This window comes from Cnephaeus nilssonii, assembly GCF_951640355.1.
Source record: "Cnephaeus nilssonii genome assembly, chromosome: 18".
Lineage (NCBI taxonomy): Eukaryota > Metazoa > Chordata > Mammalia > Chiroptera > Vespertilionidae > Cnephaeus > Cnephaeus nilssonii.
The window spans coordinates 14,691,441-14,835,619 of NC_137089.1; the positions used below are offsets into that span (position 1 = coordinate 14,691,441).

The 144,179-nt window shown below is 44.8% G+C and overlaps 2 protein-coding genes across 4 annotated transcripts; both read left to right on the top strand.

Annotated features, from left to right (window-relative positions):
- Window positions 1-11,327: 11,327 nt before the first annotated feature.
- BAALC (BAALC binder of MAP3K1 and KLF4) lies at window positions 11,328-72,157 on the top strand. 3 transcript variants are annotated; one of them, XM_079796596.1, is made up of 3 exons: window positions 11,328-11,631; window positions 55,773-55,939; window positions 69,957-72,157. In XM_079796596.1, the coding sequence occupies exons 1-3, from the start codon at window positions 11,472-11,474 to the stop codon at window positions 70,065-70,067; spliced, it is 438 nt and encodes a 145-aa protein (XP_079652722.1). In that variant the 5' UTR covers window positions 11,328-11,471; the 3' UTR covers window positions 70,068-72,157. The 3 variants fall into 3 exon arrangements, with proteins under 3 accessions (XP_079652722.1, XP_079652723.1, XP_079652724.1); XM_079796597.1 differs by having other exon boundaries at window positions 55,773-55,943; window positions 69,957-70,090; XM_079796598.1 differs by lacking the exon at window positions 69,957-72,157 and adding an exon at window positions 42,714-42,792 and having other exon boundaries at window positions 55,773-55,909.
- A 33,023-nt stretch (window positions 72,158-105,180) lies between these two features.
- Window positions 105,181-135,949, top strand: FZD6 (frizzled class receptor 6). The gene is made up of 7 exons (XM_079796336.1): window positions 105,181-105,384; window positions 106,372-106,681; window positions 122,062-122,258; window positions 125,911-126,928; window positions 129,511-129,659; window positions 130,855-131,280; window positions 132,616-135,949. The coding sequence occupies exons 2-7, from the start codon at window positions 106,505-106,507 to the stop codon at window positions 132,782-132,784; spliced, it is 2,136 nt and encodes a 711-aa protein (XP_079652462.1). The 5' UTR covers window positions 105,181-105,384; window positions 106,372-106,504; the 3' UTR covers window positions 132,785-135,949.
- The last annotated feature ends 8,230 nt before the right edge of the window (window positions 135,950-144,179 follow it).

Below are 144,179 nucleotides of genomic sequence, written 5' to 3' on the forward strand. Positions count from 1 at the left end.
CTCCCGGAACAACACATCTGCTGGGTTTGCTTCCTGCTTCTCTGATTTTCTCACTTTTCTCCTCAAGTTCACTTTCCTCTGTCCATTCGCTAAAGAGACGTTCCCTTGGGGCTTGATCTCTTCTCTCCCTCCACACTTAACCACGTTCTCCTTAGGGAATCTCACACTTTTGTGCGAGGCACCAACACAGACCTTCCTTAGATTTCTCGGCTTTTCTATCCGATTGCCTACGTATCTCCCAGGCATGTTTAACTTCAAGGTGTCCAAAACAGAACTCCTTTGTTGGGAGATTTTTTATTTACGGGTTCAATCTCCTTACTAGTGATTGGTCTATTCAGATTTTCCATTTCTTCCCGATTTAGTCTTGGTAGGTTTTGAGTTTCTAAGAATTTTTCCGTTTCTTCTAGGTTGTCCAGGAATTTGTTGGCGGCTACTTGTTTCTAGCAGCCTCTTATGAACTTTTCTATATCTGTGATATCCGTTGCAATGTCTCCTTTTTTAAAAAAATTCATAATTTTGTTGAGTTGCAAAACAGAACTCCTGATTTTCCCCCTCGAAGTTGATTCCTTATCAAGCCTTCCTCACCTACGCAGATAGGCAAGCAGAAATCAGAGTCATTCTCGTTTTCTCCCTCTTCCTTGCTCCTGACATCCCAAACACCAGCCTGCCTTCCTGACTCTGTACTATTTCCACTCTATCCATTTCCTCCCTCTTGACTGCCATCACCTCAGTCTATCAACCACTGTCATCTCTTGCCTTGACTATTGCAACAGTCTCCAAACTGGTCTCCTACTTTTCCCCTTGGCTCCCTTAAACCTGCCCCCCAACACAAAGGGTCTTTAAAAAAAAAACACCAAAAGTCAGATTATTCCCTTTTCTGATAAAAGTATTTTCATTGTTCTTAAAATCTGAATTTGTGGCCATGATCCACATCAGATACCATGGCTTTTCTACTGGGCATCCCTGTTAGTTCCCTGGTTGCTGCTTCTGGGTACCACAGTCTCCTCCTGGGACATGGGGCCCTAGAGGTGCCTGAGCACAGATCTCTCCTGGTTGTGTGTGTGTGTGTGTGTGTGTGTGTGTGTGTGTGTGTGTGTTTCATCTGGTTAGAGTGCCAAGGGAGTGAAATTTATGCCTCATAGAAAACAGCTTTGAGGAAAACTGTTTTCTGGTTTTGCTTCTAGCCTCCTCCTTTCTACAGGATTTGGACACAAGTTCACAGAGGCTGGGAGTCTGGGAGGCTGGGGGTACGAGTGGGGCAGGAGGTGGATCTGAGGAACAGCACTGGGAGCACTAAGAACCATCCCTCTTCCTGACAGCTAAGACTTTGCCTTTTGAAGGTTGCTTTCCCTAAATCTTTCCCCCAAGAGACTTCGCAGTCTCTCAAGCACATAGCAAACCAGAATCTTTGTTTATAGGTGGATACCACCACCTACTTTTCTTTAATTCTGCAATTAGAACTCCCCTCCCATTTTCCCTCTAGAATATCTACATATATACTGAGTGTCCAAAAGAGACACATTGTTTTTTGCTGCATGGGGCTTATTTAGTAAGATGCTTCTTCTTCTCCTCCTTCTCCTTCTCCTTCTCTCCCTCCCCCCCCCTCCCAAGGATATTTTTCCCCATTGATTTTTAATAGAGTGGTAGGGAGATAGAAAGAGAGAGAAAAAGATCAACATGAGACCCATCAATTGGTTGCTTCTTGCATGAACCCCAACCAGGGCTGGGGAATGAACCCACAACCGAGGCATGTGCCCTTGACCGGGAATTGAACCCTCGACCCTTGGGGTCTGTGGGCCAATGCTCTAACCACTGAGAAACCGGCCAGAGCTTTTCTTCTTCTTTTTTTAATGGCACTAAAGTTCTATTCTTATTTGAGTTGCTTTGGTAAGTGCGAAGCCATCTATTTTCGGACCTTTGAGATGGCAGCAATTCTGAGATTCATAAGTGAGTTGCTTGCTGGTTAGCTGAGAACTTGAAATGCACATGGGCTAATTTACCTTAGGAAAGGGTCTGTCAGAAGATAAAATCAACAATGCCAATAATTTAAGTGTTCTACCAGCCCATACAATTTTTACTAGGCCAATTTTCCCCCAGCGCTGCCAGAATAACACCCTATGCAACATAGATAATAAACACAATCAAGTCATTGTCCTTATATTCATTGCTTGTTCCTGGGTTTGGTCATATGTTTATGAGGGAGTTCCAAACTGTGGAGGAACTATTTTTCACGCTATTTCCAGTAACTGCTCTATTTTTCTCAATTCAGAATAGGTTTACTCACAGCATAGATACTGCTTGAAATTGTAAATTTTCTCCCAAGGCCCTTAGTAATCTTCATTTTCCCTCCCTTGAGTAGGAGAGCACATGGAACTTTCCTATAATGGGGTTGGCCTTGGCGAAGACTGCCTGGGCTCTCCCCTTGGGCCAGTGGCATACACAGCGACTTAGATGTTTGCAGCCCCATGGGAACCGTTCTCAAGTGGGGGATTGGCATTGTGATCAATGCATGGACTTTGGTGTCATGTAGACCTGGGTGTAAATCTTGGCTTTGGTGTTATGGTTGACATGGGACAGATCACAAGTCATTTAACCTTCCTCAGGCTCAGTGTTCTCATTATGAGTTCCTCCTAGCGTTGCTGTGAAGATTAAATGAGCTGACCTATGTTCAAAGTACTTATTATACAGAGACTGGAACATATACACTGAGTGGCCAGATTATTATGATCTCCGAATGCATAAGAATCTGGCCACTCACAATGTGTGTGTGTGTGTGTGTGTGTGTGTGTGTGTGTGTGTGTGTGTATTAGAGGCCCGGTGCATGAATTCGTGCATGGGTGGGGTCCGGCCAGCCTGGCCAGGGGGAGGGGACATGGGTGGTTGGCCGGCCTGCCTGCTGGTCGAACTCCTGGTTGAGGGGACAATTTGCATATTAGCCTTTTATTATATAGGATATACACTGAGTGGCCAGATTATTATGCGTTCAGAGATCATAGTAATCTGGCCACTCAGTGTAAGTGCTCCATAAATGTTAGCTATTGGCCATCAGGGCCAGGTGGAGGACGTGGCCTCCCTCTGAGGGTTCCTGTTGCAGCCTGGGAAGCCTGCTCCAGGGCACCTAGGGTCCCGCTGATTCACTGTTTACCAGAAGGAGTGTCCTTGGAGGGATGTCACCCGCCAGTGTCTCCAGTTGGTTCCCCTGGTTGACTCTGGGTGCAAAAGGCAGTTGCATCTGTGCAGCAACCTGGTCCTGACTGTGACCTCTGCTTCTCTGCCTGGAGGTGGGGACACCAAGGAAGGGAGAGCTGCCTCCACACTCCTGGAGACCCTCGGGGGGTGAACTCTGTCTTGCTCTGAGGATGCCAGGACTTCCAGGACACTGTGAGGGGGCAGGCAAAGGCAGTCCTGCAAGGTCAAAAGCAGGACAGAAGTTAGACCCTGCTGGCCCAGTCCATCAAGAAATGACAACGACAAGAATACAACATGTTTAAAGGTTAAAACACCAGCGAGTTCAGAACTTACCATGCACTGCCCCGTCGTCCCGGCAACACCGTGAAGCAGGTTCCATACTCATTTCCATTTCATGAGTGAGACTGGAAGACAGAAAGGTGCCTAGGATGTTACAGTTGGTAAGCATCGGAGCCTACCAGAATTTGAACACAGGTTTGTTTGAGGGGAGAAAGAATGCAAAGAACACTCTAACTTCTTGCTTTAATTACCCCCAAGCACAGGCAGAGTCAGGTCTACCGCTCTAATGGGCAGTGTGCAGGGAGCTTCGTGCAGACGGACAACTTCCGCCTTCAAAAATGCCCTGTGGGCACCTCGTCTTCTTTTCCATCAGCTTCTGAGCCGCCAGCTCCGAGCCCCTCCCCGCCCCGCCCTCCAGGCAGCGTTTTCACCGGGTAATCACAGATGAAAGACCTGGTTGTCTGCTCTGTTCATTTTTTTCCTTCCCCCTATTTACTAAAATCAGGAAGTCATGTTTTTCACTGAGGATAAGGCAATTACTTTTCTGTCGACTGAAGACTGGCAGAAAGCAGACTGAGCCTCATTTCCACAATAATTTAGGGAGACGGGATTGAGAGATAGCCTGACGTCCCAGCGTCTCTACCCCTCTCGTCATAGCTCTGCCTCAATCATTACTCATGGCAGCAACAGCCCAAATGGCATTGACAGTTTTGAATGGCGGTGGTCCCTTCCCCCTTACCTGGGAAATGATGAATGAAAGTCACCATCCGTGCCCCCGAGCTTCGCTGCGGTGTGGTCTAACTTTATACATAAGTACAGTGAACCACCCGCCCCACCTTAGGAGCAGTATAATCAACCTGAAAATAAAGGTGTGTTTTTCCCACTTGCCTGGGACTCGTTTTGATTTGCAAAGCAACTCTTTGCAAAAGGAAATGAATACGACGCACCACGTCTCGTTAATGATGGGAGGTCCAGGTTATAATTAAGGAAACAGCAAATCCACATTGTCTGAAAGCGCCCTCTTTTCTCTTTGAGAAAGGATCTCAATGATCTGGCCTACTTTGTGCCACGCAAACATTTCTGAGAACCTTCAAAAGCTCCAGGAAATTCGTTTGTCTCCACGCTTCTGGCCACGGTCAGAGGTGAGAACATTCTATTCCTCATCTTGAGCTTTGCCTTAGAAACCCAAGCCCTGTGCTCTTGGGCTCCTGGCATGGCAAACTAGCCATCTTGTGCCAAAAAGTACCAGCCAAAAATCCATTCCATCTATTTCCGTTCTTCTCTTTTCATCAGATTATATCCTTACAGATGCCTGCTGAGTCTCAAACGACTCTTCAGCTTCACGTGCTATCAAAATCTTCATGGGTTCAAGGTGAAGAGACAATCAGAGAAAGCGGGTGCATGGGAATGGGACCCTTCGTCTTAATGAACATTGTAGAAGGCATTATTCAAATCCATGGAAAACCATTCCCTTTTTTTCTAAAGAGCAGTAAGACTCCATGCATGTGAACTAGGAGACCTAGGCCCTGACATTTAGAGCAGCGATCGCCAACTGGTGGTCCATGAGGTCCGAAAGGTTGGCGACCGCTGGTTTAAGGAAACCTAACCTTGGGCAAATTACTCATCCTTTCCTTGTTCCAGGTGAAGAGGAAGTGCAGAGGCCAATCTTACTAATCCCCCCACTCCAGTGTTAGAAGATACAGATAATGATGGCTCTAAAGGTCCTGAAGAATATGGAATGCTGTGTGGATGTTTTATCAGAATTTCTCTGGGTTTTCAGAATTCTCTTTGGCATTAGTCCTGTGGGAATATGGCTTTCTATTCTCACCTATAATCCGGCCCCCTTTTCTTCTATTATAACGCACAACTTGAAGCTGTTCTGTCATTTAAAAAAAAAAAATTGCCCATCCACCTCATCTTCACCAGGTTTCTCCCTCCAGGCCATTTCCAGCAGAAGGCGGCTCACAGTCCCTGGTGAGAGAACACATCAGTTATTCATTACATCTTCTCAGTGGAAGGAGGTATAATGAAATCGGAAACTTGAAACATCAGCAGCGGCTTTTTCCTGGGTTTGCATCTGGGGAACGATAAAGTGCCACAGGACGTCAACTCAGGCGGAGACAGATTCTGAAGACATTGAAAGAACTTGCTGAAGCCCTAGCCAGTTTGGCTCAGTGGATAGAGTGTCAACCTGTGCACTGAAGGGCCCTGGGTTCGATTCCAGTCAAAGGCATGTGCCTCAGTTGCAGGCCCCCTGGTCCTGGCACCAGGCCCTCTGATCGGGGCACATGCAGGAGGCAACCAATCAATGTGTCTCTCTCACATTGATGTTTCTCTCTCTGTCTGTCTCTTCCCCTCCCTTCCACTCTCTCTAAAAATCAGTGGGAAAATATCCTGGGGTGAGGATTAACAAAGGAAGGAAGGAAGGAAGGAAGGAAGGAAGGAAGGAAGGAAGGAAGGAAGGAAGGAAGGAAAGAAGGAAGAAGGGAGGGAGGGAGGGAGGGAGGGAGGGAAGGAGGGAGGAAGGAAAGAAGGAAGGAAGGAAAGAAGGAAGGAAGGAAAGAAGGAAGGAAGGACAAACTTGCTGAATCTCTTTAGAATGAACCCAAAGGAGCAGACCTCTCTTCTCATGAGAATTATTTGGTTTAAAGACTAGTGGAGCCTGGCTGGCATGGTTCAGTGGTTGAGCATCGACCTATGAACCAGGAGGTCACGGTTCAATTTCCGGTCAGGGCACATACCGGGGTTGCAGGCTCAATCCCCAGTGTGGAGTGTGCAGGAAGCAGCCGATCAATGAGTCTCAATGATGTTTCTATCTCTCTCTCCTTGTCCCTTCCTCTCTGAAATCAAAAAAATATATATAAAAAAAGACTAGTGGAGGGAGAATTTACTCTATAGTGTTTAGTTTCACATTTAAATTTCATTTCCCATATAAATGTTTCGCGGTAACATATCCAATTACTTCCTTTTTTGTGTGTGCACAATTTCCTCTTTCACCTTTTCTATCTTCTTAAACCAAGTCAAAAACTCATTTATCCTCTTGCCATTTTAATATTTCAGTTTCCCTTGCTTACCCTCTTTGTCTGTAACGCCAGGTGTACCATACGTTTCCCCCAGGGGATGGAGTCATTCTTCAAAGGCGAGAGAAGCATGAACGGGCCTGTGTCAAATGACACTGTGCTGACTTTCTTACCCAGGTGTGGGGAGTGGGATCAGATTTTGTGCTTTGAGGTGCTAACTTTGAGCTTTCTTCCTTTACCAGAAAATTACACTTTGTAAATCAATGAGCATGCGTCAGCTAGCCAGGACTGAGACTGGGGACTGGGGCAGGGTGTGAGTGTGTGTGTGTGTCGAGGGGCGGTGCTCAGTGGAAACTGCTTTAAAATCCTCCAGAGAGAGGGCATGGAGCACCATGGGTACTTGCAGAGGTATAGCATTCAGGACCTGGGGTCTGCACCCCGTTGCCCAGAATGATTGCTGCTACTGCTCCTTATCTGTATTAGTTTTTCATGTGGGAAAAAATGAAACTTAGAAGGCAGTGAATCGCTCTTCACTCTTTTTTAGATGGCTGATCCTGGCAGCAGGCTTAGGGTCTGTGGAGCTTGTGTTCTGTCCTGGACACTCACTGCCTCACTGAAGGTCTCCTTCCCCAGCTCAGCATAGTTGGGCAGAGCCCAGTGATGCTGGGCCACAGAAATAAGCCCTGGAAGGCCCTAGACCACTGCTCCGGTTTCCATGGAAATGAGCCAGGGCGGTACTCACCACAAAGGGTCTTAAAGCCACAGATACATTATTTTGAGAATCCCATCAGGTAATAAATACCACACAGCAATAGCTTTTAAAGGCATAATGTATTGTGTTGCTCTGGATGGCTTTGGCTAAAGCGTTTCAATTCCCTGTTACAAGCTTCCCTCCTTTAGAATCATTTTTTTGTTGTTGCTTTGAAAAATTGATGGAAAAAGATGACCAATTCTTTTGCTTTTCATAAGAGAGGAAGCAAGACTGGAAACAGGAGAGATTGAGCCTGAAGAGATGGTTTAAGATCATTTATTACACTTTACATATTTGTATCTAGTTTATTGCATTTATTCCTGAAGTTTTGGGAGAAAATTCAATACCAGCTAAAGAGTTGTAATTAAAAAAACGCTGAGCCATTAATCAGAGGCTCCGAGCTCCTGCTAAAACTTCAGTTCTGTGAGAGATAACAACTTACTCCACGACTTTGGGTGATTCTCAATTTGCGGTTTTATGTAATAGCAAGAACAGATTCAGTGAAAAAAAAAATAAAAAAAAAACCCCAGATGGCTGTTCCATCGATGATTGTATAGCAATGGTGGTGAGAAATCTTATTTGCAGAAAGGCTGTTAGTAGGAACATCATAAAGGAAGGCGGGGGGAAAAGAGGGAAGAGAAAAAAGATTAACATTTACCAAACTTCAGCTGTGTGCTAAGCAAATTCACAGACATGATCTCATGTGAAAAACACTAATGTCAGGTATTTCTTCTGTTGCTCCTTGCCCCAAAAATGCAGCAACAGCTAACACTGATTGAGGCTCTCTATGTACCAGGCACTCTTCCAAGCACTTTACACATCCTCACACAATTCATTAGCCCCATTCACAGATGAGAAAACTGAGGCACGGAGACCTGGAGGACCTGTCAAAGCTGAGTGCTGAGTATCTTCATCCATCAAGTCTTTGATGTACCTGGAGACAGTGAGAAGCAGTGGCTGGAATATCAAACTTGGAGTCAGATGCTGGGACAGAGATAAATAAGACTGGGGACGGGAGAGATGGAGCAGGAAGTGGGGTACTAGGAGCTGGGAAGTGTGAGCACTAGAAAAGCAAAACAGGAAAGGCCCAGCTATTTGGGAAAGGAGACATTTCGTCATATATCTTTCATATGCTGCTGCCTCCTAAATCCACTTTGCTAGCTGAAACCTCTCTCTTGCGTTCCAGATCGGAAGCCATGTGATCATGAAAACTAGCATTTATAAAGCTACTTTTGCTATATTCCAGGCTCTGCGTTCATTGCTTTCCATATGTGAACTCAGATTTCACAGGCATTTCAAATTCAATCAGGACACTATTCCTCACTGACCTGCCATTTCCCGACCTCTCCACCCTGATACAACTGGCTGCTTTGCCTCCAGCATTCCTCTCCTCCGTGGCTGGCAATCCTACCCACCCAGCTCCTCCAGTCCTCCACCACCATTGCCTTTCCCTGGGAGTCTCACAATGCTCTCCCAGAGCCCACTCTGGCCTCTCTGCCCCCCGAGTCTCCACCTGCCCTCAGTGTGAGTTCGCTAAAGCAGACCTGATGCTGGTGGTACGGCGTACAGCCCTCCCAGGTTTCCCACTGCTCTTACTCTGAAGTCCAAATCCCTGTAAAGTCCGCCTCCCCAGCTCAGGCACTCTTTCTGTTTGGACCACCTCTGCAGGTAGTGGCATCACAAAGTAGCTGCTTATGAAAGGGGCACTTCACCCTAAAACGGAGGGAAGCAGGGGCTCTTTCTGAGATCTTGAGAATGCTCTGTCCCAGAGAGCTGGTTCTTCTTCTTTAAAAAAAAGATATATATATATATTTTTATTGATTTCAAAGAGAGAAAGGGAGAGGGGAGGAGGGAGAGAGAGAGATGAGATCAATGGTGAGAGAGAATCATTAATCGGCTGCCTCCTGCACACCCCACACCAGGGATCAAGCCTGCAACCCTGACCAGAATCAAACCGTGACCTCCTGGGTCATAGGTCTACATTCAACCACTGAGCCACGCCAGCCGGGCAAGCTGGTTCTTCTTAAACCAAAATATTCAGGGGGAAAGAAAAAGGGTGCAGGCATCTGAATCCCAATGGGCTGGGGCAACTGGGACATCCTGGATGACTGCACCACCACCACCTCACACAGCTGAACCCGGTTCCCTGCTGCGGCCATCTTCAAAGGAGGAGCAATGCCTACAGGGGAAGGCCAGCCTGGGCTCTGGGGTGGGAGCAGGCTCAGCAGCTGGTCTTGGCTCAGAGTCTTAGCTCACTTCTGCCTTCCGGATTCTGATCAGTGTCTGCCCGAGGAATGTCTGATGCTCTGCCCTGCACTGGCTTTTCTTCAGCCTAAACTGTCATCATTGAAGTGAATTGAACTATACAGAAAGATTATTTATTCAGTGGACATGTGTTGAGGGCCTACTGTGTGCCAGGCAATGCCCTGGACTTGGCCTATTTACTGGATGCTACATAATAAACGTTATAGACAATGTGCTCTAGTCTGCATCCTATAATCTTATAGGATATAACGAATACTATACATATCTTCTGTATATTTTATAAGATGTATTCAACAGTACACACTACAGCCTGTACTGCAGTGGTTCTCAACCTTTCTAACGCCGCGACCCTTTAATACAGCTCCTCATGTTGTGGTGACCCCCAACCATAAAATCATTTTCGTTGCTACTCCATAACTGTCATTTTGCTACTGTTATGAATCGTCATGTAAATATCTGTGTTTTCCCATGGTCTTAGGTGACCCTGCTAGCGGTTCTCAACCTGTTTCTCAACCTGTGGGTCGCGACCGCTGCCGTAGAGCCTAAGACCATTGGAAAACACAGATATTTACATTACAATTCATAACAGTAGCAAAATTACAGTTATGGAGTAGCAACGAAAATGATTTTATGGTTGGGGGTCACCACAACATGAGGAACTGTATTAAAGGGTCGCGGCGTTAGAAAGGTCGAGAACCACTGGCTATAGACAATGGGTAACATACACAATATAGCGTGTGGGTATGCCATCGCATACTGTATTGTGTACGTTATGGCAGCGTGTTGCCATAATGGGTATTTGGTACACACAGGTTGAATGAATGAAACATTGAGGGTTTAATCTCCTAGTCCTCCTTTTCTAGCCCTTTCTTTAGGGGTGGCTTCCTCCTCCCGCCAGGTGCTCCCTCCTCCCGCCAGGTGCTCCCTCCTCCCGCCAGGTGCTCCCTCCTCTCACCAGGTGCTCCCTCCTCCCGCCAGGTGCTCCGCTCCTTTGGGGCAGGTGCATCTGTTTTCCCACCCAGGCCCGAGCTGAGGGTGCACAGGGAACACCAGGCTGAGAGCGGGGCAGTGGCCCCCGGAACGCCAAGGCTGCCTTGGGGGGTTGGAGGGAAGCCAGCGTGCTCCCAGCCCCGCTCAGAGAGGGTGTCCGGATGTCCCAGGGCTCCTGTCCTCTCTGGCTTTCCTGGGGACCAAGTTGGGATCCGCAAGGGGCAGGCCTGGAAAGGGCGGCGGGGACCGAGCCTCGGCCGGCTCTTGGGGAAAGCCCAGGTCCCATTCCCTTCGCCCAAACCAGCCAGGACAGGGGCTGCCCGGCGTGGCTGCTCCTTCGTTCTCGGCGGCAATGCTTGGCCCCCAGGGTGCGGCTCCAGGGCCTCCTTTCCTTTTGCAGAACTTCCTGGCCCGGCCCGGCTCGGGCACTCGTTCTGCTTGAACTAGGACGTGAGGAGAGCAATAGCCACGGCCACTGACACCGCGGCCAGCAGGCTTGGGGGCCCTCCTAAGCGCTTCAGCTTCCCAGGATGGAGGAAGGAGGAAGGGAGCGAGGGAGAGGGTGGGTGTTTGAAGGGGTGAGTGCACAGGGGCCCGAGAGCCCTAACTCCAGCCGGTGCCGGCGGAACCCCTGGTGGGGATCCCCGGGGGGGGGGGGGGGGTCCCCCCTCTGGCTCTCCGAGGGAGGGTGTGGGAGAGAGGGGATTAGGGGGGCGGGGGGAGCGGAGAGGTTGAAGGGAGGAGGCGGGGAAGGAGAGGTGGGGAAGGGGCGGGCCTTGGCGCCGGAGGGGAGGGGCGCGCGGGGAGGGGGCGCAGCGGAGGGCGCGGCGGGAGCGGGAGCCTCGCTGGGTGCGGGCGGCTCGGGGACGCGATGCTGCCGCCGCCGCCCCGGTCTCGCCGGCCCGGGCCCCGCCGCCGGGGCTGAGCCGCCGCCCCAGCCGAGCCGAGCGGCCGCGGGGAGCCCGCCGCGCAGGAGGATGGGCTGCGGCGGGAGCAGGGCCGATGCCATCGAGCCCCGCTACTACGAGAGCTGGACGCGGGAGACCGAGTCCACCTGGCTCACCTACACCGACTCCGACACGCCGCCCAGCGCCGCCGCCCCCGACAGCGGCCCCGAGGCGGGCGGCCTGCACGCGGGTGAGTGAGCGGGTCCCGCAGACCCCGGCGCAGGAGGCCGGGCCCGGGGACGCGGGAGGATGGGGTGGCGGCGCCAGGGGCTGCGCTGTCCCCCCCAGAATTCGGGGTGGGGTGGGGCGAGGGAAGGAGGGAGAGGGGCGGGCAGGCAGGCAGGCAGTGCCCGCACCGGCCGGCAGACCTAGGCCCGGGAGCGGGTCCAGGCGGACCCCTGTGGCTGGGCAGCCCAGCACTTCCTTCCTCCTCCAGGGAGGGGAGGGGGCGGGAGGCCGGCTCCGCGCTCGGCTGGGGTGCGAGGACAGCCCCCCGGGCACGCACACCTGCCCACCGGGCACGCACACCTGCCCGGCCTTCCACCCGCGCTCCCGGCCCCCGGGGCTCGCTGCGCCCCCACCTTGGTCCATGCCCCCCGCTGCCCCCTGTGTACTCAGCCGGGTCTCTCCTCCAGACTTCGGCCCTCTCTCTCCCCTGGGACCTAGGGACGCAGCGCCCAGCCCAGATGGTCTGGGTGGAGTCCTCCTTCGCGGCTCCCCTCTCCTCCCCACTGGGGAGGTGTCCCCTCCATAGCTTCCCAAACCTGAATCCCAGCTCAGGGCAGGGGAAGCGCCCGCTGGCTCCCGCAGGAGCTCTGCCCCGAAGCTCACTCTCAGGCACCGGCTTCACCTCCCTCCCCCCGGGGCCTCAGTGCTCCCTGTGGGGCCAGGCTGTGAGTGGAAACACTCTTACCCAGGTCACCCCCCCAGCAGGATTCCGATGGAAGGGTGTGCAAAGGACTTTTCTGGTCCAGTCACAAAATCAAGTTGTTTATAATAATAATAATTATTATTATTTTAGCAGACACTAATAATTGTAGGGTAGAGAGGAAAATAGACTTAACTGTTGCCACAGATTGAACTTGAATCGTAAACCTGTTGGTGATGCGAAAAGGCAAAAATCTCACTACTTATTACACGGATGGTGTAAAAAAAAAAAAACAAAAACCAGATTAATGTTTGGATTAACATGCTTTAACCATTTATTGACTCCTTGATGTGACTGGCATTTTAAAATAATGACATCTAAACTAGAAAATGAGATTGATTTGAAGTATAATGTACACTCCACAGAGGAGGAAAGACATGTGAACTGCTCTTAAAAGACCTGGAATCCTAAGCCTACGCCTCCTCAAGAAAAGCTGTCATTTTAATCTTGAGAATCGGTCTGTCCATCTTGTAGGACCGAAGCTGGCTCCCTTTTCACGTGAACTTTGTGATCCCCCACTTTTTTTTTAAAAAAAGTGAGACCTGTCAGTTATTCAATAGAACGGTTATTTTGTGTGGCTGATGCTCTCAGCAACTCTGCAGGCGACCCGCTGGCTGAATTCAGTGTCAGAAGGAGGATAAGAGGTAGCCAGCCTTTGCAGCGGGCCTGCGAACTGGTATACGTAACAGCCTTTCCCAAGGAGGTATGGTACCGCTCCGCAGAGTCAAAGGCCAGAGCTGCCCTCCAGGGAAACATGGTGAAAAAGATCTAGTCGGAAAAACAACAAAGTGCAGCATCAGGGAATGGTTGCCTTGGTGACGGGGAGTATATGGTGTGTGTGTGTGTGTGTGTTGTGTGTGTGTTCCTATTTATGCGTATGAGAGAGTTATTGCGTGCTGGCTAAATGTGTACATAGCTCTTCCTCTCCAAGGCTTATTCATGTATTGCTCTGCCATCCTGAGTCAGATCCCATCATGCATCATGAGATCTGGTCCCTGCAACAGGTGGGGCCTGGGACAGGCATGCTCATTTGTGGTACCCTGCCAAACCTCGGGCAGCCCATGAACTCAGTCCCAGGCTTGGTGTGTGTGTATGTGTGTGTGGGGGGGCACCTGTTGGCCCACCGTGAATGTGTTGTATACGAAGCTGGAATGCATTTTTTTCTTGTTTCGATTGACCTTTTTCTGATGGGGGACGAAAGGAAAGGCTGGATTCAGCAGAGTCCAAAAATGTCTCGGTCACTCGAATTTTCAAGCTTGAGAGGGTCTCTGGAGGTCACTAATTCAAGGCAGATGGGACTCCTTTACATTGCCCCGGTCAAGACATTCTCTCAACTACTTCATAGCTCTTACCCCCTGTTCCCCCTGTCTTCCAAGATCCTTTCTTTCTGAGCCCCTGGCCACTCTCCTTTAGTGTCAAAGCTGCTTCCTGCTGGTCACCCCAACCTCAGGAGCTCTGAGCACAGGGAGTGAGCCCTCATCTCTGTGTCCTCTGTGCCAGCACCGAGGGGAGCATGCCTCCCCGCCCCCCCACACACAGGTGTTTCCTCAGTCCCACAAAGGAAAGAGCTCCTTGCCTCCTCCTTACTCAAAGAGCGATCGTGAGCCTCTGGTTCCCATTTCTGGAGATCACTTCCACTAGCCAGCAGAATTCAATTACGTTCTGAGATTTAGCTGTTCTGTAGGCTGGAATGAAAGACTTAGCTGAAGCCACAGTATCGGATATCCATTGCCTCGCTGTGTCACCGAGGCGTGTCTCTGTCACAGGAGGAAATTAAATTGGTCTGACGTGAGTCACTCCCCATGAAATAGGCCTGCTGGATTGATGCTCACTTCTGTTGTCTTGATGGGGGTCTCCCGAGGAGAAGGGAGACGGAGGTTGCCTGGCTCAGCCATTCTACAGGCTAATCGCTCCCTCGCTTCACGTTGATTTAATCACAAGTCCCTCTCATTACATCCTTAAACATCCACTTTAATACTATTGTTTTTTTTCTCTAATTTCTCCAGGGAATATAAAACATTTCTCCACAGTGCTTCCACTTTACAGGTTTCAATTGCTATAATAATTGATTTAGTAAATGTGACATGAAAGATTGCAGAATTAGAGACTCGCAGCAAAATGATTTACCTGAATAAATTGAAAAATCAAATAAAATGAACAGCATTTAATATCACCGTTAGCTAATAGGTACTGATGACTTACTAAGGGCCAGGCCCTGTATCAGTGGCACTGAATGTAAATCACCTGGGTTCATCCTCAAGCTGAGATGGGTGGGAACTATTACTATCCCCCGTTCACAAGAGAGGGGACACAGTGTAGACTTGTCCCAGTCCAGGACCAGAATCCAAAGCCCACACTCCTGAATACTGCCTTCCCAATTAATGGGGGGTGAACTATAAAATTCTTGATTTTACTGTTGATGGAGACTAGTATGATCTCTCTCTCTCTCTCTCTCTTTTAAATATAATTAATTAATTAATTAATTAATTAATAGGAAAGGAGAGAGAGAGATAGAAACTTCAATGAGAGAGAAACATCATCGATCAGGGTTGCCTCCTGCACACACCCCACTGGAGATTGAGCCCACAACCTGGGCATATGCCCTGACCGGGAATCAAACCAGTGACCTCTTGGTTCCTGGGTGGACACTCAACTGCAGAGTCACACCAGCTGAGCTGATGATCACTTGATAGTCTAGTCTAGTGGTCGGCAAACTCATTAGTCAATAGAGCCAAATATAAACAGTACAATGATTGAAATTTCTTTTGAGAGCCAAATTTTTTAAACTTAAACTTCTTCTAACACCACTTCTTCAAAATAGACTCGCCCAGGCCGTGGTATTTTGTGGAAGAGCCACACTCAAGGGGCCAAAGAGCCGCATGTGGCTCACGAGCCGCAGTTTGCCGACCATGGGTCTAGTCTGATCTCAGACAACATAGTTTTCTTCTGCAGCATCACTAAGGATGGGATACCTCTCCGTAGGGAATAAGGCCACCCCATACCTCCGTGGAGCAGTTACCTTTGTGAGAAACTATTCCTGCTGCCTTGTAATTCCATCTGGCCCTTGAAATCAAGTCTGCACAGACAGCTCTCGCAATACGTGAAGACTGCTATTGCATCTCCTCTCACCGTTGGTCCTTCAGTCATTTCTCATTTCTCATTGGTCCTCTGTGAGCTTAACCATATTCCTCCAAACACTGTTTGGTTTGTCAAAGTCTCTCTCAATTCATTGGGACCTATGGCTAGATCCAAGCTACATACTGATGCCTCACATGAACCTCGTGGTTAGTTCAAACCCTTAGACCTTTCTTTCTAGTCAAAGTTCTATGACATCAGGGACATGGTATTTTCAGGGCTATGCACCCAGCACCTGAAACAGTGACTGAAATATAGGTGGCATTCCATAAATGTTTGTTGAGTGAATTCCACCCCCACCCCCCCCTTGAATCTTGCAGTTATACTCTTGAGTTCAGTAACCCAGATTTGGGATTATTGTATTTATTCTTGTTTAAATTAATTTTGTTGCTTTCAGATTAATGTTGAAACTTGCTGACCTTGATTCATTTTGATAGTGCCACGAAGACAATATTCTAGGTCTTTATTTCCCTCTGTTGACAGACTAAGGATAAAAGACATTTGTTTGCTCTTTTGTTCATTCCATACACATTTGGTACATAGATGAGTAAGTGAATAATACAGGGGAGACAGACATAAAGGAACAGCATGAGGGAGAGATGTGGGAGGAGTAGGGGACCGAGCAGTGTATGTCTGAGTAGTGTGTGTACGGACCCCTGCAGGCCCTCGCAGCCTGAAGAAATGAAGGAAGTCCATCTGGATTCCTTTCCTGAGGTGGGAGCACCTGTGGAGAGCCCACCTGGGGCTTCCTGATGGCTAAGCCTCCTTCTCCCCAGCTCTCTCTATACACCTGCCACACCTGTGGTTGTATCTTCAACAACAGTGCTTAGGCCAGTGGTCGGCAAACTCATTAGTCAACAGAGCCAAATATCAACAGGACAACGATTGAAATTTCTTTGGAGAGCCAAATTTTTTAAACTTAAACTTCTTCTAACGCCACTTCTTCAAAATAGACTCGCCCAGGCCGTGGTATTTTGTGGAAGAGCCACACTCAAGGGGCCAAAGAGCCACATGTGGCTCGCGAGCCGCAGTTTGACGACCGCGGGTTAGGCGGTCGGTCATTCGGTCATGCGCCCTTTTTGTTGTTGTTAATCCTCACCTGAGGATATTTTTTCAATTGATTTTTAAAATTTTTTTAGAGAGGATTTCTGTTGTCATTACCTCACACTGTTTCTGAGATTGGATCTATTTTCTTATCATTTAAATTCAAATAGCATGTGGGAATTTTTATTTTGAATATTAGTTTATGTAACTCTCTAAGAACCTAAACACCCATTATTATCACCCTTTACTAAGTGAGGATACAGGTTCAGTGAGATTAAGAGATTGAGCCAGGCCACCCAGCTAAGAAGGGAAGAGCTTGGCTCAGAATTCAGGTCTCTCGTTTCTAAATCCAGGCTGGTGTCCATGTTACTGTAACTGCTAAGCATGGATTGACTTCCCTCCTCCACCCCATCTGCCTTTGGCTTCCTTGACAATATGAGCCACTTGGCGTGGGGGCCTCCTGCCGGCGTTTCCAAGGCTGAGGACTCGGGTCCTGAGGGACCGCCTGCAGCCCCTCCCTGTGCTGAGTGCCTGAGCCGGGCTGGAGGGGATGCTCAGAACATCACCTGCATCCCGGCACCTGATGGGCTTTTTACAGGCGAACAGTCTTTGCACAAAATAACACTTTTTCTGGTTTCAAATGTAACACATGCTCCTTACAGAAAATTTAGAAAAGTATAGAGAAGCCCACAGAAGGAAACCGCGCTTCTGTCAGCCTTCAAGTCCTTTCTGGCCCTGCGTCTAGGGTGCCTGGTGCTTCTTGGCTGGGGGTCATGTGTAGAGTTGGAGGGTCCTGGGAGGATCCTTTTAATTGCTTAGAAGCTCAGAGCTGGTGGGAAAAAAAACTTTAGTTTCTCTTAGTGTTTAGGAAGATATTTGAAGTTTGTGAGGGTTAAAGTCTAGCTTGAATGTGGGAGAGCGGGGGAAAGGCCATGCTCAGTTCTGTGTCAGTACTGCACATCTGTGAGTCGGACTCGGGTAAATGACAGACCAGGTAAATGCAAGTTGTGACTCCACTGTGTATCCTTTCCCCGCGTCCCCCTCTTCCTACCCTCCACCCTCCGTAATTGGCTCGGCGGTTTATATTCTGCCCTGCTGTCTTCCGGAATTTACCATCGCTTTATGGATGTAGAAACCCGGCCTGGGTGTGTGTGCGTGTGCGGTGTGTGATGTGTGAATGTGTGTAGGGACCAGCTCTCTGTGTGAGTCTCAGATGCCCCTGAGGCCATGCCGGCTGGCTGCCCAGTGTTCCGGCTGGTACAGCGCTGGGTCTCCGTGTCAGGTGGGATGAGGACAGACTATCTGCCTCCATCTTGCTATGTGGCTTCTGTGTGACGAAGCAAAGCCAGAAACGTGGGTAGATCTTTCTTAACCCAGGTCCGTCTGCTTGACAGGTGGTGCCAGTTTCTCCCAGAATCTGGGATGAGGTTGTCTGTTAGTCTTTGCTTTGGGTGATGCTGTGGGTCTTGGTCTTCTGCTGACTTCGTGGGCATTTTAGTGGGAGGTTGGGCAAGGCCGAGTCAGTGGCTCCTGGCCAGATGCCCTTCAGCCTGAATGTCCAACCTGGAGATCTTTTTTTTTTTTTTTAATATATTTTATTGATTTTTTTTACAGAGAGGAAGGGAGAGTGATAGAGAGCTAGAAACATCGATGAGAAACATTGATCAGCTGCCTCCTGCAATGTGCCCACAACCAGGGATGTGCCCGCAACTAAGGTACATGCCCTTGACCGGAATCGAACCTGGGACCCTTCAGTCCGCAGGCCAACACTCTAGCCACTGAGCCAAACCGGTTAGGGCCCAACCTGGAGCCTCTTGACCTTGTCCTCTGAGCCCCGGCACCACACATGGGACAACCCAGCCAGATCTGGGCTCTCAGTTCACAGCTTCATGCACTGCCCTCCAGCGAGCCAGCTTTGTGACCATAGCTCAGCTCACACTGGTCCTGCCTTGATTCTAACAGCATCCAGAACTGTTTATGAGGGACGCTTGTGAACACTACTCATGAGTAATCCTTGTGAAACCTTAACTGCTCCCCGCCACGGAGCCCAGGGACCAGGACATGACCGGTACCTGAGTGCCTGGATACTTTCAGAAGCCAAGGGTCCATTGTCCTGAATGATCTGGTGCTGAAACCCCTTAAATCTCACCTCAAACCCTGGATGGGGAGCAGATTTGAGCCTTGACTCCTGTCTCCTTGCTGGTTGAACTCGCAGTAAAAGCCCCCCACCCCCACCCCCGCCCCAAGCCAGTGCCATAGTGTTGGCTTCTGTGTGCGTTGGGCAGAGAGACCTTCCTTAGTAACAGGTTCTCACGCGCATCGTGACCCCCAGTCCCTGGACCTTTTCCGCTCTTTTCATCACCATCTTCCTTGTTATTTTGCTTGGAGACAGTATGTTCAGTGGTGAAGGAATTAGATGTTAACAGCAGACGTCTACCAGCCGTGTGAAAGTGAGCACGTTTCTCCGCTTTCCTGGGTTTCCGTTTCTACAAGGTGGGGTGGGACTCGCTGGAGAATGAATGTGTTCACGTGTAGGGAGGGGCAGTGTTCCAGCGCTGCCCACCCAGGCACCGAGGACCCCCTCCCCTCCTCAGTCTTGCACTGGGCTCGTCTTCCAGTCACACACCTGGTCCACCCTTCCCTCCGCTCCTTCCATCCCTGTTTCCCAGCTGCCTGCATTGCTGGAGAGAGCCAGGGCGATGGGGATCTAGGACTTCAGAGTGCTGACCACCTCTTGGAAGTTGTTAATTCCTGGTTTATATGCTGTGACAGCCCCCCGTGGAATAGCTCGGACACTATCCGATTCTTCCCCTCTGAATACTAAAACATCAAGACACGTGCTGCGAAGTCGCCCATCTCTTCCTCCAATTACCTTATAATTGTATTTCCTCTGTCGCCTCGGGATTTTAAGACTATCTTTCTCCGTCGCCTCTTCACACCTGCCTGTTTGGATTCTAAGTGCGCTGGCCAGGTGGGGCCTTGTAACCACAGGTGAGGACATCACGGGCAGTTCCATCGCGGCGTCGGCTGCTCTGCATCTCCACCGGCCCTGCCTCAGCCCGAGCCCCGTTTTCTTGTACTTGGACCCCTGCAATGGCCGGGTCCCTTCGTGCCCTTGACAAGGCATTCATCATGTCATAGGGAGAACAAGCTTTTAAGAACATATATGAGGCCTTGTCATTCTCTTGTTTAATTCCCCTGGTAGCTTTCCATTCCGTTATACATAGAATAAAATTCCAACCCTTGGCCTGCCTAACCCAGTCTGTCTCTCTCTCTCTCTCTCTCTCTCTCTCTCTCTCTCTTTCTCTCCTTCCCACCCTCCTTCCCTCCTCCTCTCCCTCCCTCCTTCTCTTCCTTCCTCTCTGTGTTCCAGCCACACTGGCTTCCTCTCTGTTCTTTGAACCTCCCACTCAACCCCACCACCTTCCTGTCTCCAGGATTTTGCATTTGCCTGAATGTGCTCTCCCTCCCCCCGACTCATTACATGGGTGCGCCCACCTCACCCTTCAGCTCTCCGTTCAGATGTCAGCTCCTTAGAGAGGCCAGCCTTCCCCAGTCACTGTCTGGTTATTTCTTTCCTAATACCACAGCCTGCCATTGTCTTGTTCATTTATTGTCCATCTCTTGACTCAGCACAGAGTCCGCACTCAGCGAGCATTTGTTGAAGGAGGGAGCCCTCCTCACCTTTTGCATCAGGTAGGAATTGTGTTTGGTGGCATGAACAGAAACCGGGCCCATGTGGCTTAGCAAGTTAGAGGGCTTATCTTTGCGCTTAACAGAAAGTCGGGAGGTGGCAGCTGCACTGCTCAGGGATGCTGGCAAGGAGCTGGCTCTGAGTTTATTGCTTTCCATCCTTGGTGTGTGGATTTCATCCTCCAGCTGCAAGATGCTGCAGCATCTTATCTTAGATAGGAAATTCAGAGAAGAGCAATTTAAAAGAAAATCTGTAAAACAATAGCTTTCCCCAAACCCAGTCAGCTTGCTTGAGTCTCCTGGGCCAGGACCATGTTACGCGGCTATCTGGCTGCAAGAGGGAAGGAAATCACAACAATAGCTAGACACATACCACCCTTAAAGTATTGGGTCCTTTTGGCAAGGAAAGAAAAAGAGGAGAACAGATTTTGGGTAGGCTGCGAGCAGGGTATGTCAGAGGGGAGAGAAGCTTAGCAGGAGCAAGGGAGAAGGAGGAAAGGAAGTAGGTGAGTGAGGAGGGGAGATGTCTGCTGAAAACCATGGGGACGTAATTACTGGTATTAACATTGTGCAATAATAATCTATACTAATAAAGGTAATATGCTAATTAGGGCAGATGTCTTCTGTAGTCCATCCAGACAAAGCCACAGCTGCTGTGAGGCCCGGGGCTCATAGCAGGCATGAGCCCTGGTGGCTGCAAAGCCCAGGGCTCAGGGCTCAGGCCTCGCAGCCACCGCGGCCGGCAGTGGCAGCAGCAGCAGGGTGATGGGGGCAGCGCCTTCCCCTGATCAGCCCAGTCACCTCCTGCAGAGGGAGGCCAGACTACGGAGAGTGGGCCTAAGCCATCAGTAGGACAGCCCCTGAATGCTCCCAGACTGTGAGAGGGGGCAGGCCAGGCTGAGGGACCGGGCCTCTAGTAATAATAATAACTGTGTTTATAACATTCCCATGTGTCAAGTGAGTTCATAAAGGTGGCTATTTGCTGAAAGAAACATGTGTTAATATTGAACTAGTTTTAGAAATAATGCAACAATACCCTAAACTTAAATCTTTTACTAGAATGATCTGATGGCATCAGACTGATGTGTACAAGAGCTACGTGGTGGACGTTCCTCTGCTTTCTGCTTCTTCCTACAGAGTTAATGCCGCAGGAAGCTGATGTCCCGTGGCACCAATTTCCAAAGAGTAGGCCCATTTATGGAGGGTTGCGCTGGCGCTCGGGCCCGGGCTTCTGTCGGAGAAGCAGCAGACAGCCAATTGGCTAATTTAAGGAGTTGACAATATTTCCTGTGGGCGTTCAAAACTATCTCCCTGCTCTTGTCTCTAAGGTTATGGACTTTCAGGCATGAGAAAGCCGAAAGGATCTGTAGAAAATAACGGGGCGTTTGGGAAACCAGTCGTCATAACAACAGGGCAGGCAGCGGTTACAATGGAAGTGGGATCGCCTGTGCACTGTAAGAGGGACGATTCCGGTTTAAGCACCTCCATAAACGATGAAATTGAGGCCTCATTAAATTATTACGTCCAATAATCACCACTTTACAAGGCCAGCCTTCCTAGCACACGCTCCTGTTTGCTTGGAGGGGTGACAAGCGATGTGTGCGCAAACACAGATGAACACAGCCATGCCTCGTGAGCATGGCTCAGTTCATTGCATGCCCAGCATGTGCCAGGCAGTCCATAGTTAGTACCTGATTCTGTTATCCCCATTTTACAGACGGGAAAGTCAGAAAGGTGAGGTGCTTGCCCAAGTGCATGTAGGTTGTTAAGTGGGGGAGAGGGGTTGGGAAGGCAGGCCTAGATTATCCTGAGCCCCGTGGTCTTTCCTCTGCCAGCCCCTTAACTGACCACTAGCTCGTGCCCTCTTTGCTCCTCACCTGGTCCTTTGCAATGGCTCTCTGACCGGTCCCCCCAGCTCCAGTCATTGCCTCTGCCATCCCCGTCACACCATCGCCAGGTGAAGATTCCTGAAGCAGAGCTGGGATCATGATTGTGTGCTTCTCCTGCTCAGAGCCTTCCATGATGTCCCTTTGCCCACTGAATGCAATTGTCCTAGCCTGGCAGTTAAGGCTTCCTCTCCAGCCTCACCTTCCACTCGCTGCCTGCAGTCCGCTCCACTCAGCCGGACTCAGGGGCTGCCTTATCCCGCCGCCCCCACACCCCTGAGAGCCCCACAGCTCCTGCACACCCGCCTCGGTCACGGTTCCCTTCTAGCACTCGCCGCCCAGGACTCTTACTCTGTTTTGAATGTTCTTGTTTATGGCCACGCCTGCTCTCTGCCGTCACACCGTGTCCGCTCTCAAAGACAGTGTCAGGAAGGACTCCGAGATGGACTTTTACTGGGGAGAGTTCTAGGGCCGTGGTCGGCAAACTGCGGCTCGCGAGCCACATGCGGCTCTTTGGCCCCTTGAGTGTGGCTCTTCCACAAAATACCACGGCCTGGGCGAGTCTATTTTGAAGAAGTGGCGTTAGAAGAAGTTTAAGTTTAAAACATTTGGCTCTCCAAAGAAATCTCAATCGTTGTACTGTTGATATTTGGCTCTGTTGACTAAGGAGTTTGCCGACCACTGCTCTAGGGGACACTGTGCGGGGGAGGGAGGCGGGACAGGGCAGGGGGAGAGTGGAGTCTCGGCTGATCCGCTGGGGAGCTCTGGAGCTGGGATGGCCCTTCAGCTGTGGCAGTGAGAGGCTGTTTCCCCCCCCACACACATCACCCAGGTGTGAGATCCAGGCTGCCTCTAGCTAGAGGAAGTGAGTTGGGTGGGGCCATTTCTCCCCCAGAGGGCAGTTCCCAGAGATGCGTCCACTCACTCATGCATGAGCCTTCAGTGCTCACCTCCGCTGGCAGCTGGAGGATCTGGTGTCAGGTCTGCAGGGAGGTCACCCCAGGCGCCTCGTCACCTTACTCATCTGTCAGAGGCACTTGGGGAACATACAGTAAAGGCCCCATGCTGGCGGCTTCTGATGGTAGCGTGGGGTGGGGCCCAAAAACCTGCATGTGGGTGCAGATTGGAATTCCATAGGTCCAGGCGGGGACCCAAGACCCTGCCTTTCTAACAGCTCCTAAGTGATGCTGCTGCCGTTGGCCCATGGGCCTCTCCCAGGTCAGAAGCTGGCCACCCTGTTCTGTAAAAGGCCAGATGGTGAACGTTTGAGGCTCTGCAGGCCACATGCCCAATGGTGCTACTACTCAACGTTGCTGTTTTTAGCACCAAAGCAGCCACAGACCATATATCGGTGAATGAGCGTGGCGGTGTGCCAGTGCTTGCTCCTGTCCCAGGGGATTCTGAGGGACAGCCAGGTTTAGGAGCTGCTGTCTTTAACCGGGAAGGAAGTGTGGGAGAGAGGAGAGAAGGGGACGTGCAGGGACTCGTCCCAGCCCTCAAAAGCACCTGTAAGTAGCTCAGCACATAGAGCCCTCAAACAGTGTTTGTGGAATGAACAAATAAATGGGATTAAGTACATGTCTCATTTCGAAGGCAGTTTTTAAGGGTATTAAAGTATGACTGGTAACATTGGGTTATGAAGGCATTAGATATTTTATTATGCAAACTAGAGGCCTGGTGCACGAATTCGTGCATGGGTGGAGTCTGTCCAGGGGGAGGGAATGAGGGAGGTTGGCCAGCTGTTCCCGCACTCTGGTCGAACTCCTGGTTGAACTCACAGTTAAACTCCCTGCCGAGGGGACAATTTGTATATTAGTCTTTTATTATATAGGATCATGCTCTTGGCTTGAGTGGGATTTGGGGAGAAGACAGTATCATGGCATCACCAGGAGCTCTCCCGGCTTCGGCCTCGGGCTCCCAGGAATGTTGGGATCCTCCTGTCTCTTCATCGCAGGTCCCTGTTGATTCAGAGGTTCCAGGGCAGCTGCTGTGTGGCCTGAGGCGCCTTCCCAGCTGGCCCTCCACACTTGCAAGGATGGGGAGCTGCTGCCCGGAGGCGTGAGGCATCGTTGTGTGCCTGTACCTCGCTGAGCTTCCGAGCTTCACTCTCCTTTCCTTAACCCTCGCTCACCGCCAGGGGCTGTAAGGCCCACGCTGGAGGACTCCACCTTTGGTTGGTTTGGGTCTGGCAGCTGATGAATAGGTTGCTGTTAACGATGTTTACTCTTCTGAATCAGGTATTCCTTTGTAGAGACAGAGCCTTCTCGCCATTACGCAGGCTTCAGAAAACATCCAGTGAACTTAGAGAAAAGGCATCCTTTAAAGAGCGCTGCCAAAATGTTGACAAAGGGACCCAGGGAGAGTGCCGTGCCCGTGCCCGTAAGCCTTGTTTTTTTTCTTCCTTGTGCACATGAATGCAAAGTGCAAACACTGACTACAGCATTCTTAGAATCCCCAAATCCCATGGCCATACGCAAAAAAACAAAACAAAAACCCAGTGGCGAATAGAACAAAAACTCCTAGGAGAAGCTGATTTAAACACCCCTCTACCACACCCACCCACACATATGGACATACACCAGAAACTATATCTTGACGAGGATTGTCTCTTCCCAGCAGACACCATGGAGTTGCAATTGCTCAGAACAATTCTGGAACCCCTTAATTGTAGCCGTAGGTATGTTTTAAACATAACATTTCAAACATCTATATATTTGAAAGTTTTAAAATTACACAGACACATTTTCAAACACACACACACACACACATATAAATTGGGAGACTAGTATAATGAACCATCATCCAGCACCAAAAATTATTAACACATGCAAATCTTGTTTCATCTCTATCTCTGTTATGCCCAGAGTTCAGGGTCCCCAATAATCAACCACCAGGGAGCCTTTTCTCCGATGCAAAAGCAAAGAGTCTTTATTCAAACCCGGGTTTGGCTCCCAGCCTCCTCCTGACGCAGCAGTGGGGCAAGAGAGAGAACCCCGGGGGAGCGGTAGTTTATAAAGGGTTGGTCATTTGGGTGGGCTTAGGGAAGTGACGTGGGTTACAGAGATTGCCTAATTTGGACTGAGTCTACTTCTCTACATTCCTATTGGCAGGTTTATGCAACTGTTACATTCTCGTGGTTTTCTAAGAAAAAGGAGTCATATACATAGTTACACGGGATGGAGGGTACAGTACATTTTGTGCTGTCCTGCTCTGCCCTTTCACTCTCAGTCATCAGTAACCATTATCTACATGAATTATTTCATTAGGAATTGCAAATGGCGATGTCCTAACATTTCTCCAACATTTATCAGCTGGAATTCTTTTATAACTTCTCCTTATAGCCCACTCGGTTTCGCTGAAAAGGTGGCGTAAATGCCTACTTTCCCCATCAACGATCGCTTCTCGGTTTGCTCATCTAATTGTACAAGTTCAACTCCTTTCAGAGTTCCCAGGTCTGACTGTCTCCGCCCATTACTGCTCTCTTTTCGATGATGAATGTTAAGCTCCTGCCTTCTTTTCATCTGGCTCCCTTCCATGCCGTCCTGCTCTCTGCAAGACAAACAACGGCAGGGCAGCCCCGCAGCGTTTCAGGAGCAGAGACTGGCAGAAACAAGGGTTGCCGTGGTTACAGAAGTAAGTGAAGTCTTAGAATCAAGCACGACATGGAGTGGTCAGAGTTGAAATTCTGGGTCCCTAAAGGACCTTGCGCCGAGATGACCTCCTCTCGCCAAGACGGAGCTGCGTCCTGTACCCACAACGTGTGGTCATTTCAGGGAAAAGGAGACAATGGAGATTCTACTCGGATGACAGTTAGACCTCACCTGGGTTAGTGCCCATCACTGGGCTTTTTCAGTTGCCCTGGGAACACTGATGCTAAAGGACATGTTAGTAAAAGCTGGGCGACCATCGGGACCTGTGGAAAGCGGGGAGCAAAGCGAGGAAAGGGGAGCCCTGAGGCACGATCCACTAGAAGACTTTCCACCTCCCCCACCTCTGTTTGCCTCTCACATCAGAATGAAAACCTGGCTGAACTCGGGCAGCCCAGGCAAGATGGGCTTCCCGCTGAACATCCAGATTTCACACGAGAGGAGAGTTGACTGTGTATCAGTCCAAAGGCAGATTGTCCATACGTTAATGTGCTGGTTAGTGAGTCCACTGCACACCTCCAGCTTAGGGTCTGCCTGGACTTGGCTGCCCCTGCTTGAGCTCAGCATGCTAGTCCAGGATTCTCTTAAGTCGGAGTGACTGGGCTTCCCTGTAAATGATGTTTGTTGTCCTCACTCTGTCTTTGGACATCTGCTCTGCTCCTGTTCCTGCTCCAACCCTGCCCCTTATTAGAGAGAGAGTAGAAGGGAGAGGGAAAGACAGAGAGAGACACATCGATGTGAGAGAAATATATCAATTAGTTGCCTCCTACAAGCCGGCAAGGTACGTGCCTTGACTGGACTCAAACCCAGGACCTTTCATTCCTCAGGCCGACACTCCAACTGCTGAGCCAAACCAGGTAGGGCTTTTCTCTCTTTCTCTCTCTCTTTCTTTCTCTCTCTCTCTCTCTTTCTCTCTCTCTCTCTCTCTCTCTCTCTCTTTCTTTCTTTCTTTTTTCCCAGTGAAGACTATTTGCATAACTAGCTTTTGGCAAATTGGTCTTTCAGTGAATTGGTTTTAGGTGAATTATTTTTTTTGACAAAGCGATCCAGAGGCCAAACATCCTGTGAAAGGTGAGAGGAAGCATCTTTCACTTCAGGAAGTCAGTAGACAGTTGGGAGGATTAGCTAGCTTGAACTCTATTCTGGCTTGCTTCCCTCTCCCCGCCCCCGCCCCCAGGCAAATTTCTACATCTCCCCCCCCCCCCCAATCTCTAATTTTCATATAAAATGGGGCTATTAATGCCAACTTCCCAGGAGTAAAGATGAATTGATCCCATAGATATCTTAAACAGGTTTTGTTTTTAAATTATAATCTGCCTTAGATAAAGCTATTCCTTACAGCTCATAAACAGTCATAAGACAAAAAACAATTTACAAAGGAGAGACCCATAAACTAGAAAGCCAGTAACATTCTGAGCCATCCCATTAATTTGACAGATAATTTCGTAAAAACGGAATTGCAGCTGTTGGCTTTGTGATAAGAAGACGTGTTTGCTGGTTTGCCATTCACTTTGTCCCCTCGGTGCTTTTCATTTCGGAGCGCCGTGGGCCATCACGGGAGTGGCCGTCGTCATCATCATCACAGTTATTTTTCATCTTCACAGCGATGCCTCTTTCACCCTCCGCTACACTTCCTGCAGGTCCGTGCCTCTAAGGATGGGGGCTGGGACCAACCTGCGCACAACGGATACGCCGCTGTCCACAGCCCAGCACTCCTGTGCTGGGTGATCATTCAGTCTCCCACCCTTTTCTCTACTTAAATGACCTCCATGATGTCCTTTCCCCTTCACAGACTTCAGAGGTCTTGTTTATGATTCCTTTCTTCAGATTTAAGACTTAAAAGAGTTGGTGCCAGGGCAGCCTTCAAAACAATACAAATGTGGGCATCAAATCGTGGAATTCTATTAAATTGATGAGCACAAATATATGTATAACCCCCCCTCCCCCCGTTATCCAAATGGAAGCATGAGAGTATATCCTCAGTCCCCCCAGGAGTTGGCTGGCCCTGCATTTTTAGACACATTGATCCAAATGTAGGCAAGCATCTGGCATGCAGGAGGCCCTTGGTAAAGCAAAGTTGTTATGAAATGTATGTCCAAACTATCTACTAAGGCCAGACATTTCTAACCTGTATACTTAGATCCACTGAGTATCAATGATCTCATGTTTCAACATATTAAAAAGGGATTAGGAGAAATATTGCTCAACTGAAACCTTGACCAAGTTGAATTTGAATCTAAGTTCCAGGAACAGGGGTGGCAGAAGTGAGGAAAGGGCCCTGCAGGATGCAACACTAGTTATGGTCCCAGCCCCACAGTCCTGCAACCTCCCTAGCAACCAAAGGCCCTTGAGGAATTATTTTAAAAAACATATCCCATGCCCCAGCCAGTTTGGCTCAGTGGATGGAGCATTGGCCTGAGGACTGAAGGGTCCCGGGTTTGATTCCAGTCAAGGGCATGTACCTTGGTTGCAGGTTGGATCCCCAGCCCAGGTTGGGGTGCCTGTAGGAGGCAACCAGTCGATGTGACTCTCTCATATCAATGTTTCTCTCACTGTGTCTCTACCCCTCCCTTCCACTCTCTCTCAAAACCAATGGGGAAATATCCTTGGGTGAGGATTAACAACAGCAAAAACACAACAACAACAAAAACTAGAAAGGGAGGCAGGGAGGCAGGGAGGGAGGGAGGGAGGGAGGGAAGGAAGGAAGGAAGGAAGGAAGGAAGGAAGGAAGGAAGGAAGGAAGGAAGGAAGGAAGGAAGGAAGGAAGGGGCTATGAAAAAAGATGCCATTCTCACAATGGGCAAGGGCTGTCCTTGCAGAGAACACTGGTGCCTTGAGCCATAAACAATCCTGAAAATGAAAGTTACACAACCAGGACCCAGCACCTCTTTAGGAGGATTCAAGCCCTGAAACCCATGACTCATTGGACACTGAAAGGGGACTGGGTCCTGCATCCTCTCCTCCAACCTCCTCCATCAGATGGACTTCTCACAGGAAAGGACAAATACACCAATTCCAATTTGGTTGCCAGGGAAACTCCTACAGCATATCAAAAAAAGAAAAAAAAAAAAAGAAAGAAAAAAAAAGTGCCAGTGTGTTCTGGGAATAAAGGAGAAAGTCATCTTTGTGTTTGGTGAGAACAAACTGCGTCAGGGCTGCAGCTTCCCATGGCAGGCTTTGCCGGGCCTGACAGCAAAGCAAACTCGGGGCCAAGACCTGGGAAGGGCTTCCTCCCGACCCTCACAGCACAGGTGCTGCTCTTCCAAGACCTTGGGCCTCTGCCAACCCCTAGGAACTGCCAAGGTGCAGAAGAGGGCCAGAGGACACCCTGGATGGGTGTGTTTGGAAATAGATGTTCGGGCCTGGAAAAGACCCGAGATAAAGCAAAAACCGCTTCTTCCCAGCAGGAAGGCACCTGTAAGTAGCTCAGCACTGGTGGTTAGATGAGCTCGGGAAATGCTTCATGCTGTGAGCTCCTCTTAGAGAGTCACAATGTGCTTTAGCGTATTGAAGGCTACACCTCGAGGTTTACCTGAACAGTGGCGCCAAAGCCAGGTCAACAGTCCTAATCCCCAGAACTGGTGGATATGGAAAAAGGGTGCCGACTATCTCGTGTGACAAAAGACGTGATGAAAGTTAAGGATCCTGAGAGCAGTGGTTTATCCTGGATTATCAGGATCGGCTGTGAACGCAATCACACGTAACCTTAAAAGAGAGGCAGAGTGAGTTCCGACACTTCCTCGCTCACAGAGGAAAGCTGACTGTGGAGGAGTGATGCGGCCACAAGCCAAGGAATGCAGAGGAATGCCAGCTCCCACCAGATGCCAGGTGAGGCAAGGAAGACCAGAGGGATGTGGCCCTGCCCTGCTGACACCTTGAATTTATGCTTCCGGCTTCCAGAACTGTGAGAGAATAAAGTTCTGTAAGTTTTAAGCCACCAAGGTTGTGGTCATGTGTTACAGTAGCCTCAGGAAATGAATATACCTTAACACAGAATTGTCCAAACTTACACACTTACCATAACTTTTTTCCCACAGGACATCAATTATCATTCTGTAAACTTCAGGTTCTGAGGAATCCACTCTGGGAGACAGCAGTTGAGATGCTTTTATGAATGACTGATCCATAATGGCGCCACTGAGGACGCTTACAGGTCTGGGTCCAACCCTAGGCCACCGGAGTCCACAGAAGGGCCATGCCATGTGCCTTCCTTTGGTCCTTCCATCAGAAAGGGCATCCCGACATTTCCGGCTGCCTCTTACCCATTATGTATTTGAACTATTTTATATCTACTAGAGGCCCGGTGCATGAAATTCATGCACAAGGAGGGGGGTCCCCTCAGCCCAGCCTGCACCCTCTCCAATCCGGGACCCCTTGGGGGATGTCTGACTTCCGGTTCAGTCCTTTGGTTGTCCCTCACTAGCCCTTCTGCCGGCCTGGTTGTAGGCAGCCATCTTGTGAGGGCGTGAGGGTTAATTTGCATATCACCTCTTTATTATATAGGATGAGATGTAATATTCAGAGCTTGCTGACATTTCCATCTACCACACAAGCCACACATGTTTTCACAGAGGTGCCTTCTTAGCTTCTCAGGTGCTCTTGTGATCTCTCCCAGGGTCACTGTGTAGGAGGAACCCTCTTGCTAATGCTGGACTGCACCAAGAATGTCAGGAGGCCTAGGGACAGAGCTAGTCAGAAGGTGTAGCTGGTCTCTTAGTCCCTCGTAGGTTCAGTGCTCACACCGTTCTCAGATATCACCCGCATTGCTTCCAGCACTGCCTGGAGGTGGCCACTTCCAGGGACTGTGTGGTCCTACGCTCCAACGTGGTGCTGCTTTCTCAGGGGAGGAGGATCAGCACCCACAGTTGGACCTTTGCAGAGGATTTCTGGGTCGCCTGCTCAGCAACTCACCCCTTTCAATACTAGTCTGTGGGCTACAAGGGCAGGGGTTTCGACTATTTAGCCTTCCCTCAAATCCATTCTAACCTCCATGGATCTCACCAAAGGCAATGTCCCAGGGACATCCTTAAGGGACAAAGCTCTCTAAATAGGCTAGGAAGCATACCCTCAGCAGGGAAGAACTGTCAGGGTCTCTAAGGCAAGAATTTTAAAGTAGGAAACATCCCCCTTCCATCTTCATTGCATGGGATTGTACAGGTTGATCCCTCCCCAAGATAACTCCGGGGCAGAGCCTGTTGTCAGAATGTGGCAGACTGCCTGACCCTCCCCACTTGCTCATCTCTCTGCCCTCCCCAAACAGTTGCAAGTCCAGAGACTCCTCTCTCTCTGCTCTGACTCAGCTCTCTTTTTCTCAAGGCTAAGCAGCAGGCCTCACCTCTGTCTTCACCCTTCCTGTCTCCACAACTTCATTTCCCTTTATTAACATGACTCTTGAACAGTGTGAACTCTAGCAAAAAGCAAGGTTGTGCTGGAAGAAAAGCAAAACATTCAATATTGGAAATGTGTGCAAATCGAATTGCTCTGAAAGGCTGTTTTTCTCGCTTACAATTTCAGCATTGTTTTGTCATCATTTCTAAAGGCTATCCTCTAGGCAATGGCTCCTGACCGGATTCCTGTCTTTCCTAGTTATGCCAGGGGGAGGAGTTCATTTATCAGTCCCTTCACTTATAAGGGTCTTAGAAGTCAGCACCCCCAGGCAGACAGAGTGCAGCAGTTTGGAAGTGGTGCCTCGAATCCTTTTGGTTTAATCACTCAGATTTATAGTAAAGGAGTTGAACAGTGAATTGAGATTAGCTCCTGTGAGTGCCAGGAAACTGCCTTGGGTGTCCCTGGTCTGGCTTGGCCCAGCTGTTGGCAAACCCCAAGAGGGCCTTGGACAAGGCCTTGGGGAGGCCTGGTGCTACCGCTGAGCCACAGTGGTGAGCGTCACTTATTCATCGAACTAAACTTACTCCGCACCAGGTCCCTGCTGTATAGAAATCACCGTCTCAGTGACTATTCTTGTGTTGTAGGTGAGGATACTGAGGCTTGCAGGTGTAAAGGAACTTTCCCAAGATCACACAGCTGGTAGAGCCAGACTCAAGCCAAGCCTGCCTTACTCCAAGCCCTTTCCTGAGGACCTAGAGTCCCAGACTTTTAGAATTCATGGGCCAGCAAAATTAAAAAAAAAAAAACTGTAAAATTAAAAAGAAAAAGATGTGTGAGTGTGTGCACATGCTAATATAGAGTTGCTAATTTTTTATTTTGCCATCAGCACATGACAAAGGCTTGTCATTTATTATTACCATTTCATTGGAAAGGATATTTCACACACACATGAAAAAAAATTTCTAAATTAAGTAAAGTATTTATGGAGCACCTGTGATGTGCCAGGCATTCATTGTTCTAGGCACTGCAGAATATAATAGTGACAAAATAAACAAAAATCCATGCCCTCCGAAATAAGGCATGATGGGTTAATTAAAAAGAAGGAAAGGACACAGTATGTTAGAAATGAGTGCTATTCGGGGAAAAACAGGGCAGGGAAGAGGGGGATACGAGTAGGGGAGGAAGCCCTTGCTGAGAAAGTGAGAAAGCATACCAGTCTTGCCAAGAAAGGACGGGGACAATCTTAGCCCCCATCCATATGAACATTCCCACAATAGTAACTCCTTTTTCTCACTGTACCAGCACGTGGGCACTCATCCCTGTGGCCCAGCTCCCAGCGCCAGGGAAGGGGAGATGGGAGGGACTGGTGAGGATGGTTCAAGCTCTGCCTCTGGTTCCTTTCCCCCCGGCCTTTTCCAACGGTGAGCTTTCATTTCCTAGGCCCGTGGTCGGCAAACCGCGGCTCGCAAGCCACGTGCGGCTCTTTGGCCCCTTGAGTGTGGCTCTTCCACAAAATACCACGGCCTGGGCGAGTCTATTTTGAAGAAGTGGCCTTAGAAGAAGTTTAAGTTTAAAAAATTGGGCTCTCGAAAGAAATTTCAATCGTTGAACTGTTGATATTTGGCTCTGCTGACTAATGAGTTTGCCGACCACTGGCCTAGGCTGTTGACTGGCTGAAGTCTTACCTTGCCCAAGACATGATCCAGGAAGGTTCTTATTGTGCCTCGATGGAAATCACCATTTCTAAGGAAGAACTGTGAATCAAAAACGTTGGCTTTTTGAGGGAGGAGGCTCTGGGGCCTCGTCTACTGTGCTGCCTTCCCTTTGCTAAATGAGTTTTGGAGCTGGTGAGTACCGGCTTCTTTTCCCCATGTGTTTCCAGCTCTGTGTGGGAAGCAAATGTAGACAAAATGTTCTTTCACTCATTTTACAAAGGCTTTCCTTTGGGTTTTTGTTGTTGAAGTTGTTGTCCCGAGGGATAGATCTCAAACTCTAGAAATAAGATGGTGGGGCTATTTGGATCTCAGAATTTGTTTTCCTGATAGCCACCTATTTCGTGCAAAACCCCCCACCTTCTTAGCAGCCCGGGCTCCTCTGGAACCTGAGTTTCTGGTTTTTATTGAGTACAGCTCCCCAATATTCTCATGAAGTGAGTCAGGCAAAGCGATACTTGAAATCACAGCGTCCAGAGTTACAATTCTAGATTGAAACTTTGGGAAAGATACTTGAACTTCCTTAAACGTTCTGGTTTTCTTAGCTGCTTATTGAAATAATAAGAGTACTGACCTCATAGTGGTGTTGTGGGTATGAAATGAGAGAGCATACATACCATACTATTCTAAGTGCTTTCTGTGTATTCACTACAGACGATTCTCGACTTAAGATGGTCTGACTAAATGATTTTTTTACTTTATAATGGTACCAAAGTGACAAACATAAGAAATGTCATTAGAGATTTAACACTTTATTATAAAACAGGCTTTATATTAGATAATTTTGCCCAAATATAGGCTAATGTCAGTGTTCTGAGCACATTTAAAGTAGGCTAGGCTAAGTTATGATGTTTAAGTAGGTTAGGTGTATTAAACACATTTCCAACATAGTATATTTTCAACTTCCAGTGGGTGTACAAGGACATAACCCCATCGTAACTTGAGGAGCAACTGTAATTGAATTCTTCACGAACTCCTTGAAATAGGATCTGTTATTGTTTTAATTTTACAGAAGAAAAAACTTAATCACAAAGAAGAAAAGCAGCTTTCTAAATCACCCAGGCTCCTGGCATAGAGTGTGATGATTTTCATTAATATAGTCTCCAGTGGAGAATTAGGAACCATCTGGTCTACCCTTGTCATCAGGGCTCAGCCCGGAGCTGCTACTTAATAGGATAATTTCATTAATGCCAAAGGAATATATCAAAGTGTATTCCTCAAAATGTTAAAATCTTAATGTTCATACAAAGGGTAAGCAGGTGCAGCTACCTGTTTAACTCATTAATGAGTGACCCAGCACGATGATAAAGCCAGGTCACAAGAGAGTATGAGGGTGTGGTTATTAAACAGGCAACACGATAGCCCTGGCTGGTTTGGCTCAGTGGATGGAGTGTCGGCCTTTGGACTGAAGGATCCTGGGTTCAATTCCAGCCAGGGGTGCATACCCAGGGTTGTGGGCTTGCAGGAGGCAGCTGACCAATGATTCTCATCATTGATGTTTCTCTTCCTCTCTGAAATCAATAAAAATATATTAAAAAAAACAAACAAAAAACAGGCAACACGAGGGGTCCTTGAGCTGGCAGAACTATTCTGTGTCGTGACTAGTGGTAGACACATGAACCTACACATGTGATACAATTGCATAGGACCAAATACAAATACACAAATGAGCACAAGTGAGACTGGGGAAATCGGAGTAAGATGGGTTGAGTGTACCCCTGTCAACTCTGAATGTGATCTTATACTACAATTCTGGGGAACCTGGTAAAGGGCATACAGATCTCTTTTATTATTATTACTTAATAATATTATTTTATTATTACAGGTGTGTGTGTGACTCTACACATGATCTTAAAATAAAAAGTTTAATTTAAAAACAAAATAAATAACTCAGATAAAAAGAAAATAAGAGGAACTGTTGTTTCGTTGTGGTGGTTTTAAGTAGGCAGTGGAAAGAAGGGAAGCTGAGGTAAGATTACTAACTTAAATACAAAACTTGTTATATCCTATGAGGGGGAAAGACCCATAGTCTTTGGGGTTCTCTATCAGATGGAAAAGGAAGTCCTCACTCTCAGGAGTCACAGACAGCAGGACAGGAGCCTCAGAGAGTCACTCGTCCTGGTCCAACCTCCTCATTTTAGAGCTGAGCAATGTGCAGGGAGATGGCTTCCCCAAGGACGAGCAGCTAGTTCATGGCAGAGTGTGTGCAGTTAAACCTCATCTTATTCCCAAACGGATCTGAGGCCGTCATGACGGAGTCATTGAAACTGTTGAGCACCAACTACTTGCCAGGCACTGTACTAGGCTCCAGGCTCGGCCGATAACTCCCATTGGGTTCCTGCCCTGGAGGAACTGATGGTCTTACTGGATGATGAGGCTGTGGGCCGGTCATTACTGGAGACGAATATTCAGCAGTGAGTGGAAATGGCATGAAGGTAGGTGGAGGAAGGTAGAGGGTCCTGATGGCCTTAGGGTCCCAGGGTTTAGGGGAGTCTAATGACGGGAGTCTCATGGCCCAGGGCAGGCCTGGGCTAGGTTCTGAGATTACTGGAAGGCTCAGAAGAGGATGGTAAGAGAGGGGGTTGCAGAAATGGGGAGCTGGGGAAAATGAGGGAGCATATTGATAGCCATGAGATAAGGCCAAAACTAGGACAGGGTGGGCTAGTGCGAGGGATGTAATTGCAAGATGGAGAACAGAAGGCAGCTGGAGCCCCAGGGCCGAGGAAACAAGTGGGTTAAACTCTCAGTGTTTAGAGCATATGGTGGTGCCAGTGGCTCGTTGGTACTAGTCATGCCGGGTTCTCGGGGAGCTGACTGCACAGGAGTCTGAACCTGGGACTTCGGGGCTGGCCGCACCAGGGCTTGTGGGCTGGGCTCCGGGGAGGCTATGGCCTCTGGAACTGAGACTTGGATGAGAACCTCAAACAAACACTTGGCAGAGCATGAGTCCAGGCCAGGCTGGCACAGGCGCTGCTTCCAAGGTATTTTATATGCGGCGTGCCGGCCTCACTCACACACTGCAGCAGTGTAAGGAGGCGGTCTTCCAGCCTCGGCAGCCTCAAGCCCTGGCCTCCTTCCTGGGATTCCTGGCAGGGTCCAGGGAGAGTAACGTGGGAAACAGGGACCAGTGGGACTTCAGAGGCGGATCAGACAAAATAAGGGAGAGAGTGAGGTGCAAGGTGGGGTGCTGCTCAAAAGTTCTTTGGTGTTTAGCAAGCTTTCCTGGGAAAACTCTTTCGTGTAATCGGCAATGATTATCCTATATAATAATCCTATTAATAAAAGGCTAATATGTAAATCGACTGAACGGCTGAATGACCATGCACTGACCACCAGGGGGCAGACGCTCAATGCAGGAGCTGCCCCCTGGTGGTCAGTGCGCTCCCACAGGGGGAGTGCCGCTCAGCCAGAAGCCAGGCTCATGGCTGGCAAGCACAGCTGCGGTGGTGAGAGCCACTCCCACTCCTGCTAAGGATGTCCAACCGTAGGCTTAGGCCCGCTCCCCATTGGACATCCCCTGAGGGCTCCCGGACTGCAAGAGGGACTCCTCTCCCCCCTCACCCCCCAGTGCACGAATTTTGAGCACTGGGCCTCTAGTACGAAGATAAAGGTATTGAAAATGAACCAAGACAAGGATTTCCAGATCCTCGGATTTTATCAGCCCAACTTCTTTAAGGCGGGTGACTGCATAATCCAAGATGTCTGTAATGGCCCTTCTATTCCTTTCCTTTCTGGATAATTAATCAGGACTCTAACCTCAATGACAGCATCCCTGAAAACAAAGCTTCGTAGGGACAGGGGAGGAGAGGTGGTTTTCCCCTCCCTGCGATAAAAGAGGGAGAGTTTAGGTTTGCCCCTGGGGTTTCAGGCCTTTTGGAATATTTAAAAGGAAGAGAGACATTCTCAGGACAAAGATAGAAGTGCAGCAGCCACTGGCTTCCCCCTAAGGCCATGGTCGGCAAACTGCAGCTCGCGAGCCACATGCAGCTCTTTGGCCCCTTGAGTGTGGCTCTTCCACAAAATACCACGGCCTGGGCGAGTCTATTTTGAAGAAGTGGTGTTAGAAGAAGTTTAAGTTTAAAAAATTTGGCTCTCAAAAGAAATTTCAATCGTTGTACTGTTGATATTTGGCTCTGTTGACTAACGAGTTTGCTGACCACTGGCCTAAGGGTCCCTCCCTACCCCTCCCCTTGTCATAGGGATGTGGGTGGTTGTGCAGTGGGGGTGACAGGGGAGGGGCTGAGTTGGGGGGAAGTTGTCATTTTAGAACATTCATTTTTGCAAAAGTTCCCTGGTGGGTCAGGCTGTGACTAGGGAGTAGCAGGAGTGGTTTGAGGTAACTCTGCCACCAACTAATACAATTCCCCACATGCTGGAGTTAAATCATATCTGTCTTAGTGTATATTGATTTCCCCAGGATCTAGGGGCCACCGCTACGGAGGATTTGGACCTAATAGCCAAAACAGAATGAAAGAGAACCTGGTTAACAGTCGCGGTTACATACGAACACTTCTTAGCACTCTCTAGGGGCCAGACATGCCGCGTGGACTGTTTCGTTTGGTCCTCACAGCCATCCTATGAAGTAGGTGCTGTGATCGCATTTTAGAGACCAGGAAACGAAGAGTTCGTGAGAATACGCAGCTTGCCCAAGGGCCTCACCCGCCCCCCCCCCCCCCCCCACCGTAGCTGCAGGAGGTGACTTCCCTGCTGCGTGAGGTCACACTTAGCTCTGGCTGAGTCCCCTGCTGTGTGGCCCGGCCCAGGTTGCACCTTGTTCGGACGTTACTCTGTGCTGCAGGAGGCAGGGCCCACTTTGTATCAGGTTAAAGCTGTGTCCCAGGACCCAGCTGGGCTTTTAAGAGAACAAGTCTGCCATCTAAAAACGAAGACTCTCCAGTGAGACGTAACTGTGGGTTGGAAATGGAGTGGCAGGACTCACGCACTGTTTTCATGACTTCCGGGATCCGGAGGTGGGGGCAGGTGGGAAGTGGTTTCCATCCTCATAGCATCGGCCTGCGGGGTCCTGAGAGAGGGACACCGGCTCGCTGATGGTGTTGTCTGCTTGGTTCATATGTCTTCATCGGGAGGAGCTAACGGACCAGGAACCCCTGAGGTCTGCGCTAGTCCCCCACTGCTTGTCCCTGAGAGAGCTTGCCCCTGCAAGTAACAGAATTCCCCCCAAGGCTGCAGGACAGTAGGAACTGTCATGTCCCTGGCAAGCAGCTGGGAGGCAGGGTCGCTGCAGAGGAGCCAGACTCCACAGCGGGGAGGTCAGGCTTCCATCCCCTCCCCCGTGACGTGACGACGGGCCTTCACTCCGCACACAGCACCGCTCCTAGGCAGGAAATGCAGTTTCTGCCTCTGTCTCTTTCCCAGAAGCCCCTGGAAGATGACAATTACAGCTCATGGGACATGCTCACCCCAGAACAGATCACCAGGAAAGGAGAAGGCATTACCATGACTATCTCCTGTCCCCTCGGGCTGGAGAGGGGTCAGAGCAGGCATTTCAGCCTCTGTCACGGGAGGTGGGGGTCTGTCATGGGAGGTGGGGGTCTGTCACAGGAGGTGGGGGTCTGTCACGGGAGGTGGGGGTCTGTCATGGGAGGTGGGGGTCTGTCAGTCAGAAGGAAGAGACGGCTGCTGGGTGGGCAGCCAGCAAGAGAGCCAAAGGGGATGGGAAGTGGGGGTAACAGGGAACGTCTTATTTCTCTTTCAGGTCCAAACGGGCTCCCTCACCAAATCCCATTGTCCTTATTCCCCTGGGTTTGGCCATCAGCCCAGTGACCTCTTGCCTTTGTAGTCACACAGACACACTAATCCAAAGGCTTTGCTGGTTCCCGAGGTGCCGCATGGATAGCAGGCCGCCCCCCACGTGTGGGTGGAAGAGGAGAGATGGGAGGGCTAGATCTGGGGGGGGGGGGCGCAGGGCAGGGGGTCCAGACCTGGGGCCAGCCGCCCAGGTGTCATGAGGCAGGTTGCCTGGAGCAGGTGGGTATTAGGCCTCAGGACAGCTGCCCCGGAGTTGCCAGCAGGGTTGGTTCTTTTTAAAAAGAGGTTGGCATGAACAACGGTCCAGCCCCACCACCCCTGCTCTAGTCTGTCCCATTAACCAGAGGACATACTGCCCATAATTACTCACACTGGCCCCAGGCGTGGAAGTCATGGTGGTGTCACTGGAATACCCACATTTGCAGAGTTCTGCGAGTTACTAACTGAATTCCCCTGCGTGATCCCTGAAAGCAGGGTAGGAAAACTCCCATCATGCCAGGCGTGTTAGTTTCCTGCTGCTGTTCAAACAAATGACCACAAACTTAGTGGCTTAAGTGACACAATTCATGATCTTCCGGTTCTTAGGTTGGAAGCCCGATGCAGTCTCATGGGACCAAGGTGTCCGCGGGGCTGCGCTCCCTCCGGACGCTGTAGGACAGAGTCATTTCCTTGCCCTGTTCAGCTTCGGGAGGCTGCCCCTGGTTCCTGGTTTGTGGCCCCTTTCTCCGTCTTCAAAGCCAGCGACATTGCATCTCTCTGGGCCTCTCTTTAGCAGTCACATTGCCCTTATTTTTTTAAAAAATTTCTTTATTGATTAAGGTATTACATATGTGTCCTCATCCCTCCATTAACCCCCCAACCTCCCCTCCCCCCGCACTCATGTCCTCACCCCCCTGGTGTTCATGTCCATTGGTTAGGCTTATATTCATGCATACAAGTCCTTTGGTTGATCTCCTTTCGCCCACCCTCCCCTAGCTTCCCTCTGAGGTCTGGCAGTCTGATCGATGCTTCTCTGCCTCTGGATCTGTCCCTGTTCATCAGTTTATGTTGTTCATTATATTCCACAAATGGGTGAGATCATGTGGTACTTGTATTTCTCTGACTGGCTTATTTCACTTGGTATAATGCTCTCCAGTTCCATCCATGCTGTTGCAAATGGTAAGAACTCCTTCTTTTTTACTGCAGCGTGGTATTCCATTCACATTGCCCTTTGATTCCCCTCTGACTCCCTCTTCCACTTTAAGGGCTCCTGTGATTACATTGGACCCATCTGGATAATCTAGGATGATCTACTTTAAAGTCAGTTTAAAATTACAACCTTAATTGGAATTAGCCACCTTAATCCATCTACAACCTTAATTCCCCTTTGCCATGTAACCTAATATAGTCATAGGTCCTAGATTGGCTTTTGGGGGAGAAGGCATCATTCTGCCTGCCACATTATGCCACCTATAAGAGCTGTGGTCCAAATGTAGGAAGCTGCAGGGGAAGAGATCTGCCATTTATTGAGCACCTACTGTGTGTCAGACAGAAAACCAGGTGCTTTATGGATGAACTCATGTACTCTCCCCAACATTCAGTCCCTAATTTTACAAGTGAGAAAATGCCGCTCAGAGAGAGTTAGTGACTTACCCAAAGTCACATGGCTGATGACTGTGGAATTCCATCTGTCTGTCCTTCAGTTCATGTTCCTCCAATAGGCCCAGGGGCTGCAACATGTATGTGAGCACCTGTAAGGGTATGTGGGGGTGAGGGACAACAACATAGTAAGAAGTTACCTCCTGAACTTGAAGCTAAGGAGAATCTTCAACTTGAAACAGTTGAGAGCAGCAAGCAGAAGTGGTGGCTCCTCCGAGAACAGATGACTGGCAGAAGGCCATCAGGGTGCGGACTCGGGAGACCCATCCGGCCCACACCACAGACAGCTGTCACTTACTCAGTCGATGTCTAACTTGCCTGATGTAGGGGTACCTTTGGAGTCGGGTCAAAGCAGGAGCTGGGTAATAAGAAGGCCGCGGTTTTGTACCCGTCCCTGTGTAAACGGAGGGCACAGTGTCATGACAGATAGCGGAGCAATCGGACTGCCCCGGCGCATCACCACTGCCAAGCCTGGGTGGAGCAGCCACAAAGCCTTCTAATTCCTTCTGGTCTGATTCTATGCTCACCGGGGACCGCGTGCCTGCTTTGGTCTTTTAGAGCTGATTGGCTCTTCCTCAAAACCATGATTGTAAACCTCGGGCAGGCCCTGATTACTCCAAGGTGATCATTTGACGCAGTCTGGACTGGCCTCTTCTCATTGCCTTCCTGTAACCATTCAGCACCTTCCCTGCCCTCAGGCCTGCACTCCTGGCCCTATCCCGCCTCCTGCTCAGAAACAGACACATAAATTCTTCAGATTGTATTCTCCCAACTTTCTGTGTGGGTTTTTTATTTTTTTTCTGTTTTAATATTCTTTGGGATTTTTTCTCTCGTTTCTGATGTTTCCCTCCCTAAATTAGCTTGGAATTTTTGCATATTCTAGTGGTTATCCTAAAGTTTTAACACACATAGTTAATTTATCAGCCTAAAGTCTATCAATACCTTTCCTTGTTCCTATGTTACCGTTATTCCTTCCTATCATAGAGACACTGGTGGCTGAGAATAACACGTGGGGCTCTGCCCAGGTCTTCAAGTTAAGTGACGCCCAAGATCCCATGGAGAGGTTGGAGGGGCTGGGATTGCAAACTGGAGTCTGTAGGATATCGTGCTTCTCTCCTCCCCCAAACACGGTCATTTGCATTTGAGAAGGATTCAGCCACCTGATTTCTGCAGGCCCTTTCTCTTGATTACTAAGTGTATTCCTTTCCTAGAGTTGCTGTAACAAGTGCTACCGACTGGGTGGCTTAAAGCAACAGGAATGTATTCTCTACCAGTTCTGGGGGCTAGAAGTCCAAGATCGTGGTGTGAGCAGGGTTGGTTTCCTTTGGAGGTCGTGGGGAGAATCTGTTCCATGCTCTCTCCCAGCGCCTAGGGTTCCTTGGCTTGTAGAACACTGCATCAATCTCTGCTTTCATGTGGGCTGTCCCAATGTATGTGCATCTGAGTCCACCTTTCTCTGTTTTATAAAGAAGCCAGTCTTCTTGGATTAGGGCCCACGCTAATGCCCTCATCTTAACTAATCACATCGGAAACAACCCTATCTCCAAAGAAGGGCACATTTTGAGGTCCTGGGGATTGGGATGTCAACATATGAATTTGGGGGAGGGGCGACACAATTCAACCCATTCTAATGCATTTTTGGGGAAAAAAAATCACAGTGTATCTAAAGGGTACTTTTGAACCTAAGTATTTAACCCCAATGATACTAGTAAAGCATTATAATTTATCTTTTCTCCAGTTTTATTGAGATATAGTTAACATATAACTTTGGGTAAGTTTAAGGTGTACAACATGATGATTTGATATACAAAAGTATTGCAAAATGATTAACACAATAAGGTTAGTTAACCCATGCATCACCTCATATAGTGTCCCATGTGTGTGCATGCGTGTGTGTGTGTGTGTGTGTGTGTGTGTGTGTGGTGAGAACTTTTAAGATCTACTCTCTTAGCAACTTTTCAATTATACAATACAGTGCGATTTACTACAGTCACCAAGTTGTACATTAGACCTCCAGAACTTATTCATCTTTTAACCGAAAGTTTGACCAATTTCACCCACAACCCCAATCCCTGGCAACCACCATTCTACTCTGTTTCTTTTTCCTCTTCTTTTTTTTTATTTTTTATTCTACTCTGTTTCTATGAGTCCAGTTTTTAAATTTTTACTTACTCATTTTCAGAAGGCTAGATGACAATTTTCATTGTTTTTACAAAAGCAAATCATTTGAACAATTGCAAGAGCAGACTAAGGGCTTAATCCTCGAGTTCAGTTTTTGTTTTTGTTTTTAAGATACCGCATATAAGTGAGATGATACAATATTTATATTTCTCTGTCTGACTTATTGCATTTAGCATAATTCCCCCCAAATTAATCTATATTGTTGCAAATGATAGGGTTTCTTTTTTATGGCTGAATAATATTCCATTGTGCGTGTGTGTGTGACATTTTCTTTATTGATTTACGTTGTTTCCATGTTTTGGCTATTACAGATGGTGCTGCAGTGAACATGGGGATGCAGATGTCTCTTTGAGATAGTGATTTCAATTTTCTTCAGATATATACCCAGAGGTAGGATTGCTGGATCATATGGTAGTTCTAATTTTAATTTTTTGAGGAACCTCCATACTGTTTTCCATAGTGGCTGCACCAATTTACATTCCTACCAACCGTGCACAAGGGTTCCCTTTTCTCCACATCCTGGCCAACACTTGTTATCTCTTGACTTTTTGATGGTAGTCATCTTGATAAGGCGAAGAGACAGAAGTAACTTGCCCAATATCACATAACCAGTAGAGGAGATTGAGGGGATTGAGCCCCAGTCTGTCTGACAGCAAAACCAATTCTCATTGCACACTAGCACCTCAGCATCAGCGCCCCCTCCCCCTCCCAAATTGTAGTGAATAAATTAATCTGGTTCCTTTTAAAACTCCCAAAGGGTCTTGCCTGTTGTCACCAAACTCCACTTCCATTGCCCACAGGAATGATTTTCTGTCTGTCTCAGTGCCTCCTCTCACCCAAGCTAATCTCCCTGCTGCCCTAGAGACTGTTGGTTAAACCTGCCCGGGTAACATCGCCCTGTTCTCTGTCCCCAGAAATGGAGTCTGGAGTTCATTACCCTGTGGCCCTCGGTAAATTGACTTGTGACTAAGAGAACAGCAGTGGGTAATTGTGAACCAAGCTACTGAATACGGTTCAAGGTTATGGGATTTTGCAAAGTTAATCCAAATGGTCTCAGGTCTCCCTCTCTCTGGCTGCAGACGGGCTCACGTGAAGAGAAAAGCGTGTGTTTCAACACTGTGCCTTGCCATCCCCTGTTCTCCCGGGACCCGAGCCCTCTGCAATCTCCCAAAGCGTTTCAGGGTGTCCTCGGGTGCGGCTCCCGAGTCAGACCTGCCAGCTGCTGTTCTCTACCCCCCGGGGTCCTGTTTTTGCGTTTTGTTTTTTATCTTTCTGCTTAAGAAAGTGTCCCCTCCCTTGGAGCCCCCTCCCCCGCACATCCCGGGCACTGGCCTATGGTCCAGGCACATTTATTTTTGCAGGATTTATTTTGCCCACTTCCAGTGGGCACTGAAGTGATTGCACTCTTAGTTATTGCCACAACCACCGATACTCTAGAGCAGTGGTTCTTAACCAGGTGGGTTTTGCCCCCTAGGGGACATTTGGTGAATCTAGAGACATTTGGGGTTGTTACAAGTTGGGGGCACCTGCTATTGGCATCGGTGAGTAGAGAGACCAGGGGTGCAATGCTCAGGACAGTGCTCCCCAACAAAGAACGACCCGTCCCCAGCGTCAGCGCTGTGAGGTGGAAAGCCCTGCTGGAGAGCGGCGTACCCAGAATGGGCGGGCGACATTCTAAAGTCGGGAGACCCCGCCCTGTTCGTGTTGTGCTGTAATTGTAGAGGGGGTCCCCCGTAGCGTTGCTTATACCCTATCGTGGATACTTTCGTGACAAATAGCTTCCCGAGATTTTGCTTTCAGCCCCCTCCTCTCCATGGGGTCAGGTGGTGGACAGAGGACAGATCTGAGGGACAAACGCCGGTTCTCTTTGGAGTTGTCCTCCCCTCTGACCTTGAGGCTTGGCTCTCCCACTGCTGGGTGAGGCTGCTGGGCCCGGCGCCCTTCCCTGAAGGCGAGCTGTTTTCGGGGAGGCTCCTCAGTCCCCGATGCCAACACGCTGCCAACCCCACCACTCTGTCCCGACACGTCTGAACTCCAGGGCAGGTCCCAGCTTAAGCTCAAAGGAGAGGGGGAGTCTTTTGTGAATCGATGTCCGGGGGCTATGAACGTGGAGGAGCGCCATGGCAGGCACAGCTGTGGTTCACCCCTGTGTCAGCTGGACTCTCTTGTTAGCAAGTAACGAACAAGTCAACATCCACCGGAACAGAACTGTGAGCAGCAAAAGGGACTGACTGTTGGCTCGCGGGAGCAGAAAGGCCAAGGGCAGGCAGGCTTGGGGTGAGGCAGAGTTCAAGGTTCAGATGCTCTCCAGCACCCCCGTCCCCCTCTTCACATTTCAAGCCCCCTCTTCTGTGGGGCTCCACTGTCAGAGATGCTTACGAGACACGATACCTGCAGGGTGGAGACTGCGACTTATGCCTCTGTGCGCCCCAGAGCCTGGGGAAATGCCTGGGGGGTGTGATGGCCTTCAGCAAACACTGGCTGAGATGACCATCAGAAGCAGAGAGCTGGGTGTCCGATGTGAGCTAAAAATGAGGGAAGGTGGCCATGCTCTCTGAGAGAGGACAGTGTTAGAACACAGAGTGGGGAACCAGATTTGTAGAGTGGCTATCTTCTCCTCAGGGATGTTTGAGCCCCCCGTTTACTGATTTTTCTGGATAGGAACTACAAGGCCGTGGGTCCGTGGTGTGGGGCCTGCGTGAGCCAGTCCCTGTACTGTGTCACCTAAGGCCCTGCATGACCTTGGCTTCATGAAGTTTTCCACAGGGCTCCCTGCCTTCTTATCAGCCCCTGAGGTCTGCCCGGCCGGGGTAGCTCAGTGGTTGAGCATTGACCCATGTACCAGGAGGTCATGGTTCAATTCCCAGCTCAGGTTCGGAGCTCAATCCCCAGTAGGGGGTGTGCAGGAGGCAAACAATCAGTGATTCTCTCATCATTGATGTTTCTATCTCTCTCTCTCTCCCTCTCTCTTTCTCTCTCTGAAATCTATCTATCTATCTATCTATCTATCTATCTATCTATCTATCTGTCTGTCTGTCTGTCTATCTATTTTTTTAAATCCTTGAGGTCAGATCTAGATGTTTAGGATGGGAAAGTTGAAGAAAAAGCTGAGTTAGAGGAAAACCCCTGAAAGGAGATTGATTTTTCTCAGGCGTCACGTCCCTGTGTCTATTACACCACGCCCAGTGGAATCTGTGCATTTGGGGTGGGGTCAGGCCACACAAGCAGGTTATTGACTTTACGGATGATGCTGTCCAAACTCTTCCATCGGAAAAGCCACCTCCTTTCGTAAATATCAAGGATGGTAATATGATTTAAATCAAAGCCAACGGTACCTGCTTCCAGGACATTGCAGGAACTTGTCAAAAGTGGGAGCTTGAACTTGACTTCTCAGAAAAAATAAAATAAAATAAAGGGAGCTTAAACCTGCTTTTAAAGCTAGCCAGGGAAAGCTGCAAAGACAGGAACTGGGGATTTGAGAGCCAATTACTGCATTCCAGAAACACAAAATCCAATCTGCCCAACTGAAGTTTGATTTATGCTTCCGGCAGAAAACCCACAGCACCTCTGTCCGGTGCGGCTGCTGCGGGAGAGATGCCGGACGCCACCAGCTACTGAGGCACGAACAGCGAGTCGCAGAGTGAGAAGGCTGTCAAGCTGAATCCTGCTCATTCTGGCCGTGTCCTTTTGAAACGGTCACTGGAAACCTTTCCATCCAGATTGTGGTTATAGATGATTATCCTAATTTATTTACTATTGTTTTACTCCCCCGCCCCCACCCCCTTCTTTCCAAGTACTCAATTGCACTTACTAGGTGTGCATTTTGGCCAAAGCCATCTTTCTGAAGCGGCCGCGTTTCCAGCTGCAGCCTTCGGAGAGTGGTTTCCCATTTGGAGAGTCCAGCGGGGAAGACAGTCATTGCAAAAATGCACTCAGACCGGGAAGGGAACCTCTAGAGGAGGCGGATCCCCGAGGGCAAGGCTCTCTCCTTGCTGGACGCCCTGCCTCCAGGCCTGAGCCCTTCAAAGGGACCCTCCGCTGGCCCAGGTGCGCTGGCCCACAGGACACTGTCCAGACTCCTTAACGAGGGCCATATGACCGCTCGTGATTCGGCCTCTGCCTGCCTTTGGCTGTTTTGTTCTTTTTCACCAGCAATACCTCTTGGACATCTCTCTTCCCTGCATCCCAGATATCCTGCCAAATAGCAAGGACGGAGTCTCTGTCCTTCCCTTCTGCCTCCCGGGCCTGGAACGGGGCCTGGCCCCGCAGAGAGATGCAATAAATACTCAGGACGGCACCAGCTGTTCCCCACAGCCTGCTTTTCCCTGGCGCCGTCCACTCCTCTTCAGCACAACAGGGGCCCAGTGGCTGGTTAAGCTCCAAATTACCTGTCCTCCTGAAGGAGGTGAGACACACGAAGAGCCTGTTAATACGATGCTTTATTTTTCATCCTTGTCACATGTCAGGCCTCGAATAACATGCAGTGAACAGACCCTATGTAACAGCAGTCTGTCTGTATCTGGGCTCCCGCCTCAGCTCAACCTTTTTGGCCTCCTGGGTTCCCTTCGTCTCTGGCCTTAGACCCTTTAGGGGTTGCTACACCCTGACTGGATCTGGGACAGGGTTGTGGACTTGGCGAAGGTGATCTTTGCTGATACTCGCTTGTTCGTATGTCTTTTCTCTATTTTCTTTCACCCACCTACTGCCCTTGTTGTGCCTGGCGTGGGAAGCTGTGACATGAGCTGTGACATGAGCCCCACTGTGTGCCAGGCTCAGAGCGTGGGAAGCTGTGACATGAGCCCCACTGTGTGCCAGGCTCAGAGCCAGGCTTACCTTCTCTTTTTCTTGGATCACCAATCTTTGATGCAGAGATCATAATTCTCATGTTATACCCCAGGAAATTGAGGCTTAGTGCTGCTAAGTAGTGGGGCAGTGACAGAAACAGTAGTTGGGGATGGATATCTTTGGAGTCACACAGGTCTGGGTGCTGAAGTCCTGGCTCCACCACTGGCTGGCTGGTTGTTTTGAGCAAGTTCTTGGCCTTTCTGAGGCACCGTGTTCTCGTGTGTAAAATGGTAGTAATCGTAGCAGAGTTTGACACATTATAGACCAAAATAAAGGAGGGGAGGGAAGTGTTATTACTTAGTCACTTCTGAAGGGTCACACAGCTGACAGAGTTGGAGCTGGGACTTGATCCTAGGCCTGCCTGACTCCAAGGGTAGTGCCTGCCCCACCATAGTGCCCTCCTGCTGGGCACATAGCGAGCTGGCTGCCAGTGATGCTTGTTGAGTGAACATGAATTTAAATCATTTAACTCACAGACACTGAGAGCCCCAAGAGGTTCAGTCTCAAAATGGAGTCAGATTCAGAGATACCGAATAAAGAATAAAAAGCTATTAACATCCTGCACTCTCCAGGAAGTGTTTCATTTCTTCCTTGATTTCGTTGGTAACCATTCATTGCTTAATAACATGCTCTTTATCCTCCATGTGTTTGAAAGTTTTTGAGTGTTTTTATTGTAGTTGACTTCTTGTTTCATGCCATTGTGATCCAAGAAGATGCTTGATATGATTTCAGTCTTCTTGAACTTGTAGAGACTTAGCTTGTGTCCTAACATGTGGTCTATCTTTGAGAATGCCGCAGGTGCACTTGAGAAGAATGTATATTCTGAAGCTTTGGGGTGAAATGTTCTATAAATGTCAAGTCCATCTGATCTAGTATATCACTTAGGGTCACTGTTTCCCTGTATATATTTTGTCTGAAAGATCTATCCAGTGAAGTCAGTGGGTGTTGAAGTTCTCTACTATGACTGTATTGCTGTCAGTCTCTTGTTATGACCTTGGCTTTAAACTCAAAATTGATAAAAGATTTAAATGTAAATCATGAAATCATAAAAATCCTGGAAGAAACCATAGGCAGCAAAATCTCAGACATCTCTCGTAGCAATGTTTGCCGATACATTTCCTAGGGCTAGGGCAAGAAAAACAAAGGACAAAGTAAACAAATGGGACTACATCAAAATAAAGAGCTTCTTCACAGCAAAAGAAAGCATCAACAAAATGAAAAGGGAGCCCACTGTATGGGAGAACATATTTGCCAATGATACATCTGATAAGGAGTTAATTTTCAAAAAATATAAGGAACTCATACAGCCTAAAAAAAGGAAGACAAACAATCCAATTAAAATATGGGCAAAGGATCTAAATAGACACTTCTCCAAAAAGGACATACAGATGGCCAAGAGACTTAAGAAAAAATGCTCAAAGTCACTGATGATCAGAGAGATGCAAGTTAAAATGATAATGAGGTATCACCTCATACCTGCCAGAATGGCTACTATCAACAAATCAGCAAAGGACAAGTGCTGGTGAGGATGTGGAGAAAAGGGAACCCTAGTGCACTGCTGGTGGGAATGCAGACTGGTGCAGCCACTGTGGAAAAGCGTATGGAGTTTCTTAAAAACATAAAAAATGGAACTGCTATTTGACCCAGTGATCCCACTTCTAGGAATATATTCCAAGAAACCAGAGACACCAATCAGAAAGAATATATGCACCCCTATGTTCACAGTAGTGCTATTTATAATAGCTAAGATCTGGAATCATCCCAAGTAGATGAGTGGATAAAAAAGCTGTGGTAATTTTACACAATGGAATACTAGGCCGCTGTAAAAAAAAGAAGGATCTCTTACCCTTTGAGACAGCATGGAGGGACCTGCAGAGTATGATGCTAAGTGAAATAAGCCAGTCAGAGAAAGACAAGTATCGCATGATCTCACTCGTATGTGGAATCTAAGGAACAAAATAAACTGACAAACAAAATAGACCCGGAGAGATGGAAGCATGACGAATCTCAGAGGGAAAGGGAGAGGGACAGGAAGGGATTAACCAAAGAACTTACATGCAAATATGCATAACCCATGGACAAGGACAATAGTGTGGTGAAGGCCTGGCGAGGGAGTGGGAGCAGGTTGGAGGGGGCTCCAGAAAGGTGCTGAGGGCCTGAGCCCTGCCTGGAGTAGAGGGCACCTGGCTGCAGCCCTGAAACAGGAGCTATGGGGAACCGACTCTGGCTGTGGCTCCCGGGAGTTAGAGGAGAAACGGTGAATCTACAGTGGACAATCCGAGGCCTGAGCACCAGGCAGGAGGACCATTGCAGGGGACTGAGGGGTAGAAAACACTCCAAGGAAGTTGAATTAAATGCACTCATCTCGCTGTCTGTACCTCCATGTGACCTACTTGCCTCTGCTGGCAAGTTACCGGGAAAGATCTGCTCCACCCTGGAGGAGGAAGACCTTGGAGCTGTGGATTAGCTTTAAAACCACACACAAAAAGCCTTTCATGTATTCTGATGACACCAGATGTCTCCTCTTTGCCTGGCCCTGGAAGGAAGCGTATGCTTCACTGAAGAGCTTTCTTCAATGATGTGGGTAAACAAAATGCGCGTGGAAACAAAGGCTTTAGACTCTGGCAGGCCTGCGTGGCAGCCTGACTCTGGCATCAGCTGTAGGGTCTCAAGCCGGTTACTTAACGTCTCTGAACCTCAGTTTCCTCTTCTGAAAAAAAGGGGGGCAGGAGGAGGACAGTAGCACTTACCAACAAGGTTGATGGGACAATGAAGTGGAGCTGGGAATCAGATTTCACGCCACGCTCTTCGTTACCATTTGTTTCAGGAACCTTTCTTTGCATCCTTGGCTCTGAGCTTGTGGCTGGCCCTCAGCAGGAGCCCACGAGTGTGAATTTCATTTCATTTCTTCTATCAGCCTTCATGCCGCACCCCCAGGCTTTCCTTTCAAGCACTGTTCAACAATCCCCTCCTTCCTGAGGACTAACCGTGACTGGTTTCAGTCCCACCGGCAACCCCCAGGTTCTTATGAACAACTATATTGTATCCCATCCACCCATCCACGTTAGCTATTAGGGTATCTCAGTGAACATTTCCGACGGCCATACAGACGGTCAGACATCTCATCTCTTCATTTTATTGATTGATTGATTTAATAAAGTTGTATTTTTCAAAATGTACAGCTGGTGGGGCCTGTTGTCCATGCATCTTCTCCAGCAGCTGGGCATGCCGCCTTTGGTGTTTCTGGTGTCAATCACTTGAGCTCTGTGCTTTGAAACTAGTTGAGTAAGTCCTTTCCTAAGGAGCTCCTGAGGGCTGCCCTGGCCAATAGGACTGTAGCTGAGGAACCTCGGGTCTTCAGTCTCTCAGAGACAACAGCTGGGCCATGAGCTTATCGTTGGGAACAGTTTGTCACATGTTGCTTTGTCAAACAAGACGAGGTTATTGAGCTTGTCCCGAACTTTGCCTTGGGACCTCTTTTTCGTTTTGGCCTTGTCCCTGGACTTGTTCCCTGGGTCTTTGTCTTTCCTGGCTGACTTTCCAGCATCTTTCTCCTCCGAGTTGTCCTTGGGCGGCACAGCCAGACTCGGGGAGCAGGGCCTCCACGGCTGCCTCGCCAAGATGCCGGACCGAGAGCTCATCTCTCTTCATTTTCAGGGATGGAACTTCCTTTGTAAATTAGGCGAATAGCAAGGTATGGATTCTTACATGTTGTTCTTGTATCTTTATATTTTATTACTATTTTTGATAGCATAATTGATAAATGTAATCTAATAACTAAAAATTACATAGGCAAGTACTCTGGGTGGGTACAAAGCCTTTACTAATAAGAAAAAGCAGAATATGACATGGCTCTATTTTTAAAAAAATCACTTTTATTTCACAAATCATATATTTAAAAAGTAGAAATGTTACAGACAAGGCCCCATGAACCCCTCTCCCCTCTGACTTTGGTCCCCTGTCTTTTCCTCAGAGACAAATATTGTTCTCTCTCTCTCTCTCTCTCTCTCTCTCTCTCTCTCTCTCTCTCTTTCTCTCTCTCTCACACACACACACACACACACACACATACATGTGTGTGTATGTATCTCTGCGTAAAATATATAACTATGATAACATGGTATGTAATAGTTTTTTCCCATATGAAAGTTCTTTTTACCATCTACTTGCCTTTTTTTTTTTTTTTACTGATTATTATTCATTAGATGTCTATCTTATAAATCTACTTTATACTTTTAGGTTGTTGTGTAGTGTTGGGCAGGGGGAAGTCTCCCCTCTACCCTTCTTGAGTTCTTCTAGCTGGACTAATAATAAAATTCACACAAGACCAGATTAACAGGAAAAAAAAAATACAATTTAATGCATGCCCACAGGAGATCATAAATTAGGCTCAGAGAAATGAACAAGTTGCCTTGTTATTCTTTTTAAACAAAGAAACCATAAATTTGTGAAGCGTTGATAGGACAAAGACACTTAGGTTTGGGTGCTCATTAGTGAGGAGTCTCAACACGGTTTGGGCCTGGGTAGTAAGTTAGAAAAGGAGTAACAAGGTTTGTTTATGTCAGCTTTTTGGTCCTGGATTCCTTCACGCTAGCAATAAGGGTGTCTTTTTTTTAATTTAATTTTTATTAAATCTTCATTGTTGAAAGTATTGCATACGTCCCTTTTCCCCCATTGACCCCTTCTAGCCCGCCCCCACCACGCACCCCAGGCCTTCATCAAAGGGTGTCTCTGGAGCAGGGAGGGCACCTTCCCCAGGGGAGATGTATTTCCTGCATCAAGGAGACAAGGGAGGGCCGGCCTGCCCTCTGGCCCTGGCTGCTTGTCAAGAAACTTTAAATCAAAGTCACCCATATCCCACTGTGAGATCATTTGGGGTAGCCTGCTCCGGGCTCCGACAGTAGAATTCCATAATCTAGGGGAACCACAGCTTATTTAATTATCCAACTGACGCGTGGCTACATCGATTCCACTCTTCCCTAGTACAGTGGCCTAGAGAGCGTCCCCCACAGGCTCTGCAATGGAGGGAGGTTTTCTCGGGGAGGCACGGAGGACTGGAATGCCAGGGCATCAAGGTGTGCAGCTCAAAACAGATTCTGCCAGTTGTCCTCCAAGATAGATAGTTCTCTTTGTATTCCCACCAGAAATATATGAGAAGACCCATTAACCCACACCCTTTCAACGTGTAATATTAGCAGACTTCTTAACTTTTGCCATTCTGGTGGGTAAGAAATGATATCTTGTTATTGAAAGTTTGCATGGCTCTATTTTTTCCGTCATCCTTACGTAACCTGTCAAGTTCCCAATTAAACTACAGAAGCAGAGGGGGTTGGGGTAAGTGTTTTGTATCTTCTCATGGCACACAGTGCTAGGCCCAGGGTAGGCTCCAATAGATAGAGGCTAGAGGATGGATTGATTGGTTTGGACAATTTTTAAATTTCAACAAATAAAACAGCAGAAGTGGAAACTTCAAGAAAGGAAGGTGCCGCCGCTTTGATCAAAGGGCGACAGGGAAGGTGAGCCCTCGGAGAACACGGGGAGATTCTGAGGGTGTCTGCAGGGGACAGAAAGGTGAGATGTTGCCTTTCCCTGTGGCTGCCTCCCAGTTTATCAGCTTGTTTCTTGCCTCCTGGGTGCCTCTTTGGGGAGAAAAGACTTCAGGCCTGATTTCCCCAAGGACAGACAGGACTCCGCGTGCTCCTTCCTGCTGTTCTTTCTGTTCCAGCTGTTGCTCTCGGCAGGCGTCTTTCTTGCACGCTGCTGGGTAGAAGGGGATGCCATTTCCACCACAAACCCCCATGGCCAAGTGCGGGTAGGACAGGCTGGTGATTCATCTCAGGGGACTGTAGCCCTCCTGGTCAGGACCCATGGCCTTTGGGGACTGACAGGCTAGTGCTGCAGTTGTCCTTCTAGACTGTATAAGTCCATTAGTCATTCTTTCTCCCCAACTATTGCCCAGGCCACACTGAGAAGCTCTGTTCTAGACTCTCATGTGGGTTCCGGGCCCTGGAATCACCAGCCCAAGTCACAGCATGCCTGTTTCCAGGTTCTTCATGGGCCTCTTCTTCTGATTTATTCTCTAGGTTTGCACACCCCTGGGCCAAAGGCCAGCTGTTAGAGGGAGCAGCAAAGATAAAGATTGAATATGTGTGCTGGGCTGTCCATATGCAGGCATCTGAGGCCCTGTTGGTGCCAGATGGCGGGGAGACGGGAGGAAAAGCGGTTCAGACTGCTGGCTGGTGGAGGAAGGGGGTGCAACGATTTGGGGTAAGCCCAGCTGAAGGAACCCATTTCTCTGTACATCTGGAACCCATTTACAGTGTTCCCATGTACTAGGGCCTGCCAGTCAGGAACTCTGGGCCAGGCATTTTCTGCTGTGACTTGCAATGTTTTGAATTCTGATTTTTCTCCATGGCCACAATCGAGAGCCTCTTAGCAGTTTGCAGAGTAGGTGGGTAACACATGGACTCACTGGTGACATGTGACATTTGGCTCACTGCTTCCTCAGTGTTGGAACTGGAGCCTCATCAACTCGGCGTAGTTAGCCACCCCTCCCTCCCTCAGTATAGACACTGTGCTTCTGAGGCCCGCCTCACCACTCTGGGAAAGGGTTTTGTTTGTTTTCCTTAAGTGTGATGAAAAGCAAACAAACCCAGGCAAACGCCCCAAAGGAAAGATAGGCAAATGATTTGACAATTTAAAACAAACACCTAATTAGCTAATAGGCATACAAATAATGTAATATCTCTACTAAGTCAAGAAGTGTAAATCCAGGCAATGAGATGCTTTATTTTGCCTCTTAACCTGGCAAAGATGGGGAAGCAAAAAAGGAAATATTCAGTGTCTGTGAGGGATTGGGCAATATTGCATTTCATGTACTCTTAGCAAAAGGGCAATGGGGTAACTGGAGATTTATAGGGATAAACGTAGCAATACATTGCAAAAGACCTTAGCATGTGCGTATCCTTTGAAATCTTGAACACAGTGTTTCAGTCTTCTTACATCCATTGGTTGCTGATGCAAACGGTGATGTCAGCCTCATTCTTGATTTTTGTCCTCTTCTGAAGCGTTTCTTGTTCTCAGTGACGTTCTGAAATTTCACTTAAGATCTATCTAGGTTAGTTTTCTTTTTATTTATCCTGCCAAGTACTTGGTAGGCTATTTCAGTTTCACATTGTTCTTCTGTTCTGAGAAATACTTACTTAAGCCAGATAATTTGCTGGAATGACTCACAGAACCCAGGGACACTTGACTTACACTTACGGTAGAGGACAATGTACAGGGTACAGATGGAAAGCCAGATGAAGAGGTAACATAGGGCGAGGTCCAGAAGAGTCCCAAATGCAGGAACATCTGTCCCCCTGGGGTTGAGGTGCGCCACCCTCCTGGCACATGGGGGTGCTTTTACCAACCTTAAAGCTTCCCTACACATCATCATTTAGGAGGTTTCATGGAGGTTTGAGCATTAGGTGTGATCAATTATTAACTCAATCTCTAGCTCCTCTTCCCCTCCCGAGAGGTGGGAGGTGAGACTGAAAGTTCCAAGCTCCTGATCAAGGTTAAGTCTTTCTGGCAACCAGCCCTCATCCTGAAGCTGTGGGAATCGGGGCATGTGTTGCCTCATTAGAACAAATTTGCCTATTGCTCCCAAAGTTCCAAGGATATTAGGAGCCAGGAGCAAAGACAACGGTCATAACCAAAGGTGCTCTATCATTCCATCACTCAGGAAATTACAAGGGTTTTAGGTGTTCTGTGCCAAGAACTAGGGATGAAGACCAAATACATATCATTATATCACAGAGACTGCGCCATGCTTGCTGACTGGCCTCAGCTGGTGGGGGAGTAGAGTGGCCAACACACCAGGCTGCCGCTGGCCTTCCTATCGCACAGCCCCCGCCCACTTCCGGTCTCCCTCTCGTACTCTCCCTCGTGCTGTATGCTGCTCTTTATCCGTGAATCCCTCACTGTAGTCCTCCTCTTGTGTTTCAGTGAGGCTGTGTATTTACACGTATTCTATCATTTCTTGGCATTTGTTATGGGAGGGACATACTCCAACACCTTGAGATGGAATTATGTAAAAAACTGTATAACCTTCGAACCAGTAATCCACTTCTAGGAATTCATCCTAAGGAAGTCATTAAAAGTAAAGCTTTAACTACGAAGAGTTTCGTCACAGTAACATTTATTTTGAAAACATATATTCAACTAGGAGGGATTAGTAAAGTAAATGGTGACGTATTCCCATAACAGCAGACCGTGTAAAAAGCAAGATGACAACATTTAGTGGCATGGGGAAATGCCATTGATGTATTAAGTAAAATTATCAGGTTATGAAATTTTTTTTTTAAAACATCTCATCTTTGTAAAAACAAAACAACAACACACATGTTCTTATCGAAAAGGGTCACTTGGCGTGGTGGGGTGTCTGGTGACTCTCCTTTCTTCTTTTTGGCTGAAAGTTTTCCACGCTCTTGGGGATTGTTTGTGGCAAGACTCTAGAGCCATGCTCTGTCTCCCTCCCCCAGGTGTGCTGGAAGATGGACCGTCCTCCAATGGCGTGCCCCGATCTACAGCCCCAGGTGGAGTATCCAACCCAGAGAAGAAGACGAGCTGTGGGACCCAGTGCTCGAATCCTCAGAGCCTCAGCTCAGGCACTTTGACCCAGAAACACAACGGCCTTCGGACCACAGAGGTAGGTAGGTCACAGCCACACACCAACTTGGGCCTGGAGAAAGGGAGAGACTGTGCCCTTGGGAAAAACAGTGAAGGTTCGCCTTGCTAATGGAAATTCTCTGCCTCACCCATGTGAACATTGCTGCAAACAAAATAGCAAGACCCAATACCTACCCCAGCCCCTGCCTTGAGGGTTGCTAGGTTTGGCTGAATCAGCTGAAATGGGTCCTTGATGTTGGCGCTCTCACGGAAGTGTGTTTGCTTAAAGACAGCTTTGTTCAAGGACCTCCTTTCCCGTGTCAGGTCTCACCATCTTGATCATGAGGACTGTGCTGGCTGGAGCAACCAGTCTTAGGCCAGGCAGTCGGCCCGTCGTAGGGGTTGGCAGCATGGGGAGTAGATAGGGAAGGAGAGAGAGGACCAGGCGGGCTGTGCGAAGCCCCTAGGGGGACTCTTGGCACAGAATGTTGCTGTTGGAAAGGAAGTAGGGCTGCGGGGTCCCTGGCCTCGCTGGCATCCTTTCTGATCCTTGCTTCCCTCTCTGAGCTCTTGTTGGGAAGTGCTCCTCCCATGGGAACGAATGCCCTTGGAAGGCCAGCCCAGACTCTGCAGCCTCTTCCTCTTTCTACTCTGTCTCCCTCCCACTTCCTCATCTTTCCCATCTCCCACCTCCATTCAAAGTCCACTGCTCACTGCATGCTCCAAACTCATTTTTCCCCTCTCCCCTGTTATAACTTACTGGTCCTGTCCCCTCAGGCCAATGCCACCTGCTTTCTGAGGGCACAACTGGTCATCTAATGATGGAATTCCTGCTCACATCAGTGCATTACCTCTCTAAGCTTTGGTCAAAACACCTGTTGCAACTTCAGCTCTAACTCTCATTAAGGAAGTAGCCTTGCAGGAATCACTTAATCTCTCAGAGTCTCAGGTTCCTTCTCCACACAATGGAAATAATGCCAAAATGAGAGAGCAGATGGGCCTGCTCTTTGTAAACTGAGAAGCATTATCAGAAAGACAGGATGGATTAACAGGGATGTTTAGGCACACAGTGCCATTTCCCAATTATTATTATTTTTAAATATATTTTTATTGATTTCAGAGAGGAAGGGAGAGGGAGAGAGAGAGAGAAATATCAATGATGAGAGAGAATCATCGATCAGCTGCCTCCTGCAGACCCCACACTGGAGATGGAGCCTGCAACCCAGGCATGTGCCCCAACCAGGAATCAATCCATGATCTCCTGGTCCATAGGTCAATGCTCAACCACTGAGCAATGCTGGCCGGGCCCATAACCCAATTATGCAAAACTGATGGTGGCCATTCAGATACAGTAGACGGTAATGGGTAGGGAGAAGATTTGAGGATCACAGTGGCCCTTCCTGGGATTCCTGGTGCCTACTTTGCCTGTGCATCAGCTGGCCTTCTAGAAGCCTAATCACCATTGCTGTCTCCCAAGGCAGACTGGGCCCCACAGAACTACACTCAGAAGCTCCAGTATGGGCCCTGCCATCTGCCCCCTAGCCTCCTCCCACACTTGTGCCCTTTCCCTTTGAGCCAGGATGTGCGTGGTAGGGAGGAAGCCGCTTTGCCTGGTGCGTGACGTGGCGCACACGTTTGATTTCCCACCTCCCTGCCTGCCCCATCATCCATCACTTGAACATTGTGTTCTGCGAGTTACAGAGCGCTTTTGGATCTACTGGTTCGGTAAATCTTCCCAAGAGCATTTTGCGAAGTAAGCGTCATCCTCATTTGATAGACAAGGAAACTGGGCTGCATTTAGTAATTGTCTGACAGGAATTGGCTGTTTAAGTGCTGGAGGTGGGTGCCAGTAACTTTAAATTGAAACAGGCGACTATTAGAACGGGGGAGCATAGAGATCAGAAAGTACTTTTTTTGCTGAAGAATAATGTGTATTAGTCAGCTATTGTCGTAATAATGCTGCATGACAAAGCACTTCAGCATCCACTGGCTTAAAATAGCAATCCTTTTCCTCCTCATAGTCCGTGGCAACTTGACCGATCCTGGCCTGACTTCAGGCTCCAGGCTCCGGGTCTCGAGGAACCTTCTTTTCCACGTGCATTGTTCTGGGAATCGGGCCAAAAGTGCAGCAGCATTCTGAGGTATATGCTCCTCAAGACTCTGACTGTGTTGGGGCTCAGGGCAGGCTGCCCCAAAATATGCCACTTGGGCATATTGATTATTTTTATTTATTTATTTTTTTTTAAATTTATTGATTTCAGAGAGGAAGAGAGAGGGAGAGACAGATAGAAACATCAATGATGAGAGAGAATCACTGATAGACTGCCTCCTGCATTCCCCCTACTGGGGATCAAGCCCGCAACCTGGGCATGTGCCCTTGGCTGGAATCAAACCTGGGACCCTTTAGTCTGAAGGCTGATGCTCTATCCACTGAGCCAAACCGACTAGGGCTATATTGATTATTTTTTAATTAAAGTTACTTAAGAAACAGATGGTGCTAAAAGAGCACGCTGACTGTCCTTGGTCTCTGAAAGCAGGAAATAAATCTCCTGTGTGAAAGGTGCCCTCCCCATCGGGAGGCAGGGAGACTCCTCATCGCCGAGACAGGAAAATCGGGGCTGCGAGGGCTGTGTGAACAGCATTGCTTAGATTCTTCACTAATTGAGCACCTAAGCTTAAGTTTCTTAGTCTTGTCAGTTCTTCATGAATTTATGGTTTCTTTGTCTAAAAAAAAAAGTATAAAAGCTGCCTGCTTTGGTCATTTCTTCAGGTTGCATATCTGTGAGACCCCAATAGGTCCGAACTTGATTTTCTCCTGTCAATCTGTCTCATGTCCACTTAATTCTTAAACCAGCCAGAAGAACCCGGAAGGGCGGAAGGAAAATATTTTCCTCCCTGACAGCAGAAACCCAAGAGGGCGAAATCAAACTGTTCAAACACGTTTACGTCTCTGCTCACATCCTACCAACCAACCTCCTGTTGGCCAAAGCACAACACATGGACAAGCTCTACAGCAATAGGGCAAGGAAGTATACTCTGTCCCTGGTGGAAAGATAGGAGCAATAATGCAACCTACCACATATAACATACCTACAGAAAAACGCACAAGTCATAGTGCAATGAATTTTATGAGGTGACACACCCATGTAACCAGCTTCCATATGAAGATATTATCACTACCCCAGAAATCCTCCTATGCCCTTCCCCAGTCACCACCACCCCCTCCCCCCAACATAACCACTTTCCAGCACTTGTTTATTTTCAAGATTTTTATAAAGGGAATTATACAACATGTGCTCTTTGGTGTCTGGCTTCTTTTGCTCGATATTATGCCAGTGGGAATTATCCGTGTTGTTGTGAGTGGCAACATTTCCTCATTTTCGTATGTATATTTCATTCTACTGGAAGGACATTTGGGTTATTTTCAGTTGGGGCTATTATGAACAATGCAGCTATTAATGTTTTGTTGTTGTTTATATGTGTATTTTTTAAATTTTAAGCCTTTTAAAAATTGAGATTTATTAGGGTAACATTGGTTAATACCATTATGTAAGTTTCAGGTGTACAACTTTATAATACATCTCTATACTCCATTGTGCTCACCGGCCCAAGCCTAGTGTCCTTTCATCACCATACATTTGACCCCCCCTTTACCCTCTTTGTCCTCCCCATACCCTTTTCCCCTCTGTAATCACCGTTCTGTTGTCTGTATCTATGAGTTTGTTTGTTTGTTCTTTGCTGCTTTCTGTCTTACATACCACATCTAAGTGAAATCATACTGTTCTTGTCTTCTTCCATCTGACTTATTTCACTTAGTATGATACTCTCGGGATCCACCCATGTTATCGAAAATGGCAGCATTTCATTGTTTTTATGGCTGAGGAGTCTTCCCTTGTATATACCACATCAGATGTTGAAGGACACCTAGGTTGTTTCCATGTAACATTCTTGTGCATGCCCTTCTGTGGACATACACTTCTTTGGGGTATATACGTGGAGTGACGTTGCTGGCTCATAGCATGGGGATATATGCAACTTTAATAGACACTAACAAATAGTTTTTCCAAAGTGGTTACACCAGCTTACACGCTCACCAGCAGCATATGAATTCTGGTTATGGAACATAAGAGTTTAAAGCCAGTTAGTTGTGCTTAGTCCTCCCAGACATAGCTTAGGCCGCTAGGACATTGCGATATTATCTCACTTACTCCTCACAGTGACTCTGAAATGTTGATATTGTTGTCTCCAGTCCACAAATGGAAATGGAGACTCCGAGGTAGCTAGGGAGAGCACTTCCTCAGTCCACACTCACACGCACTCTGGGATCTCGTGTTGTTATTAAAGTCTGGCCAAGCGGAGCCAGACCCTGGGACCACAGCAGCAGCGGGAACTATTGCCGGGGGGTGAGGACCACGCACACAAAGCACCAGAGGGCAGATGGCTCATATTGATAAGCCATCCAGGCTGCTTTTGTGTTCACAATTCAATGAACAATGGCTACATTGAACTATTTCCAAACTAAGATCAGGGAGCAGATAACTTTAGTTGTAAGCGCTGCTAAATGCATCAGCGGTCTTCCTATGCTGCGAGCTCACCAGCCACCAGATGTCCTGGGTCCCTGACTGGGGTGGCAAAGGTTTTCCATCTAAGGTGTCAGTTCACAAGACAGGTTTACCTCGGATTTCCGTTTCTTTTCAGCAGAGCCATCTCATACCAAAACAGCTCTCGGCTACCTAGAACCTATCCAAGGAACTTGGTTTTCCTCCTAATCCATCCAGGGCCTTGGACATACTGTTTCTTCCTGGCTTGTCTCTTAGCCTCTGGACCAAAGCTTCCTGCATTTTCAGCATCTGGCTCAGGCAGTATCCATTCGCCTCTTCCTGTCTTCCTCTGCTCCCCCAAGATGACCTGTTAGCATTTCACAGCTTTCCCCTGGACATCACCTGGCCCCACCTGGCTGACGGTCCTTTGTCACTTTTTTAAAGCTTCCCTTCTCCAGAGGAACCCTTCATGGAGCATGCGTCCTCATGGGCGTAGGTGCCTACTGCAGCACCCTGTTCAGATTTCCAGCACACTTGTGCGTTACAGGTGACCCTTGCTAGGCCTGGGAATTTCCCCACCAGTTTCTGGAAGCACTCTTTGGGCTCATTCATCGAATGTTCATTGCTGAGCACCGTCTAGGTACCAGGCACCATCCAGGTTCCAGTGCCAACCACCTAGGAGTAGAAAAGGCACGCAGGTCCTTTGCTCTGAAGTAGCTGCCGTGTTAATGAGGGGTGAGGGTGGGGACCCAGATAATATAAACTAAGTGGTGCTGGGACGGAGATAAAAGGCCACTGGTAGGTAATAGCAACCACTCTGCTTAACATAGATACAATCACCCACAGGTCCAGTCGCTCTCTGAAGGGTAATGAGGGGCTGCTAATGCCTGTGAGCAAGGGCATCTCCTGTTCAGAGCCCTTCTCCTCTTCGAGTTCCACCAAACAAGCCTCGCCTTCCCTCTGTCCGTTTTCTCTGGCCCCTGCCTTATGCCTGCTGTTCATCGGTGCTAACTGGCTAAAAGAATGTGACAGAAATGACCTTCCACAAATTGGAACGGGCTGTCTCAGTGGGAGCTCTTGCTCTTTCCCCGTGGCACCTTGATTTCCTCTGGCCACTGGGACTGTCCCACTCCCCGGCATCGATACATCATTGCCTGGGTCTCCTTCCCCCAGCTCCTCGCCTCAGCTCAGCAAACAACACGAGAGGAAGCGGGGTCGCTGCTTGCTCTCTCTTGCTAATGAATTGTTCGGGAACGCTGGCTGCCTCCAAAGATTATCCACTCCACATCTTGAACGTCCCCTTTCCTCAGGCTTAGGACTTGTTTTTCTCTCCCAGAACGACCTCCTCAAGTATTCAGCTGAGGCAGAAATCGATGTGGCTGTAGCTTCAAGTAGACGAAGCCCCGCGCATGTGCTGGCCTCCCAGTGAGCTTCATGTCATCAGGAACCACATCTATCCAAGTTGCCTGATTATTCTTGGCAGCGTGACCAGCCCACACTTAATGGAATTAGCCAGTGCCAGGACTGTTCTCACCTAAGTGTCCTCCTCTGCCTCCCTCTCTCCCTCCCTCCCTCCCTCCCTCCCTGCCTGCAGTGTCTGACCGCAGGCAAGGCTTGGTCCCTCCAGGAAAGATGGCTGTGGCCAGAGAGGGAGGCCTGACCCAGAAAGGAGGCGAGGGCCAGCCCCGTTTCTCCTGGATGGCAGTAATAGGAGATATCTGAGAAGAGTTTGGAAAGTAAATATGAGTGTCTCCTAGGAAAACAAAAACAAGACATTAAATGGAGGGGGAGATGAGAATAAACTATTGGGGAAAACCAAAGAGAGGGAGACCTTTAGAAGGTACTTGGGGGTACTCACTACTTCCATCCTGGCAGTCTAGGGATGTGGGGTGTATGTGTAGGGATTTCCACAGAGTATCTTTACATTGGCTGCTTCCTTATGTAGATGAAGAATTGCAAGACCCAATTCTATTAGGAACCTCTATGAGGAACCAATTCTATTAGAAACCTCCTCCTTCTTCGTATTCTTCCCTTGCCCCCTGTGCCTACTTCCGAGTTACGCTCCTGCCTCATACGTGCTCACTAACTGCATGTTGATTGACTGAGACCAGCCTAATACTTCTCTAAAACTAGAAAGGTTTCCCACGGCTCCCCTCCCACCCATCCCCGCTCCAGCACCACCATCACATGATGGATGGCGATTCTGTGGGAGCCCAGTTGCTTTCCCAAAGCAGGTTCTCCTGCTGTTTGATCTGAGGTTCAAGTTGCACAGCAACACCTGCTTTGAACATCTGATACCACCTGATAGAGAAAAACCTCAGGCTGTTAGCCTAGGCGAGCGCCTTGCATGGGGCTGCACACTGCACAGGATTGCTCCGGCCTGGGGCGTTCTGGAGAGGTTTGCCTGCGGCGTGCTCTGAGCCCTGCCTCTGGAGGCTAGCAGCCTGGCCCTCGGCGGATGTGCTGAGATTAAATGTTTCCTGACCAACCTCGCGTGAATGCCCTACAGTTTATGAAGCAGCAGCAGCAAGTAAGTCACCGGATTCAGGAACAGCTAGAGGTCTGTTATCGTGTGTCTCTCTTGAACGGGATTTGACTGAAAAGAAGAAAACTCGCTTGAGTTACAGCTGACAAGGCTCAGTTGTTAACCTTCTGGGAAGGAGGAGAGGAGGAAACTGACCTTTTCAGAGGGTCTACTCTGAGCCAAACACACACTCTGTTTGGTGTTACCTTTAACCCCCAGAACTCTAAGAGGTGAGCAGGTCCCTCCCCACCTGGGAAAACGGGCACAGAAGGTGGTATTCGGCCAGCACGGCGCAGGGAGTCGGGACGTGGCTGTGTTGGGGTATACACACCCAGGTCTGTCCGCCGCCAGACCCCATGCTCCTCCTTCCCACTACCTGGAACCAGAGGGCGGAGGATTTAGGGTGAGCTCTGGCAGTTGTGAGAGGCTGGATATGGGACCTGGGGCCACCATTTTTAGTTCAACTCACCACCTATATTGACATTGACCTTGGGCGAACGGTACGGCCTGGGTGACTTCAGCTGCCTTGTCAGGAAAGGGGGCACCGTGCCATTCCCAGTCATCCCGGGGGGCAGTGCCAGGGACAATCAGGAGCATAACTGAAACCCTGTGGGGAAGCTGAGGTTTAGTCAGGGCAATGTAAACAGGTTTATTTCTAGGGATTCTCTCTCTCTCTCTCTGAAGATTTATCTTCACACCTGAGTTCTTCATCAGATTACTTGTTGGTGTCTGTTCTGCGACAGGCACTAAGTTAGACTCTGGGATACTGTGGTGAACACAACAGACTGGGTCTCTACCTTCTTGAAGTTTGTAATCTCATAAGGACATAGAAAATAAGTAAGCAAGTGAATAATAAATATACACTGAGTGGCCAGATTATTATGATCTCTGAATGCATAATAATCTGGCCACTCAGTGTATATACTATATAATAAAAGGCTAATATGCAAATTGTCGCCTCGACCAGGTGTTCAACCAGCAGGCAGGCTGGCCAACCGCCCATGTCCCCTCCCCCTGGCCAGGCTGGCCAGACCCCACCCATGCACGAATTCATGCACCAGGCCTCATATATATATATATATATATATATATATATATATATATATATATATATATATATACTGAGTGGCCAGATTATTATGTGTTCAGAGATCATAATAATCTTGCCACTCAGTGTATAATCAAGCCACGGTTAAAAACCAGGAAGTACAGAGTGTGAGAGAGAGTGAGATGGTCCTCTGCTCCTATGTCCTAGGAAACCCAGCCACATCCCATAAAATCACGCACCGAACACCTCTGGGGAGGCCAAGGGTGGCCAGAGCGTGGGAGCAAGTGTTACTTAAAAAGAAGAAAGTTTTTACTGATTTTAGAGAGAGAGGGAGGGAGAGGGAAAGAGAAACATTGATTGGTTGCCTCCTGTACGAAACCCAAGTGGGGATCGAACCTGCAACCTAGACATGTGTCCTGACCAGGAATCGAACTGGCGACCTTTCGGTGCACGGGATGACAGTCAACCAACTGAGCCACACCGGCCAGGGCGAGCAAGTGTTGCTTTTCACTGTGCCCTTCTCCACTCTGAATTTCCTTTAGCATAACTATGTATTGCTTTTATCATTAGAACACTAGTTACACAGAAAAATTGTTGTCTGATAAATTGTTATCTCGGCCTTTTTTTCTTAGTTGTCTGCAAGGGACTGAAAGGGGTCATACCATGTTAGGTATAGATATATTTGCGGAGTCAGCGTTAAGCTGAGCACGTCTGCTTCCATTTTGGGGGAAAGTGAGAGAAGAGGCTGAGCAGGTTTAGGCCAGTCTTGAGTCCAGGCCTCCCCGGAGCAGCCAGTCCATCCCCACTTCCACCTGAATGAGCTGGGGCCTTGACTTTAAACCCCAAGAAAAAAAAGTCCAATCTGGGTTTGAGGCTACGGGGAAGATATCACAGTCAATCTGGTTCCCCTTGAGAAACCTCAGCCTATGAATTACTCCTCATTAAAGAGGCAGGATTAAGAGGACTAAAATCAATGATTCACAGAGGACTAAACCTGCAGAAATTAAAATGAGGCCCGGGAAGAATGGAAACGCTGTAAAACTGGGTGAGAAACAGGAGGTGGCCCATTAACAAGCCGGTGGTGCTGAAACTCACAAAATAAGACTTTTAGAAGTGGGAGAAGGATTGAATTAGCAGACGGCTGAAAAAGCTCAAGGTGCCAAACAGGCTTCTGTCGTCACTGAGTTGGGAACCATCAGATTTTTTTAAGCCAGTAATTACAATAAGGACACGTTTTCTTTTCCTGTCATTAAGTCAAGAGGGTGGGATGTTACATAAAAAGGTTTGGCTGGCTGGAAACCACATCAGAGGGGAAAACATATGTGATATACAAGATGCCATAGACCCGGAGGAACAGAATGGTATAATTATTTCGTGTGTCTGTATTGCTTTTTTCTCATAGGAGGGCAGAGCAACGAACTTCTCGGAACTTCTAGAGAAAATAGTCTGGCATTGTAGTTCCCCTTCTCGTCTTCTCTCTCTCCCTCTCATTTGGGCTTGAAGCCTGAGGTGTCCAGGTTGTAACCACATTGCAGTGACAACCAACCCCTGAATAGGGGAGCTGCAGTTAAAGGGGTGGGCACCTTCCCCCTGGGGCCTCAGACGTGAAAGCTTCTCCTTTATAAAATGCTTCTGAGAAAACGCATTGTCATCCCAGGTGTTTAATTTTCGAAATGCAATACACTGTCATCATTTGAGAATCGATTTGCTTGTGGCATGGAACCTTCTGTGCCCATCATTGGAAGACAGAACTCCAGTTGGTCCCTGATCCAAGTGCATGTCTTCTAGAGTTGCAATTATTGATGTTATTTAAAAGTAGTAGTAGTTGTGTCTCACATCAATGTTTCTCTCTCTGTCTCTCCCCTTCCCTTCCACTCTCTCTGAAAATCAATGGGAAAATAGCCTTGGGTGAAGATTATAAAAAAAAAAAAAGAAAGAAAGAAAGGAAAAGGAAAAAGTAGTAGTAGCAATAGTCATAGTTTCAGAAGAATTAGAGTTTTCTACATAAATTTGGTCTGTTTGACATCCTTTTGCGAGTATAATTAATGTTGATGGCTATCATTGGGGTGATTCACTGTCTTGGGAGGCTCCCAGAATGTGGGACTTTACAATTTTTTAAATTCTCACCCGAGGATATGTTCTTATTGATTTTTAGAGAGAGGAAGAAAGGAAGGGAGGGAGGGAGGAAGGGAGGGAGGGAGGGAGAGAAACATTGATGTGAGAGAAACATCGATTGGTTGCCTCCCAATACATGCTCTGACTCAGGATCAAATCCACAACCTAGGTATGTGCCCTGACCAGGAATCAAACCCAAAACCTTTTGGTGTGCAGGACCATGCTCCAACCAACTTAGCCACCTGTCCAGGGCCTGGGACTTTCCATTTAAAACAGGTCAGTCTTGGGTAGACCAGGAGAAGTTTGTCACCCTATTAATGCTAAGTGACATGCATAATTCTCTCAGAAAAAAAACTAAGAAGCGAGCATTATTTCCCCAATTTCAGGGAAGGGGACTGACTGAGTTTCAGAGTTTAGAGCAACAGGTCTTTTGACAGCAAAGGGATGGGTGGCAAAGCCTTGTGCTAAATCTAGGTCTGTCTGGCCCAAAACTTGTCCCTTGAATAGTTCCCTTGTGCAGGCTTTTGATGTACAGATTTAAGAAATCGCCCCGTTGTACTTGAGGTTCACACCACCCATGTTCTCTGGCAGTTCTGGGAATGACTATTTCATAGCCTTTGACTCTTTACTTAAACAGGTTGGGAAATTAAGAATCAACCGACTATTGAATATTTGCTTAGATATTTAAGCTTAGAAAAACAGACTGAAATACAGAGCGGAACATTTTCTGTGTATAATCTTGACTAACGTTTTGTGAAATCTTGCCAACAACTCGAAGGAAAGCAGTTAGGCCATTCAGGAACTTTTACATTTCCATTCTGGAAAGCTCTCGGCCCGCCCACCAGTTTAGGGGAACGCTGCCGTCAACTTGGCCCGCTTCAATAAGGCCTCTGTGTCTCTCTGCCACGCCCCGTCCTCACCGCGTCCCTGCGAGAACACCTGAACTCAGATGGAATTAGCCCCATAACTGCCACACTTTTCTTTAGGAAACAAGTGTGGTTGTGGGACTTGATGACTTTCCTGCTTTTAGGGAAAAATAAATCCACAGACGGCACCGCTGGCCCCGGTGCCAGCTCAGGCGTGAAAGAGCTGAGTGTAGGCTGACTCCTTAGACAGCACTGGCCACGGGTGTTAAAGCAAGGGGACACGGACACGTGTGGTGCTTGTGTGCCCCTTCATCCATGTCCTCAGCCAGAGTTAAACAGAGAGCCTACTGTGTCTCAGACAGAGCTGGGCCCTGGGGGCATGAAGAGGAAAACTGAAATCCTTTCTCATGCAGTCAATGAATAAGGCTAAAATTGCATGTAGTCAAAATCATCCTTAAATATTTCTCAAATCACCTAGCCTGGCCGGTGTAGCTCAGTGGTTGAGTGCCGATCTATGAACCAGGAGGTCACGGTTCAATTCCCAGTCAGGGCACATGCCCAGGTTGCAGGCTCAATCCCCAGTGAGGGGTGTCCAGGAGGCAGCTGATCAATGATTCTCTGTCGTCATTGATGATTTTATCTCTCTCTCCCTCTCCCTTCCTCTCTGAAATCAATAAAAAAAAAAAATTTTTTTTTCTTAAGTCACCTATAGAGTATGACCTTAGATCAGGTTCCTTAGAAGCAGGGCCTGCGATCAGGATTCTCACCAAGTGATTGAAAGTCTCAGGTGAAACCGGTACGAGTGGGGAAGCAGGGTGGGGCCGAGGACCAAGTTCAGCAAACACATCAGCCCAGCTGACCGGCTATAGCGCAGCCTCAGCCTGATCCCACGGGAACTCCGGAGCATGAGTGGCATCAGAGATGTATACCCCTCGAGGCAAAGGGGGCGGCCTTTTGTGTCCCCTACAATCAGGCATTGGCTCGGGGCTGTGTCCAGGAATTAGGGTGAAACCTCTTGGGACTCTCTGGCGAAGTGGCTCCCATCAGATGCAGGCAGGGTGCTGCTGTGAGCAGTTAGCAGCCGAAACTCACAGCAGCCGGGGGGATGGATGGACCTGCCACGTCAAGGGCCATCACCAGCAGCCACCTCGCGGGGGTCTGTGTGACATGACAGAAGCCTGCACGCCATCTGTTAATAAAGACAGCAGAGCAATTTCTTTTGCTCCAGGGGTGCACAGCCCACCGTTTCTTTGGAAGCACTACAGAGGAAGCAGTTGCCTTGCGTGCGGGGGCTGTACTGCATAAACATGCGTCTGTCGTCAGTAACTCACACCCGCACAGAGAGAGGCTCACGCCTTGGGAGATGCTTGTGCAGATCAGAGCCTGACTGAGCTTCCCAGGAAGCAGACTCTGAGATGACATGAGACAGGATGTTCACTGGGAAGCTCCCTGTCAACACCGTGGGAGGGAGGGCTGGAAGCAGGAGCGGGCGGAGGGAGAAGCTGAGCCACAATGCAGACCTGAGGACAGCCTTGGCCGACCCCACCGGCCCCACCCCATGCGGAGCGCTGGAGATAATTGGCCTGTCGGAGCTGGCCTGCTCTGGGCCAAATAGCCAGGCTTTTGTACGCCTGCCTTCGTGGCCCACCCCCCTCCTTGGTCCACCTTGGGACAGGCAAGGCCCTGGGTGACATGGCTCTGCAGCTGAGGCCACTCTGGAGGGACAACTGGAGGCTCTTTGCTGACTGTATCCCCTGCAGCTGGACAGCAGGTCCTTCCTGGGTTGGGACTGGTGGCACGTCTCTGTCCGCCCTCGATGAAGGCATCACAGGGCGCGTCTCACACTCGCTCCAAGCACACGGCCAGTGAGTGGGATGGCACAGATCCCCTCACTAGTTAAAGTTGTTTCCTCTCGAAGGGACGGGGGGGGGGGGGGGGGGGGTGTGTGGCGCATATGGTTGAAGAACTTACAGTTTAGTCAATGCCTTAGTATTTAATACGAAGTCTGGAATTTTATCCTTGGGGTATCTTCACTTAGAAGGGGATACGCTATCCTATTTTTTACTTATTATATTTACTACGTCTTTTTTTTCTTCCTCATTTTTATTCAGTTACAGCAGTGGTTCTCAACCTCCCTAATGCCGCGACCCTTTAATACAGTTCCTCATGTTGTGGTGACCCCCAACCATAAAATTATTTTCGTTGCTACTTCATAACTGTAATTTTGCTACTGTTAATGAATCGTCATGTAAATATCTGTGTTTTCCAATGGTCTTAGGCGACCCTGCTAGCGGTTCTCAACCTGATATTGGAAAACACAGATATTTACATGACGATTCATAACAGTAGCAAAATTACAGTTATGAAGTAGCAACGAAAATAATTTTTATGGTTGGGGGTCACCACCACATGAGGAACTGTATTAAAGGGTCGAAGCATTAGGAAAGTTGAGAACCACTGAGTTACAGGCATGGCCTAAGTTACAGGCATGGCCTAGGCACCTTACATGAATTATCTTATTTAATCCTTATAATAGCCTTCTGTGAAAGGTACTATTATTATTCCCCGTTTTACAGGCGAGGAAACTACAGGTTAGAGATGTTAGGAAAAACCTGTCCATTGTGAAATGACATAGTCAGGATTTTAGCCAAAGTCTGTCTGACTCCAAGGCTCAAACCCTTAACTACTCTACTGAAACCTTTCACGTTACCCTCTGATGGACCTTAGCTTATTCGTTCATTGTTTTACTGAGCACACCTCGTGCCAGGCTCTGTGGTGTTAGAGACTCCCCAGAGGAGCCTATGAGAAGGAGCACACGCGCATGTGTTCCCGGGGGCCATTCTTCCTGCCTCTGCGTGTGCGTGCGTGTGTCTGTGTGTGCAACCCTCTCGGGAGACGAATGCAATGGGAGGCCTTTGGCTATCTCCCAGTAACTCAGTTCACTGTGCTACACTTTTTAACAGGCTAAACGAGATGCTAAGCGCATGCCTGCAAAAGAAGTCACCATCAGTGTCACAGAGCAGCATCCGACAGGTGGAGGAAGTCGAGGAATCACAGAGAACTGTGCCCACTAGGGCAGATGGACTTCTTTGGTGCCCATCACATGCTGGACCCCACAAGGAACCTTGAAGAGGAGGGTCCCCTGCTGAATGTGAACGCAGCTGAGTGCCTTGAGAGACTGTCTGGCCCGGCAACCGACAGCTGCCGGAGATCTCCGGACATTCTCAGCCTCCTGGTTTTCGCATAAATGTATTGGCACAGTGCTCACATAGGCTAATAAGCTGCAAATGAGCAGCTCAGTTTGCTGCCTTGCGCTTAGGTCTGGCTTGGAAGGGCTGAGCTAAAGCCACAGGCCAGCTTATGAAGCAGATAAAGTAGAAAGGGTGGGAGTCACGTGTCAGCTCCACGCTCTCCTGGCCACGGGAATGTGCATCGTTTCTGGCAAGCCTGCTCGTTCTTTCTTTTTGAATGCCGCCATCACCAAGCTTACTGTGTGCGATTAAAAGTTGGCTCTCACCTCACTTGAAGCCAAGATGCATGAGAAATCAAGAAACAGGAAAACTCCCTGTTATTCTCGTTTCCTGAGCTCCAAGCCCACCGACACCCCGGCGTGTCTTTGGGGGGTGGTCTCTATGATGCAGTCACACCCATGTCTCAGCCTTCAATGCCCCCGCCCCCATGCTGGTGTCCACAGCAGCCTTTGAACCGTAATATCACAGCCGCTGTGGTCGGTGCATCCAACCCAGGACACCCCTGCGGGCTCAGCCAGACAGTGCATTTTTCATAGCTTTCCAGTTCCCTTTGCTTGTGTTCTCGAGTGTTCTCTCTCGCAATCGGGTCATTTGCAATTGTTATTGAAAGAGTGGACACTGCTCACAAGCGGGAGATTATCAGACCATGTTGGCTGCACACAGGGCTTCCCCTACCCTCTCCGTACGCAGCCCCAGGACTATGCCATCTGCAGAGGAATCACTTTAGAAAGTCAGTACCTGGTGGACGTGCAATCACATTGACATTAGATTGGCATGCACTGTATTAGAAATCAGGTAGCTGATGCAGCAAAAAAAAAAAAAAAAAAAAAAGGTTTTCTAGGAATACACATTTCTAGCATTTCTTTAAATGGTTAGGTAGAGTATTTGCCTCCAAAGTCATGTAGCAAAGGCTTGGGAAAGATAGGCCTGAAGTTGTACCAAATGATATCAGTACGCTCCATGTGTAGCAGAAACTGGCAGCCTGCTGCTGTGTGCTTATACAACACAGTCCCGACAACTGGCATCAGCAGGTTCCAGTCCAGATCCTCAGTCTCCTTACCTGCCAACTCTGTTACTCCTCAGACACAAATGGGCAGCGTCACTTCCTCCTCCTCTCCTTCAGTAGATTGTATATTTATTCATTAAACATTAAATGCCAACCCGGAGCCAGGCACCTCGCAGATGCTGAGAGATTGGCGTCTGGCCAGTCACCATCGTGTATCCCAGACCTGACCGTGGGCTTACTAAGCAGAGACGGACGGAGACGCTGAGGTCTCGTGTGTTGTGAACCGCCCTGCAGTGTGATCTCACGTGTATATTCAGGGCAGGTTTCTGTCCTAAACTCTGATCACACGAGACTTTCACCATACTCAAAACACCAGTTTCCTCAAATCTCTGTCACTTTCTGATTCTTTGAGAAAGGGCTTTTCAGCAACTTCATGTTTTGAAATGTTAAATAATAATAAAATAATAACAACAACAACAACAAAAGCAAAACCTGTGACTCCTATGTCCCCACCGACATTACCGAGCAGGAGCCCCGACTGCCACAGGTGGGCGTCGCTCCTGCAAGTTCAAGGGCTCCCTGTCCCAGGGCACCTGCCCTGTGTGTGTGTGGAGGGTGTTCCTTCACCCGGCACTGCTGTCAGCCACAGGCTAAGCCTCGTTTCTCTGCACAACCTTGATGTTCATCACTTACCTGCTCCATGTTGCTTGGGATTGATCAGCTTGAGAGGGTGTCTCTGTTTTATATAGAGACAGTTTCTCACCCCTGAGGTAGAAGGGGGTGAACGGCATATGTGACCCGCCCCTCTGCAGAGCAATCTGGATGTCACCAAGACCATTTCTGGAATGTTACTTGGAAATTTGTCTGGCAATCTTTTCATGTGTATGTGATATGGGAACTGACTCTTACTACCCTATTAGCATAACACTTTCTATTGCAAAGTTTGTGTCAATAAAGTCATCAATTTCAAACATATGGACAGTTACGAAGAATCTTTACTGAGACCTTACATTTGTATGTAGAGATGCTTAGATTTTTTTTTCACGTTTAAGCAAAGACCTTTCACATAAGTGATCCCTATGACTCCTCCAAAAGGCCTTGTGCGGTGGTAAAGAGAACACTGTTAGCGCCAAGTTACAGCTATAAGTATTTATGGTCCACTCAACCGGTAAGTGATGGAGCAGATGCAAGTGAGGGAAGTTGGTCTGCCAATCCAGTGCTTTCCCCACCATATAACATGGTACCTCTCCTGGCAAGAAGGGCTGGCATGGCTGGGAGACTCAGCCACGTGGGGTGGGGGTGGGGGGCTGTCATGGAGCCGGACACAACACTGAGCCCAAGTCTAAGGGGATGGTGGCAGTAACTAGAGAGGGCTAGGGAGCTCTTGGGGGGGTTTGTGTCTGGCTCAGGCTCTCTTATCCCCGCTGCCAAGAGGGGTGACTCTGACCTACGGTGACAGGGTGCCTTTAATGAAGATCAGAAAGAAGAGAGACTTCGAAGGATTGGACTTGCACCCCTCAGAATTGCTGCTAAGACCTACAGGTGAGGGAAACCATGGCAACCAGGAACCTCTCTGTTCTGCCAATGCCCCAAGCAGTCCTTGGATACACAGGCGAAGGACTGTATGCTCACCCTTTTCCTGCTGCCCAGCCCTGCCCCACCTCCCCGACCACGCTTCTGTTCGCCCTTCCTGGCTGAGCCCTGCTAACCTTCACCTCTATGACCCTCTAATTCCTGGGGAGGGTGACCGCGGAAGGATGGTGGGATGCGGGATTTTCAGTGCTAAAACCACGCAAGGTCAACTGATCACCTATTATTCCTGGACCAATGATCTTCTAGCCGTTTTCTCCTTTGGTGATGGCAGCTGAGACGGAAGTGATTACAGTCAGTGACTTGGTTTATTCTTGTCTTCAAAGGAAGATTGTTTTCATTCTGTTCAATTTTTTTTTTTCCTGTCAATGAAATGTTATGACTCATTTAGAAGGAGCTACAGCTTTTCCTGAGAGGAAATTACGAAGCAGTAATTGCCATCTTTTTCCTGCTCCCCCTGGAATAATCAGAGCAGCAAAGAGAGTCATTCTGATGGTGCCACATGATTAACCCCGACGACAGTGTTGAAATCTAAGCTGGTAGGAGAGGGGCAGGAGACAATAAAGTTCCCCAAACAGAGCTGCCTCTCCCCACCTCAGCTCCTCCTCCTGAGCAGCTACTCCTCCTGACTCTTCTGCTCACAATGCTGTAACATCCTTTCTCTCCCACCCTCGGCCTTTATCTCTCCCTTCCTAATACCACTTCCTAGCCCTGTACATTTGTCCTCATCCATGGGCCTTGCATCTCACAGTCCATGGCCCACTCTTCACCAAACTGCTCAAAACAGTAACTGTTTTCAAATCCTGCCTCATCCACTTTCCAACTGTCTCTCCATCTGCCTTTTCCGCTCAGTGTCTCACAACCACCGCCTTCACTTGGTCACCACACCTCCTGGATTTCTGCAGAAGTCTCCTTACCTCTCTGCCTCCCAACCTGCCTCTAATCCAGACCCCGCACTGCTGAAAAAAAATTACCTTTCTAAAACGCACATCTGACCAGAGCACTCGCTGCCCTCAAAACGGAGACTCCAATCAGCCTGGCTTCTAAATACCTGCTTCACAACCTGGTTCCTCCCATCGCCTTGGGTCAGTGTCTACATCAGATCGGAAACTGATTTTGAATCTTCTCGCTGGGAAAAGGAGAACCTTCTGTCTGGGATTGCTCTGTTTGTGGCAGTGGCCCACGAGATGACTTTAAGAAAATCCCCTTAGCTTCCGTCTCTCTCCCTCCAGTCCAGCCTACCCTGCTGCACAGTGATCTTCCAGAGCAGTGGTCGGCACACTCATTAGTCAACAGAGCCAAATACCAACAGTACAACGATTGAAATTTCTTTTGAGAGCCAAATTTTTAAAACTTAAACTTCTTCTAACGCCACTTCTTCAAAATAGACTCGCCCAGGCCATGGTATTTTGTGGAAGAGCCACACTCAAGGGACCAAAGAGCCGCATGTTGCTCGCGAGCCACGGTTTGCCGACCACTGTTCCAGAGGAGTCCCCATCATGTGCTGGAAGTACCAGGGACCAAATCATTTCATCTGCCTGAGCCTCCTTTGCATAATCTGTAAAATAAGGGCACTTGCTAAACATTCATTAAATCTGAACCTACCCTGTTCTAAATTTTCTACAGCACCCATTGCCTGATTTAAGAATTCATTTCTGGGTGGAAACGGGGGAAGAGAATTAAGTGCAAGCTTCCAATCATAAAATAAGTCATGGGCGTGTGATGTGCAGCATAGGAAATAGAGTCAATAACGTTGTAATAACCACATACAGTGATAGATGCTTCCTAGACTGATTGGGGTGATCATTTTGTAAGGTACATAAATGTCGCATCCCTACGTTTTACCCTGGAAAACAAATATAACATCGTATGTCAACTATAATGAAAAATAATCGCAGAGAATCAGTTTCTCAGTCTGGCTGGTCCTCCAAGACCTCCCTGCTTACAGCTCTAACCAACTTGCACATATTTTGTCCTCCAAACCGGACCGCTTGCAGCCCTCTGACTGCCCATCGCACTGTCTGCCTTTGGTACAAATCTCCGCTGGAGCATCCGCTCCCCACTGCTGTGGGGATCTCATTCCTCTCCGGAGGTCAGCCCCTGTGGTACCTCAGTCCTCAGTGAAAATTTCTTAATCCTCTTACCCAGACGTAATCTCTCTCTCCCCTCAATGCCCAGCTCTCTCTCTCTCTCTCTCTCTCTCTCTCTCTCTCTCTCTCTCTCTCCATGTTATAGTTATATACATGGTATAGACATTCTTGTGCTTGTCTATGACATGATTATGATACTTCACTTGATTGTCAGAAGGCTCTTAACTGCATGGAACACACGATGTTGAGCATTCTATCTGCTCAGAAAAATGTGTATTCGATTGAAAGCACTCGTGGGACGTAAGGCATTAGCAAAGTCCATGACCTACATGCTTCATTAGGAACCCATTAACTTCTTTGTTCATATATGAAACATTTACTGCGTGCTTTCCAAGTTCTGGGGATATAGGGAGAATTTTAGACAGAGTTACAACTCTGAATGATCCCCTAGCATAATCAGACAGCTACAATAGAATGTGACAAATTACATAATAGGCGATCAGCAGATGAATAAACATGAATATAAATACTTTATTACTGATGGTAATAAAATGGCTTAAAAGATTTGACGTTAGTCTTTGTAAAATACCAACACTTAGATACACAAACCCAGCCGTATTAGCTTAGGAAAAGAAGCAAGGAATTCTTTTTTTCTTTTTTTTTAATATATTTTATTGATTTCCCACAGAGAGGAAGGGAGAGGGATAGAGAGCTAGAAACATCGATGAGAGAGAAACATCGACCCGCTGCCTCCTGCACACCCCCCACTGGGGATGTGCCCGCAACCAAGGTACATGCCCTTGACCGGAATCGAACCTGGGACCCCCCAGTCCTCAGATCGACGTTCTATCCACTGAGCCAAACTGGTTTCGGCAGCAAGGAATTCTTTATTGTTGAATGCCTACTAAGGTCCAAGCAATGTATATACATTATCTCATTGTCAGAGATATTGTGGGATGTCATTATAGGTGAGGGAAGTTAAGGGTTGTTGCATAATGGTGCCATTTGGGCACTGGAGTTATCAGGGGGAACACTTTGTAAAGTATATGATTGTCTAACCACTAGGCTGCACACCTGAAATGAATACAAAGTCATATATAATTGAAAAAAATAATTAAAAAAAAAAGAGTTGTTGCATAGCTTGGGTAAGGTCATATAATTAGCCACTTTTTAAACCCAGGACTTTGATATCAACTGGCCTGCAATCTCAACTTTCCAGACAACAATCCGCTACCTGAGGGCCTGTGGACCCCCTGGACTGTACACAGGTTTCTAGGAACTTAACTATTGATACAGAGCTGTGGGAATCTGCCTCTTGGCCAGAGAGATAAGATATTCCAGGTGATAACTCAGGAAAGAAGGACCATGTTAAAGCTTCCATGCAACTATTAGGACAAGGAAGCCGTAAGCCCAGGATGCTGCAATTGGTCGTGCTGTGATTTTAAAGAATTTAGAGCGAGAAAAAAGAAGCAAAGTATTCTCCCGACTTTGTGGAAAGATTATGAAGATCGATTTCTGGAAATGTAATAATTCCTAACACAGATGTTTTCACCATAATATAGACCCAAATTATAGGATGTGAGAATGTTTTCTCCTTTGTATATAAAAATGTGTGCAGATAAAGAGCAGACTGTATTTTTCTGTTTTTGCCCAAACGCCTCTGAATTCCACTAAAGGTATGTTTTTCACGGCAGGGAGAGGCCGAGAAGCCCTGGACAGCTGGGCATCATAACAATCACGTACTGTGGCAGATTCTGAGTTCACATGGGAAATGGTGAGGCCTGTGCCTAACACCGCAGCTGGTACGAAGATCAGCCTGCAAACAGGCATCCAAGAAATGTAACAATTTTCTTTCCAAGTTCTACTTTTGATGGCAATGTAGTCTTCATTGGTGCAGGTGGAAGAAATGTAATCTCACCGAAACCAGTTTGGCTCGGTGGATAGAGCGTCATCCTGCGGACTGAAGGGTCCCGGGTTCGATTCCGATAGGGGGCATGTACCTTGGTTGTGGGCACATCCCCAGTAGGAGGTGTGCAGGAGGCAGCTGATCGATGTTTCTCTCTCATCGATGTTTCTAACTCTCTATCCCCCTCCCTTCAATAATAATAATAAAGAAAGAAGTGTAACCTCGGTCTACTCAGGGATCCCACCTTTCCTAGGAGTTGCAGCCGCACACCAGGTGTGCCACCACATTGGGGTGAGGAGTATACATGAGAGGGCATGGGGCCTTTGGGCTGCTCGGTTTTCCCTTCCAGTCTGCAAGGTCCCTTCAGTGGTTCTCTTACCTTCTCTTGAAAACATTCTGCGGCATCTAAGCCATGTGGGCGCAGGAAAGCAATGCTGTGCTGCTAAGACCCTCTGTGCTTGGGTGCAGCTAGGGGGCCTGTGGGCTGATTCCTCAGCTCTGTGCCGGGCTGGGCTCAGTAGCATCAGTGGACTATTCTGGCCCCCCAGCCCAGAGGCCCAGACAGTCCATGCTGCCCTTCGCCGTCACTGTCTGCTGTCCTCTGAGGGCTCACCTGGGAAAGAACCTCTAGTCCCCTCACCGTCTCACTTCAATCCTACCAAGGTGTCTTGGGGATCTCTGGGCCCCTCCCTCTCGGGACTGCACCTTTAAAACGCCAAAGCCAGACGGAAGGGGCGGGGAAGCCGTGCAGGATCAGAAACCTTGGGGGAAAAGACTAGGTAGGTCCACCCCAAAAATGGGCTCACCGCTTTCTGTTTTGTTGTTGAGTCTAAATGACCCCTCTTCTAACAACAAACAAGCCAAAAAGTGTTCTTTTTTTTTTTTTCAATTACAAAGATGTATTTCAAAGTGTTTGTTGATAGCCCATTTTATCTAGCTTTTATGGCCTGTGATATTTCTGCCAGTTACAAATACTCCTTTTCTCTCGGGGAAATCAAGATGCTTTGGATCGTTGGGCTGTTTTATGTTGAGCTATTGGGAGTGGGGGCAATTTAACCCCGTGGGTACAGGTAGGGGAGGTGCATTTTCTTGCCTTCAGAGACAGGGCGGATGCTCTAACTCAGCTGCCACCCTGGTCGCTAGGCCTCTCTAGCCCTGGGCTCCGGCCTGACACCTCCCGTGACCTTCTTCTGACAGCCGCCCCGTGACCTTCTTCTGACAGCACACCTGGCTGTACGGGAGGCAAAGCAGATGCTCCCACGGAGATGATTGGAGGGCGATTAGGAGGCCCTGCCCGCTCCAGGCATTTTCCTCCCCAGCCTGCTGGCGCCTGGCCACCCCTTCCTCGGACTCACTTCTTTGGTTCAGAAGACATACGGTGAAGGACTCTGCCTTCACTCCACGTGAAGACCAAGCTCTTCCAAGTGCTGTTTGTCTCTTCGTGGCCCCTGCGGAGTGAAGGGCAGTCCCAGGAACTGGGGGAAAGACTGGGAGCTGGATGCTGGCCTGGTGTTCTCTGCTCCTCGGAAGGAGTCCTCTCGTCCCCGTGGCGATCCCTCCTCTAGGCTCCCCCTGCCTGACATCTGCAGGCCGCAGAGCGGTCCCACCTCAAGGGTCTTTGGCTTCTATACCCGCACGCCTTCGGAAGGTCCCGAGAAGGAAAGATGACATGAGAGAAACGTCAGTACCTTCCCGCCTCCGAGGACTCACACACGGCATCGTGGGGCCTTCTGCAACAGCCTCCATCTCTGTGCACCCACAGTTGGTAGAACTCGTTAGCTCTCTCGTCCTTATCAGGACATTTTTGTTGCAAGCCGGGGCATCGTTTCCTTAGCTTTGAGTAAGTCTTTCAGAAACGGGGGTGTTGAAACAAGGTTCTACTTGTCACTGGGAAGCCACTCCTGCCTGGTCCCGCCTTTAAGATGCGCTTGCCCCTGGTGCTTGGGAGTCACGCTGCGGGGCCACACTGGGCGGGCAGGGGTCAGGAGAAGCCGCGGGGCTCCGGGGATCACACAAAAGGCTGGGAGCTCTCTAACTCTCCCGCCAAGCCTCTGTCTGCTCCCGAGGCCACCTGGAGGAAATAGCTTCAGCTCCTACCCTGAGTTCAAGGTGGAGAAGACAATGCTGATTGCATTTCTAGCAGCAGCAAGTCAAATGGGAAATACAGCTCTTTTGGAGTAAGTGTCAAAACAACTTGTCCTACACACGTTGTCACAGTTAGACATACAGACTTTTGGCTCTGTAACAGCTGGTTCATTCCCCAACCTTGACATTTAACGTTAAGCGGAGCAGAGAGCACAGATTTTTCAACCTTCACTGCACATTAGAATAACCTGGGAGCTTTAAGAATCTTAGAGATCCTGTAAGTGGGTTAGAGTGGGGCTCAGGTGTCAGCATGTTCTTGGAAGCTCCCCAGGTGATAGTGGTCTGAAGCCGGGCTTGAGAGCCACTGATAGAGAAGAAAGAGCACAGGCTTTGGAGTTGGATAGACTTGGTTCAAATCCTGGCTCACCGTGAACTGGTTGTATGACTTGCGGTGAATTACTTAAAGATTTTGGGCCTAAATTTCCTCCCCTGTCTAAAGGAGGATGAGGGAGAGCTTAATGGACTTCTACTGAAGATTAAGTGAGATAACATTTCTAAAATGTGAAATTGCCTGGCATGGAATAAGTTTGTTATAAATATTTGTGCTCTTCCACGCTTTTATATTAGATGATTTTCTTAACAGATTTAAGTGATACTGCTTCAGAGAAAGAGGGGCAAACCTTATAGACTGTCTGCTTAGAATGGAAGTGAAGGCAGATTTGGAATGTCAGGCTAGACGGAAGACAGGATGAAGGCAAATCTCCGATTGCTCTGTGATGGATAATATAGAAGGGTTGCAAAGTACAGCTCCATAATCACAGCTCAGAACATTCTGGGCTTTATTGTTATTATTTTTTTAATTAAATCTTGTAACAGCATACTATAGAATCTATATTTTAAACTAAATAACTAACAAATGTCTTCCGAGGTGTTTTTAGATATCATAAATTACTTGGATTTTATTCTTCATGTACTTTTTAAAAAATATGTTTTTACTAGAGGCCCGGTGCATGAAAATCGTGCACTGGAGGGAGGGTGTACCTCAGCCCGGCCTGCGCCCTCTCGCAATCTGGGAGCCCTCAGGGGATGTCTGACCACCATGGAGGCAGAAGAGGCTCCCGCCACCACCAGTGCACTCTGCCAGCTGTGAGCCTGGCTCCTGTGTTAAGCGTCTGGCCCCTGGTGGTTATTTGGATATTAGCCTTTTATTGTATAGGATTTATTTATTTTTTTATTTTTTATTTTTATTTTTTAGAGAGAGAAGGGAGAGGGATAGAGAGAGAGAAACATCAATGATGGAGAGGAACATCATCAACCAGCTGCCTCCTGCACACCCCTACTGGGGATTGAGCCTGCAACTGGGACATGTGCCCTGACCAAGAATCAAACCTGCAACCTCTTGGTTTCAGGGTTGATGTTCAACCACTGGCCAGGCTCTTCATGTACTTTTATTCGCTTGTTCTCCAATGGTGCCTACCAATGGTGTTTGGAGGGGGACAATTCCCCACTCCCTGCTTTAGTTCTTACAGTTGGACTAATAATAAAATACTAAAATTGACACAAGGGTAGCTTAACCAGGGGGGAAAAAACAATTTAATACATGCACACGGGAGAATCATAATATGCTATTCAGATCATAAAATGAGGCTCAAAGAAATGATTGAACTAGGCACCTTTTTATACCTTTCAGCCAAAGAAACAATACTTTGTTGAGAAATCGACAGGACAAAGAAAGTGAGTGCTCATTAGAAGGGAAGCTAAGCAAGGTTTGGGCTCAGGTAGTAAATTAGTAATGACGTTACAAGGTTTGTTTATACAGGCTGTTCGACTCTGGATTTTATAACTCTGTGATAAGGTTGCCATCTCTCAGCCCTCACGAGTGGGGAGGGCACCTATCACATGAGATTTATTGCCTGCTTTCGGGGGATGGAGGAGAGTCAGAGAGCTCCTTTCATTCCTGTTCCTTCTCAGGAGATTTTAGCTTGAAATAATTACATGCCCTTATGGGATTTCCTGGGGCAACCTGCCATGGGCCCCAGACAGTAGGAAGTGTACAACTTTTTTTTTTTTTTAACCCTCACCCAAGGATATTTTTCCATTGATTTTTAGAGAAAGGGAAAGACAGCGAGAAATATCTATGTGAGAGAAACACATCGATTGATTGCCTCCTGCGTGACCAGGGCCCAGGCCAGGGAGGAGCCTGCAACCACGGTATGTGCTCTTGACCGGAACCGAACTGGGGATCCTTGGGTCTGCTTGCCCCCAGTTATTTTTTTGTCATGCTTTTCCTTTTCCTTCTAATTGCTCTATCCCCTGAGCCAAACCAGCTAGAGCAAAAGTATACAACTTTAAAGAACAAAATGGTATTTGAAAATACTGCGTAGAACAGATACCAAACTTTTGTTCTTGCATTTTGGCAAAAGGGAACTTACCCCAGATACTGCAGCTACTCCTCCAGACTCCTGCTTCGTCCACCGAAGTGGATGGAAATAGCTCTGAGGTTGCTCTCTAAACATCCTGACATGAGAGCTGTGATGGGAGACGGTGCCGCCCAGGCCACCAGGAAACAATGAAAGCCCTGCTTGCAAGAGCGTGACTCACGCTCCATGTTACGTCGTTGAGGGCTCAATGTGACCTTCTCTGACAATGAACTTGAGATGCCAGAAAAACCCCTGGACAGGCTGAGGGAGGAAGGGACAAAGAATTCAAAGGGCAGACGAGTAAGAGTGGGTTTGGAGAGAGGAGTGGGAAGAAAGAGTATGATCCGATGCCTGAGATAAATCAGGTGATGTGGGACGTGGCCCAGACGATGGTTTTGTTGGAAATCAGTTGAGCGGAGAGTCAAACAGTTTGGTGATTCTGGGTCAGATCTTTTTCCTCTCGGCACCAAAGAATGAGGAGCTGGCCCAGCACAGGGAATGACTCATCGGGGCCTTGCTTTCCCTCCCCCTTGCTAAAGGATATAGATATCATCCCCACTTCACCTCTCAGCAGAGCAATTACCGCAGGCAATTTATTCACAAGAAATAAATCTCTAAGTCATCTTTTTTAAAAGAAAAGGAGTTAAAATTTTCCTATAAAATTTTATGCACATACAAGTATATGTTTTATAGCATAGAGTGTGGTCTCAGGGCGTGGGCTCAGGAGGAGGATGGATGGCTGTTCAAATCCCAGCTCCTCAGGTACAAGGAAATAGCTACTGTGCTAAGGCTCGGTTTCCTCATCTGTGGAATGAGAATGAGAAAAGTGCAAATTGACATCCTAGGTTTGATGTCCGGACAAAGTGCTGGACACAGAGTAGTCACTCCGAGGGAACATTACCCATTTAGAACTGATGGCATATGGTCTGCCAAGCACTTAGAACGGTGCCTGGCACATAGGAGGTGTTGATGAAGCCTCAGCCATGATAATCAATGTCATTGCCGTCCTCCTCCTCATCACCATCTTAGCCTGGATTTTATCACCTATGATGATGTTTAGTCCCAAGTTATTTTTTGCCATGCTTTTTCTTTTCCTTCTAATTGCCAATGAATTTTCCCTAGTATATATTACATGTATTCCACTATTTCCCCAAGTGACTCAAAAAATATTAAACAGCTCCACACAGCCACAAGATAATAGTAAATGTATTGTAACTATTCAATACGTAGGTTTGTTAATGAATGTTTCCAGATGGTATCTCTAATGACAGTTACTCATTATAGCCATGGCCTGACAATTGAGACTTTGCAAAATCATCTTGTCTATATTCTGTGACACAGAAATTTATTGGATTTGGCCAAGGTTTGTCGTCAAAGTTGTTCTCTAATCTAATTCTAGCCTAGGAACCCTACACCATGCCTTTGTTTAGAGACGGAATGAGTCTATCCCGGGGGAGAAGCCTGCTGGGTTTCTCATTGGTGCAACGGGATGCCAGCTTTTCTCCTGCTGGTCTGCTTTCCAGAGCATCTGCTCTCAAAGGGCTTCTCTCCCTGCCAGTATTCCAGAATCTTGTAAGAATAGGTAGTGTACGTCCGATCTTTAGCTTCTATTAAGCCCTTCGGAGAGTACGCTACATGGTACAGTTGTATCACATTGAGTCCAAGGCTAACCCATGACTATTAATGGCTGATACTTACTGATCACTAGCTAGAACCAGGCACCATGTAAATACATTCATTATCTCGCTTAAGTCTCAAAACAATTATTTGAGGGAGGGACTCTTATTATCCCCTTATGGCTGACACTGTGGGTTGGCTATGCCAAAGGAATTTGCATCCCTTTCCTTTTTCGTGACTGAAATGCTCATGTGAGGATGATGGTGCAGCAGCCATTTTGCAACCATGAGGCAACCAGCATGGAGCCAGAGGCCTCTGTGTGAAGAACGCCAGAGCAGGAAGACAGCGAGAGCCTGGACCCAGACAGCGCTGTAGGAAACAGGAAATGAGAGCTCAGTGCGTTTGTGTGATGCGGCTGGTAAATTTCAGAGGCAGGATTTGTACCCGAATCTGCCCAACACCAATGCATATGCTTTTAACCACAAAAGCACCTGCACTGTTAGCAGCTGTGCGTCACTGCAGGTTGCCCAGGACCAAACCAGAGAGGGTCGGACCTGCATTACCACCGTTTGTCCACCGTCCAGAACTGAAATGTCATTGCTGACATGTGCACATAAGGAACTGTTGGACATTGAAATTGGGTCTCAAAAGAACTGTTGGCCCAGAAAGAAACTCACTACAGACTGATTCATTTGCCTGTCAGCATAACTATTATTGCTTTTCTCATTTTCAGTTCTTATAAGTGTATTTCTAATAGCACATGATCTCACTCATCTAGGGGAAATAATGAACAACATAGACGGATGAACAAGAACAGACCCAGAAACAAGGAGGCATGAATCAGACTGTCGGGCCTCAGAGGGAGGGGAGGGGAGGGTGGGGGTAAAGGGGAGAGATCAACCAAAGGACTTGTGTGCAAGCATATGAGCCTAACCAGTGGTTAAGGACAACAGGGGGGTGGGGGCATGCGTGGGGAGGGGTGTGGGATGGGAATGGGGGGGATGAGGACAAATACGTGATACCTTAATCAATAAAGAAAAAAGAAAAAAAAAAAGCACCTGCACTGCTCTCTCATTATTGTATTTCCAGCAGTTTACCGTGGCTCATCATTTCCAAACTATGTGTCAGAGAATTCTGGGATTATTCATAGGTGAACCTCAGAAGAAAAAAACTTCTGTGGTAAAATCAACACTGCATTGAATAATCCCGCCCTCCCCCCACCCCCACATGCACAACAATATATCCAAGTTTCCAAGAAATCCTACAACAACAAAAAACTGCTGGCCTTTGATTAACTCAGTGGTTCCCAAACTCCTTTGAACATGACTTTTTTTTTTTTTTTTTTAATGACATTCCTAGTCATTTCCTTCAGAACATTGTTCCTTGGAACACCAATGTGGGAGGCCGTTCGCTGCATTTTGATGAAGAGTTATTTCCTCAGCTTTGGTTTAAAGTAAAACAAAGTGAGTCACAGCAACTTGCTCCTTTGTGAATTACTTAGAGGATTTTTTCCCCACTATGCAGCTTGGGCCCCCATAGAGTCCCAGATGATGCATTTCTTTGAGAAGCTGGTGCCAGGACAAAGCATGCATCTCCTGAGGAAGCTGTCCGCTTCCTTTCTTTAATGGTGAGAATTATGTGACACGGTGCTTTCTCTTTTGCTTTGGCTTTCCGGAAGCTCAGAGACAAATGGGAAACCACAGTCGCTGGCTCAGGTTCCTGGGGTTTATGCTCTTGTATTTTCTTTGATCTGACCTTGATTTTCCTCTTTATTTTTTTATCCTGATTCTGTGTTTTAATTTTATTGTTATTATTGTGTATGTTCTTGTGAGCGAAATTATATTCATTGTGGAATAGGTGGAGTATAAACATACTGATTCAACCGAAAAATCAAGACTATCCTGAAAAGATATGTCACATGGCCTCCTGGACAGCATGGTTGTGCCCATGATGTCTGATCAAAGAACCAAATTAATTTATTTACTGTAAAGCTTGAAATTATGTCTCATGAATGTTTAATAAAAAGAAGTAATTTTTCAAAAGGAGGATATATTCCTTTTTTTAAATATATTTTTTTATTGATTTCAGAGAAGAAGGAAGAGGGAGAGAGAGAGAGAGAGAAACATCAATGATGAGAGAAGAATCCTTGATCGGCTGCCTCCTGTACCCCCCACGGGGGATTGAGCCTTCAACCCAGGCATTTGCCCTGACCGGGAATTGAACTGTGATTTCCTGGTTCAGTGCTCAACCAATGAGCCACGCTGGTTGGGCAAGAGGATATATTCTTGAAGATGAAACATAAATACCTTTACTCTTATTTGAATGTAGTGTAATATAAATTAAACTTGTATTGGAATTAATTATCTAGGTTACTGAGCTAACTCAATATCTTAAACCACCAAATTAGGTAACCAAATTAATCACAACCTTGCAGAAAAAATAAAATTAAGAAAGACATACATGCCTCTGATATATACCTATTTCAGAAACTTAACTTAGTTAACCATGGTTGAATAACCATCAGTTCCTACGATGGAAGAATTTGCTATCATTGTCAACACAGAGGAGCAGTTAGTTATTCATGAAGTTGATGACTTGTGCCACTCATTAAAGGGGCATCCTGACAAGCTCCAGATCAGTGAGCAAAAGGTAACTAATGGCACACTGTGAAATTCAGTAGGCGATACAAAGAAATATGATACAGATGTTGAGGGGAGAACACGCAGGTGTTGAGTAACAGCTGGGAGAGGCAGTTCGGAATATGTGATCCACAGCCACTGTTTTCTTTTCATTTATTTATTTATTTTCACTGTCTAAAATTTTACATAGGTCTCCTTTTTCCCCAACTGACACTCCCCGCCCCCCAGCCATTCCCACCCGGGGCAAACCCCCACCATCCCAGTGTCTATGTCCATTGGTTATGCTAATATGCATGCATACAAGTCCTTTGGTTGCTCTCTAACCCCTCCTTCCCCTACCCTTTGTCTCTAGATCAATCTGTTCTTGTTCATCAAATTACGTTGATCATTATATCCCACATATGAGTGAGATCATGTGATATTTATCTTTCTCCAACTGCACAGCCATTGTTTTCAAACAAACTCCTGATGATATGCTTTCAGATACCGTCAAATGTATTGGTCATGTTTCATTTCTCGGTAGGGCTTCTCTTAGATCTTTAAAGCTCTGAACTCCAGGCTTTTCTCCAAGGCATGGTGGTGACTGCTTGGGTAAATTTCATGGGTAAAGATAACATTTTGAACTGCTAATATTGGCCCTTTCCTCTCTACTCTTTCAGGCAACAGGAGGATGTCCTCCTCATGGCTCTTAGAAAAGGGTTATTGCAATATAATTGCAAAGAAACAAAAGGAGTCTGATTTTAGCTTTTGGGTTTCAATGTAGATCTTGGAAATGCATGGCAGAGAAAATAGCTTGTGAGAAAAGGATTTTCAAAAACACCCTTGTTAACCTTGTTAGATTAGTTAGGCTTCATAAAACAGAACATAAAAAGGCTTACATACAGAAATTTATTTCTCTTTCCTATAAAGGAAGGCTGGTAGGGTAGAGCTGGTATTGTCCTCAGATACTCAAACTGCATCTGCATTTCCGTTCCCTTCTAGTACTAGCTTTAAGCCACAAAATTACCTCCTGGTACAAGATGGTTGCTAGAGCTGTAACCATCATCTCCACATCGAAGCAATAGGAACTAGGAAAAGACAGAGTATCCCTTCCTGCTAAGTCAGATCACACAGCCATCACAGAAGTCCCACAAAACACTTATGCTTATATGTCACTAGAGGCCCTGTGCACGGATTCATGCACCGGTGAGATCCCTTGGCCTGGCCTGTGGGGATGGGGCCAAAATCTGCTCTTCAACATCCCCTGCAACATCGGATTGTGAGAGGGTGCAGGCCAGGCTGAGGAACCCCACTGGTGCACCATCGGGGCTGGGGAGGGGCCCAGGAGGACTCCAGGGCATGTCCGGCCCATCTCTCTCAGTCCTGATCAGCGGGCCCCAGCAGCAAGCTAACCTACTGGTCAGAGCATCTATCCCCTGGTGGTCAGTACATGTCATAGCAACTGGTCAAACGGTCGAATGGTCGGACATTTAGCATATTAGGCTTTAATTATAGAGGATTTGCCAGTATTTAGTCACATGGGACATGCTTAGCAGCAAGGGAGCCCAGGAAATACAATCTTTTGTAGAGCACACTCTGATATTAAAGTGGAAAGGGTGAATGGATAGAGGGCTGTAAACAGCAATCTCTGTCACCATCCCTAAAGAACTCAGGGTATAACGTTGATATCATAAATATTAATTGAGCATAGTCCTGGATTATGCAAGAGCAATTTTTTTTTTTAAATTTCAGATGAGATAAACATCCTTTGGACTGGGTGATGAGGGCAGGAAGAGAAAGGAAGTGAGGAGCGAATGGTTATTGTAGGTCCCTAAGCAGGTTCCCGTGCCCTAAGACTTACCACGAGATCCTCCAGGGAAACCCAAGATAGATTGGGGGATCCACAAGCAGAGGTTCCATGCTTTGCTCCTGGGTGAAGACCCGGAGGTGACAGCCTCAGGGAATCTCCCCAGACCTGTGTGGTGAGATATCCGTAACACTAGTGGCAGCCTGACACAATTGTGTGAGATGGCCTCTGACCCTAGAGTCGTGTGGAAGAGCATCCAAATGTATGTCCCCAAGCCCTCCCCACCCCATTATGAAGGGCTCAACAGTAGCTGAGGGAGGCCAGCAGGCCTGAAGATGCTTTGAGATGAGATGAGAGGGATGTGGGGTGACCTTCCTAGACCAATTACCAGAAACCAGATGGAAATCCCAGGTGTCCTCGAAATTTCCTGTGGGGATGATGCATATCCCCACATGCCATCTCCTCATCCAACTGTGAAAGCTCCCTGGAATTTAGGCATAATCCAGGGCACGGGGGTGAAAATCCTGAATTGGCTGAAAAAGGAATCCCAATTTGAATGAGAAAACTCTGATTTGACTGAGTTTTCTCAAAAATGGCTAGGATTAAGGTATGCTACCAAGCAGATTGAGGGCTTGAAATTAAATGTATTTATAGCAAAGAAAAATTGTTATTTTTTTTGTATCACTGAATGGGTGACTTGCAAAAATTCATCTGCAACACAGGCTTTCTCAGTTTGTCATATCTCATTCTGGAAAGTCATTCAGCCCAGAACTTTGGCACCTCCTTTCTTTAATGGTGTCTGAAAGGTAGTGACAAATGAGCATTTTGCTGTTTCAACTAAAGCTATTTTGAGTGAGCAGAACTTCACGGTCACGGTGCTTTAAGAACACTGTAGCTCAGATCTATGACTCACAAACTCCCTCCTTACTCCCCGCCAGCAAGGCCTCCTCAGATGGCCTAGGATGGACTCCCCAAACTGGAGCTGCCTCTAAGGAAAACAATGTGTTCTGTCTTGCCCAGGGGGGGCTTTTCAACAGAAATCCTTTCAACTGGTCCTGAGCAAACCAGGATAGGTGGTTGGTCATCCCTCCTGAGTCAGAATCACCCTGGGCTCTACCCCAGAGCTTCAACTCAGTAGAGGAGGCCCGAGATTGTGCAGTTGTAACAAGCTTCCAGAGAATCTAATGCTGCCAGTCTAGAACCATATTGTACTGGCCTAAGGTCACAACCCCCCGCCCCCCGCCCGCCTCCCCAACAGTAACATAATAGAGCAATTCTATCAATCCATATATTTAATCAATGACAAATTCATGGCAAAAGCTTTGAGCAAGATCTTACGTCTCTCCCCTCCTCCTCCTCCTCCTCCTCCTCCTCCTCCTCCTCCTCCTCCTCCTCCTCCTCCTCCTCCTTCTCCTCCTTCTCCTCCTTCTTCTTTTACAGAAATTCCCCAACCTGGCCAGCTCTGTGCAGCTGAACTGGAGCTCATTTCTGGGAGCTAAGCCTAGCCCTTCCAGAAGTTCTTCAAGCACTCCATGTTTTATATTAAATACCTTTCTGCTAAAATCAGTGAAAAAGTGATTATGTAGCTGACTCCTGACTGATAAATCATGGGATCCTTGAACATAGGGTTTGAGAAACAGTAAACGAAAGAGGAAAGGAGTTTGTGTATGTTTCAGGGACCATGGGGAGAAGGAAAAGCAGAGATTTCCTAAGTGCAAAGCCTGTCTAGGCAAAGATACCCCTGTGCACCTCAGCCATTTACAAGCAAAGCACACATAAAGCCAGTTATAGAAAACCATATCAATGCACTCCTGAACAATTACTCCAGTCAGCAGAGAAATGACATCATCCTTCCTCTCAGAACAATGTGCCTGTCTCTAACTCTGTGTACAAGAAAAGCATTTCTCTAACAGGTGGAAATAAACAGGTTTGGCCTCATGGTGATCTTCCTGTTGTCTGACTAGCCTCCCCCAGTACAATGTCTTACCTCAGAAGAGTAGAAATCTGAACACTGGACACAGTGAAGTCACTTGAGCCCCGTGAAGATTGCTAGAACCAGGCACCTGGATCTGCCATACTAAGAGGTTTAAACATAATCAGAAGAGTCCCCTAAATTCTCACATATCTCCAAAGAAATCAACTATAAAGCCGTTCCTTTTGAACTTTTATTTAAACCTTTAAAAAATAACTCATGCCCTGCCAGAGTGGCTCAATTGATTGAGCATCGTTCTGTGCACCAAAAAGAAGTTGCCAGTTTGATTCCTGGTCAGGGCACGTGCCTGGGTTGTGGATTCTATCCCCAGATCAGGGCACATACAGAGGCAACCAATCAATGTTTCTCTCTCATCTCTCTCTCTCTCTCTCTCTCTCTCTCTCTCTCTCTCTCCCCCCCCTTTTTTTCTCCCTAAGCATGTCCTCAGGTGAGGATTTTAAAAAGTATTTCATCATGTAAGGTAGAAGGGAAAAAGAGATGGCAGACATACACTCGACCACAGGTCACTATTTACTAAACCAAGCAAAGCATGGAAGGGGAGAAGTGAACCATGAACTTTCAGTGTAGATACTAACCCAACCCTGCCAGTTCCGTTCTTGAAGCTGGGCCGTGCACGTGTAAGGGCCCAGCGTTAGATATTAAAGGTGCTGTTTCTCCCAGTGAGGCAGTCTGTCTACTGGAACCCGGAGAGCCGGTCAGCGGCGGCAGTGACACACTCAGGCAAGCTCCGCACATTTCCACTTCATTTCATTGTATTTATTTATTTATTTTACTTTATGTATTTTGTTTATTTTAATTTCCCAGACTTATTGCTATGTAATTGAAAGATAACGTTGTGCAAGTTTAAGGTGTGCAATGTGATGCTTTGATACGCATATATATATTGTGAAGTGATTACCACAACCACATTACTTAGCACCTCCATCACCTTACATGATTACCATTTTTTGGAATGTGTGGTGAGAATAATTAAGATTTACTCTCTTAGCAACTTTCAAGTTTATAATACAGTATTGTTCACTGCAGGCATCATGCTATATGTTAGATCCCAGGAGTCCTGCACATTGCATGAGCCTGCTGCTCTCCGTGGTCGGCAAACCGCGGCTCGCGAGCCACATGCGGCTCTTTGGCCCCTTGAGTGTGGCTCTTCCACAAAATACCACGGCCTGGGCGAGTCTATTTTGAAGAAGTGGCGTTAGAAGAAGTTTAAGTTTAAAAAATTTGGCTCTCAAAAGAAATTTCAGTCGTTGTACTGTTGATATTTGGCTCTGTGGACTAATGAGTTTGCCGACCACTGTCTTAGGTCATTGTGGACACCTTACACTGCCATATTTAACTCACTTAAGCCATCCTTTTCTGATTTGCAAAATAATTCAGCTGGCCCTCTTTATGTAAGCTTGATCACTATTCTCTAAGATCCCTTTCTTATAAGACCAAAGAATCAATATAATCCTTTCCCCGTCTCAAAACTTGACTTCTTATCCCAATAGAAACTTTTTCACCCCTAGAGCTACTATATACAAGGTATGAAATCATCCTAAGTGGCAGTTTTTACATTTTTCCTTCTGTTTTTCTCTCCTGCTGCGCGTGTAATGAAACTCACTATAATAATTTCATCTACTTATTGAAAGGTACTTTATATACAACAGCTCTTCAGGTTGTGGGGTGAGAGCAAAAGGGTGTTTGAGAATGTAATGACTTCTTTGAACTCTTGTCTATCTCTGGTCCCTCCTCAACACAGCAGCAGGGCCTTTGTAAAATGTAAACTCAGTCATGTCTCTCCCTGATTAAAATCCCTCATCGTTTCCCATTGTGCTCAGAACAAGAACAAACTCCTTTACAAGGTTCACAATGACAGGCCTCTGGGCTAGAGTTGTGTGTAAGTTAATAAACGTAAAACTCTTAGAACGGTGCCAGCACATAGCACGTGCTCGGTAAATCTTAGCTACTCTTTCCCTTCCCTCCTCACCCTGTTCCTCCTCCTCACTATTATATGACAAGGTTCTCTGTGATCTTTCCCTTGCCTCACTCTTAGCTGTCAGCCACCAGGCTCTTTCCTTTTAGCCTCCCAATTGCAATTTGTAACTGATACTTACTTATTTTACATAGTTAGTGTCTCTCTTTCCCATTAGCCTTTACATGCTCTTAAGGAAGGAAATATCTGTTTTGTTCACTACTTATACTTAGCATATAGCACTGTGTTTGGTACACTGAGGCAACAATAAATATTAAGAGAGAAAATAAAAGATAATTTTTAAAAACTTCAAATATTTATTGAATGTTTGCTATGTGGCTAGGTATTCTGCTTGGCACACATTAGCTCATCTAATCTTTCAAATATCCATGAGGTAGATAATTATCTCTATTTTCTATGTGCATAAAGTGGGATTCTAAGAGTTTGCAAAAGCCACACAGGTACTAAGATTTAGATTTGAACTGAGGTCTGTCTGGCTCCAAATCATTTGCTCTTCCTCCCACACCAAGTTGCCTCTAGTAACATGATGGTGGGGCCCTCATGATGGGATTAGCGCCCTTATAAAAGGAAACATGAGGGAGCTTCCTCTCTCTCTCTCCCCCCCCCCCCCCGCCTTTCTCCATACATACACACTGAGAAAAAGCCACACAGCAAGAATGTGACTGTCTGCAAGCCAGGAAGAGAGCTCTTACCCGAAACCAGGTCAGCCAGCACCTTGATCTTGGACTTATCAATCTCCAGAACTGTGAGAAATAAATTTGTGTTGTTTAAGCCACCCAGGCTATGGAGTTGAGTATGGTAACCTGAGATGATTAATACACACCTCAAGTTATAACAGTGATTACTCAGAGAGTAAAGGCTCTTTGGCTCCTGCTCCTGTGACTAAATAATATGTCAACAAACATCTAAAGTACCTTATAAACTTGCTCAATACACTGACAGTGCTTGAGACAGAATTGAGGCAAAGATATAAAAGCGTTTTGTTAACTGTGAAATACTGAATAAATGCCAAGTTCTTACCAGTTAAACTAAGAAAGTTTTATTCACTTTTTTTTTTAAAGTTCATGTTGAAAAATATCAACCAGTTCCCAATTCAGTCCCATGACAGTATTTATTGGTGCCATCTGCTGGAAGTTCCTGAAAAATTGATGAGGTTAAGATGAACAAAATGATAAGCAGCACACCACATTGTATTTTAAGTACATGTATTTCTTACGTATTAAAATTAATGTAGGCAAAGTTTCAGGGATGCGTATCTTATATTAAAGTTTGCTGTGTAAAACATTTTGATGCTGAATAAATAAATGCGTTTCATGGGTTATAATAGTCATTCTTTCCTTCATTCATTCAACCAGTGTGTCCTGAGCTCTTGCCGTCTCCCAGGCCTTGTGATAAGAACTAGGGATGGAAAGAGGTCTAAGTGACTGTCCCTGCTCACAAAAGGTTGGGGTCCTCCATTCGTGGGGGCTGCCTGGGGAAAACTAAGAAAGAGACCTCCCCATCCAGGAGGTGATAGTTTTTTCCATAAAATATTGAAATCCACCATCTTTACAGGAGTGAAGGAGAGAAGGAAGAATTACGGAAGGAAAATCGAACTTGAACTCTACTAGAAGCCATCAGGCAAGTATAAGTAGGAATAATAATAATAATAAAAGGCAGGCTTCCTCCCATCCTGTGAAAATCACAGGTGTCAAGTGGTCTCCATGAACATCGAGTTAGAGCTAAACTAATCTAGCCTCCCATCTATTAAACGCACCAGGGATTTCAATATAGAGGGTATATATTCTGCAGATCAATCTATGTATCATAAAACCCCAGCATCACTTGCCCCACAATGAACTCAGACATAGCAGAACTGTGATAAGTTTTCATTCTCCTCAGCAGGCTCACCCCTATCAGTTCATTAATCCCACAATTATGCAAACCTGCATTTTACATGACTGAAATTTTGAACCCCACTTATGGAACTTTAGGGGGACTTACAGGTAAGGTTAATGAAAGTTGCTTTTAGACCAGTGGTTCTCAAACTTCATAAAATATTGAGGGCTTCTTAACACCTAGATTTGCTGGGTCCCACCCTTAGAGTTCCTGACTCAGAGGGTCCTCGGCTGGGTCTGGTCATTCTAACAGGTTCCCAGGTGATGCTGATGGTGCTGGTCCAGGGACCACTACTTTAGACTACGATAACAAACGTAAAAGTACTAAAAGCATCTGTTAGTTTTTATAGGCATTTCAAAATAACTTACAATGTCTGTTTTAATTTAAAAAGCAGTGCAGGGCCCACGGACAAATGGAAAATAGAGATAATTATAAAGAAGAAAAAATAGGTCACCTAAAATCTCAAACTGAGAAATAAGCACTGTACAACTGTTATCTTTCCTTCCATATTTCTTTTGAAATGTATGTGTGTGCACACATGTGCACATATTTGAAATCATTCTGTACATAGAATATTGTATCTGATGTTTTCTCTTGTGACCATTTTCCATAAATTTAAAAATTAGCAAATAAAGGGTATATTAATAATCGGGTTATTGCTATGAGCAACTAAGGATCCAATCACTGATCATATTGCTGGTTTGCTGGGGTAAGGGCTCCCTGAGCTCACTACCCCATTATTTTGGAAGTCCTGCCTTATCCTTCTGCACTTTTCCTTTCCTGACCCACAGTTGGTGGGGGGAGTATGAGTAGGTAGGCAATCAGTGGTCAAATTTATTCCTCTTTGGAAAGGTTCTCTTGAGCAAGTAATAGGAGACTTCACACTCTAGGATCTTCCCCTCCTCTGTATCTCAAGTTCCTTTAACCGTTAGTGAATAGTATTAACTTTGAATGTGTTTAGTAGAGTAGGTGTCTGTTGTCATTGTTATTTGGACTAAGATCAACTGATTAATCATAGACCTCACCTAATAACTTGTTTTGGCCTTTCTAAGAAATCTGGTTTTAGGTAGGTAAACTAAAATTTAAAGTGAGAGGCAAGTTCAAGGGCAGATCTGTAACTTCAGAATTTTGTAATTTTTAAAAAATATATATATTTTATTGATTTTTTTACAGAGAGGAAGGGAGAGGGATAGTTAGAAACATCGATGAGAGAGAAACATTAATCAGCTGCCTCCTGCACACCTCCTACTGGGTGGGGATGTGCCCACAACCAAGGTACATGCCCTTGACCGGAATCGAACCTGGGACCTTTCAGTCCACAGGCTGACGCTCTATCCACTGAGCCAAACCGGTTAGGGCAGAAGTTTGTAATTTTTAAAATTATGTGAGTAATAATGCCTATCATTGGAAAAGCTATGTATTTTGTTCTCAAATTATTTTGTTTAGGCACTAGCTGTAGTTAATAACCACGCTAGTTTTGGCCTAAGTAATAATCATTCTACTTTTGGTTAAATTCTAACTCTTTTTAATTTCCTTTCCACCATAGCTTAGCAGTTAAGAACTTGCCATCTCCTGTTTTGTTCCCAGGGGTGATTTTTCTGATACCATTATGACATGCCAGAGGCTTCAACCATAACAAATTGCACTGTATGTTTATGCCTGACTGTTCCTTATCATATTCTTAAAGGTAAGAAAGTTTTAAAAATATTTTACAATAGTTCTAATACATTGCAAGGGTTATTGCAAAATTACAAAATATTTTGTGCACAAACTAGCTCTCTGTCTCACAATCTCTTCTGCTCTTCAGGTGGGTTAGGGGGGCAGACTAGCATCTGGATACTCACTTCTTTACACAAATAACACTGATGTGGCCTACATATTGTCCGCTGCTTAGAGAACAACATTCCATTTGAGGATGACAAGACTTGCACAAGACAGAACTACCTTTGCAATGGCGTTGAAGGAGCATCGTAGCTTGGTTCAAGTCCAAAACTGCTCATGAGACACACCTGGGAGTAGCGTAATTCTATCATGAGGGCAAAACTCTTTTTCATTGCTCCACTACATTGTTAAATACGGTACATTTCTTAGATAACGTACAAGGGAGCCTTTTGAGGAAAGGGTAAATATAAAAGGAATGTTGAGCCCTTCATGGAACCTCACCCGACAATGACTAAGTTAACCTGCTGCAGTGGCTGCTGTTAGCATTACAGGATGGCCTGTCCACAGGCACATCGGGCCTTTTACCTAACCAGCTGCAGGCGTCCTCAAACTATGGCCCGCGGGCCACATGCGGGTGTTTTTGCCGTTTTGTTTTTTTACTTCAAAATAAGATATGTGCAGTGTGCATAGGAATTTGTTCATAGTTTTTTTTAAACTGTAGTCCGGCCCTCCAATGGTCTGAGGCACAGTGAACTGGCCCCCTGTTTATAAAGTTTGAGGACCCCTGACTGCTAACATCATGTGCTGCTGTGGATTTTCCCTGTGGGTGTGCTATTAACACTAGTGGGAGCTCTTTACATGAAGTTAAAAAAAAATCACAGGCCCACCGTTGTTCTGCCATCCTCTCCCTTTCGTGTTAGAGCTAGACCTTGTGTCCTGGGAGGGTTATCTTGAAGGACATCATTTGCCAAGACTAAGATTAATATTTTTAATGCATTCGAAGGTACTATTCAATGGAAGTAAGTAATGTGTTACAGTCTTCTTTCTACCTCTGCACTATGTTTAAGCCAGGGATTGGTCATTAGTTAGTGCTGTCTTTCAACTTTAAGTGATGTCACACTGGCTATCCTACGAGACTGGAACGAAGGAAATCACAAGAAAGCCCATGAGAAGATGCAGATGAAGAGGTTGTCAAACTGTTTTCCTGAGGACACAGAAAGGGAAATGGAAGAAAAGCAGGGAAGCTTGTTACGCATTTCCCTGTAACATCTGACAGTGCTAGTACTGCTTTCCAAAACAGACTCTACCTGGTGGCCGGCCCCCCGCGTTACAGCTGCTGTGACGCCCTTATTCTAAGCACCATAAGGAGCTGCTGGCATGATGCCTGGACAAAAGAGGGCCGTTTCTCTCTGACTTGGGCTTTCTATGCCATCGTCCTTGATTGTCAGGGAGAGGGTGGCCTGGCACATTCTTGGGGACTGGAGACTCTCAATATAGGATCATTTAATCTGGGAAGGGCTTTGAATTTCCTTTTTCTTGCACTCTTGACAGTCACTCCAATACTCCTACAAAATTCTACTTCTGGTAAAAGGAGTACAAGAATCATGGGCTATGGAGCTATCCGGGGGACCATAGAATCCACCCCGCTCTTCCACACCGAGTGAAGACTGGAAGAACTGGAGTGACTTGACCCAGTTTTTCTTCCGATTCTTTCCATGACGCCATGCTACATATCACGAAAGGTGTTAAATAATATTCGCAGCTTCCATTTGGTTGAGAGTGGGCAGTGGAGGGACTTACTAAGCCCTCCACTTAGGGTTTTATGTACATTCTCTCATATAATCCTCATACCAAACCTATGAATTATTATTATTCTCATGTTGCAGATTTTTGAACTGAGACTTTAAGTCACAGAGTTAGTAAATGGCTGAGCCAGGATTCAAACCCAGATATGTCTGACTGCAAAGGCCAGTTATTCAAACTGTTACACTACACTTTATAGTCTACACTGAGTGGACAGATTATTATGATCTCTGAATGCATAATAATCTGGCCACTCAGTGTATATCCTATATAATAAAAGGCTAGTATGCAAATTGTCCCCTCAACCAGGAGTTCGACCAGCAGGCAGGCCGGCCAACCGCCCATGTCCCCTCCCCCTGGCCAGGCTGGCTGGACCCCACCCATGCACAAATTCATGCACCAGACCTCTAATACATATATATATACACTGAGTAGCCAGATTATTATGCGTTCAGAGATCATAATAATCTGGCCACTCAGTGTATGTAGAATATTACTCATTCTAAAGAAGGAAGCATTGCCAAGACATGAAGAGTAATTTAAGACCCCAAGGGATTGTGAGATTCCAGGAAACATATCCAGGGCGGGAATTGTCCCTTGATAATATTAATAATAGTCACAGCTCCCATGAACTGAGTGCCTGCTAAAGGCCAGACACTTTACATTTGTTATTTCATTTAATTATCACAACCATGCTGTGAAGTAATTATATACCCATTTTTGGTCTGGTTATATAATGGGGATAGTTTTATACCCATTTTTCAGATGCGGACACTGAGAATTAGAGAACTTACATAACTTTCCAAACTCACACAGTTGGCAGATGGTAAAAATGAAACTTAGAGTTAATTCTAAGTGACTTGAAACACCATGTTCCTACTCATCTTAGATGAGTGTTTGGCCCATGGAATCTACTTAATGGATATAGAATGCATGAATAAACAAAGGGAAAAATTAATAAATGGGGGCTAGAATGGAGTATGTACCTATTATGTAATGCCCAAGTAGGCCTTGGTTAGAATCTCTTAAAAGCATAATGTGATGTTTTGCTCCAAAAGGTTGAACTGGGACAAATCGGTGGAAATTGCAGACTTCCTGTGGCTTCCTGTACAGGAATCAGGCTTCAAAAAGTTCATTGGCTGGATGACCTTCAATTCTATGATTCAAAGGTTCTATGAGAGTCAATGTCTTTTGGAGCCATGACAATAAAGAGCATGCCAACTGTGAGAGCTGTCTTATACAACAGTGACCTGTCCATCTCCGAAGGGGTTCCAGCTCCAGGACCCCCTGCCGGAAATGCTGTCGGAGAAACTATTAAATTGGGTAGTGTAGAAGATTGTTTACAAAAATGGCTGCAGTTCTTCCCTTCCCTTTATTTCCCTTTGTAAGATGGCCTTGAAGCTCCTCCCATTGAGAGCTGACATTTTCCCTCTCCTTGAATCTGGGTTAGCCTTGTGACTCCTTTATCCAAAATAATGCAACAGAAGCAACATTATGCCGGTGCTGAGTCTAGGTCTGAAAATGCCTTGCGTAGTTTCACCCTTCTTCTAGAAACCCTGAGACCCTTGTGAAGAAACCCTAGCTAGACTCGCCTGCTGGAGAATGCTGGACAATATGGAGAAGAGAAGCACCACAGCCCACAGCCAGCCAACCTCTGGAAGCACGGCCACCTGGCTGACCTGCAGCTGACCACAGATGCAGAAGAAAACACATGGCTGAGACCAGAAAAACCACCCAGTTAACCTGTAAATTCAGGGGCAAAAGTAAATGGTTGTTGCTGTGTGAATCTCAAAAACACTGCCTGAGATGAAGGGAAGACATAGGGAGCGTCTGATGTCCTATCAGGTCATGCCACCATACCCTCCACCCCCCATGTTCCAGAACGCCACCAGGGACCTTCTCAGAGCTTAGTAGCCAACATGAATTTGGCATCTTACTACTTGCCAGGCAATAGTTTTAATGTTTATGTAAATTAATTCTTAAGCCTCACAGCAACCTGTGAGAAATGCATTATTATTATTATTGAACTGATTGGACAGCCAGAGAAACCCTGGTAGAGAACCGAAGGAACGTACCCGAGGTACAGAGTTTAATACGTGTCCAGCCCAGATTTTGAACACAGGAAGTCTAAAGCCACAGCCCTTGTTTGTCACACTACAGTGCCTCTTGCTGTCTGACTTAATGGGGAAGATTGTCTGCAGAGACTATACTTATCTTCACAAAACCTGGTAGTTGTAAGTTTTCCCACAATGCCTTTCACCAGGCTCTCTTCACAAAGGCCCGGGATGTCACCAGATACCCAGGTAACGCATTCATTTTTCAGCCTTCTCTCACTTCAGAGCAGGCTTTCCTACCTCCTGTTTCTAAGGAATTTCACTATTGTACTTGAAGCTTAAAGCCATGATCAATAGAAATGTTTTAAAAGGATCATAACCACCCTAACTGGTTTGGCTCAGTGGATAGAGCATTGGCCTGGGGACTGACGGGTCCCAGGTTCGATTCCGGTCAAGGGCATGTACCTTGGTTGCGGGCACATCCCCAGTAGGAGGTGTGCAGGAGGCAGCTGATCGATGTTTCTCTCTCATCGATGTTTCTAACATTCTATCCCTCTCCCTTCCTCTCTGTAAAAAAACAATAAAATATATATATATTTTTTTAAAAAAGGCTCATTACCAAAAACATGGAAGCAATTAAAAAAAAACACTTCCAAAAGAGAATCCATTTTCCAGGATGAGAGTTTCTATCCTATCTAGAGAAAAAAAATGTACTTAAATTAGGTTTAGAAAAATAGATGAGACGGGCTTATGCAAAAGGGTTAAGCAGGGAATCAAATGCTGATAAGATTATAAAAGCAGATCTGATCATCATGCCTAATGTCTGGGATGTGTTGGTTTCTTTCCTGCCTGATACAGTTTCCCTGCTGTTTTTCTTGTTGAGGACAATGACCTGCCAAGCACAGTTAAACCAGTCCAACAGGAAAAAGGCCAAGAGAGGTATCCATTCCAACATTTTCTGCAGTCTGGCAGTATACAGGGTGGGGCGGAAAGAAGTTTGCAATTTTAAGTATGTGAGACAGAATGTATTCTTGCATTTTTATTCATTATTGTATTATTTTCCATACCAACCACTGCAAATCTACTTTTGTCCCACTCTGTGCTAGTATAGTATAGCTCTCTGCTAAAAGAGCTCTTAAACGGGAACTCCAAATGCCAAACTGGATTAAACATGACCAAGACGGGCACGCTTTTCTAGAATTTAGTCTGCCTTGCCTAATTTCTCCACAGAGCAGGCAGCATCATTTATTTCTCTACTGTTGTGGTTTTTCCCCTGACACCTCTTGGGGCCCTAGCACAGCACTCCTCACTCCCCCCCCCCCACCCCCACCCCCAGCATAGTAGGAATTAGTGGGTACCCCTATTGCCCAAACCCTATCTCACTGCTCAGGACTTGACTACTGACTCTAGGCAGAGGAGTGTAAATACCTGTGTACTTGCTTACAGACCTTCCTTTTATTTCACCCATTTGTCTAATTATTTTATAGCAATCTCAACTCCTTTTTACCTATAGCTTTTCAAGGGTCCTGATAGGGACCCCTAACTTCTCCCACTTCTTTAATTAACCATCAGGCTCTCAAAGGCAAAATGTCAGTCTTGTTCTGGGAAGTTTTGATGGAGCTCTTTCTTTTCTTTTCTTTTTTAAGTGGACTTTATATTTCATAGCAGTTTTTGATTCACAGCAAAATTGAAAGACCCACAGCCTTCCTCACTATAGCCATCCCATTTCAGTGTGGTTTTATTTGTTACAGCTGATCAACCTAATTGAGTTATTATAAAAACCACTAAATTTGAGGCCAGAAGCCTTTTTCTAGTTGCTAAAAGCTTTAGGGTGCTGGGGGAGCATTAGGGAAAATACATTTCTAATGTCTGACTTAATAGGGCTGCTCTGCTAGAAAAAAAAGGAAAAGATATTAAATATTAAAGATGACCAGATGGTAGATACTGAAGCCACTAAAAACAAAACCAAGAAGGGTAAACTCATAAGCACAAAATGTAACTGAAAGCATTAGTAAAGATGGACCTGTTGGGGTTTCTTTTAGCATTATGAATCTATTTGCAGATGACAATACCAGAGCTCCAAAGAGGCCATCTTATACATCAAGCTGTCATTAAAATATGTGGCTCTTTCCTGCAGGGTCATGTTCCTAATGAAACTTTTATTTTCCAGTAATACTGGAGGTAGTAATTAGAAGGTGTATTATTTTTGGCCAACTATAATGGATACAACCACAGCCAAAGTTTAATGGCTATGCTACTAACACAGCAGCAATTAGCATTCAGAGCAGGCTTCGGAGAGACAGGTAATGTACTTCCCAGTGAAAGTTTTTAAATAAAGGATATCCTCTATGTTGCGTTCAGAGACTCCCCTAAATTAAGTAAATAAGCCATAAAATTCACACGTGTCACTTGGAGGGACTGGAATCGTGGGTAGAGCTTTCAAGGGCTAGGCAAAGAAGAGTTTGGGAGAGAATGTCAGGAGGGGAGAAGCTCATACACCCCAAGTGGCTCTCTCTCCCTCTGTTCTTTTCTGTGCCTCTGCTCAGCTCAGCTTCCTCCCGCTGTGTGCTCCCCCAGCCACTAATGCCTGGCCCTCAGGTCAGTGCTCACAAGGTCTACTACCCACATATATCTGCAGACTCCAGGCAAGCATACGAAGGAGGACCCCATACCATTGGTCTACATAGTTAAAAGTAATAAATCAAGCTATTAAACTATTAAGTAAAATATGTCCTGTCCTCCTACCTTTATTCTAAGATAAAATTTTTAAATGCATAAGGTTATATTTTAGTGATTTATGGGCCAACTATCAAAGATGAAAAAAAATAATTATTTTAAATTAATTAGCCTGTTGATAAGCTGGAGATTTTTGGATAAGCAATAACATAAAAACTTACACAATTTAAAAATTATATATTTACTCCATAAGATGTTGTTATAATCAAGGTTTTAATGCAATCAGTGTTTTATTAAGAATAATGCCAAATTATATAACTTTCCTGAGTTATTAAAATTTTTCAACTTAATTTTATCTTGGAGAAACTTTGTTCTGCTAAGACAATAGCAACTGGAATTGTCAATCACATTCTTAGAGTAACTTTATTTTAGAAAACGGAGAACTGGAATTCTGGTCTGACAGAGCTTAGAAGCCATCATTCTATCCTAACAAGTAAAAAGTGGGATAAACTGAAAAGTAAAAATTCTTAGATCTGTCAGAGATTTAAGTAGCAAATTACTGCTCCCAAAACTGGAGATACAGACAGGAAGATACAAAGAATTACAACTTGCTGGAACAGAAACCCATGAGTAGAAACCTCCAGAGGAACCAGTAGGGGGTAAGAAAATCTGAATTGCCGGGGCTGTGTGGACAAGTCTGACAGTTAAAAACTCCATGGGAACTCAGTCTTCAGGGACCCCCACACTTTTGAAAGACCAGGCAGGAAGTCCTAGCTAATGCAATAAGACAAGAAAAGGAAATTAAAGGTATACAGCTTGGGAAGGAAGCAATAAAATTATTTGTTTGCAGATGACATGATTATTTATTTAGAAAATCTGAAAGAATGAACTAAAAAAACTCCTGGAACTTACGTGATTATAGCAAGGTTGCAGAATACAAGGTTAACATAAAAGTCGATCACTTTCCTATGTACCAGTAATGAACAAGTGAAATTTGAAATTAAAAATGTAATACCAATTGGGGGGGAAAAAACACCAAAGAACCCCCCCCACAGTACCATTTACATTAACACCCTCCAAATGAAATACTTAAGAATAAATCTAACAAAATGTATATAAGATCTACGTGAAGAAAACTAAGAAAGAAATCAAAGAGGAGCTAAATAAATGGTGAGATATTCATTTTTTGTAGATAGATACAATTTGACATCTCAATATTGTCAAGATGTTAGTGCTTTCCAACTTGATGTATAAACTCAATCAAAATCCCAGTTATTTTGTGGATATCGACAAATTGAGTCTGATGTTTATCTAGAGAAGGAAAAAACCCAGAATAGCCAACACACTATTGAAAAACAAAGTTAGAGACTGATACTACCTGATTTCAAACTCACTAAAAAACTGCAGTAATTAAGTCACTCTATTATTGGCAAAAGAATAGACAGACAGATCAATGGAACAGAATAGAGAGCCCAGAAATAGACCCATATAAATAAAGTCAACTCATCTTTGACAAAGGAGCAAAGGGAATATTGTCTTTTCAACAAACAGTGCTGGAACAACTGGACACCCCACGCAAAAAAATGAATCTGGTTACAAATCTTACTAATTAAATAAAAATTTAACTCAAAATTGATCATAGACATGAATGTAAAATAAAATTCTTAGGAGGTAAAATAGGAGAAAATCTAGAATTTTGTGGTTTGGTGATGACTTTTTAGATACAGTACCTAAGGTACAATCAACAAAAGAAATAATTGATAAGCTGGACTTCATTAAAATGTAAAACTTCTGCTCTGCAAAAGATAATGTCAAGAAAATTAGGAGATAAACCACAGACTGAGAGGAAAAAATATTTGCAAAAGATATATCTGATAAAAGATTGCTATTCAAAATATACAAAGGACTCTTAAAAGTCAACCATAAGAAAATAAACAATGTGACTAACAAATAAGCCAAAGACCTTAACAGGCACCTCATCAAAGAAGACATACAGATGGTAAATAAGCACATGAACGGATGCTCACATCATATGTCATCAGGGCAATACAAATTAAAACAACGAGATACCACTACATGCCTATTCGAATGGCCAAAATCTGGGACACTGCCAACACCAAATGCTGGCGAGGATTGAAGCAGCCAGAACTCTCAAGCATGGCTGGTGGGAATGCAAAATGGTATATAGCCACTTCGGATGGCAGTTTGGCAGTTTCTTATAGAACTAAACATACTGTTACCATAGGACCCAGCCATTGTACTCCTTGGTATTTGCTCCAAAAGAGTTGAAAACGTATGTCCACGTGAAACCTGCACACAGATGTTTAGAGGAGTCTTATTCATAATTGCCAAAACTTGGAATCAACCAAGATGTCCTTCAGTGGGTGAATGGATAAATAAACCGTGGTGCATCCAGACAACGGAATAGTTTTCAGCACTAAAGAGAGATGAGCTGTCAAGCCATGAGAAGACATGGGAGAATGTTACTAAGTGGAAAAAGACAAGTCCATGTGATTGGCCACATCTGTATGATTCCGACTATGTGACATTCTGGAAAAGACAACACTATGGAAATAGTAAGAAGTCCTGGTTGTCAGGGAAGGAAGGATGACTAGGTTGAGCACATGAGATTGTGTGTCTGATAGTTGGTACTAAACACTAGGTTAACTTCTAAAGCAGTTCATCTTTCTATTATGATTTTGAATCAATAAAACTGTAGGACCTGCCAAGGTTGGAATCCCATTGGCACCTGTGCCTCAAGTTGATGCCCAGACTCCCTGAACTAATGAAAGCTTTTTTTTTTTCCCCAGTATCGATATCCAAGAAATAACTCAGTTTCCAACTAATCTCACTTGGGCAATTGACTTTATAGGGCAAATTGGCCCTGTTTAAAAATCTTGGCTCCTGAGATACAAAAGCAACCCAAGTGCCCATCAATAGAGGAGTGGATAAAAAAGTGATGGTACGTGTACAGAATGGAATATTACTCGGCCATATAAAGGAATGGAATCTCACTCTTTGTGACAGCATGGGTGGACCTAAAGGGTGTTAGGCTACTAGTAAGTGAAATAAGTCCAAGTCAGATACCACATGATGTCATTTATGTGTGGAATCTAAAGAACAAACTAAACAGACACAGAGAACAAACAGATGGTTTGCCAGAGGGGAGGAGGGCTGGGGGACTGACTGGGTGAACAAAGTGGAGGGGTGAAGATGTACAAATTAGTAATTACAAAATAGTCACGGGGATGTGAAGTACAGCACAGGGAATACAGGCAATAATATTGTAATAACTATGTATAATGCCAGGTGGGTACTGGAAGTATTGGGGGAATCCCTTTGTAAAGTATATGATTGCCTACCCTCTACGTTGTACACCTGAAATTAATCTAAAATAATATTGAATGTCAACTGTAATTGAAAAATTAAAATAAATAAAAAAAAGTCTTGGCTCCTGAAATCCAAACGAAGTGGGTTCTTTTGAAAGGAAGCTTTATTTGGGGGATCACCCAGAGTGTCGACAAACCCTTCTTATGCAGAACCCCCTGGACAGGGCAGCGAGGTAAGCACAGCCCTGTGATAGCATCACAGACCGCAAGGTGGAGGGGACTTCCCTGCGCCTGAGCCCCGCCGGCCTCCCAGCTCCCCGACGCCACCCCGACACCGTCCACCCCCGCCCAGCCCGGCCCGCCCCGAGCACGGCCCGGCCCGGCCCGGCCCGGCGGGCGCCTCCTGGGCGGAGCGCGGGCGGAGGGCCAGCCCGCACCCCGCCGCCGCCGCCGCGAGCCCGGACCTGCCCGCGGCCCCGGCGGCGCAGTCTCGCGGGATCGCTCAGCTCTCGCTCCCCGTGCGGCTCCCGGGCGGCTGGAGTCGCCGACACCCCGGGGCCGCCTCAGGTCGCGGCTGGACGGCGGGCTGCACGGGGGCGGGCGGGAGAGCCGCCTCTGATCGTTGCCCGAGGTGAGGCGCCGCGGGGTCCCGACGGTCGGGCGGCCTCGAGGGTGCGGGGCGGGCTGGGGCGCGCGGAGCCGCAGGTGCGGGGCCGGCGGCGGCGGCGGCGGCGGCGGGGCGCGCGGGGGGGCCGCCCCGGCCGAAGTTCCCGCGGAAGCTGGGCCGGCTCCTGGCAGGCGGTGCGGGGACCCCGGGGCCGGGACGCTGTGGCCCGCGGCGGCAGGCCCGGGCAGGTGCCGGGTGCGGGGAGGGCGGGACCCCGCCCGCGCTGGAAGCCCGGGCCGGGCGTGTGTTCGGGGTGGGGGCGCGGCCATGGGGGGTGATTCAGGGCCCAGAGCCGCCCTCCCACGGAGGCTCCGCCGCCCCCCGGGGACGGATCGGCCTACTTCCCGGGCGGTGGGAACCCTGCTCCCCCCGCACCCCCCGCACCCCCGCTCCGGAAAACTAGCCTGGCTGCTCCGCAGGTGGGAACTCCGGAGGGCTCCCCTTTCACAAACAGGGAGGATCAGCTCCCCAGAGGACTGCCCCCCAAACGGGCTCTGCGGGGCCTCGGAAGCATGGACACCCTCCTTCGGTCTTCAGGCACGTCCCTGGGGCCCAGGGTTCCTGTGGTCAGAGGTCCAGCAGGTCCCTTGGGTTTTATCCTTTGTAACCTGCTCCGGACGCCCCGCGTCCCTCTCTTCTCCGCCTCACTCACCCACCCACCGCCCCCGGTGCACCCCGCGCTCCCCGCCGCACAAACCCCCGTCGTCGCGGTTCCCTGGAGAGGCCGTTTCCTCCGCACAGGCCGGGGCAGGTGGGACAGTGTCGGTAAAGGGTGGAATTTTCCGTCGTTTTCCCAGTGATTAGCTGCCTTCCCACCCTCGGTGAGAACCTTAGCTCCGCACTTGGACGTCGGCATTGGAGTTTATGACACATGTCCCCATACTCCCTCTTGGTTGTTTTAATAATAATAATAATAATAATAATAGTAATTGGCTCGGAATTCGTTTTCAGGAGAAGAGCCGCTTTCAACATGGTCAAATAATGAAGTGAGACATTTGAACAAAGCTTTCTCTCTGGACGAAAATCCGAGAATGAGAAGAGCGATTCGCCCAGGCCGTGCGGTAGAAGCAGGAGTTTGAAGAGGATGGAAATGTGGGCAGTGCTGTGGATAGGTGTTTTCCTGCCCCTCGTCAGAGGGCACAGTCTTTTCACCTGCGAGCCCATTACGGTCCCCAGATGTACGAAAATGGCCTACAACATGACGTTTTTCCCCAACCTGATGGGTCACTATGATCAGAGTACTGCTGCTGTGAAAATGGAGGTGAGTCGCTCTTTATCCCTTCCTAGAAAAGTAGTTTATTGCTCTGTCCTGGAATAAACTATGACGGTGACTTTTTTTTTTTTTAAGACCATAAGGGATTCTTTCAGTTGTGTACAAGTCATATTTGGAAGAAATCCTTTTGGAGATTAAATTACGCTACAGATGTATGTTTTGTGTACATTTGTGGCCCTGTTTTGGGGACTTGCTTAACATGGGGTTCGTTTTACATAAAGTAGAGTTATGAATGATTTCGAAATGTCTTGCACCCGGCAAATATTTCGCTTTTCTGAATCAATGATGCTAGTTCCTCTAATAATGTGAATTTTGAATTTTTCCTAATTCATTGAACATACAATCTATATCGTCTGGACTACATGTATTTTCTTTTTTTAAAAAATTTCTTTGTTATTTTTAACTTATTGATTTTAGAAAGAGAGAGAAACGGGGAGAGGGAGAGGTGGATTTGTTGTTCTACTTCCTTATGCATTCATTGGTTGATTCTTGTATGTGCCCTGACTGCATCCTTAGCGTATCAGGGCTTAGAGTACATATATTTTCATAAGTAGTTGCAATGTTCACTTGGCACCGTTTTCTGAAGCAGATAGATAATTGGAAGATTTTGGGGCTGTAGATGGTGTTTTGCTAAAAAAAAGTGGCTTTTTTTAAGGCACTGGAATATTCTTTGATACTTTTTAAAAGAAACCGCATGTCAGGGGCAGAGCAGAGTGATACTAAAGACTGCCTTAGGTGCCTTCGGTGGCTTAGAGACTTGCAGATTGCTACGGAGGTGTGGGAAGAAAGAGTTACCTATCAAGACAGGGACCTGCCCTCCCGTACAGATCTGTTAGGTTGATAAATCTCATGAAGGAAAGACGACAAATGTTCCTGTAGTTTTTCTCCAGAAAAAACTTTCCAAGGATGATAAGCGCTTCTTTTCCCCTCACGTTGCTGCTAAGGGATGGAACCCCTGTAATTTTAATGGAGACACTACTTAAAAAACTGACCAAACTTGATTTTACAGCTTCAACAGTCTTTCATTGCTGGTTAGTGGAATAGTTGTTGGACTACCTCATTGTAGACTCGTGTCTAAACTAGGAGGGCTTTTAAATACTGAAGTCGATGTACTTTATATGGGCATTACACATTGTGTTATTGCAACCTTTCAGTGGTCTTTCAAACCAGTGCGAGATGTGATTTTAAACACTGAACAAATGATGCACTGAGACTTTCATTGATTAATCAGAACTGTTTTGATGGTTTAATCTGATTAAAGTAAAGTATATAGTGGGGAATAGTTATGTCATTCATTTCTCTGATGATAGTACTAGTACATGTTTTATAACTCATGTCTTATAAAGTTCTTAAAATTTTTAAAACTATGGTTCTCTTTCTGTGTAGTAGCTACATATATTTTAAGTTTGAATGCTAACATCAGCCTTATAAATATAGTAATCCACTTAGAATTCCTAGGGGAGAGAAGCATCCTGCCAATAAACGCCTGTAATCTATAATAATAAAAGCATAATATGCAAATCAGCCGAATGGGCCGAACAGCGGGAACCACCGTCCCGATGACCTTCTGGACGACTGCGGCTGTGAGGTCGCGCATCGGGCCTCTAGTTCTAAGATAATAAGAATTAGCTTCTGTTCTACACATCCTTTTAAAATCAGTTATTTTTGCGGTAAGAAAAAAAAAAAGTGTTTTGTGTTGTTGTTTTTTTTACTTATCTAGCTTGTTTTCCAGGTAATTTTGTGTCGGGACATTATCAAGAAGGCATTTTTTTGTTACTGACTCCTTCCTTTGAGGATATCTTCATTATAAAGTCTTCCTTGTGCACTAAGCTTCCTTATAGTCTTTGCTATTAAATTTTATTACACAAATCATACTTCAGTAGGTTTAGGATATAAAAGAAGAAAACCATACAGCATTAACTTAAACCTACAAAGAAGAAATGGAAATGGGAAGGCAAACTATCAGCCTGAGTCTGACTTTAAATCCCTATATATGATTTTTTTCAGTCCATGGTTCTGTACCTTTCTTATTGCCCATCCTTATTTGTCCTCAGCCAATGGTATTCTCTTTCAGTTCCTGTATTGAATTTCCAAAATTCTATAATTTGAGAGTTGTAAGTTACCATAAATATCATGCAGAGCTTCTTAACCTCTTTTGTGCCATTGACCCCTCTCAGAATAAGATAATGTTTTAAAATTTAGATAAAATGAGTAGGATTACAAAGGCAACCAATTATGTTGAAATATACTTCTAGTTATAGGCCAGGTTAAGAACGCCTGAATCCTTCATTGTGTAGGTGAAGAAACTGAAACCCAAAGAAGTTCTAGTGTTCAAGGTCTGAGCACTATATGACACTGTCTTCTCTGTCAACATGGGCCATAATGGCATCTTTAACATTTTTTTAACCCTTGATCATAATAAAAAAGAAAATATTTTCTAAGATTCAGAATATGATATGTTAATTATTCTTTGCTGCTGCTTTGCAAATTTCATTTAAATAAACGTTAAACTGGGAGGCATTTTTTTTAAACCTTTGTTTGGCTCTACCTTTCCCCCCCCCCTCATCTGTGTGTTACATACAAAGTCTTATTAGACTTTTTACCTGTAAGCCAATTTTTAAAAATTGGTTTTAGAGAGAGAGAGAGAAACATCAGTTAGTTGCCTCCTGCATGAGCCCCTACCGGGGATCCAACCCACAACCTGGGCTTATGGCCTGATTGGAAACTGAACCCACCACCTCTTGGTGTATGGGATGACACTCCAATCAACTGAGTCACGCTGATCAGGGTTCGTTAGAATTTTTAGATCAAAAATAAAATCTTTAGCCTTCAGTCACTCCTCTCTGTGGTACTAAGGTGATTTTACTAAAATGTAAATTCATGCAATCTACTTTGGGTTAAATTCCTCACTATTTTCCTGAAGCTGGAGAAATACAGACCTGACTCTAGTGTGGCTCTTCTTCTCTCCCATCTTGTCCCTTCCAGTGTATACACTCTACTTCAGCCAAGCCATCCTATTTATAGATCTCAAATCCATATTATTCTCGTTCACTTCTGTGCCTTTGTACATAGTGTTGTATCCACTGCCTCTCTTCACCTGCTCGGTTTCCTCAGATCTGAATTAAAGCAATAGCTGTGCTTAGTGAAGCCTTCTTTCACCTTTCTCCCGAGCTTACTTAATCAGCTCACTCTTCACACTCTAATCGTGTTTAATACAGGCTGGGGAAGGTAAGGTTACAGTTGTTCATAGGGAAAATAATACAATAATTAATAAATAATAATACAAGAATAAACTCTGTTTTGCATATTTACAACTGTAAACCTAATTTTGCCCCACCCCATATATACGACTGTTCTCATACCATGCTGTGGTGCAATTATTTAAATGGCTCTCTCACTAGAGAGCCATGATAGGTGCTCAATAAAGCCTGAATAAAGAAAAAGGTGGTGCTTCCTGTCCTAATAAATCAGCAAAGAGAATTTCCCCCCAAATCTTTGCCTTCCACCTTTATCTTCTGCAGTGTCTAAGTAAAACACATTCTAATAGTTTTAAGTGGTTTATGTATCATCCACTTTCAGCCTGAGCCTAGTTCTAATAAAATATATCAGTTAACATCTTCTGTATTCTTTCCCATATTAGCTTGACACATATATGTTATAATTTATTTTAATTCTATTTTTAACCATTTGCATTTATATGGAGTGAATAAATTCATCTTTTGATTGGATCATTGTATTATCTTACCTAATAAAAGAGAAACATGCAGATTAACCATCACTCTGCTACACCCACAGCCAATCAGAGTGAGTATGCAAATTAACCCAACAAAGATGGAGGTTAATTTGCATTGGCAGGCATGGTATGAAGCCTGCTATGAGGGGAAGGGGGGCTGCGGTGGAGGGAGCTACTGGAGTGGTTGGAGTGGTGCTCCAGACAGAAGCGAGGACTTGCCGGCTCCCGGGCAGCTGGGAGTGAAGCCAAGGGAAGGAAGGCCTATTTTTGCATGAATATCATGCAACGGGCCTCTAGTAAACTATATGTGTCATATTTTTCCCTAAACATTGTATTTTAATACTTATTTGTAGTCCAGACAGTACTAAATTATTAACTGCATGTATCTTGACTTTTAAAGTGTTTTATAGCTTTTCTAAAGAATAGCTGGGTTTTACACCGCCAGCCCAACTGCCTTTGGTTGCTCCTGGTTCCTGCTGCATTTCCAATGTTCACTAGGAATCAATATTAGGATGAGGGGCTGAAGAAATATCTGATGTTGGGCTTTCTTAGCTTTCAAGAATTTCATGTAATTCTAGAGATCTATCTCACTCCTCTTTTATGCCTTAGTTTTCATTTTGTATGATGGCTATCCTGTTTTATAGACCTTATAGTAGTTATGGTCATTGCAAGTCTGTAATTACACTGAGTGGCCAGATTATTATGATCTCTGAATGCATAATAACCTGGCCACTCAGTGTATATACAGTATATATATATTAGAGGCCCGGTGCATGAATTCGTGCATGGGTGGGGTCCGGCCAGCCTGGCCAGGGGGAGGGACATGGGTGGTTGGCTGCTAGTCGAACTCCTGGTCGAGGGGACAATTTGCATATTAGCCTTTTATTATATACACTGGCCAGATTATTATGCGTTCAGAGATCATAAAAATCTGGCCACTCAGTGTATATGAGATGGTTTAGAACAGTGGTTCTCAAAGTTTAGTTCATAGACCAACATCTTGTGAACTTGATAGAAATGCAAGTACATGGACCCCATCCCAACCTACTGAATCATGATCTATGAAGATAGAGCCCAAGAAACTGTATTTTAACAAGCTGTGCAGGTGTTTCTTCTTTTTTTTTTTAATATATTTTATTGATTTTTTACAGAGAGGAAGGGAGAGGGATAGAGAGTTAGAAACATCGATGAGAGAGAAACATCGATCAGCTGCCTCCTGCACACCCCCCACTGGGGATGTGCCCGCAACCAAGGTACATGCCCTTGACCGGAATCGAACCTGGGACCCTTCAGTCCGCAGGCCGACGCTCAATCCACTGAGCCAAACCGGTTTCGGCAGGTGTTTCTTATGGATGTTAAATTTTGAGATCTATTGGTTTGGAGCAGGGAATGCAAACTTTTTCCACAAAGACCCAAATAATAAATATTTTGGCTTTGCAAACCATACAGTCTCTGTCACAGCTGTGCAACTCTGCAACTGTAGTAGAAAGCAGCCATAAACAATATGTAAACAAATGAGTGTAGATATGTTTCAGTAAAATTTTATTTACAAAAACAGGCAGTTTTTTGGGGTTTTTTTTTGCCCACAGGCTGTGGTTTGCTGAACCCTGTTTTAAAGTACTTAAAAGTACTATAAAGTACCATAAGGATTAGAGTACTATAAGGATTATACATGTATAGCATGTATAAATAAACATTATTATGCATTTTTGTTAATATGTTACCTGAGTTTATGTGTTATTTACTTTACACAGAAATTTTTAAGTCAAATTTATCATAAACGAAAGGATCTGACTGGGATATCCTGGTTTTTTAGTTTTATTTCAGAGATTGCTTGAAATCAAGGACTTCGTTTTTTTCCCCCTTATTTTGTTTACTGAAGCTAAATTCATTTGTATTACAAAGAGTTAATTCATAATTCTGAATAGTAACTTGGCTTCTTAAAAAGGATGTTGTACAGTCTAATTCTCCCAGGTGGAAAAACAAATGGCTGCTGGTTTTCCATTGTGTTCCTCTTTGTTTCATATCTAGAGCATTGTTTCTGACATTGTTAGGTTGATGTCCCTTGAGAGACTGATTTCATCCGAAGAGAGCTGAGGCTGAGCTAGGGAAAATGGAAACAGGAACATTTATTTTTCTTTTTGAATTGCCTTCATTGAGGTCTAGGCAAAAGCAAAGTCATGTATTATGTTTGGAACAGCATGTGGTCATTCCACTTGTGAAAAGTCTAAAGGGAAGTGAGCCAAAGGGGGTAAAAAAAACAACCCCTTTTCTTGTCACCTGTTAATATGCACTACTAAAATGTCTCTTTCAATCTTTGTAATAAAAGCGCAAGCGACCGTTATGGCAGAACGACCAGAATGACCGGTTGCTATGATGTGCACTGACCACCAGGGGGCAGACACTCAACGTACCAACTGCAAGAGGGTGCAGGCTGGGCTGAGGGGACCCCCTCCCCCCCCCCCCGCCCCTGCATGAATTTCATGAACAGGGCCTCTGGTTAAAAATAAAGGGAGAAAAACTGTGTACACAAACAAGAAAACATCTATTTCCATGGGCAGTGGTTTTTAAGCATTTTCATTTTTCTGCTTGTAGAAGAGTCTAGGGGACCCGTTCCTTTCCTCCTTCTCTACTTTTATATCCCTGTACACAGGCAAGAAAATGTTTAGTGTGACTAACCTATTTATTTCTCAGGGAAGGCTTTCTGAAAATAGCTGCAACTGTTCTGAAAGTAAGCTATTGAGTTCTTTAAAATGAAATAGGTATTGAAAAGTCAGTTGTGTGTGTAGTGGCTACTGTTGTGTTTTAAGAGCAGAAACCACAAGCGTACTTTCCTCTGAGATACTGTGTTGCAGTAGTAGGGAAAGCACATTGACTATTTCTGAGTCTGCAGAATCAGGGTTGGTCTGCATGTAAACAGAGGACAGAATTTCTTCTGGGAGGCTCTGCTGATAGGCACCAGGTTCCTACAGAGCCATCCCTGATATTCTGGGTCTAGGACATTATTAGTTATACCCTCAGGAGAACCTGGCCACAAAGGGACGTGGTTCTTTCAGACCACGGGGCGGCTGTTTTGTTGTGACTTTTTCCTTTTCTTGAGTTGTGGCATGTACATAATGAAGCCATATCACTCTAGTTTGTATATTTTTCATGTATTCATTCATTAATGCTTATTGATTGTGTACCTGACTGTGTAGCTTCCCCAGGATTAGTTTTGCTAGATACAAGTTTTAAATGAAAAAAATTGACATTTTTTTTGTAGTGCCAACCAGTTACTGTGTATATTTGTCTAATTTCCAAAGAAAATTACAGCTCTTTTGGATAAATAATTAAAAATTTGTAATGCTCTCTGCTAAGAAATATTTTAAAAATAGGAACTTTTCCAATATGGAAATAATGCAAATTTTTGTTTTTTATTCTCTTGTATTGCAGGCTCCGCTTTGCATTCGTTAAAGAAGCTGACTTGCCTGAGATTGGTCACATTCATGAAAATAAGTGGCAGAGTTTTTACCATTTTATTATACATTAGCCCATTAATATTCTCAAAGGATTTACTATCCTTGTAACCACTTCAACAGTATTTGTTCTGTGAGGCGTAAACCTTTAAGGACCCCTTTAGATCCTTAATGAGTCTGTTGTCTAGCTAAGGCAAATCAATTACTTTTTCCCCAGTCACTTTGTCTCTATTTTATTTCCATCACTAGAAATTATCTTTCCTTTTGGTGCCATTTTAAAGTAAGATTTAAGCTTTTAATATTTCTTGAGAGTTACTGTGTATGTCACCATGAGTAGAAAGCTTGAATCCTGAAGTGAGAATCAGATGCTTGTAATAGGTTGGCCTTGTTCACTGGTAAAGTGGCTGCTTCCATGTACCAGTGAGGTTCTCATTCATGCTTCTGAAAAGTGAGGAATGTTTACATGTCTTGTGCCTTTAGCACTAATGGAGGCAAGGCATAGCCAAGACACCGCTGCAGAACCACTCTGTTTAGGCTTAGCTTTATATATTTTTAAAGCATCAAAATATCTTCCTTTTTTTTTTTTTTTTTTTTTTTTTTGTAATCTCTATTAGAATTCTAACCCAGATTTTCTTTCAGGATCTTACATCGCCACAAACCCCAGGCCCATATTATGGTTCCTTCGTTATCATGTTATCACAGTATGGGGGAACTAGTTGGTGTGTTTTAAGGAAAAGGTGGTAGTATGGCACAGGTAGTCATTCTGAGGGCATGAGGAATGTGCTTGCACTGCTTTAATTCCGAGCAGGCCACTTGAAGGTGGAATGCTATCAGAGTACACCTGATGTGATGTGTAGGTGAGTTAGGTAACACGCCACTCATGAAAGGTAGTTGGGTTAAGTACTCTAAGTGTCCCATAGTTGTGTCCAGTCTGTACCAGGAAGTATTAGCAAAAGCAAGGTGGAAGGTCCCTTTTATTTATGTGGGGTTAATCTCCTCGTTGGCACATGTCTATGGCCTCATCAGCTTTATGTCCTAAATACAGTGGAATCTCAGTTTTTGAACTTAATTTGTTCTGAAAGGCTGTTTGAGAAGCGATATGTTAAAAAACGGGATAATTTTTCCCCATTAGAAATAATATTGAATTAATCTGCTCCAGACCCCCAAATGATTCCCTGTTTTAACCTTTCTCAATTGCTTGTGATTATTGTTTCACACCCTTAGCAACATCATCTTGATGACCTCTTTATATTTTAAAATTGTACTGATTGTCAATTTTGCTATACTTGGTAGCCAGATCAGACACATGAACAGCTCTGTCATACTTTGCAATTATTTATTTTTTGAGTTTTATCGTTGTCCTCACAACTTTTCTTTTAACTTTGCTGCTATCACTAACCTTTGTAGGACCCATAGGGACTTACTGTGTGTATTTAGTAATAATAAGCAGCAACAAAAGCGAAAAAACAATGTGAGGTTTAGCAGTAAACTGATTCATACTCGCCTGAGAGATGCGGGACTGATCCTATAAGTATCAACATGAGAGGCTTGTTGGGTGGAGAACTGAAGTATTGTTTGTCAGCCAAGACATTTTTTCAGTGAACAACTTGGTTGAGAACCGAATTATTCAAGATGAGAGATGGTTAAGAATTGAGGTTTGACTGTATAATGGGCCAGCATAATGTCCTTTCAAATAGTGATATGGTTGGAGCCTCTGACAATGAAATTGAGGCACAGAGCAGGAGAGCTGATGTTCCTCTAAGGTAGTGGTTGGCAAACTCATTACTCAACAGAGCCAAATATCAACAGTACCACGATTGAAATTTCTTTTGAGAGCCAAATTTTTTAAACTTAAACTTCTTCTAATGCCACTTCTTCAAAATAGACTCGCCCAGGCCGTGGTATTTCGTGGAAGAGCCACACTCAAGGGGCCAAAGAGCCGCATGTGGCTCGCGAGCCGCAGTTTGCCGACCACGGCTCTAAGGCATTGCTTCTCAAGCTCTGATGTGCATCAGAATCATCTGAAGGATTTGTTAAAACAGATCCCTGACCCCACCCCCAGAATTCCAGAATCTGGGTGGGATGGTGCATTTGCATTTCTAACAAGTTCCCTGGATATGTTGCTGCTGCTGCTGCTGCTGGTGCTGCTGCTGGTTCACTGTTTGAGAGCCTCTACCCTAAAGCCACTAGGCAAATTGTGCTGCTGTCCCTCCGGGATGGAAGGAAATTGCTTTTGGAGAAAATAGCAGTGGTCAGTTTAGAGCCACTTATGAGGTGCCAGGATTGTACTGATATGTTACAGTAAAGAGACCAATCTGGAAAAGCACTTTAGCCATTTGATTAAGGTGGCTTAAGACCATCTATTAATAACGTATCCAATTGTACTAGAGAATTAAAATGGGCAGGTGCTAAGAATTACTGCCCCTGAATATGTTTTTGATAGTGTCACCAACCCGTGGAAGTCCCTGGTCTGCAGTATTGCTCTTGACTTTCTGTCGTGATAGCAGGACTCCTCTAATGGGTTTCACTTGACCCTTTCTACCATAATAATATTTATCCAGGTAGCATTGTGCTATTGCTAAACACAGTATTGGAAGGATACACCCATGGACTTAGGAAATTACAGTGGGTTGGTTTTGGGGTCTCAACGAGCCCCTGTCAAAAGCCTATTTATCATCTAACATCCAAAAAACTCAGTTTCTGAAGCTAGCACATTGGATCTAGAATTAACATACCCTTAGCAGTGTAACTTAGTTCCATCTAAAATTGTGGTCTTTCCTTCTTTAACCATCACATTCAGAAACAACACAAATGAATAGTAGTGTCTTGTAAGTAATATATAATTCTTTTTTCCAAATTCAGTTTTGATTTGACCCTTCCAGGACAATCTGGGGTAGAACTGTATTGTACTTATAAGTTGAGACATTGAAGCGTGGTGGAGATGGGGTATGAGGCTGTTTATTTTCTTACTACAAAGTAAATCTTTCTGATGCCTCAGCAGACATGGGATAAGGGTCTGCTTTGATGCTTTGGGTTCAGAGCACTGCGAGTATTCTGAACCTTGTCCTGGATCCCCATGTCAGATCTCAGGGCCCTACTGTTTCCTTATCACAGTATCACTAGATTTATGTGAAAAGGAAATAAATTTAGCTGATACAATTTGGCAACCTGTAGGATCAAACTCCATTTGTTTTTCAACTTCTTAAGCATTAAGTCGTTTTAATCCTTGTGTTTCACTCCACACCTCCAGCCAAGATTTCGGATCGCCAGTTTGTCCCTCTTCCTCAGCCAGGCAGTGCCGCTAGAGCACTCACCTCAGCCATCGTCCTGGAAAGCTCATGCTCTTCACTCAGCCTTGCCTTCCCGGGCACAGCATTCTTAGACGTTGTTGGAATTTATAGGATTACAAGGATACCTCAATCACCTGTTTTTCTACTATATACCATGGGCTGTCAGATTTCCATCTCTAAATACTGACTGAATATCACTGCTTTTAGTCTCAGTTTAAGTCTAGAAAACCACTTCCAGAATTCCTCTTACTGAGATCACATATATAATTGCTGTCCCAGTCTGTCTTGGTTGCAAACAATAGAAACCAACTTTGACGAATATTGGATAGCTTGTCAAATCCATGGGGAGCCTGAAGAACCAGGTTCAGAATATAGGGAGGAGCAAAGGGAACCAGGACACAGGTAGGATCATGTCCCAGGACCAGTCTGTCCCAATGTCAATGCCGTTATTTTGACATTGTGGGCATTATTGCCTCCCCACAAATAATCTGTTCTTTTGTACAACCCTCTCCCAAAATATCACAATACTGGGAGCATCCAAATGGCCAAGCTGTTTCTGTTATCAGATTGCTCCCTACATCATCCCTCCTTAAGCTTCTGTAGCATCCCACCTACTTTGGAATTCCCAAAAACAGGACCGCTGGGCAGCCAGAAGTGATAGATGTTCCCTCTAGAGCTCAGTACAAGACAGAGTTACCTACCAAGGAGAAAATTTCTTTGTAGTACAGTTGTTTTGAAATTTAAGTCCAGCCCTGTTACTCTATGCTTTGTTACCCTCTTCATAAACTTTTTGAGCCACAAAGTGTCCTTAGAGATCATAGTGGTTCATCACTCTCATATCACTAATGGATACTCAGAGACTCAAAAGACAGAAAATTATCTCCCAAAGGTGCCACTGGAAATTAATGGCAGGGCTGTAACCAGAATGACGATGCTGGCATTATTTCCAGTCAAGGGTTATATAAAGTGCTCCACTTATTTTGGTTCTCTTTGTCTATCATAGTTTGGCTCTGGCTGTTTTTCAGAGTGGAGGTATTAGTGGCCTTCTCAATTGCCCTCTTCTTCTTTGTCCCTGCTGGTACTAATAGTTAACTACCACAGGATTTCTTCCAGGGACTCACCATTTCCTTAAAGGAGCCTATAATTTATTTCTCTAAGCATTAAAACTATAATCAACAGGACTATTTTAGTTATTATTGAATGTAGAATCTCAAGAGCATTGTTGATATTTTACGTTGTTGTAAAAAGGATTGGTATATGACAGTGGTCGGCAAACTTCGGCTCGAGAGCCTTGGTTTGCTGCTCTGTTGACTAATGAGTTTGCCGACCACTGGGATAGGGGCTTAATCACAAGGAACAACAACAGCCTGTAATTATTGGAATCGAGAGTCTAGGTCAGTGGTCGTCAAACTCATTAGGCAACAGAGCCGCAGTTTGCCAACCACTGGTATATGAAAAAGCATAGTGCTTAGCTTATGGTAAGTGTTGACTACATCAAAGCTCTGATTTATTATCAGTAGCTATATAGTATTGTTAAAAGTAGCATTAGATCAGGGCACTTAAATTCTAACAGATAAGATTTGAGGATTTCAGTAAGAGATTGGATTACCTTTTTCTCACTGTAATTTGAGGGTTTAGCGAGGTCATTGGTTTCAAACTGATTTCTGGGGGTGCTTTGAGGTCACTGGGGGGGAAGAAGAGCAGTGGGAGGTGCCTTAAAGGGAGGGCTTCCTCTTCAGCCAGCAGCTGTGCTTTTATTGATTTACTATATCAGGCTCTGTGTTTTGGACATGGGTTGAGATGCCTGGTGTCAGCAAGTGGAACTGTCCTGGAGGTGGGTGGTCTTTCAAGTCTAGGGTTCACCGGAGAGTTGGGGGCCAGAGGTAAGTGTGGGAATCCTTTATGTATAGTTGGTATTTAATGCCATGGTTCTGGATGAGTTTTTCCTAAGCAGTGAGCATAAATTGGGAAGAGGTCTGAGGATTGACCTCTGGGGCACTTCATTATTTAATATTGGGAAATGGAAAAGGATCAGAAAAGAAACAGCCTGCGAAATAGATACAAATCCAGGAGAACTGGTGTCCTAGAAGCCAAGTTAAAAAAAAAAAAGGTATCTCAGAAGGAGGGCAGTCCATTATGTCAAATGTTGTTAAGATTTGAGTAGGATGAAGACTCAGAATTGACCATTGAATCTGACAATGAGGAGGTTATGGTGACTTTGAAAGTAGTTTTCTCTGGAGTATGGGGGATAAAACCTGATTGGAGAGGGGGCTTACAAAGGAATGAGAAGAGTGGAATTGGAGAAAGTGAGCATACACAACTATTTTGAGGAATTTTCTATAAAGGGGAGTAGGAAAATGGAACAAATGGATAGGGTTTGGGATATGGAATCAAGGGAAGATATTGTTTTGTGGTGATTTTTTTTTTTTTATGGTGGGAGATAATAAAGCAAATTTGTCTGATGGAGGAATCCTTGTAGCATAGATGGGAGGAATTATTGCCAGAATAGGAGACAATAGCAGAAACAAAATCCTTGGCTAGTTAAGTGGGGAGAATCCAGTGTACAAATGAAGGTTGTGGTTGATTAGGGGTTCAAGTTGTTCATCCATTGCAATACAAAAGGCAGAGAGTGCGGATAAGCTGCAGATATGTTGGTACATTTATTTAGAAGATGAGGAAATTGCCTGGTTGTTTCTGTCTTCTCAGTGAACTAGGAACAAAATCATCAACTGAGAGCATGGAGTGTGGAGAGGAGAATGTGAGAGAGATCTTTTAAAAAGAGTTAATAGATTGAAGTTTTAGCCCAGACATGTTTTAGTGTAGGATTGCAAAGTGTTATGCCAGCATTTTCATTTTGAAGACTAGTATCCTTCTATTTTGAGAACTGTTCTTATATTCTTTGATTATCAGCCCCTATTTTGAGAACTGTTCTTATATTCTTTGATTTTCTGCCATTTCTTCCTGAAGCCCATTTAGTCAGATGTTAGGCACTTAGACTGATGCTCTGATTGGGAGGATTTTCTAATTGTCCATCTCTTTCCTTAGCTTTGTCTTCTAATCCTTCCATAGGATTCTTTATTTCAGCTATCTTATTATTTTAATTTTCTGTAGTATCCTATTCTTTTTAATGAATGCAATAGCTTCCCATTTAACATTAACATTTTTGTTTATTTTGTGATTTATTTTGTTTTGTTTTCTTCTGTCTCCCGCATAATCTGTTCCCTCCAAATTTCCCTTTATCTGCTTGCTTGTTTTGGTCTCTGTCTCTCATAAGGCTTTGTTCAAATGCCTGATGATTCTTGGCTGTCCATTTAAATTTGTGTGCATTGAAAACTCCATGTGCAATAATGGGGCTTGTTACTGGCTTCATACTAAGGTGAAGTCAAGCTTTTTCATGGTCAATATCTAGAGGTTTTTTCCTCTTGTCCAAAACTGTTGAGTTTATTTCAAAGATCGGGGATGGTAGTATATGCCTGTCTGCCAACCCTTTGGAAACAGGGAAGGAAAAGGATGAAGGCTTCATGTTTCCCTAGTCTTTTAGTCAGTTCAACCTCTTTTCACCCTGTGCTGTACCTCTGCCCAGATCTGTGCCAGGTAGCTCAAGTGTAAGAACATCTGTAGCCCCATTTCTCCTGGAAATAACCCTGATAGGTTTTAGTGGGCATCTGACTTTGGGGTGGGTGTGGGGGGATAACAGAGAGAGGAACTGATTTGTAAACAGCCCTCAGTTTTTACCTTTTATGCTACTTGGTGCCTGGAAGAACTGAGACCCTCCATTTCTTAAGGGCAAAATCAGTTCATTCTCATGTGAGTCCTTCCACTCGTACTTTGTAATCCACCCCCATGTCTGATTAAGTCACCTCACACTCCTCTGAAAGCTTTCTGTCACTCAAAGTTTTGGATTTTCTTTTTAGATGTTTCTGTTCTTTGAAAAATTCAAATACACTAATGTAGTATCTCCTGTTCACTTAATAATGGATTAGTATCTTTATTTTCTTTATTGTCATTTTACTGAGGGAACAAGGGAAGAAAGATAAACACGTGTGGTCAATGTACCATGTTTATCCAGGACCCATCCCTATGCTCTAAAGTGTAATCATCACAATAACTAACGTTTGTTGAGTGCCTATGTTTATTAATGTAGTAGTCACAACAATCTTATGAGTCAGTTACTATTATTATTGCCATTTTACAAATGAAGAAACTAAAACACAGAAGTTAAGTCTTGCCAAAGATACACAGCCAGTAAGTGTGGACCTAGGATTCACACTCAGCTGTGAGACTCCAGAGTTATTTCCTGCTTAAAATTCTCCAATAATATTTCATCCCTTTATTTTGAAATCCAAACAACTTAGCATGTCATTCGTGCTCCCTATGATAGCATACTTCTCCAGTCTCATATCTCTCTTTAGTCTGCCCTTGATTCCACCTCTTTGACCTTCTTCTGTTATAGTCACCCTGAACTTCTTGCCCGGAATGTACTATGTTCTCGTGATCCTCACATCTTTTTCATGTTGATCCCTCTGTCCCCAAATTGCTTTATTCTCCAAAATACTCAGTCAGTGTTAGGGTATTTCTGTGTATACTTATAAATTGTACATTTGTATAATTTATTTCACCTAACAATCAATACAAGCTTTTGATTTGCTTTGATTTAGCACATCTTAAAAATGTATTAATTGAATAAAATAATATTGCATTGTGTCTGGAGGTTCCTAAGTCTAACAGATTAAACAAAATAATCTCAAAACTTGATTGTATTGAGAGTGATAATTAAATATTCTTTGGGAGTATAAGTAAAAATGTATATACTTTAAACAGTAAATAAACTAATTTCTCCATTTGTTATTAAAAAGTTTTCTAACCTTATCTTGCTGTTTTTCTTAATAGCACTTTCTTCCTCTTGCAAATCTGAATTGTTCACCAAATGTTGAAACTTTCCTTTGCAAAGCTTTTGTACCAACCTGCACAGAGCAAATTCATGTGGATCCACCTTGTCGTAAATTTTGTGAAAAAGTATATTCTGATTGCAAAAACTTAATTGACACTTTTGGGATCCAGTGGCCTGAGGAACTTAAATGTGACAGGTAAATTATGTTTTCAACCGAAAACTACTAATGATAATGATATTTTAATATTGGTGTTAGCTTTCCAGAATGTTAGTGATAGGTTTTCGTTATTTGATTCAACAAATGTTTATTACACCTTAACATATCCCGGGCACTGTGGTGATAAGTGTCATGGACACAATGGTGAGAAAAAACAGACTTGGTTCTTATTCTCAGGGAACTTACAATGGGGTGGAAGGAATGGAGAGTAATCAAATAATTATACAAGAAATGCAAATTTATAACTATGCTTAGATATAACAAAGGCGAGGTACATAGTTCTATAAGAACATGTAATAGTGCCTTTGACCTTACCTGGGGGAAATGAACCTTATTATTAAGTCACTGACCTTTTTGCACATTCGTCTTTATTAATTATTTTTGTTTCCTTTTCTCTGGACAATGGTAGCTTGTAATTTGAAATATTGTACTGATACAATGAGAACTCATATAATAAATCTGGGAAGGAAGCTAGCTGCCTTTTTGTTCATCTGGGAACTGAAGAAACTTTATGGAACTCATACATTTCTGCTAAATTCATAATTATTTTCAAGAACAATTGAGTAATACAGTTGCCCTTGAACAACTCAGGGGTTAGGATTGCTGATCTCCCATGCAGTCGAAAATCCGTGTATAACTTTTGACTCCCCAAAAACGTAACTACTAATAGCCTACTGTTGACAGAAGACTTACCAATAACATAAACAGTTAACGGAGGTTTTGTATGTTATATTTATTATATACTATATTCTTACAATAAAGCAAGCTAGACAAAAGATGTTAAGAAAATCATAAGGAAGAGAAAATACACTTAAACTATTTATTGGAAAAAAACCTGCATATAAGTGGATCCATGCAGTTCAAACCCATATTGTTCAAGGGTCAACTGTATATAGTAAAGTTGAAGATGATCATACCCTACATCTAGGAAATCTCCTTTCACAGAGACTTTTACACCAACAAGGAATCATGTACAAAAATACCGATTGTGACACACAAATACTCCCATGTATCACTCAGGTATGCCTGTACAAGGGAGGCAAACAGCCAAACCAAAAAAAGTTATTATTATCCTCATGTATCTTTTAGTATTTTACCATGCTATTTTCTAACTATAATGTTATACAATTGTTACACAGGTTTTGAACTTTATATAAATGACACCATGCTGTATATATCACACTATAACTTCCTTTTTTCAGTTAACACTATAATTTTTAGGTCTATCCATATTGACAGGTGTGATCCAACTGCATTATTCCTAATTTAAAAAAATTTTTTAAATATATTTTTATTGATTTCAGAGAGGAAGGGAGAGGGAGAGAAAGATAGATACATCAGTGATGAGAGAGTATCATTGATCAGCTGCCACCTGCAAGCCCCACACTGGGGATCGAGCCTGCAACCCAGGCATATGCCCTTACTGGGAATCAAACTGTGATCTCCTAGTTCATAGGGCAGTGCTCAACCACTGAGCCACGCACGCTGGCAGGGCTATTTCTAATTTTTAAATGAGAAAAAAGTCTTGTAAAAATGATTAGTAAATTGTGATATATTTACATGCTAAACTACTACCACACAATAGATGAAATAAGTGCAGCTGATCACACCTGTCAATATGGATAGACCTAAAAATTATAGTGTTAAGTGAAAAAAGGAAGTTACAGTGTGAGATATACAGCATGGTGTCATTTATATAAAGTTCGAAACCTGTGTAACAACTGTGTAACATTATAGTTAGAAAATAGCACGGTAAAATACTAAAAGATACATGAGGATAATAAAAACTGAACTTTTGGTAATAAATATTTCTGGGGAGAGAAAGGAGAATAGAACCAGAAAAGGGTCTCAACTTTATCTGTAATGCTATATTGCTTTATTTTAAAAGATATAAAGCAAAACTGACATAATAATGAGTTTTGAAAAAGCTGGTAGATACTGTTTGTTTTATGGGCATGACTTTTATTATTCTCTTATAATTTTACTAGTGGCACGGGGCGGGGGGAGGTGTCCCTCAGCCCAGCCTGCACCCTCTCCAATCTGGGACCCCTTGGGGAACGTTGGACAACCCCTTTGCAATCCAGGACCGCTGGTTCCTAACCACTCACCTGCCTGCCTACTTGATCGCCCCTAACCACTCTGCCTGCCGGCCTGCTCGCCCCCAATTGCCCGCCCTGCTGGCCTGATCACCCCCAACTTCCCCCTAACCGGCCTGCTCTCCCCCAACTGCCACCCCCCTGCTGGCCTGATCGCCCCCAACTGCCCCCTCTGCCGGCCTGCTTGCCCCCAACTGCCCCCCCCTGCTGGCCTGCTTGTCCCCAACTTCCCCCTCCCCCCCCCCCCGCTGGCCTGCTCACCCCCAACTGGTCCCCTGCTAGCCTGCCCCCAACTGCCCCCGCCCCCCGCCAGCCTGATCACCCCTTACTGCCTCTGCCTCAGCCCCGCCACCATGTCTTTGTCCAGAAGGAAGTCCAGGTCTCAGTCTAATTAGCGTATTACCCTTTTATTAGTATAGATTATTTTTAAATATGCTTAATAATAAGGATTTTAAGCATATTTAAAATGCTTTCTCATTAAAACCCCCATTAATCTTTAAGCCATATAGATCTTTCAAAATAGAACTGGTGTATAGAAATTCAACTCAGTGATAAAGTTCTACACAAAACAAATCCTCCTGTGTGTTACTCAGGTATGCCTGTACAAGGGAGGCAAACAGCCAGACCAAAAAAAAAAGTGGCAACGTGAGTTAAGCTGGTCCTCAGCCTGCTTCTTAGGGATCTTCTCGCCCTCCTTTAATAACTTAAAGGTCACTTGAACTTTAACACTGGTCCAGGAAAGGATCTTATTTCAGCCATCACCTTACTTATGTGGTTTATTTACTTTGCTTGTGAGCATCTACCTTATAAAAGAGTAACATGCTAATTGACCATACCTTTGTGGCGCCCACCAGCCAATCAGGAGTGAGTATGCAAATTAACAATAAAGATGGCAGGTTAATTTGCATACACAGGCGCTGAGCGGCTGGGGGCAGGGCGGGATACTTGCATTGTCGCCATGGCAACGATGCAGGTGTTCCGCACCACCCCAGCCGCTCTGAGCCTCTGGGCAGCATGGGAAGGCAGAAAGGCAGCTCTGGCCAGAGCGAAGGCGCTGCCAGCAGCCAGGGGAAGGAAGGCCCATTCTTGCATGAATCTTCGTGCATCAGGCCTCTAGTTAGATAATAAAAATTCATTTTTCCAAGACTTATATTTTATATGCTTATAAACAGGCAAGCTTTTACTTCTTATTTTTTCTGGAGAGTACCAAGCAAGATAATCTTTTCTTAAATATTTAATCTTGAGAGCAGACATTATTTTTAAATTATTAATTGATTGTTTTCCAGGTAAGGGAATTCATATGTTCATTTGCCTTGTATTTAATATGTGTTAGTTTGTTAGGGCCTCATTAACAACACAAATTTTTAGTAAACTTCAAAACGTTATACCCAGCGAACATGTAATGCTATAGGTTTGTGTGACTTCCCATCAATTATGAATGCATAAGGAACTATTTTATAATTGGAAAGCATAGCATTAAAATAGTGACTCAATAAAAATTTTGACTATATATTTAATTTTTGTAATTTTTACAGATTACAGTATTGTGATGAGACTTTTCCTGTAACACTTGATCCACACACAGAGTTTCTTGGTCCTCAGAAGAAAACAGAACAAGTCCAAAGAGACATTGGAATATGGTGTCCAAGGCATCTTAAGACTTCTGGGGGACAAGGCTATAAATTCCTGGGAATTGACCAGTGTGCGCCTCCGTGCCCCAACATGTATTTTAAAAGCGATGAGCTGGAGTTTGCAAAAAGCTTTATCGGAATAGTTTCAATATTTTGTCTGTGTGCAACTCTGTTCACATTCCTTACTTTTTTAATTGATGTTAAAAGATTCAGATACCCAGAGAGACCAATTATATATTACTCTGTCTGTTACAGCATTGTATCTCTTATGTATTTTATTGGATTCTTGCTAGGTAATAGCACAGCCTGCAATAAAGCAGACGAGAAGCTAGAAGTTGGTGAGACGGTAGTTCTAGGCTCTCAAAATAAGGCTTGCACCATTTTGTTTATGTTTTTGTATTTTTTCACAATGGCCGGCACCGTGTGGTGGGTGATTCTTACCATTACTTGGTTCTTGGCTGCAGGAAGAAAATGGAGTTGTGAAGCCATTGAACAAAAAGCAGTGTGGTTTCATGCTGTTGCCTGGGGAACACCAGGTTTTCTCACTGTTATGCTTCTTGCAATGAATAAGGTTGAGGGAGACAACATTAGTGGAGTTTGCTTTGTTGGCCTTTATGACCTGGATGCTTCTCGCTACTTTGTACTCTTGCCACTGTGCCTTTGTGTGTTTGTCGGGCTGTCTCTTCTTTTAGCTGGTATCATTTCCTTAAATCACGTTCGACAAGTGATACAACATGATGGCCGTAACCAAGAAAAACTAAAGAAATTTATGATTCGAATTGGAGTCTTCAGTGGCCTGTATCTCGTGCCATTAGTGACACTTCTTGGATGTTACGTCTATGAGCAAGTGAACAGGATTACCTGGGAGATAACTTGGGTCTCTGACCATTGTCGTCAGTACCATATCCCATGTCCTTATCAGGTAAAAGCTATCATTTGTATTGTTTCATGATTTAATTTTAGCATAGAAATGTTTCCTGGAAATATACTTGAATTAATTATGAGCATAAATTAAAATTTCAGGTGAGAAATCCAGCAGACATAGGATTGATTTCCTCTACATCAGTTGAAACTGGGATAAGTGTCTTAAGGTTTTTCAGTTTGTTATGATAATAAATGTCTCCTTTCACTGTTCTTCTAAAAATTACATAGGGTTGTGAAGGTAGATTAATGAAGTGAAGAAAAGACTCAGAAGAACAGGTCTTGAGGAAAAAAAGAGAAGTAACTTCTGAATTGAGAGTTGTTTTAAATTCTTCAGTTAATAGGGGAAAATTTTATTTGGGTATATTTAATTTGATTGGGTTATCCTATAATTTTTTTGCAAACTATTTGCTTACATAAACAGAACTTGATTTTTGCCTAAACCATACTGTCATTTCTTAACTGAAAAAAAGTACAGTTGAAATAAAATGTGTTTCATATGCTCCTGATGTTTATTAGTATAAAGGTGGTGTTAAGATTAAAGTAAATTTCTGAAAATAGAAAAAAAATTTAAATCATTTTAATTGAGATTTTTAATGAAAAAAATTTTGTTTTAAATAGATTTTATACATTTTTCTTGAATATTTATATATGGTATTATATGTTATATTGATTATGAGTACTATCATCATAGTGTATTAAATCAATGTGTGGGATGATTATTTTACATAATAATTTATATTCTAGAAAGTTACTACATTTTAACATAGTGGAACCTATTTAAATACTGACGGGTAGGAATAATAGTTTTACTTACCTTACATACTGTCCACAGCCTGTTATCAGTAGGCTGTTTTTACTATATATTTAATAAGGGAGCTATGTCTTAAAGTTATCCTGATACAGTATATGTTTTCTATATTCTCAGAATTTTTGGCAAACTAGGAGGAAAATACAATTATTAAATACTGCCAAAAAAGTTTAAAATCTATAATTTTTAAAAGTTAAGTTTCATATAAGGAAAGAAACCATAAAATACTAGAAGATACTAGAAGATGAGAAAATTCTAAACTTAAAGTGGAGGACTTAATAAATATGATATAAAATTCAGGAACTTTAAAAGAAACAATTGCTAAATTTGACTACATTAAAAAAATGTTTGTGTATGGCAAAAATCCCCACCATAATCAAAGTCAGAAAATGAAATGGGAAAATTGATTCACACAATACACCACAGTTGAAGGGCTAATTTCCTTAATTTATAAAGAGTTCCTATAGATCAATAAGAAAAAAACAAGAGTCTGGCATAAAAATGAAGTAGAGGATTCACAGAAAATGAATCCTCTGACATGTGCAAAATGTTGTAAGAGAATTGCAAATTAAAATTATAATAAACCCTGCCCAGTGTTTCTCAATAGTTAGAGCATTGGCCCAAGGACTGAAGGGATGCTGGTCCAATTCCCAGTCAAGGGCTGTAGCTAGGTTACAGGTTCGATCTCTGGCCTGCTGGGGCGCATGCAAAAGACAACCAATTGATGTGACTCTCTCACATTCATATTCTCTCTCTCTCTCCCCCCTCCCCCCCCCCTTATAATGACATTATGTGCCTACTTATGACATGGCAAACATTGAAGGTTTTTTAGCCACTATGTTGGTGAAACTGGCAAAATGCACATTCTCAGACTTTGTTATTTACTCAGTTCAACCTTCTATGAAAAGCAATTTGACAGTATCTATCATTTAAAATGAACATATTCTTTGATCATGCCCTTATGGGAATTTATTGATGAACCTGCTCACAAATGTGAGTGATTGCCTAATTACAAAGATAGTCACTGCAACAGTATTTACAATGGCAATAGGTTGAAAATAACCTAAATATCCATTAATAAGAGTACTTGAATAAATTATGTTCACACAATGGAACAGCCTTTAAAAATGAATGAGAAGCTCTATTTCTACTGATATAGAATGGTCTCCAAGAAATATTAGTAAGTGAAAAGAGCAAGATATAATATGGGATGTATAGTATTTTGATACTTGTGTAACATTTTAAAAATAATATTAAAGTTTATACTTAGAAAAAAGTATGGGTTAATTTTTATGAAATTTTCACTTTAATGATATTTGCTCTAACAAATCAAGATTTTATAACATAAACACCAACAATGTGTAAAGATTCTAAAATAATATGTTATAAGGAGTTTAAATGTGTGTGTTTTTGTGGTAGATTAAAGTAAAGGAAACTATAAATATTTAGAGGCAAATATTTGGCAGTTATACTTCTAAGAGGAAAAAGTTCAGGAAATCAAGCCAAGATTAGGAAGGACATCCTTCCTAAATATATTTAAGTATTTTTCCTTTTCTAGCTATATATTTTGACATATATATAAGGTTATTTGTTCAGAACTTAGGTAAAGAATGTATTACACTTAAAACTATTTATTATGTAAATTATTTATAAAATATTAGATATTTTATAAAAAACAGACAAGATTTATTTTTTGTTCATTTTACATTGACTATATAGACTTCACTTAAAATGTATCACTGAAATTTTTATTATTCACCATTTTTTTACAGGCAAAAGCAGAAAATCGACCAGAATTGGCTTTATTTATGATAAAATATCTGATGACATTAATTGTTGGCATCTCTGCCGTCTTCTGGGTTGGAAGCAAAAAGACATGCACAGAATGGGCTGGGTTTTTTAAACGCAATCGCAAGAGAGAGTAAGAACCTATTGAATTATCTGACACTGTCTTAAAAATAAATAGCTCAAATACCAGGGAACTATTTAAATCATCATTGTACTGGAACTTTATTATATCGGTTGTTTCAAGCTTGGCAGTCTTCATGGAGAGAGATGCTTTCCTCTGGCATTCTTTATAATAGTCTGGCATGTGCTAGTCTATTGAAATATGAATGAAAGATTTATAAAATGTGCATTTTCTTTCCATGGCTTATAATATATTATTACTGCTCTCATTGGATTCATTATTTTGGGGATAGCGCTTTTAATAATTTTATCCTTTTTTATCAATGATAAAATATTAAATGGGATCAAGTATCTGTAAGGAAATCTATAAAGTACGATTCGGATGTGATGTGTTATGGTCATTATTTACCTTTAAATTTTATTACACATAGTGTTGACTTAAAATTTCACTTATTTACCTTGCCTAAGATGGTAAAAATTCAAACTTAAGGAATATTCTATAACAATATAGTAGATTTACATTTCTGAGTGAATAGTTCACTTCAGTTATTTATGTACATTGTATACTATGTACTATCAATAGTGTACAGGAGAGTTTTTTAAACCATTCCCTCTTGGTTTGATTAATGAACTTTTTTGTGGTAAAAATTTAAGAACTGTAGACTTTCACAAATAAGTTTTTGAAATCTGAAGAATTGCATTTAATTGGACTTTAAATTTTTTGCACTATTATTATATGTCTTTTCCATATTTATATACCCATACTAACTTCAGTATAACTTGCTGACTTTAATATTAGAAAGAAAACAGTTGAATTTAAGCAGACCACTAATCATATTCTGTGTCCTCTCTCTCCTGGTTTATTTTAACATTTCACATACTTACATACGACACACACACAGTAGGCCTCTGCTTTAGGCTGGTTGGTGTTTCCTTGCCCTCATTCTTTGATGTTGCCTATTTAATTCCTTACCAGTCTGCTATTTATACTAACAAAAGCAACTAATAGTGTATTCATAAAAGATTTCACATCATGGCAATCCACTTATATCTCATAGTAGTTATGATCCCATATTTTGTAAGTAACATAAATCTTATATAATTTTTAACTGTACTGAATAAGGTCTTTTAGCACAGCTATGTGATATGCTTTATGGCTTCTATTATAACACTTACCATTTTTAAGTAAATCCTCTCCTTTCTTACAGTCCAATCAGTGAAAGTCGAAGAGTACTACAGGAGTCATGTGAGTTTTTCTTAAAGCACAATTCTAAAGTTAAACACAAAAAGCACTACAAACCAAGTTCACATAAGCTGAAGGTCATTTCCAAATCCATGGGAACCAGCACAGGAACTTCAGCAAATCATGGCACTTCTGCAGTAGCAATCGCTAACCACGATTATTTAGGACAAGAAACTTTGACAGAAATTCAAACTTCTCCAGAAACATCAGTGAGGGAAGTGAGAGAAGACGGAGTGAACACCCCCAAACCCAGAGAACAGGACTGTGGGGAACCTGCCTCCCCAGCAGTATCCAGCTCCAAACTCTGTGGGGAACAGGCTGACAGGAAAGGCCGGGCAGGCAACGTGAACGATAAGAGCAGTGTATCTGAAAGTGCACAGAGTGAAGGAAGGTGAGCTTTGCTTCTGTTGCCTTAAGTCACGACTATTTTAAATACTGCATTATACATTTTTTATTAAAGCATAACATGTTTGGCAAGAAAGCATTCTACGAGATGACATGTTTATACACTAATCCAAGAAAGTTTGGATTTAAGAAGTTGCAGTTCAGCCTATGAATATTCTGTTTTGTAGTTTAATTCTTAGCTTGGAGAAGACCCTTCTTGAATGTTGTTCAAGTAGAACAGTCATGTTCATTTCTCTGGTAATTGTTAAGAGTTACATGTATATTTAGGTAAATGATTAAGATTTATCAGAAATATAGACTAAATTTTACTAAGGTTGATCTATATTTTAGTTGAAATTCCAGTTTGGTCTTGGGAAGAGGTGAGTGTAACTTCCACGTACTCCGTCATACCATCTTCAGGCTAAGTTTTAATTAGTACTGCTTTACAATAGTGTCTAAAAGGTACTTGTCAGTTTAGAGTCACCAGGGGTGGGGAACCTTTTTTCTGCCAAGGGCATTTGTATATTTATAACATCATTCAGGGGCCATACAAAATTATCCACTTAAAAATGAGCCTGCTATATTTGGTCAAACATTTCATTAACTCACCCCTAATGCCTTGGGAGGGCCAGACCAAATGATTTTGTGGTCCTTTATATGGCTCTCGGGCCGGATGTTCCCTATCCCTGGTAGACAAAGATGATTATTAGATGTTTTTATTTTCTGAGCATGAAAAGATATTGACATTATCTTTAATGAAATGTTCCATATAGTCATAGGTGATCCAAACACAGCTATACATGAAGTTAGCCAGAATGCTGACAACACCTTGAAGGTCTCAAGGTTGTCTTACCTCACCCTTCCAAGCCAGGCCAAAGCACCTTCTCTGTGTTGCTGTAACAGCTTTTGCACCCCTGGATTGTAATTAGATACATGCTTTCATCCTCCACTAGATTTGTAAACTCCTTAAAGGCAGAGCTGAGGTCTTACCGTTGTATTCCCAACTGCTTACATAGTCTGATCCATGGTGGAAAATCAACAAAATGTTTGCTAATCTGTGGGCAGGAAGCCTGTCTTATTAATAGTATTCCCCAGGAGACACCATGCCCAGCCCATGCATGGGTGGTGCTTGACAGTTCCCAAAGTTAGCAAAAATTATTTGAAAATAAAGTATTTGTGTTTTGAGGTGTTAGAGTAGACATACAGTTTTAGTAAATTATCCTATGATAAAGTGGACACTGGCTGGAAGTAAAACTCATGAAAGTGAGTAGCAGTTGTAAGGACATCTGGCATCACATTTGTGCTTGGTATGTATGTATGTCAATTTCTGTTCCCTACCTAGGGTGGCTCCAAAGACTGATGTTACTGAAACTGGCCTGGTGCAGAGCAACAACTTGCAGGTCCCCTGTCCTTCAGAACCAAGCAGCCTGAAAGGCTCCACATCCCTGCTCAGTCACTCGGCTGCAGGAGTTAGAAAAGAGCAGGGCGCTGGCAGTCACTCGGATACTTGAAAACCAGGTTATCTCATTACTTAGAAGTGTAATTGTGTTACACTGGAGGCGGCCATCACCGTCTTATAAGAACCACTATTATATTCTTCTTTTGTACTTAAAGGTGCACTGCCTGCTGTTACACTGGAAACAAGAAATGCTGAGAATAATATGATTCATTTCACAAGAGGTTAATGACAACAATATACCCGAAAAACAGAAATGTGCAGGTTAATAATATTTTTTAAATTGTGTGGGAAGAGGGAGTTAGAGGAATCTTCCTTTTTTAATTTATGAAGATTCTGCTCTTGTTAAAAGTATTTTAAGGTGTACAATGCTATTTTACTTTTATGATATAAAATCAAGATTTTTCTTTGCTGAAGTATTTAAAACTTATTCTTACATATTTTTTATATATTTGAAAATAAGTTTATATGTATTTGAAGTTTTTTTAGATATCCTGGAAAATCTACTCAAATATTTTATTATGTTACCTGATATCTTATTTTCACACTACTTTGGTAGCTTTTACACTGAATTGCTAAGAAAATTGAAAAATAGTATTCTTCTGTAGTATAAAAAGAGTTGGCACACCAGAGGTGTCATAATGGGAATTCAACTAAAAAATCCACTTACTGTACCTTACCGTCTTCAGTATGTGAATTTTATAAGTCTCATTGTTTTAGAAGTTTCACAGCTCTGTTACACAACTGAAATAAGGTGCTCTTTGAAAGAGTGTCTAATGTTGTTTATATTATGTTGCTTGCTGATCCTTCTGCATTTTAAAAATAAAATGTCCTGCAGGATTAGTAGATGGACTGTTATTCTTCTATAAATTAAGCCAAGTGCAATCGATTTTCTTTTTTTTTAATGTTTCTTGCCCACCCAGGATTGTTATTATGACCACTACAGTTGCTTATACTTTTGTTTTAACTTTTGTCTTTTAACATTTAGAATACTACAGATGGTTTGTATTTGTGCAGTATCTTTTCCAGATATTATGTAGAATTCATTTCTATAGCTAAGTAGGATTTTGCTGAACATGAAAAAGTATGTTAGCAATATTAGTGCCAATCAAATGGAAAAAATGTAGTCCTGATAAAATAAATTTCATATAATATACTTTAAAATACTAAAGAATATTCTTAATTTTGTTTCTAATTAAGTATTATTCCTCAAACAGGTTTTCTGATGCTTTTGTTTTTTTCTCTATTACCATGCTGTTAAAGCATACAAAGAAAATTATCATGTACTGTATGGAAAATGTTGTAAATATTAACTTTTTCACATTTGTTAACTTTGTATACAAAAACTTTGTTTATGTGATCTTTTCAGTAATAAAATTTTCTTTATATAAGACATTGTGGAGTGTTCCATGTAGTGTGGTCCTGGCCCAGGGAGTGGCATAATCTTTCAGATCAGTGGCTCAATGACTAATAAGCCAGGACTTTCTTTTTATTTTATTATTTTCTTTTGAAATAATTTTTTATTTTTCAATTACAGTTCACATACAATACTATAATAGTTTCAGATGTAGTGATCAGACATTTATATATCTTATGAAGTGATCACCCCGATAAATCTGGTACCCATCTGACACCATACATAGTTATTACATTATTATTTACTATATTCCCTCTGCTATATTTTACATCCCCATGACTACTTTGTAACTATCTTAATCCCTTAACCCAGTGGTCGGCAAACCGTGGCTCACGAGCCACATGCGGCTCATGAGCCGCGGTTTGCCGCTCTTTTGACTAATGAGTTTGCCGACCACTGCCTTAACCTTTTCCACCCACCCTCCGAACCCTCCTCCCCTTTAGCAACCATCAATTTGTTCTATATGTGAATTTGTTTTTGTTTTCTTTGTTCATTTATTTTATTTTATAGCTTACATATATATAAGTGGAATTATGTGACATTTGTCTTTTTTTTGTCTGACTTATTTCAGTCAACACAATATCTTCTATGTTGTTGCAGATGGCAAGATTTCCTTTTTCTTATGACTGAGTCATATTGCATTGTATATATACATTATTTCTTTTGATGGGCGCTTAGTTTGCTTCCATACGTTGGCAATGAACATATGAATGCATATGCCTTTTCAAATTAGTGTTTTGGGTTTCTTTGGATATATATCTATCAATAATCACATTACATGTAAGTGGATTAAGAGTTTCAATCAAAAGATATTTGGTGGCTGAAAGGATAAGAAAACAAGACCCTTACATATGCTGTCTGCAAGAGACTCACTTCAGATCAAAAGGCACACAAAAGGATGGAAATGATATTTCAGGAAAATGGAAACAAACAAAGCAGGGTTAGCAATACTTATACCAGGCAGCATAGACTTTAAAACAAAGGCTATAACAAGAAACAAAGAAGGACCCAGCAATTCCACTTCTGGTAATTTATTCAAAGTATTGTTAACACAGCTTTATTTGTTTCCATTTTCCTGAAATACCATAAGGCAGTTCCATTTTTAATTTTTTTAGGAAATTCCATGCTGTTTTCCACAATGGCTGCACCAATCTGCATTCCCACTAACAGTGCATGAGGGTTCACTTTCCACATCCTTGCCAACACTTGTTTGTTGGTTTATTGATGACAGTCATTCTGACAAGTGTGAAGTGATATCTCACTGTGGTTTTAATTTGCATTTACCTGATAATTAGTGCCATTGAGCACCTTTTCATATGTCTATTTGACATCTGTATATCCTCTTTGAAAAAGTGTCTATTCAGATCCTTTGCCCATTTTTTAATTGGATTGTTTATTTTTCGGTGTTGAGTTATACAAGTTCTTTATAAATGTTGGATATCAACCCCTTATCAGATGTATCATTGGTGACTATATTCTCCCATTCAGTGAGTCGTCTTCCTTTTCTTAGTTTCCTTTGCTGTACAAAAACTGTTTGGTTTGATGTAGTCCAATTTGTTTATTTTGCTTTTATTTCCTATGCCCAAGGTGATATAGAAGAAAAAATATTGTTACAAGAAATATCCAAGATTTTACTGCCCATGTTTTTTTTTCTAGCATTTGTATGGTTTAGAGTCTTACATGTAGGTCTTTAATCCATATTGAGTTTATTCTTGTGTATGGTGTAAAAAGGTGATTCATTTTTTTGCATGTATCCATCCAGTTTCCCCAACACCATTTATTAAACACATTATCTTTACCCCATTGTATGTTCTTGCCTCCTTTGTTAAATTGACCATTAATTGACCATAAATGCGTGGGTTTCTTTTTGGACTATCTATTCTGTTCCATTGATTCATATATCTGTTTTTATGCCAGTACCAAGCTATTTTGATTACTATGGCCTTGTAGTATAGTTTGATATCAGGTAGCATGATTCCTCCAACTTGGTTCTTCTTTCTCAAGATTGCTGTGGCTATTTGGGGTCTTTTTGAGGTTCCATATAAACTTTTGGAATATTTGTTCTAGTTTTGCAAAATATTCCATTGGTCTCTTGATAGGAATTGTGTTGCATCTATAGCTTACGTTGGGTAGTGTGAACATTTTAATGATGTTAATTCTTCCTATCCATGAACACACGATATGCTTCCATTTATTTGTATCTTCCTTTTGATTTCTTCCTTGATCTCATTGTTAATCAATTTATTGTTTAGTAACATGTTATTTACCCTCCAGGTGTTTGTGTTTTTTCATTTTTTTTTCTTGTGATTGGTTTCTAGTATCATAACGTTAAGGCAGAGAAGATAACTGATATGATTTCAGTCTCTTTAAATATATTGAGATTTGTTTTGTGTCCTAATATGTGGTCTATTCTAGAAAATGTTTCATGTGCACTTGAAAAGAATGTATATTCTGCTGCTTTGTGGTGAAATGCTCTGAAGATAATCAATTAAATCCATCTGCTCTAGTGTGTCATTTAACACTCATTTTCTTGTTGATTTTCTATCTGGAAGACCTACCCATTGAGGTCAACGGGGTGTTAGGTAGGTTCTCAGTGAGACACCAGGTAGGGGTAAGTCGTGTTCACCTGATTGATAAAGATTCAAGCTCAGTGCCAGTGCTGGGTCTGAGGCCACTCAGCAAATATCCCAGAGATACCAAGTCCAGCCGCCACCTACTGGGTGCCTGGGAGGGAAGAGAAATGGGCTTAGTGAGCAATTGGCCAGCAATGTTTTAATCTACTAAAGTAAATGTTTTAATCTAATGCCATTCTTTAATTCTTTGAATAACTCAAATTGATCATTATGTATCATTTAATACATTGCTTGATTTGATTTGTTGTCTATTTAGAATAAAAATTTGCATCTATACCCTCCTATATTCTGAATGATTTCTCAACCATGGGCATAATATTTGTAATCAGTAAGCTTGGATTTAAAAGTGTTTAATTTTAGTAGCAAACTTCAAAAATACCATTTAATTCAAAAGAAAAGAACAGTTTTTCTTTTGCATGGGACCAGAATCTTTGATGCAAAAAGAATCGGCTATTTCAGAGATGGTGACATTAATTTTTATATGGATTTTACAGCATTTTTTAACCAAGAAATTTGACCTAAATTACACAATATATTTACATTCATTCATTTATTTATTTATTTATTTATTTATTTATGTATGTTAATCCTCATCTGAGGATATTTTCCCCTTTGCTTTTCAGAGAGAGTGGAAAGGAGGGGGGGAGAGAGAGAGAAACATTGGTGTGAGAGAGACACATTGACTGGTGGCCTCCTGCACGCACCCTACTGAAGGCAGGAGTGAACCTGCAACCCATGTACATGCCCTTGACCAGGAATCGAACTGAGGCCCTTTGGTGTGCGAGCTGACACTTCAACCACTGAGCCACACTGGCCAGGGCAACATACTTACATTTATAATACCAAGGCTGGCATCAGCATTGTGCAGCTACACTCAACAGCAGTAAAGATGTGACAAAGCACCATTTCAGCTTGGAAGGCGGCCACAAACCCTCAATAGAATTATATGAAACTAGCAGCCCGTTTGCACGAAGATTCGTGCAATAGACCTTCATTCACCTGGCTGCCTGCACCAGTTTTCTGCCTGCACCGGGGGACCCAGGCCTTGGCTGTGGCCACCGCCTTCTGCCTTCTTTCAGGGTCGGGGCTTGGCCCCGGGCGGCGGCCTTGGCTCTGCTGCACCCCAGCCTCCCTGCTATGGATCCTAGGAGCCGAGCCCCTGGTCGTTGCCTGTGATCCGTGCAGGCTCCCCGCTGGTGCCCAAGGCCGGGAAAGCCTCCGCCCGAGGCTTTCCTGGCCTTGGACTCCGCCACACCCCAACTTCCCTGCAATGGTTTCCTGGTGGGCGTGGTTGGTGGGCGTGGCTTGTGGGTGTAGCGAAGGTACGGTCAATTTGCATATTACTCTATTATTAGGTAGGATGCCATCTTTCAAAAGGACTCAGTACACCCATTGGGATCCATTACTGCTATGCTCTTCATGGTACTGAAGAAATCTTCCCTAGACTTTCCTCAAAAAACAAGACCAAAAACACCTTGTAAGTGCCACCCATCATCAAAATCACAGTTTTAGTGCTTTCTTAACCCTCACCATCTCAGAAATGGACCCCTGGCGTGTGTTTCCAGTTACCGCTGCTGGAGAGTTTTAACACTGCCAAGGCAGGCACTGCTACTCTCAGGAAATGAAAGACGTCATTCTTAATAACCACAAGAAGGCCTGCCGTTCCTTTTCTGCATGGAGAGCATAACTGTTAATCCCTCCCTGCCCAGAGCATAGATGAAAGACTTAAAATTACAGATGCTGAAGGTTTTAGCAGAAGCCACTGTGATCCATCATGTGCAAAAGAATCAAATTCCATTAACTCACAATGGCAGTGTGTCAACAAGGAGGAAAGAGAAGAAAATAGGAAAAGGCTAATCCAAAATTATCCAAAGACATTGGGACCCAGAGCTAAACAGCAGTGCAAAGTGACAGTCAGGTTTGCTGTGGGCATTACTGAAGGAGCAGAAACAAAAGGGAGTGGGAAGTAAAGTAGAAAATGAAAAGGAGGAGGGGCTGAAGTAGTAAATCCTAACTGGAATGAAAATAAATGAGAAAATGATTGCTGAAATGAACAAATTACAGCAGACAAATCTGTGGCTTTTATTTTCCAGCTTCAGAAGGAAAAACTTCTAAGAATGGGTTTTCGAATTTTCCACCACAAAAGGAGGGGATGAGAGAGGGTGAACCTGCTTAAGTTTCAATATAAACATCTTAGAGAAAGTTTTCCAAATAAATCATTTCCAAATGCATGATATCATTCATCTTTCTTTGTACCTTTATTTTCTACTTATTTGGTTTTACTTATACTGGTTTTAACATACCTAAGTGCAAAGACTCTGCTCAACCTGTTTATAAATATATAATTACACTTGGAATATATTGAGAAGAAAAGCACAAATCAATATAGATTTTTAAAATGATTTTCCTACCCTGGCCGGGGTAGCTCAGTTGGTTAGACTGTCGTCCTGATATGCCAAGTTTTGGGTTTGATCTCCAGTCAGGGCACATACAAGAAGCAACCAATGCATGCATAAATGGGTGAAACAACAAATCAATGTTTCTTTTTCCCTTCCCCTCTCTCTAAAATCAACAAATAAATCTAAAAAGAAAAATATTTTCCTAAACTCAAAATATCTTAATTTTTATATCTTCTCCCTCTTATTTCCCAGAGTGCTAATTTCAAACTGTCTAGTTTGTGGGTTTAGTTCCTTAAGGGCCTATGCTGGCATCTAATTAATTTCACTATCAAGAAAGATATAAATCTGAATATGTATCCTCCAGACCTTATCTGGAAAAATTCACCAGCAAAGTACGAGCCCCTGGTGGTGTTAGTCTTTCCAAATGGCCAGTCCAGTGGCCCCCTGAAAGCTCATTTAAAAAAACCTCCGCAGCCTGTAAACAAAGTCGACCACTGGCAGACCCTGGCTCTGGCCCTGTCAGCGTCTTAACTGCCTCCTCCATTCACACGGACTCCAAGGGAAGAAGAATGGCCCGCTGTGTTCCCAGAGCTGACCTGTTGGCAGGCTGTGGGCAGAGAAAAAGTGCAGTAAAACAAAACAGGAGGACTGTTTCCCCCACTGATAGGCATCACCGCCTCTCTGTCGGGACTCCCGGCAGGGCTTCCCAGGCCTGCCCCAAAGACACAGAGAGGTCCAGACGTTTTCTTGGTGAAATCGAAGACCAGGAAAGGGGTGGACAAGCCCCCCAGAGCAAGGAGGAGGCTGCTCGGGCCCTGTGGAGGCAGGGCAGAGCCTGGCTACTCCGGACACCCTGAAGAGACCAAGAACAAGATAAAAACCTGTTTGGAAACAGCACCATTTTCTAGTTATAAAGGCCTATTTACTAAGGCAAACTGAAGAGTGTACTTGGCATCCTAAGTTGTTTTTATTTGAGAGAGAGAGAGAGCTCTTTTGGGACACCACTTAAAACGTCTTTATTTTCATCACTTAGAACTAAAATCCCACATGAAGCCTCCATCATGCACACTCAGGTAACTGGCTTTGTTCAGCAAAACCAAGTTTGCCCTTGGGTGACTTGTTCTAAACCTTAGAATCTAAGGTCTAAATTTGGGAGGATTCAGAGAAACAGAGCACAAGCAAGCCTATGTGGCTCTCACCATAAAGCCACATTCTCCAGCACCAGGTTGAACATAAACAAACGTGGGAGTTTTATCTTCATCTACCTGACTCTTATGTCAACCTCTCAATTGCTTTTAGACATGGGTATCAGATAGTAGAGACTCTCAAACACACACACACAAAATTAGCATACAGTCTCAACCATTAGGGGAGGTAAAACGAAACAAGGAATTACTCAGGCAAGCCACCGCGATTTTTGGTAAATTTATTGATAAATCAAATGGAAAAGGACAGCTTGCGCTTTGTTCTCAACCCTGTGTTACTAATCACAGTTGACTGGGCAAAAGTAAAGATGGAAAAAACTCTCAGACTTCAACAAGTGGTGCTGGAACAACTGGACATTCACATGCGAAAAAAGGAATCCAGACACAGACATTACACCCTTCACAAAAATTAACTCAAAGTTGATCAGACACCTGAATGTAGAATACAAAACTGTTAAACTCCTAGGAGATAACATGGGAGAAAACCTAGATGTCCTTGAGTTTGGTGGTGTGTTTTTAGATACAACACCAAAGGTGAGATCCATGAAAAAAATAATTGATAAGCTATACTTCATTAAAGTTAAACACTTCTGCACTATGAAAGACAACATCAAAAGAATGAGAAGACAAGCCACAGTCTTGGAGAAAATATTTTGAAAAGACACATCTGGTATAGGATTGTTATGCAAAATATACGAAGAACTCTTAAAAGGCAACCCTGAGAAAACAATCAACCTGATTGAAAAAAACGAGACAAAGACCTTAACAGCCACCTCACCACGGAAGATAGACAGACGGCAAATCAGCCATCGGATTCTACTAAGGGCAAAGGGGTCAAGGGGTGTGAGTGCCCGACTGTGTCCTGGTTCCCCACCCACCCAGGCAGCCAGAGAAGCTGCAAAGAAGAAAGAAGCTGGGGTGGGGGTGGAATTCCTGAGACCCAGACTGGTTCCAAATTTTGAAGGTTTCCAGGTTTTAGAGAAACAGAATCCCCAAAAGGGCACATCTTAGGTCAGAAGAAGTTCTAAGTGGCTAAGCCCGGGTACGAGGCAGGAAGAGGGCCAGACGTAGCCAGCTCGCCCGATTCACCCTTGGGTCATGGAAAGGACCTAGGAATATCTAAGACATCTTTACTGCTGTCCTCACTTTTGAAATTCAAAGCGTTTTAGGAGCTGTGTGCCAGAAATGGGGACAAAGACTAAGTATATATTTCTTATAAGTCACAACATCACATATGCATACAATAATCCTGTTTAATGTATATTCAACTACTGCCATTTGTGTATCTTTAATGGCTAACAACGTATGTACAAAACTATGGACAATAATTATTTTAGAGGTGTGAGACACAGTCAGGTTTAATAACAGGGAAATCTTGCACTTTCTGCTTTATGAATTTCTATATTGTTTCATTTCAAAATGAGCATATGTTATTTCCCAACCACTTCCAAAACTTTGTGTGTATGTGTGGGGGTGGGGGGGAGAAGGGGGGCTGCTCAAAATGGTAAGAAAGAACAGCGTGTTTTGCAAACGTCTATTACTTGCTTAATTTGACATTTCAAGTAAATGAAGGCATATTACAGGTTAAGGTATACATCAATATGAAGATAAGCAGCTTTATGAATCTCAGTATCTTCAATGTTATCCTCGAATTTTAAAAATCATTACCCACCAGATAAGGTTGTTTTTTTTTTCCACTTTTGCAAAAGACGCACTATACTTGTTCCTGCATGCATAAAAATGCCCTACGTGAATGAATGTAAAATTTCATTCATTCCATATATAACATGAATGTATAAAATACATAGTTGGTTTTACCTCCTACTGTAACTTGGCTTGGGACTTAACGTTGATGAGTGATCTGTGTTTCTGGAGAGAGATCTTAGAAATATTTGCCATGTTAGTCCTGTACCGAATTCTCAGTTAAATATTTCAAGATGGCTCTGGTCAGCCAAGCCTGACGGCTGGTATGCAGACATGAGCAAATCACTAAGCAAAACAATTAAAACCCTTACTTTGGACATGCAGCTTGGACGCCAGCATATCTGTTGAACATATTAAAAATGACTCATAACCACATGAGTTAAATATACTGGGGAATTCAATGTTTAGCTCATAGTTCTGGATGTGCTGAGGTCTAGGATTACTCTAATTCCAACAGAAAATTGGAATTGCATTAGATACACTGGACTGGACTCCTAACTTCAAGGCCAAGCGTTTGCTAACAATGCACCCTGTGGGGCTCAACAGAAGCGGAACCTCCCTGTCTCCTCCGCCTTCTGATGTTCAGGACTCTGTCTGGTAGAAGGGAAAATATCTTTGCCGCAGCCCGTGGTGTAACTTGGATTCTTGCTTCTGAGGCAAAGTCCAAGAAATGCAGAACAAAAGCAGTCTGGTCGTAAGTCATAAAGGGTGGGAAATCTGCACTTCCTCGGCTTCCTAGGGAATCCCCGAGAAGCCCCCAGGAAAACTCTGTGTGAACCTGGGCCTCCTCCACCCGGGGACACATCAGGGGGGCTCACTGGCGCCTTCTCTCAGCACATTCCTGGCTTTGGGGGTCATCCCGAAGCTCCAGCCTCTGAGGTCAAACCCTGCTCTCTAGAAAAGAGCTGATACACTCCCTCACCCTAAACTGCTAATGTTAATAAGGGTGTGATCTTCTTGGATAAATACAGACAAACTATGGAATGTGCTCAGCGATCAAGGGAAACAAACTAATGGCAACAATAAATGGATCTCAAAAACATGCTCAGCAAAGGAAACCAGAAATCAATGAGTACGCAAAGGGTACATACCCTACGTGAGTGAGTGATGGCTAGACCTGGGAGGGGTCAAAAGATTGTATGGGCATGTCTAGCGTGGCTCTGTAGAATGTGTGGATATGGTCTGGGTTCATCCAAAGTTCTGGGAGAAAGAAACAGTTATTTTTAACATCCTGCTATACACAACTATGTCCTCAACCAGAAGTGGGTACCGACTCAGCATTCACTCTCTGATTCTTTTGCATTCCAGAACCCCACTTTATTAAAGTAGCAATTCTATTCTGCTTGGAGTTTCTTATGGATTTGCTTAAATCTATTGTGGTCATCTCCTTCCCCTGGTTAAGGATTATTTTAGGCTTGAGTATGTGACCCCCTTTTGGCCAATGAGATATGAAATGGCGGGGGAGAGGGGGCTGCTGGGAAAGATTCTCTTCCTTTTAACATGAAGATACCACAAGAGAGTCCTCGTCTTTTCTAGACATTGTTGCATCCAGCAGGGACACCTGGACCCGCTGTCTCTCTTGGGGGGATGATGACATGAGGACAATGACAAAACTCTAAGAGTGGCAGAACATAAAGACAGAAAAACGTTGAATCCTTGATGATGTGGTTGGGTCACTACCTCTCTCTGAACTTCATGCTAAGAGAAAAAAGAAATTTCCTTATTGTCTAGCCACATCAAGCTGACTTTTAAAAGAACGCAATAAATGTTTGTTGAAATATTATAAGAATGTATATCCCTGACCCTCTGATGACCTCAAATAGAGTTGCATCATTCCATCCAAGTAAGCCTGAATTTGAGCTTGTTTATGCTGCAAAATGAGTAGCAAAAGTCAAAGGACATGGTAGGATTCGTGGGGAGTGAGTACATCTGGGAATCACTGATGTCGAAAGTCAGCAGGGAATGCAGCAGTAACCATCTGGCTGGGGAATGTGATTTATGCCTACAGGGCTTCAACCTCCAGTATGGAATCCTTGAAAATGCTGATATCAACGTGGAGGAATGATGGCACAGCAGGTCAATAAGTGATAAG

Bases quoted from the DNA above. Each gene is read 5' to 3' on its own strand.
- BAALC (XM_079796596.1), top strand. From the start codon at position 11,472: ATGGGCTGCGGCGGGAGCAGGGCCGATGCCATCGAGCCCCGCTACTAC. The intron at 11,632-55,772 runs GTGAGTGAGCGG...TCCCTCCCCCAG, and splicing joins GGCGGGCGGCCTGCACGCGG to GTGTGCTGGAAGATGGACCG. The intron at 55,940-69,956 runs GTAGGTAGGTCA...ACTTTTTAACAG, and splicing joins ACGGCCTTCGGACCACAGAG to GCTAAACGAGATGCTAAGCG.
- FZD6 (XM_079796336.1), top strand. From the start codon at position 106,505: ATGGAAATGTGGGCAGTGCTGTGGATAGGTGTTTTCCTGCCCCTCGTC. The intron at 129,660-130,854 runs GTAAGAACCTAT...CCTTTCTTACAG, and splicing joins AAACGCAATCGCAAGAGAGA to TCCAATCAGTGAAAGTCGAA. The intron at 131,281-132,615 runs GTGAGCTTTGCT...TTCCCTACCTAG, and splicing joins AGTGCACAGAGTGAAGGAAG to GGTGGCTCCAAAGACTGATG.